This window comes from Oncorhynchus mykiss, chromosome 11 (genome assembly GCF_057628025.1).
Source record: "Oncorhynchus mykiss isolate SJ-2025 chromosome 11, ASM5762802v1, whole genome shotgun sequence".
Taxonomy (NCBI): domain Eukaryota; kingdom Metazoa; phylum Chordata; class Actinopteri; order Salmoniformes; family Salmonidae; genus Oncorhynchus; species Oncorhynchus mykiss.
Genome location: NC_143032.1, coordinates 26,937,864 through 27,075,000, shown reverse-complemented (window position 1 = coordinate 27,075,000; position 137,137 = coordinate 26,937,864). Strand labels below are relative to the sequence as shown.

The following is a 137,137-nucleotide window of genomic DNA, read 5'->3' as shown; positions in this document are numbered from 1 at the left end:
AGCTGTGGGATCACAAATAAGGAAAAGAAGAGAGAAAAAAGGTTGGGTCTATGTTTCTGTTCTGTCTGTAATATTTCTTAAGAGAAAAGTTGAATAAATTCCTGACTACAGTCAAGTGAAACCACGTCAATGCAACAGATGTAGAACAAAAAAAAATGGCAGCTGCCGTAGGAATGTGGCTTGGCAGGGACGAGGATGGCCGGGGAGACTGTGGCCCCGTCCCAAACAACACCCTGTTCACTTACAATGCACTGCTTTTGACCAGAGCCCTGGTCAAAGTAGTGCACTATATAGGGAATAGGGTGCTATTTGGGACGGGACATGTAAGGTCCTCTCGCGTTAACACGTTTGTGTTTGGAAGCACAAAGATACTTTGTTGATGGACGCAGTTTGACTCTCCCTGCTTGAATCACATATCTGCATGTACAGGGTATCACATCTCATTGACTGGCACATGAACAAATTATACACAAAGGCTTCCATGTGTCCAGACCATATGCCCAGGGTAGTTTTCTATGAAATACTATTAGCAATATTGAGAGGGAGTAGATCTACTATTATGGCACTGGACACACACAAACACGCACGCACGCAAACACGCACGCAAACACGCACTCTGCACGCACTCTGCACGCACTCTTACGATGCATTCTGCACGCACTCTGCACGCACTCTGCACGCACTCTTATGATGCATTCTGCACGCACTCTGCACGCACTCTTACGATGCATTCTGCAAGGCCATTCTTATTTACTGCCCTGAAATGTTTCATCCAGCCGACAATATGTTCAATATTTCCCAACTTAGGAGTGTGTTCACAGAGAGCTTACCTATCAAGAAGCATTGCTCATCAACCACCTTATAAACTCATTTGATAATGGAGACATTGAATGAAAACCCAGGTCAGGTTGGGTCAGCAGAAAATTAAGGATATACGTGCAAATGAACCAATAAAGCGAGTACTGTATAGAGCAGCTGGAAATACAAAAAAATAAATGTTCTCTCACTGTCAACTGCGTTTATTTTCAGAAAGCTTAACATGGGTAAATATTTGTATGAACATAACAAGATTCAACAACTGAGATATAAACGGAACAAGTTCCACAGACACGTGACTAACAGAAATGGAATAATGTGTCCCCTGAACAAAGAGAGGGTCAAAATCAAAAGTAACTGTCAGTATCTGGTGTGGCCACCAGCTGCATTAAGTACTGCAGTGCATCTCCTCCTCATAGACTGCACCAGATTTGCCAGTTCTTGCTGTGAAATGTTACCCCACTCTTCCACCAAGGAACCTGCAAGTTCCCCGACATTTCCGGGGGGAATGGCCCTAGCCCTCATCCTCCGATCCAACAAGCCCCAGGCGTGCTCTATGGGGTTGAGATCCTGGCTCTTTGCTGGCCATGGCAGAACACTGACATTCCTGTCTTGCAGGAAATCACGCACAGAACGATGGCTGGTGGAATTGTCATGCTGGAGGGTCATGTCAGGATGAGCCTGCAGGAAGGTTACCACATGAGGGTGTAACACTCATTCCTTCGACGATAAACGCGAATCTGACCATCACCCATGGTGAGACAAAACCGCGACTCATCAGTGAAGAACACTTTTTAGCAGTCCTGTCTGGTCCAGCGACGGTGGGTTTGTGCCCATAGGCAACGTTGTTGCCTGTGATGTCTGGTGAGGACATCACAGGCCTACAAGTCCTCAGTCCAGCCTCTCTCAGCCTATTGCGGACAGTCTGAGCACTGATGGAGGGATTGTACGTTCCTGGTGTAACTCGGGCAGTTGATGTTGTCATCCTGTACCTGTCCCGCAGGTGTGATGTTCGAATGTACCGATCCTGTGCAGGTGTTGTTACACGTGGTCTGCCACTGTGAGGACGATCAGCGGTCTGTCCTGTCTCCCTGTAGCGCTGTCTTAGGCGTCTCACAGTACAGACATTGCAATTTATTGCCCTGGCCACATCTGCAGTCCTCATGCCTCCTTGCAGCATGCCTAAGGCACGTTCACACAGATGAGCAGTGACCCTGGGAATCTTTCTTTTGGTGTTTTTCAGAGTCAGCAGAAAGGCCTCTTTAGTGTCCTAAGTTTTCAGAACTGTGACCTTAATTGCCTAACGACCGTTCCACAGGTGCGTGTTCATTAATTGTTTATGGTTCATTGAACAAGCATGGGAAACAGTGTTTAAACACTTATTTGGATATTTGGATTTTTACGAATTATCTTTGAAAGACAGGGTCCTGAAAAGGGGACGTTTCTTTTTTTGCTGAGTTTATAAGAGTCTCGAGGGCTTCAATTGTATTAAAGAGTGTGATTGATTAAGCCGCTTCATTGAATCAACATTGAATTGATCTCTTTACAAGTTTCCGTTGTATTCCAGTGGCTACTGCTTTGTCTGTCTGTGTGTCTGTCTGTCTATGTGTCTGTCTGCAGGCCAAATCTATAAAAGGCCTGAGAGTGATCTACTTAGGACTTATGCCCAGACGGTTGGACAGCCATGGTTGCGTCCCAAGTGGCACCCTATTTTCTGTCAAGTGCACTACTTTAGTCCACGGGCCGTAGGGCTCGTGTCAAAAGTATGGCTCTACATAGGGAATAGGGTGCCATTTGGGACATCACATCCCCATGTACTACATGTCATCCCAGACCCAGATGCTCTGGCGTTTGTCAGGGTTGAGTTTTGCGTCACTGGGTCCTATTTAAATGACTGCTATTTAATCATCATATACCGCTCATCTCCTACAGAGGAGTCCTCAGTTATAGATATAAAGTTCTACTGTAGGTAGGTTTATTATATGACACCCATACACAGAACCCCACAAACCTAATCTAACCAATGATCTCTAACAGTCTTTTATGTACCTTTTGAGAATGTAGTCCATGTGTTATACTGTTATAATACATGCCTGGTATTTGTTATTAGAATGGACCTAATAAAACTAACATTGTGGGGGAAATGAGGTTTCAGAGAACGTTTTAGCACCTCATCCGGTCATATGTTCTCAGACAAATATATGATGGTATCCTGGTTCTGACCCCTGAATGGCTGTCATTTCAGTTGCAGTTCTTTACACAGAAGAGACAGAGAAAATAAATCAAGGAGAAAACAGAGAGACCACTGAAATGTTCCAAAAAAGATAAGATCAAGTTCTGAAACCTAGATGAAGATCAACTACCTCAAAATATTTGAAGCTCGGAAAGAGACAGACAGAGGAGGAGGGGACAACATCAATAACTGTCCACTGTGTGTGTGTGTTATACTCCGTGATTCGGCTGTGTCCGGGAGCACACTATGAGCTACAGTACCCTGGAACCCCTAAGCTCTGCGGTGGGAGTGGGAGGCAGCACACTGATGACCTCACTGAAATATATGCGCTACTGTCTGCCGCTTGATTGGACGAATGTAAATATTTGAACTCTTGGAAATGTGCCTGCTGCTATCCAACACCATGCATGAGTTCGAAGCCACTCAGGGTCTGTATGGTGAGGAGCCAGGAGCCAATGCACAGACACACACACACACACACACACACACACACACACACACACACACACACACACACACACACACACACACACACACACACACACCTTGACGTTGGTAGCCAGGAGCCAAGGCGGGCCCCAAGCCCCAATCCGGCACTGTGGGGAACCTAAACCATTGTTACTGTATCTGCTTACCTAGGAGGGGCAGGAGTGTGTGTGTGTGTGTCTGAACATATTGTTTGTGAAAGCTGATGTAAAATTAGATGTGGAGAGTTTTTAGAGCCGGTGCCAGTCTATGTTAAGCCAGGCTCAGGCCCAGCAGGTTACTAACGTCCTCCACATTACGGCCTTGAGGTGGGTGAGAAGTAGACAAAACAGCCAAGCCTAAAGGCCCCCGCCCCGAGCGAGGCTGTTACCATTACAAAACACACACACTCCTACACAAACAACACACGCACACATGCATACACACACATACATGCAGACACATGCGCAGATGCACACACACACAGTTTTCCAGCTTCTACATCTGCCACTAACTAACAGTCTGCATTCCAAATAGCACGCTATTATTCCATTTTGTTCTGGTCAAAAGTAGTGAACTATAAATGGAATAGGGTGCCATTTGGAACAAATCTATAAAGTACAGGGTCTCTTTTCTCCAGTACCACAGTAAACTGTCCCACTATTGTAAATTATACCACTGTATCAATAAAGTATTCCAAATCCAAAATATATTGATTTCCAAAATATTATAAAAGTATAACAACATCTATAAAATGTACTTTTTGGATCCAAATCTATCGTCTTGTATTCAATATTAGTCTAAAAAGTGATAAACATCTGTGCAATGAAAACATTTTCCAACCATTTTAGTATTTTTGAGTCATAAATCTTTGAGGTCTTTCAGATATGGTGATATTTTTCAAAATATTAAATATGTGATGACAAGGAATTCATGAAATTATTATTTTTCCATTCGCCTGTATGAAATTCTTAGACAGAATACGAAAATACCAGTCATAAATATAACCTAAACAAACAGCCTGGTTTCATAGACTAGAAGTAACATAGTAAATGTAAATCTGGGACACTCAAATTAGTATTTGTTACGTTTGGCATGGTTACATAACACAGATTGTTACTTAAGGCAAAAATGGAGGTGGTTGGGTGGGAGTACAATGCAAAAGTCTATTAACACAAGTTTGAATCTCATCATGGACAACTTTAGCATTTGAGCTAATTAGCAACTTTTCAACTCAAATCAAATCAAATCTTATTTGTCACATGCACATGGTTAGCAGATGTTAATGCGAGTGTAGCAAAATGCTTGTGCTTCTAGTTCCGACCATGCAGTAATATCTAACAAGTAATCTAACAATTTCACAACAACTACCTTATACACACAAGTGTAAAGGAATTAATAAGAATATGTACATAAAAATATATGAATGAGCGATGGCCGAACGGCATAGGCAAGATGCAGTAGATGATATAGACTACAGTATATACATACGAGATGAGTAATGTAGGGTATGTAAACATTATATAAAGTGGCATTGTTTAAAGTGGCTAGTGATACATTTATTACATACATTTTTCATTATTAAACTGGCTAGAGATGAGTCAGTATGCTGGCAGCAGCCACTCAATGTTAGTGATGGCTGTTTAACAGTCTGATGGCCTTGAGATAGAAGCTGTTTTTCAGTCTCCGGGTCCCAGCTTTGATGCACCTGTACTGACCTCGCCTTCTGGATGATAGTGGGTTGAACAGGCAGCTGCTCGGATGGTTGTTGTAAAAAGGAACGCGAAGCGAGGCGGCCTTCTATGTCGGCGCCAGAAGTTACTTCCTACTTAGTCTACTTACTACTTTTCAACATGTTAGCTAACTCTTCCCCTAACCTTAACCCTTTAAGCGAACCCTTCCCCTAACCCTTTAACCTAAGTCCTATACTTAACCCTAACCTTAACCCTAAACGTTAGCCAGCTACAGTGCCTTGCGAAAGTATTCGGCCCCCTTGAACTTTGCGACCTTTTGCCACATTTCAGGCTTCAAACATAAAGATATAAAACTGTATTTTTTTGTGAAGAATCAACAACAAGTGGGACACAATCATGAAGTGGAACAACATTTATTGGATATTTCAAACTTTTTTAACAAATCAAAAACTGAAAAATTGGGCGTGCAAAATTATTCAGCCCCTTTACGTTCCGTGCAGCAAACTCTCTCCAGAAGTTCAGTGAGGATCTCTGAATGATCCAATGTTGACCTAAATTACTAATGATGATAAATACAATCCACCTGTGTGTAATCAAGTCTCCGTATAAATGCACCTGCACTGTGATAGTCTCCCCCCGTCAAAAGCGCAGAGAGCATCATGAAGAACAAGGAACACACCAGGCAGGTCCGAGATACTGGTGTGAAGAAGTTTAAAGCCGGATTTGGATACAAAAAGATTTCCCAAGCTTTAAACATCCCAAGGAGCACTGTGCAAGCGATAATATTGAAATGGAAGGAGTATCAGACCACTGCAAATCTACCAAGACCTGGCCGTCCCTCTAAACTTTCAGCTCATACAAGGAGAAGACTGATCAGAGATGCAGCCAAGAGGCCCATGATCACTCTGGATGAACTGCAGAGATCTACAGCTGAGGTGGGAGACTGTCCATAGGACAACAATCAGTCGTATATTGCACAAATCTGGCCTTTATGGAAGAGTGGCAAGAAGAAAGCCATTTCTTAAAGATATCCATAAAAAGTGTTGTTTAAAGTTTGCCACAAGCCACCTGGGAGACACACCAAACATGTGGAAGAAGGTGCTCTGGTCAGATGAAACCAAAATTGAACTTTTTGGCAACAATGCAAAACGTTATGTTTGGCGTAAAAGCAACACAGCTGAACACACCATCCCCACTGTCAAACATGGTGGTGGCAGCATCATGGTTTGGGCCTGCTTTTCTTCAGCAGGGACAGGGAAGATGGTTAAAATTGATGGGAAGATGGATAGAGCCAAATACAGGACCATTCTGGAAGAAAACCTGATGGAGTCTGCAAAAGACCTGAGACTGGGACGGAGATTTGTCTTCCAACAAGACAATGATCCAAAACATAAAGCAAAATCTACAATGGAATGGTTCAAAAATAAACATATCCAGGTGTTAGAATGGCCAAGTCAAAGTCCAGACCTGAATCCAATCGAGAATCTGTGGAAAGAACTGAAAACTGCTGTTCACAAATGCTCTCCATCCAACCTCACTGAGCTCGAGCTGTTTTGCAAGAAGGAATGGGAAAACATTTCAGTCTCTCGATGTGCAAAACTGATAGAGACATACCCCAAGCGACTTACAGCTGTATTCGCAGCAAAAGGTGGCGCTACAAAGTATTAACTTAAGGGGGCTGAATAATTTTGCACGCCCAATTTTTCAGTTTTTGATTTGTTAAAAAAGTTTGAAATATCCAATAAATGTTGTTCCAATTCATGATTGTGTCCCACTTGTTGTTGATTCTTCACAAAAAAATACAGTTTTATATCTTTATGTTTGAAGCCTGAAATGTGGCAAAAGGTCGCAAAGTTCAAGGGGGCCGAATACTTTCGCAAGGCACTGTAGCTAACGTTAGTAACCAAGCCACCTAGCTAGAATTCGTAACATATCATACATTTAGAAAATTCGTAAAATGTTGTACGTTTTGCAAATTCATAACATGTTGTACATTTAGTAAATTCGTAACATATAATACGAATTGTAATTCATAATATGAAACAGTTGATGGACATCCAACATATCATACAAAACGTAACATAAACTGCATGACCAAAAGTATGTGGAACCAGCTTGTCGAACATCTCATTCCAAAATCATAGGCATCATCAATATTGAGTTGGTCCCCCCTTTGCTGCTATAACAGCCTCCACTCTTCTGGGAAGAATGACCACTCGATGGTCATTGTTGGAAAAGTGACTTCCTATGACGGCCATTCTACTGTAAATGTTTGTCTATGGAGATTGCATGGCTGTTTACTAAATTTATACACGTGTCAGCAACGGGTGTGTGAAATAGCCGACTCCACTCATTTGAAGGGGTGTCCACATACAGTTGAAGTCGGAAGTTTACATACACCAGCCAAATACATTTAAACTCAGATTTTCACAATTCCTGACATTTAATCCAGGTAAAAATTCTCTGTCTTAGGTCAGTTAGGATCACCACTTCATGTTAAGAATGTGAAATGTCAGAATAATAGTTGAGAGAATTATTATTTCAGCTTTTATTTCTTTCATCACATTCCCAGTGGGTCAGAAGTTTACATACACTCAATTAGTATTTGATAGCATTGCATTTAAATTGTTTAACTTGGGTCAAATGTTTTGGGTAGGCTTCCACAAGCTTCCCACAATAAGTTGGGTGAATTTCGGCCCATTCCTCCTGACAGAGCTGGTGAAACGAAGTCAGGTTTGTAGGCCTCCTTGCTTGCACACACTTTTTCAGTTCTGCCAACAAATGTTCTATAGGATTGAGGTCAGGGCTTTGTGATGGCCACTCCAATACCTTGACTTTGTTGTCTTAAGCCATTTTTCCACAACTTTGGAAGTATGCTTGGGGTCATTGCCCATTTAGAAGACCCATTTGCGACCAAGCTTTAACTTCCTGACTGATGTCTTGAGATGTTGCTTCAATATATCCACATCATTTTCCTCCTCGTGATCTATTTTGTGAAGTGCACCAGTCCCTCCTGCAGCAAAGCACCCCCACAACATGATGCTGCCACCCCCGTGCTTCACGGTTGGCATGGTGTTCTTCGGCTGCAAGCCTCCCCCTTTTTCCTCCAAACATAACGATGGTCATTATGGCCAAACAGTTTTATTTTTGTTTCATCAGACCAGAGGACATTTCTCCAAAAAGTACCATTTCTGTCCTCATGTGCAGCCTGGCTTTTTATGGCGGTTTTGGAGCAGTGGCTTCTTCCTTGCTGAGCGGCCTTTCAGGTTATGTTGATATAGGACTCGTTTTACTGTGGATATAGATTATTTTGTACCTGTTTCTTCCAACATCTTCACAAGGTCCTTTGCTGTTGTTCTGGGATTGATTTGCACTTTTCACACCACAGTACGTTCATCTCTAAGAGACAGAACACGTCTCCTTCCTGCGCGGAATGACGGCTGCATGGTTCCATGGTGTTTATACTTGCGTACTATTGTTTGTACAGATGAACGTGGTATCTTCAGGCGTTTGGAAATTGCTCCCAAGGATGAACCAGACTTGTGGAGGTCTACAAAAAATGTTTGAGGTCTTGGCTGATTTATTTTTGTTTTCCCATGATGTCAAGCAAAGAGGCACTGAGTTTGAAGGTAGGCCTTGAAATACATCCACAGGTACACCTCCAATTGACTCAAATGATGTCAATTAGCCTATCAGAAACTTCTAAAGCCATGACATCATTTTCTGGAATTTTCCAAGCTGTTTAAACGCACAGTCAACTTAGTGTTGACTGACCCACTGGAATTGTGATACAGTGAATTATAAGTGAAATAATCTGTCTGTAAACAATTGTTGGAAAAATTACTTGTCATGCACAAAGTAGATGTCCTAACCGACTTGCCAAAAGTCAATGCAACCTAAGTGCATGTACACTTCCGACTTCAACTGTACACTACCTTTCAAAAGTTTGTGGTCACTTAGAAATGTTGCATACATTTCTAATGTTGGGAATAGCTTCTTATGGCAATCTCTGAATGGATTTCAGACGCCTTCATTCAACAGTATAGTAGTGTAGTGGGTGAGGTGAACTCGATCTTCAAGGTCATGTCTCGATCTTCAAGGAGCTTTAACGAACAAGACATCAAAGCTAGAACCTTCTCTGCATCAGAGAGTGACTTAGTGGTAGCATGACCTGAACTAAACGAAACATGTAGATCGCATACACTTCACTATGCCTGTGTGTCAAATGGCACTATCCTTTATAGTGCACTACCTTTGACGAGAGCCCAAATGGTAGTGCACTGTAAAGGTAAATAGTGTTCCATTTGGAACTCAGCAATGTTTTTCAGAGTTTTGCGTGACTGTTAACATAGATGTTGGTTCTGGGTTACAAGATTAGTCAGATAGACTATTGTTTTCCTTTTGAATCTGAGTGAAATGAATTACCCAAAAGAAGTGGATACAAGATGTTGACTGGGATTAGATCAAGCAAAACTCATGTACAGTACTTTTGATGTGTCTGTCTATGTGAAACTCATCTATAGTTTCTTTATAGAGCAAAGGCTGTATTCTACTTAGAAGGAGAGGGAAAGAGAGAGAGAGAGGAAGACAGGGAGAGAGAGTGAGAGCGAGAGTGAGAGAAAGGGAGAGAGAGATATTCTACTTGGCCAGTGGGAGGGTGGGAGTCGAGAAAGAGGTAGAGGTTGAGGTCGGGGGCCCGTCTGTGTTTTCAATTTCAATTGTCCGCCGTACATCTTAAAGAACCTGAGCTTCCTGTGGTTCAGGGTAATAAACGTAACCTCAGGTTACATCCTGAGCACAATGGAACAGACATGTTGGGAAAACATACATTAAGTAAGAGGTAAGCTACAGGGCAAAGGCACTATGCTGTGCAAAACACCCTGCAAAAAATGGCAAAGCAACCAACAAAAGTGGCAGAACTACCAACTCAAATGAAGTGGCAAGGGTTTACTGCCATTGAACTACTTGGTCGGGTCAATACTTTCTACTGCTTCTCTTAAACACCCCCGATTCTGTCCAAGGTGGCACACCTATTCAATGTTTGAGGGAAAGTAACCCTGTATCCTCCCCACCCTGACAGACCTACACGCCTCATCAATGCCAGTCAAACTGCAGGGACTTCTGGTCTTTGTGGTTTGTAATGAATTCACTAGTACAGCCCTGAAAACCAGATCATCCTGGCAAAGGAAAATAAGCAGCGCAATTATAACACAGAGCAGGATTATTTATACAAAATAATGAATTTGTTTCTATACATGCCAATCATGTAGACCAAAGGGAGTTTAATAATATATTTTTTTTTTCAAGGCGGGTCGAGATAGACGCATAGCAGTAAAACATGGATGAAAAAAGGGTTTCAGGCATGTGGAAAGCTTACACCCAGCCCATGTTGACACAATGTGATTAGTTTATTATAGAATCCAATAAGCTTGGGCCTGTATGGATATTTGCTTCCATGTTATAGTAGCACGAGTCCAGATCTGACCGGAGGGCTTTTTGTGACAAGCGGTCGGGTGGTGTGGGTGAATGACAGCACAGCTAAAGAATTCTGGGGAGAGCCGGAGTATGCCAGAAATATGCCACAGGAGAGTGGAGCGGGGAGCGCAATAAACAGGGGAATTATGGGTAGATGGATGATGAATGGTGGTACTCATCCTTTCATTTGGTTTCCACAGGATGGTGGGGTGGTACGTGTGTGTGTGTGTGTGTGTGTGTGCGCGCGCCCCGGTCAGTCCCTCTCTGAGCCCTGTGCTTATTAACACAGTAACCTGAGGCCAAGATGAAAGACTGCCCTGTAGAGAAAGGAGCTTCCGCTGTATGGGTGTGGAATCACTTGAGTCCCTCTCCCTTGCTTTCTTTAGGGACCTTTACATAGGAGTCTGTGTTTTCCCAAATAACAAATATAGGTTACAATACAATCACTTAGTTTCAAATCGCGAGGAAACTCAATTACAACTGAGTTACAAGTCAAATTGAATACACGAAATTAGGCCAAGGGTTCGCACCAAGCAGGGGTAGAGGTTTCCTACTCACAAAAGGTCAGGGATTATTCAGTTATGGGACTGCTCCAGTCTGATTGATAAGTGATCTTGTAGGCCTGGTATCTCAGAGGATATGATCACACCTTTCTGAGGAGGACAGAATCTAACTTCAGTGGGCCTTACACTACTATAACCCTGTCTTAACATTATGTCAACATCAACAATATCTCTGTTCATACTGTTTCAGGACACAATTTCAAAAACCAGGAGACTGTGATCTGGAATGAGAGGGAGGTAGAGAAAGAGAGTGAGAGATACAAAGAGACAGAGGGGAAATTAGAGAAAGAGAGAGGTAGGTAGAGGAAGAGAGGGAGGTAGAGAAAGAGAGAGAGAGGTAGAGAAAGAGAGTGAGGGAGGTAGATGAAGAGAGGAGGTAGAGAAAGAGATTGATAGGTAGAGAAAGAGAGAGGGAGGTAGAGAAAGTGAGTGAGAGGTAGAGAAAGTGAGTGAGAGGTAGAGAAAGAGAGTGAGAGGTAGAGAAAGAGAGTGAGAGGTAGAGAAAGAGAGAGGGAGGTAGAGAAAGAGAGAGGTAGAGAAAGAGTGAGAGGGAGAGAAAGAGAGGGAGGTAGGTAGAGAAAGAGAGTGAGAGGGAGAGAAAGAAAGAGAGGGAGGGAGAGAAAGAGAGGGAAGGTAGAGAAAGAGAGAGGGAGGTAGAGAAAGAGAGAGGTAGAGAAAGAGAGAGGTAGAGAAAGAGAGAGGTAGAGAAAGAGTGAGAGGGAGAGAAAGAGAGAGGTAGAGAAAGAGTGAGAGGGAGAGAAAGAGAGGGAGGTAGGTAGAGAAAGAGAGTGAGAGGGAGGGAAAGAAAGAGAGGGAGGGAGAGAAAGAGAGAGGGTGGTAGAGAAAGAAAGTGAGAGGTAAAGAAAGAGTGAGGGAGGTACAGAAAGAGAGAGGGAGGTAGAGAAAGAAAGTGAGAGGTAAAGAAAGAGAGAGAGAGGTAAAGAAAGAGAGAGGGAGGTAGAGAAAGAGTGTGAGAGTGGGTAGAGAAGATCGAGGGAGTGAAGGAGTAGTATTATAGGACAAAAGGAGGGCCATACATCTCAGAGGGACCACTGAAATTGTGAAATAAGAAGCTCCTGATGAAATAACAGGTGACAGAGTGTAAAACGACAATCTAAACAGGAGATTCAACCTAATTAGTGTGTTTCCACCTGCATTGACAGTCTCATCAGTCCTGGGGCTGTTGGTTGCATTACCTCAGAGGCTTCTGGTACAGAGAGAGGTTGCTTCCCAAATCACACCCTATTTCCTTAATAGTGCATTTCATTTGACCATGGCCCATTAGGGATCTGGTCAAATGTACTGTAATATATAGGGAATAGGGCGCCATTTGGGACGTACACGGGGTAACCTAAGAGAGGAGAAGGCCAGGGAGCTTGGCTGAAGCTGGAGCTTACTGACTTCAGAGGGTAGGGAAGGAGGATGGAGGGGCATTTTCCTCTACCTCACTTCAGAACGTTAACACTTGAAAAGTTTGCAGACGCACAGGTGCCTTATAGGCATGGTTGGGTAGGTTACTTTCTAAATGTAATCTGTTTAAGTTATCAGTCCAAAATTGTAATCAGTAACATAACTTGTTGATTACTTAAACTCTGTAATCTGATTACTTACTTTTGGATTGTTTTTCCCTTAACCTAGAAGACAAAAAGTATCTATCAAACATATTTGCTGTGTCATCATAGTGGTCTCTGACTCGCTGAGGTGGAACAAACTTAAAAACTTGTGCACAAGTGTCATAATGTATTTGTTTCTCGCAAACATTGCGAAGTAATCCAAGAAGTAATCAGCTAGTTCTTCAAAGTATCTGTAATCTGATTACAATATTGTTGCTGGTAACATAACAAATTAGTTAAAAAATAAGTTTTTAATCAGATTACATGTAATCAGTTACTCCCCAGCCCTGCTTATAGACCACCCTTTTCACACTACTGAGCTGAGCCGAACCAAGCCATACTGCTCCGGCCTGGCTACCCAACTACTGGAACTGTGTTGCAAGGGACAATGTGAATCAGAGCCAGCACGGTACATACGGCTTGATTGAAGTTGGCACAATAGTGTGGAGGGAGTAGCTTTTCAGACAAGGCCTGTTGCAATGTCGACTCACCAGTGCTCCCCATCACTTCCACACACAACACTTTCTGGGCGCCGAGCGGAGAGGAGGCTATCCTCATGGTTAACCTATTAGCCTTAAGGCCCCCGATAACTCAGATCTCTCCCAGCATCAGTAACAGAGAGCGTGATCCTTTCAATTGTTCTCTTCCCCCATTCTTTCTTCTGGTCAGCATGGCAAAACAATTAACTGATAGCAGACCGACAACGAGCATGACAAACTGAGTGACGTCTGGGAACCCGACACCTTATGAAACGATGCCCGACGTCTCGTAACATTTTTACACATGACAGCATGACGGCTCTCCTGAGAGGCTCGTCTGAGCTAGCGCTAACCCAAAACCCATACGGCCTGGCGGAGAGGAGCCCGTGCTAATGAGACACAGACCCACTCTGTTAGCTTAGCCCGGCTGGCCACTCAGACTGTCTCACTCCAGTCCCTTAAAAACCTGACTGACTACACATTTTCTGTGACACATATTTTTTAACGTAACCTTTATTAAACTAGGCAAGTCAGTTAAGAACAAATTCTTCTTCACAATGACGGCCTAGGAACAGTGGGCTAACTGCTGTTAACCTTGTCAGCTCGGGGATTCCATCTAGCAACCTTTCGGTTACTGTCCCAACGCTCTAACCACTAGGCTACCTGCCACAACCTGGTCAAAGGTGGTGCACTATGTAGGGAATAGGGTGCCATTTGGGACTTCGACATACTGTTATAATACTATACTATTGCTAGTACAAATTTGTATAGTGTTAAGTGGAAAGAGAATGCAATGGGACGTGACCATAAGGTGGCAGGCAGTGGCATACAGCGCATTCGCAAAGTATTCAGACTCCTTGACTTTTTCCACATTTTGTTACATTACAGCCTTATTCTAAAAATGTATCAAATATTTTTTTCCTAATTTACAAAAAATTAAAACAAATAATTTTACTAAAGTATTTAGACCCTTTGCTATGAGATTGAGCTCAGGTGCATTCTGTTTCCATTGATCATCCCTGAGATGTTTCTACAACTTGATTGGAGTCCACCTGTGGTAAATGTAATTGATTGGACAGGACTTGGAAAGGAACACACTTGTCTATGTAAAGGTATGTAAGGTTCCACAGTTGACAATGCATGCTGACAGAGCTTGATAGGATCTGCAGAGAAGAATGGGAGAAACTCCCCAAATACAGGTGTGCCAAGCTTGTAGTGTCATACCCAAAAAGACTTGAGGCTGTAATTGCTGAAGTAAAGGGTCTGAATACTTACGTAAATGTGATTTTCCTGTTTTTGCTTTATCATTATGGGGTATTGTGTGTAGATTGAGGGGAAAAAAACATAATCCATTTTAGAATAAGGCTGTAACGTAACAAAATGTAGAGTCAAGGGGGTCTGAATACTTTCCAAATGCACTGTATATCCCACTGGTGGTCAATTGTCAGACCTAGGTTCAAATAGTATTTATTTAGTTTCAGATAACTTTGAGCATTTAGATTGAGGTCTGCAAGATGAGCAGAGATTGCACCGTGTGCTAGTCGATTAGATCCATTGCGCCAGGCAGGCTCAATCAAATGTAGCTGAAGTATTTGAACCCAAGTCTTGAGTTTTGGGTTGGTGGTGGTTGAGAATCCACTGGGAAAATGTTCCTTCTAATGCATTTCCTGCACTGACAAACCTCTGGTCTGTGTAATGAAGCAGATTCTCAATATAACAATGTGGTGGTTAGGTCTGTTGATGCTACAGACATTCAGTTATGTTGTAGGTCTGTGTTTTCAGATTAACAGCAAGGAAAGACTGAGGGTAGTGGGTTAAGCCAGCCCTTTCATAATGACACAGGACTGATGCACATCCCAGTCAAAGCCACCGCACCAAGGCAAAAATACTAGTGGGGGGTTTCCTGACCAGCTGCCCATAGGATGATTTAGAAATCACAGGGAGCTGTAAGGAGGACGATCTGTAAACGTGTGGAATTCAAAAACAGGCTTTTAAGAGAAACCATTTTTCAGTTCTCACCAAAGGATGACATTTCCAACATGGTAAGTAGTCTAGGTCGTTTTCTGTGAAGACTTCTCAGATGAGGTGAAGTACAAGTACTGTGTGAAGATTTATACTAAGTTAACAGGATCTGGCCCTTTGTTTTACAATAGGCGAGGGCTCCTTAGCTCGGGCAGGAATAAGCATTAACTTCAGAATCCTTTAAAAATGACTTTATTCACTTTAATACAGAGGGCGGTTTTATAATAGTATGTATACATTCAAATTTTACAATCCACACAGGAATGATACATATTTTCATAAGTAAGTAACACACACATGAATTTACAATGTGTTTATATGCTGTCACATATAAACAGAAAAGAACCAAGTTCAAGAGTTAAAAGTCTCTGTCATTTCAATCATAAAGCAGACGTCTAGTTCATTCAGGACAAATAAAACATCTCTATGCAGTCTACTCGAAACCCTGTGTGCAAGGTCCTGGATGAAGGTACATTTAACTCAATTGTTGTGTATGTGTGGTTCATACAGTCCAAGTTTGTGTCCGAGATGGCAACCTAATTCTCTATATAGTGCACTACTTTAGACCAGGGTGGTTGAAAGTAGTGCACTATATAGTTAATAGGGTGCCATTTTGGGACACAATGCAACTGTCTCTGCAAGGCATTTATAGAACAAACATGAAAAATTAAAAAGAATTCTACATGCAATTAAGGATAAGAAATAATTATATTCTGATTAGACATACTGTAAAGGCATCCGTGTCACTCCTGACAAATATACCATAGGTACGGTCACCCAAAACTACATTTCCCAACACATTCTTCCTGGCTCTCAAGAACTACAGGCAAGGTCTAAGGACATGGAACATGGAGACAGAGCATTGCAAAACTCATTTTTTACAGGTCTTACACCTTCTTTGATTTCAATGCCAACACCCATATGACTCAATGTATTCTTTAATATAGAAAACGTTGGGTCTTTTTTCCATATAGGGATGCATTATGCAAAAGCTGAAGCAAGACTGACGCTAGCGCTGATACTGATATTAATATTTAACTGTCCGAGTGGCAGATAACCAGGCTGGTCACAGCCCATTAGAACAACCAACAAAACATGCAGCGTTGGTTCGTTTAGTTTCTTTTTCATAACACACACAATGGATAGCCAACCCTCCTGTGCCAATCTGTTTGATTTATGAACCCTTCAAGAAAATGCTGAAAGTTGAGAGTCCAAGTGAGGAAAAGTTGTAAAACTTAGTTCCAAAAACATGGTGACTGTATAATTTTTAGAACAAAAGAGGCAGCTTGTGGAAGAGAGACAAAAAGAGAGCGAGAGAGAGAGAGAAAATACACGAAGGCTTGGCCTGACAAGAAAATCAACTGCAGCGCTGTTAGGAGGACGAGCACTGGAGAACAAGGTTGCATGATCACACTGGGTAGATGCACACGCTGGAGAATCATCCCTGCAGCCAACACACACTAGCTGTCAACACACACTAGCTTGCCTTGCTATGGGGAACAAAGTGTTAAAGGAGAGAAAATAGGGGGGGGGGGATTCTACAAAGAAAAAGTGTTGAGGGGGGAGGACAAACAAAACTCGATACAACCGTAATTGTGAGAACAGGTGATAGAAAATGATTTTCTAAATGAAAATAATACCCCCATCTGCTATCCATGGTACTGTGCCCCACCTCACTATTCCACCAAGTCATACACTAATTTCATTTTCAGAAAGACCGACAGTACCTTTAAAACAGAATTATAGCCATGATAACAGGAAGTGTGCAAACGGCAACATCCCTATGAATGATCACAGCCAGTGAGCAGAGGGTGCTGGTCAGGAGCAGCCCTGCCTCACTCCACACCTCAGGGGCTGATGTAGGGAAATAGTCTGAAAACTATAGCTTTCATAGTCCTCATCGCAGGACATCAGCCATCAGTGTGAGTGTTTGGTTGGGTGTGTCTTTCAAGTGAGTGTGTGTGGGGTGCGTTTCGTATGTGTGTGTATATGAGTGTCTATGCTTCGTATGTGCGCGCGTTGCGTGTGAATGTAGTGTGGGTCTATACCAGGGAGCAGTAACCCCCACAGCCACCCCCTGCAGCCTGGTCCTGCCGGCCCAGCTGGACCCCTCGGCCCTGCGTCTCGCTCTCCCACAGTCCAGGGGTCTGGATGATCTTCTCAACCAGCTCCTCAAACGCACACTGGACCCCATCACGCGTCTTAGCACTGGCCTCTGGCCCAGAGAAAGGGGGGTGGGGAAGTAGGAGAGAAAGAGAGGGGGAGAGGAGGAAGAAGGGATACAGACATAACAACTGTCAGAGACTGGCTGCTCCTTCATGTCATCTAGCTTCTGACCTCCACAGCTGCATTTCTCTGAAACTAGACAGGGTAATTCTCCTGAACATTGTGTGCCTCCGCTGCGTGTCGGACCAAACAACGTCATTTACCTGGGACTATGTTTATCACAGCCTCTTGTGCGTTATTGCTTAGCTAGAATGTGCTCTCCGAGTGCTACAATTTGAACAAGTTGCTCAAAATAGCCGTATCTATTGATTGGTAGAAGTTATTTCTGTTCTGATTGCTGATTGGAATAACAAAAGACTCGGACAAAGACTTCATACACAAAGTTTATCTTATGAAGGTGGCAGATAGCCTAGCGGTTGAAAGCGTTGTGCCAGCTAACCAAAAGGACACTGGTTCGAATCCCTGACTAGGTGAAAAATCTGTTGATGTGCCCTTGAGCAAGGCACTTAGCCTAATAGCTCCTGTAAGTTGCTCTGGATAAGAGCGTCTGCTAAATGACGGAAATGTAAAAATGAAAGTGGTCAAAATGGTTGTTTCTTAAATTGGAAAGAAAATAAAGTAGTTGACACGGTTCCTAAATCAGTGGTGCCTCTGGAATGGCAGAATAAACTTCTGTTCCGAGTCAATTACGTATGAGTGTTGGTCCCACTGCTCTTTAACACAGTGTATATTTATCACGTGGTTATCATTCAAATTATCTAAAATATGTTATACTAAATAAAGGCAAAAATATGGTAACAATACACAAAAAAAATGGTTTAAGTCATTAAATTGCTTATTTCAAACTAAATCAGACAACTTTGTCCACATAAGTGGAGGGGTTTAGACAAAGTGAAAGATGTTCGAGGATATTAAAAAGAGAAGGCTAAGAATAGAAGCAGGCAGACATTCCAGTCCAGGTATGACAGGTATTTAAAAACGCTGTTTCCCCCGCATAACGGTGGGCCATAACTCATGCCCTGAGTCGCATCCGAGAGGGGAATCCTCCCAGCTCCCGACTTACCTATAAACAGCATGGAATGTTTTCTTGCAAACTTCAGGCCTTCGTTCCTGTCTAGTTCATGGTTTTCCTAAAACAAAGAAGAGGTCTGTCCAGTTTACCTGTCAGCTACTGTGAATGGGCTGGGTACACGGGAAGCATACACTACATGACCAAAAGTATGTGGACACCTGCTCGTCCAGCATCTCATTCCAAAATCACGGGCATTAATATGGAGTTGGTTCCCCCTTTAAGCTATAACAGCCGCCACTTTTCTTGGAATGCTTTTCCACTAGATGTTGGAACGTTGCCGCGGAGACCTGCTTCCATTCAGCCACAAGAGCATTAGGGAGGTCGGGCACTGATGTTAGGCCTGGCTCGCAGTCGGCGTTCCAAATCATCCCAAAGGTGTTTGATGGGGTTGAGGTCAGGGCTCTGTGCAGGCCAGTCAAGTTCTTCCACATTGATCTCGACAAACCATTTTTGTATGGACCTCGATTTGCGCACAGGAGCATTGTCATGCTGAAACAGGAAAGGGCCTTCCCCAAACTGTTGCCACTAAGAGTCACAGAATCGTCTAGTGTTATTTTATGCTGTAGCGTTAAGATTTCACTAAACCATGAAAAACAGCCCCAGACCATTACTCCTCCAAACCTTAGAGTTGGCACTATGCATTAAGGCAGGTAGTGTTCTCCTGGCATCCGCCAAAACCAGATTCGTCCCTCGGACTGCCAGATGGTGAAGCGTGATTCATCACTCCAGAGAACGCGTTTCCACTGCTTCAGAGTCCAATGACGGCGAGCTTTACATCACTCCAGCCGACGCTTGGCATTGCGCATGGTGATCTTAGGCTTGTGTGCGGCTGCTCGGCCATGGAAACCGATTTCATGAAGCTCCTGTTGAACAGTTCTTCTGCCGAAATTGATTCCAGAGGCAGTTTAGAACTCGGTGGTAGGTGTTGCAACCAACGAAAGATGATTTTTACGTGCTTTGTGCTCCTAGACGTTTCCACTTCACAATAACAGCATTTGCAATTGCCCGGGGCAGCTCTAGCAGGGCAGAAATGTTACAAATTGACTTGTTGGAAAGGTGGCATCCTATGACAGTGCCACGTTAAAAGTCACTAAGCTCTTCAGTAAGGCCATTCTACTGCCAATGTTTGTCTATGGAGATTGCATGGCCGTGTGCATTTTTTAATTTTTTTTATTTTACACCTGTCAGCAATCGGTGTCTGAAATAGCCGAATCCACTAATTTCAAGGGGTGTCCACATACTTTTGTACATATAGTGTAGGAGAGTCCAGTCAGTACCACAGCTAAAGACCAGTAATGTACATGATATCTACTAATGTTATATTCTCCTACAGGGTTAAGAAACAACAAACAAAGGACCTACTATGGCGGAAGACAACAGAGGCAGCACGATACATTTCAATCTAATTACAATGTTGTTGTTGTTGTTTTATTTGTTTTTTTAAACACAGACGCAGGGAACTAAACCCAGAGATAACATTTGGTTGAACATGCGAGTGTTTTCACATGGGCTCGGGATATGTTAAAATGTGACGAGCCCTCTTCTCTCAGCCCAACCAGGTTGGGAGGCCTCACATTACATTCCAGCTCAATCTGTAAACTAGGAACATACTACACCAAGTACTGAAGAATGTTTCAAATATACACCAGCGCAGTGGTTCCCCCAGGATTTATTTTCAGTAGTGGTGGCAAGGGTAGCAGGAGGGGGTTGGGGGGGGGGGTCCACAGGTAGCCATGGTTGTTTTAACAAAGACTACGTTGTGTAGTCAGTTAGATGCATTACTACGAGTTTTATATACAATATAATACATTTTGAATAAAATAATAAAGGGGAAATACTGGGGTATGATCTAAACATAGAAAATCAAGAAAAATAGGATATTGGTTTGGGGTAAGTCAATACAATGAATAGAGGATAACTGAAAAACAAGAAATTCCCTGTACATAGAATGTGTTGATTCTATGAGGGGGGGTGAAAAGCCTTGTTACCTATTAAGTATCAACAAACATTAACCACTGATTATAGCACAATTCTAGCCTAAATGACACACTGTACACAAACAAACGGACTCACCTTATCAATTTTGTTCCCGACCAGCATCTTGACAAGGTCATTCCTTGTGCAGTACGTCTCCAGCTCATTGAGCCAGTTGTCCAGCTTGGTGAAAGTATCCCGTCGTGTTACATCATACACTGAGGAAGAGACAAGGGGTGAGGTGCTCGGTCAAAAACATTGTATCTCTGTCAGCAGATGACTGCAGGACATACTGTAACTGAGGGCGGGACCTTTGACCTTTAAAACCGTGTTTCAACCCCCCCGCATCACAAGAATGTGTTAGTGTTCTATCAAAAAGTAGTCCTGTGTATCAACACAAAGTATAGAGTAACAACACTGGTTCTGCTACTACTAGGAATGTGTGTGAAATGCGCCATCTCTATATGACAAAAGCCACAATTCACCCAAAATCGGACACTTAGCCAACGGACTAAAACTGATGAGGAAATACAACACTTGTTTACAAAGCCAGGTCTACTGCATCCATGGTGTTAGCCACACTATCACAGCCTCCTGGTATACTGTAGGCTCTGGAGGATGTCTGCTCTAGCGTTAAGAGCAATAATGTCAGTTCCAGAGAGTAAGGAAGAGGACAGGATGAAAAGCCATCCGTCTTTATGGTGGCTGTCCGGACCTACAGTGGCTGAATGTGTCTAAAGGGGTAGAGGTCTGAATGATGAAGTTGTTTGCTCACCCAGGATGACTCCCTGCGCGCCGCGGTAATAACTAGGTGTCAGGGTTCGGAAACGCTCCTGGCCAGCCGTGTCCTGCAAAACATAACCATAACCATTAAAGCCCTGGGCACATCAAAACACAACAGCTCTGGACACATAACACAGCCATAACCCTCTCCGCTGTCAGGCTCTGGACACATGGGGAGGAAAATATGGTGGTGTGACTAAGACAGAACCATAAAAAGTGATGGAGGACAAGGACTAAAGCATAAAGAGAGATTTGACAGCCATTTGTCATTGGTGCTCAGAATGATGTACATCAGCACCATCTTGTGGAGGTTAAGTGAATCATTTGTTAAGTGGAAGTTAAGCAATTAGATATTTTTTTTTACTAGCCATCCCTAGGAGTTGTCGACAACAATAACGTAGGCCCACACCTCATACTAACTCCTTTCCAAAATTTTCCAGTCAGTTTTGAAAGGGACCGTGTGTGTGTGTGTGTGTGTGGGTGGGTGTGTGTGTGTATAGTGGACTACTTACCCATATTGCCAACTTTGCCTTGTTCCCATCCACTGAGATGGTCTTCACTTTGAAATCAACGCCTGCGTAAGAAACAAAGAGAAACACACATTCAGGGTGCGTTCGTAAATTCACTCTGGCTATCTTCAGATTTCAGAGCACTCTCGCCTGTGAGTGCCAGAGTGCAGCATTTTACAAATGCTCAACACCCGTTGAATATGGCCGATGTTGGTAAATGTTGGCAAAAAGCGTAATTAATTTGTTGCCAGCAGCACAGTTACCAAGCTCTGGTTAACATGAAAACAGCATAACCAGCCCGTCTAGGGAGAGTAAAATGCTCAGAGTGAGGTGTTCTCATTTGTGTCTGGAAGTAGCTAACAAACTAGACAACGTTAGCCAGTTTGCTTGGGGGCTTGAATGCCGTTGTGAAGTCAGAACACTCGGATCAATCCTATTCCTAGGTCAGAGCGTCCAGTGTGCGCTCTGAAAGCATTTGCAAAACAGACAATCCGACAACGCTCTGAATGTACGAATACCCTGAGCGCTCATTGGCACTCCAGAGTGAATTTATGAACGCACCCCCCAATCAAAGATGACGTCTTCATCATAAATGTGTGCCTGGTGATTTGAGTCATCACACAGGTCATTTGCCCCAAGAATATGAATCAAGAAGACAAATGAACTTGACTCATTTAAAAATGGTCAAAACATACAGAACTTAGACCTACATGTACCACACAATGCATGTCTGAACTAAATCTGATATTTTCACTAGTCAGAGAGGGGCGGAGCTTTGTGCACTTAAATTTTGATGCGAGTCCTGATTTAAAACTGTGTGGGGAATATGTGGTTGAATATGTAAAGATAAAAATATAGCAAAATCCTATAACAAAAAAAAACTCCACCTGTGTTGTCCCTCAGAAGTGCCATGATTCATTCTTTGAAATCCCCTTTTCTTCAAAATAAAAGCGCCGTGCTCGTCACACATGACGAGTAAATCTCTATGGCTTCTTTCAGCGCACATAGCATGAAGTGTTTGGCTGGACGTATTTGTCCATAGTTTTAGCACACACTGAAAGATTTATCAGGAAAAACGTAGGCTTAAGATGGGGTTGTTTTTATGTCTGGACCAGGCTCCAGACAAGAGCCAAAACAGAGCAGAGTGAAGACAAGAGGGACTCATCTCCTCACCCTGCCCTCCTCCTTACACCCAAAAGAGTGTCAAGCATGTCCTCTCGCTCTTTGTTTATCCCTACGGACCATGGTATTTAGCACCCACTACAGTGTAGACAACAGTACAGTCATTGCCATAATGCAGCATCTGGTTCATACATCACCAAGCCAATAATAACTGACAATCACTGTGGTGTAGTCAAGGTAGGGCTGTTGTGCAGCGGACTAAACTCTTTATGGGCGACCTGAAACGTCCCGAGTACGTCTGACAGAAACCGGAATCGGCAACTCACTTAAACATGGTTTGTTAATTAATAAAAAGGTACGTGATGGAGATCTTTTCTTCGACCCTGCAACCCACTAAATGATGTGGTTTTGATTTAAAATAATGCGCGAGAAGCCTGTGTTTGGAGGATACATTGGCATGGGTGATAGGCCCGAAACGAAGTCGAGGGCCGGCAAACCGAGCCAATGTATCCTCCAACACCGGTTTCGAGGGCATTATCACTTGTATACAATGGGTTACCAACATATTTAAATAATGATTGACATTTTCATTAAAAAAAATGTTATTTTGATGAATTTATGGATACCATTTCATCCTTCCACAAGATCTAGTCCAGACACAAATCTAGGGTTGCTACCCAAGATGGCTGGTCGTTCGTTCTATCGGTTTGGTTGCTAGAGACCCAGTCGCTCAGTCTTTTTGTTCTATATCTGTGGACGCGACTCTAAATGTTCCATTGCCACACTGGCTGACAACGTTCTTATCCCTTGCTTGTTAGCTTGCCAACTACGGGTAACTTACAGTCACGTCAAAAAGTGCGATCTCGCCTGGCTTAGAAAATGTGCTTAATTGTCAGGACACTGTTGTTCAGAGGAGCTAGCCAACAACACAGCTAACACACTCACTTCAAACTGAAGCAGGAAAGACCACAAACTAGCTGCACTTCGTTTCACCTTTTTTCCCCAATTTACATTTCTTTGTGTAAAAAAAAATATATCGATAAAAATGATGCCAGCCGATTCATGATTTCGACTGGCTGAGAAACGCTGCCTTCCTGTGTTTGTCTCGTCCCGAAACGTCCATTAATGGGACAGCTGAAGATCGAAACAATGTTGCAAATGTCCGAGAGGCAGACGGCAAGGCAGACAGCAAGGTTTATACAAATCTCAGCTGTTGAAACTAAATGTTAGTTTAAAAGAAATGTGAGATAATGTCTAGATGCTTTTCATAGTGGAGATCAAGTTTAGAAAGTGCCTGGTGGGGGCTGATGAGAGTGGATTGCGCAGTCAGACGGAACAAAGTAAGTAGTCATTTTAATATAATAGATTTAGCCGCATATGGTAATTAGTGGAATATACACCGACTGGAATGCGGTTTTAACCAATCCGCATTAGAGCCACCCGCTGTAGAACGCTTGATAACTCACACAGACAGCACACTAAGTACAACAACCACATGCACCAAAACAGTAGTGTCAAAGCATTTTAACTGATCCCAGACAACCCGTGTCCTCAAATCTGAGTCTCTGTATTTATTAATGAGTACCGGTACACCTGAGCCCGAAGTGTCTTATCGCAGTATTTAAGAGAGAAAGTAGTTGGATGATAGGGAGGTAGTTTTATTTGGATGGCTCTGTTTAAATGTCAAAGGGGTGCTACAAACCACATGTTCCGATACAGATTTGTAACATGCTGGCACAGAATTACAGCAAGACTCAAATAAGAGACCACGGTATGCTTATGCTAATATGACAGATATTGACAAGTGTAGATTGAACTTTTTACTTTATACAAAAGGAAGAAAGGAGCAAGCAGGAATTGAGGGATACCGTTGGTTTTCAGACCACAAATCACAAGGGACTTGTGTCAATGTGGGGAGTATAGCTAAACTTCTACGGGACATCTGTTTGGCAAAGATATTGAGTTGGCCAAGTAAAATAGGAGCGAGGCATGCCTACCAGAAAAATTATTTTATTACGTCGAACTTTCTCTCTGGGATTCCACAGGCACGTATGGTTGTTTTAACAAAGACGACATTGTGCAGTCAGCTATAAGAACTTCTTATTGTAGAACAAAAAAAAAACACTATTCCGTTTGTGTCTCCCATTCTAAGTAATCAATAGCGCTATGAATTTTGAGCCTGTCTTTCACTAAGACTCCTGGATGTTAACTGTCTCAAGGCTACCTAAAAGAAATAATAGGGGTGTCCTTGAAGAGTCTAATGTTTAATACAGTTTTGAATTCTGATATCATTTGCAGATCCTGGAAGAAAAGGAATTCTCCATTTCCCAAACCATGCATTTCACCACCAGTTGAATTAACTCACTCACTGTAAACCGGGCTGTATCTCAAATTCATTCCGTTAAATTTAGAAAGTAGATTATTGAAATAGTTGGGATATTAGCTATACTTTTCATTCAGAATAACAGTGAGTTAGTTATTGTTACCTGGTCTGTTCATACTGTTGATACCCATATGAGCCTAGTACAGGACTGACCAGGTCAAGCTACTCTGTGCTTAGCTCAGATAAGACGGGTCCTGTCCAGTACTGTTTGTGTGTGCTCACTGTTTGTCTTTAATTATTGGGCATGTTTTAATGAGACAACAAGGGCTCCTAGTCCTAGCTAATCCGGGATCAATCAGTGGAGCTGTCACTAAAACAAGATGATACTAATGATACTGACTATTATGTGTGTGGGTTATAGAGGGCTAGTGACACTGCCTTCAGAAGGTCTTACCTATTGTTGCTGCTAGTTCTGGATCAAATGTGTCATCTGTGAATCTCAAGAGAAGACTGCAAAAGAGAAAAGGACAAATACTTTATAATTTGTATCATTTCCATTTTAGCCTTGCACAATTACAATGGTGTCGTTTTTACAGTACTGTATAACACATTTGAAATGAGGGCAACTTCCACAAAGGCAAATAGCCATGAGCACATAGCTATTATCCTACATATTAAATACACTAACAACCAGATGACATCATCGGTTGGTGTTCAGAGGGTCAGGGTTCAGTTGAGTCACTAATCAAGTGCTAAGAACTGAATCACAGGGCTAATGATGTAGCTAGCTAATCCTTATTTCCAGTCAACCCCAGCACAGATAATAGCCCGATACTCTAATTTTCTTATTCAACCATACACTCATTTTCTTCATCCACATGGAAATGATTTATCAGATGGAATGTCAGAAGAATGACTGGTCATAGTTTTATGTCAGTATCCTGATACCTCAGTAGCAATGTTGTTACTTAGCCTACATAATAGCACAATCGCAGTGCAACAGACCAATTTGCCCGGTAAAATAAAACCCATATTCTCTGCCAGAGAGATTTCTAATGATTTGAAGACCTAGGAAGAGAGGGGGGATATTTGAGAATGAGATCATGCTTTTATTTAATCAATAAATGATATATATATAGACATAATGTCAGTAATGAAGATTGAGTAATCATATGCCATTACATTTTAACAATATTTAAAAATTTAAGGTTGAGGCAGTAACCCAAAATGGGCAGATGAAACACTAGCCTTGGCCAACATTATTCATACCAATAGCTAATGTTAGTGATGAGTTGGAGGTGTTGCAACAAGGATGACTGCATAGTTATTTTCACAGCTAACATCTTAATATGCCTTAAGTCACTTCCGTACAAGTGAGTTTTGTAATAATAAATCAGAACAATCATTTTGCTGATAGTATACAAATATTTAAGCTCCTGTTTTATTTGGAAAAGTGTTTGAGTCAGTCAATTCAGGTGTTAGATGAATTTGATCCAAATTGAACATTTGACACATCCAATATGACAGCAGGGTTTAGCTAGGCCTTTGTGTCCTGAGCCTGATATATCTTAGGCCTATGCCAAGACCTTAGCTATAGATAAAGAGTTTGGCCAACACAGCTGAGAGTTAGAATCTTAAATGGGTGCAATGATGGCATCATAAGTTCCAGGAAGAAATTACAGGGCGTCCTTGTAAATAAGAATTGAGTCGACCTGGATAAATAAAGGTTAAAAAAAACTTTTTTTTAAAGACCCTTCGCATCTCATTGCTAATCTCGTTAAATACAAAAAAAGGCTTGACAAGGCTTAAAATCTTAGAAAATAACTATTTGTCCCTTGATGCAGATGCATTTTGGGAGTGTCTCTGGCCAGTCAGGTGGAAGGAATATCCAGTTTATTTTTTAAAAATGTAACCTTTATTTAACTAGGCAAGCCAGTTAAGAACAAATTCTCATTTACAATGACTGCCTACCCCGGGCAACACTGGGCCAATTGTGCACCGCCCTATGGGACTCCCAATCACATCCGGATGTGAGACAGCCTGGATTTGAACCGTGGACTGTAGTGGACTCTTGCACACAGCCTGGATTCTAACCAAGTGGACCCTTGCACTGCAGTGCCTTAGACTGCTGCGACACTCGGGAGTTGCAGTGAGTCTGCCGGTCTTTCTTCAATTAAAAAACACATTTATTTGATTCTTTTGAGAAACTGAAGGCTGTCTGGTCTGAACCAAAGGCCTTATATGAAAAGTACATCTGACTGCTGGGTCGGGCAGTGCAGGTGCACTAGTCCTCATGCTTTAGTAATATAACATAACCCTACTATTTGATGGTTCAAAGCTCACTCAGACATACCAGCATTCTTTCTAGCAGTCTAGAGACTAAAGCCAGAGATATACACAGCTTGGTAACATTCCATGACAATAACATCCTACTTTGCCATATTTCTAGAATTTATTCTTGGAACTTGTTGCCATCATGGCACCCATTAAGATTCCAACTCTCTCCGCTGAGTTGGCCAAACTCTTTAGCTATTGCTAAGGCATTGGCCTTGACATAGGCCTTTTAGACTCACTGGGTCTCACTCAGGGCATAGGCCTAGATAAACCTTGCTGTCATATTGGAGGTGTCAAATGTCCAGTCCAGTCTGGATTAGATTAATCTAAAATAACCCGTGAATTGAATTACACTCAAATTGATAACTTCACTGACACTTTTCCTATAAAAATATATATTTAACTTAGCAAGTCAGTTAAGAACATAAGAACACATTTTTATTTACAATGACGGCCTAGGAACAGTTCAGGGGCAGAACGACAGATTTGTACCTTGTCAGCTCAGGGATTCGATCTCGCAAACTTTATGTTACTGGCCCAACGCTCTAACCACTAGGTTACCTGCTATTAAAGCATTAACTTAGTTATTTGTATACTACAATCAAAATGATGGTTTTTAATGTGATCTTACAGAACTCACTCCTACCGAAGTGACTAATAAAAGGCATATTTAGACGTTAGCTGTGTGAAAATAACTCGTTGCAGCCATCCTTGTTGTTGCAACACCTCCAACTCATCACATCGATTACGTCACCCGTTCTACATCGTAAGCTAGATAACGTTAGCTAGCTGATGTGGCACAGCAAAAGATTGTGTTACATTAGCCATTTTACTATGATCTAACAACATATGTTGTTTTTTTGCTTGGTTAACACTCAAGCTATCTGGTTAACAGACACAGCACGAAAACATGGTCATTTTTTAACGAGACAACTGGGCTCCTAGCTAATCGTTCCAGCTACTGTTAGCTACCAGCTTTCTTACCTGGACTTCCCAACGCCACTTTCTCCAATTATTAATATTTTCAGTGTTGTTAAAACGTCGTCTTCCATCTTCCTATGCGATCTATAGACTATACTTGTACTTCAACTGAGAGTTGTAAAAATACACCCTAGAACAGTTGTCAACTAGCTAATGAGACTTCTTCTTTAAATTTGTATTGGCGGATCGCAACCACCTCAAAGAGCCATGGACCGCCACCTACTGTACTGGAGTGAGGCAGGTCACATCCTCCCTATATAGAGCGCCACAGCATGAGTCATGCAACCTTACGGTCTAACAGGGAAATGGTTCCAATCGTTTTTCCACCATTGATTTTTTACATAGGGTATTTTAGAAACACTTCAAATGAGGGCGGTGTTTCATGTAGGCTTAACCTGGCGTGACGTTTTGATAACTGTAAATCTCTCTCAGACAACATGCCCTTCATCAATATATTTGCCTGTATTCACAACCCCCCCCCCCCCCCCCCCCCCCAAAAAAAAAATGAAATGCTAATCACCTACTTATGTGGGTATCATACAGAACTACAAATTCCATGATGATCTGGATGAGACTGGCAAATCGAGGCAAAGGTAAGAATCTCTGGATTAACTATCTAATGTTAGCTAAATGTAGTAATGAATAAATTGGCTACATTTCTTTAAGTTTACAATTCTGTCAACTGTTTTGGGCAAGTTTGAAATTTAAACAATACCTGTTTGCAAAGGTGAAAGCTAGAGATTACGTGCTGGAGCTTGCAGGGATTTGTAGTCTACTTTGATGCTAATTAGCATAAATTAAATAGAGCCGAATGTATTGATAAAAGTCACCTTGTCCGAAAGAGATTTACACATTTATCAAAACGTCACACCAGGGTAAGCCTACACACAACATCGTCTTTATTTTCAGCATTTCTAAAATCCCCTATAGGAAGAATAAATAGTGGAAAAAAATATTAGAACTATTTCCCTGTCTGACCGCTAGGTTTTTTTGGGTATTATGAGAGGGCCACTGTGGGGCTCTATTAGTAAACGTTGTCTTATCTAGCCCTGTGTTTCCGCCTACTATTATGGAGTGTGAATTCATTAGACTTTGTAACAGAAAAAGGAAGAAAATTGCCCTACCAACTAACCCTACACCCATTAAAAACCTCACCACTATTCCGCTACTTGGCCCTATCTGATCCTACACTAGGCTGGAGAATAATAATACTTCTTCTGTGGGGTTTTACAGTGGACTACATCCTATTATGGTGTATTGCCGCCACCTACTGAGTGGGGTGAAAACTGACGCTTTAACTCCGAAAAAGAGGAAAAAACGTCGACAAAACCAAAAATATAACAGTCTGTCTTCCTACTCAGATCTCTACACAGCCTCTGGGGCCTGAGAGGGGGGAACATCTTCAGATAATATTCCCTGCAATGTCTTGGCTGTGAAGTCCTGGAGATCCAAAAACCTTTTAGGTTTCACAATGTCCAGTTTCTTAGATTTCTTGGTTGTTTGGCCAGTACAATGAATCACCAGCGCAATTAAACGCAACAAAATCCACTACTTAACAATCAGTGTTTCAGGATCCTTTAACTGATGAACGACTTTCTCAGCAAGCTGCGGGGCATCCACTACCATGTCATCCTCATCTCCATTTCCTCCAACAATTTCCACTGCCTCCACATAGGAGACCCGCTGGACAGCTACCTCGACCTCCTTCACCCTGACAGGGCACCCCGGGGGACTCAAGAATGTGATTCCCACCACAATTGCAGCATTTGTACACCCTCCGAATCTTCAAAAACATTTTTCCTCATCCTGCACACACTTGACATGTGTGTCCAAACTTTTTAGAATTCTGGAATAACACTGGAGACTTTTGCACACTTCCAGTTTAAAAAGGCACTTTAAAAACAAGATGTGGTATTTTGAGAGATTTTAGTATTTTAAAAACACACTCCAAGAGGCCTTTTACTTCAATACTGATTTCACACAAACACTGTTACAGATGAAAGGCCCAGTGATTGCAGAACAAAGGTCACAATTTTTAACATTGATCAACATGAAACACATTGGTTGAATCAACATTGTTTTCACATCGATTCATCGAATTTACATAGAACCAATGTGGAATAGATGTTGAATTGACGTCTGTGCCCAACGGGAAGACTTTGCAATGAAGCCATATTTGGCTTTGCTTGGAATGAGCACAGAAAGAATGATCTGAGGTTGAATACTGAAATCTTTTAGAATAGAACTATTAAACTAAAAATAAATTAAACTTCAAATTTTGTCGCATAAAGACATGTCAATTGATTGTGTAATTCATTGATTTAGATTATTTTTTCCCATTAAAACAAGTGGTTTTCAATCCCTTTAAAATAGACTTGATGACAGTCTTATGACAATGTATACTTAGTCTTTTCAGTCCTTTCGCAATGCAAACTTGTACTCCTCAATAGTGCAATGATCACTTTTAAAACATCAATGTAATAGCACTTCTTCACGCATGATATGTTATCTGATGACAAGGTTAGAGTCAACCAATGGTTTTCTATGATTGACAATTATGTGAAGGATGTGCTAAATTCATCTTTAAAAACTGCTCTCAATGATATATCCAGATTATTGTAATCCTGCTTAATGGATGACTATTTTATACACAAATCAATGTGTTTACTACATATATACTGTACCCTTTGGCTGAAAAAAATACTTTATAACCACAATGCAAAAGGTATGCTTTAGCCTCAGGTCCTGTCAGAAACTTGATTTCTTCATTACAAATTTCTCTATTTCCTATATACAGTAGTTAACTACTTTTGATCAGAGCCCATTGGCCATCGTCAAAAGTAGTGCACTATAAAGACAATAACACATTAACATCAAGTCCATGTAGAGAATGAGAGCTCTTTGTGTCCATATGGGTATTGTCTATTTCTGCTTCCTTAATGGCATCCTATTATCTCCTTTATAGTGCTACTTTTACCAGAGCCCCACCGGCCCTTGTCAAAAGTAGTGCACTATAAAGGGAATAGGGTGCCATTTGGAGTACAGATGTTGTCTTTGAAAGGTAAAACCCTTTGCCCATACCAGTTCTGTGGCAAAAACCTTCATTTCAAACAGTGGTTCAAGAAAGGAAATAATATTAAAAGTATATACACATAACTGTACTTAAAAAAAGAAAATGCATAGAAAATAAAATGTTAGTAAACATACCAAATGTATTGGCCAAATGTAATGTTATAATACTGAAGCAACGAAAATAAGAAATTACAAAATACATACAATGAATCCCCCCTCCCATGCCACTATCCCTCTCACTATATTTGCATACAGTGTTTTTCAAGCTCCATCATTTGCCTTCATATTTGGGGTTGACCACTGTCGTAACAGCACTCTTGTAGATAGGGTTTTCGCCCTGGAAGGCACAAGAGAAACAAGGAGAAAACGTTAGAATTGTAATGTACAGTCAGTCATAATATCTGTCACATAACATGTCAGTCGTATGACAACAGCTGCAACCTGAGACAATTTATTAGGAAAAAACACCACAGCAAAATCAGAGCCATCCATTTAGAATATCAAATGATTATGAAGCATTCTTTGGACAGATCTTTCCAACTGATTGTGCTATCACCTGGATACGTTGCTGTCATTGTGAGTGAGCATTTGTGTTGTCATCCAGGGAACACTTTTAGAAGAAATATCAACAAATGTCACAGTCACAACATGCCATTTACATCATACTGTAGCATTAAATATGATATAAATACTAGACATAAACTGAAGTGTACTGGGCCTACACGTGACCACCTGTTAATACTTACCTCCATTTAAACTACTAACAGACAAGACAGCTTGTGTTGACCAACAAAACAATAGATATTGTGGGTTTTAATATCCCCTCATATGGATCATTCTGCACAGTTTCATCAACTGTCTTATTTGGCTCAAAGAGACCAAATGAAAGACAGAAATAATGAGATGGATGAAGAAGTGACAGTTTACAGTAAGTTGACAAACATACATATAAACAAACAGGAAACCCATGCAGGAAAACAGAGGAGAGGGAAAGTAAATACAAACTTATAGAACCACATCTTTATGTCCATAGTTTGGATTCTGGAACTTTCTAATGGGGCTCTTGTAAATGGGATTCTTTTGCTATGGGTTGAGAGAGTGGGACAGACAATCAAGAACAGGAAACAGAGAATGAAATGAAAAGCATGGGTGAAGACAAATGAGAAGGAACGAAACAATGATATGACAAAGAAGTGAAAAAATGAATCCTCTGAAATCCTACATCAGGATCCAAGTTTTTACAAATTTGTACCTTTATTTAACTAGGCGAGTCTCTTGAGAACAAATTCTTATTTTCAATGACGGCCTAGGAACAGTGGGTTAACTGCCTTATTCAGGGGCAGAAAGACTGATTTTTACCTTGTCAGCTCAGGGATTTGATCTTGCAGCTTGTTAGTCCAACACCCTAACCACTAGGCTACCTGCCGCCCCAGGTTGATCATCTCCCTTTGAAAATCATCTTACAGTGCTGGGTACATGCCCCTTTTATACGGTACCAGTCAAAAGTTGACACACCTACTCATTCAACGTTTTTTACATTTTTTTAAACAATTTTCTACATTGTGGAATAATGGTGAAGACATCAAAACTATGAAATAACACATATGGAATCATGTAGTAACAAAAAAAGTGATAAACAAATCAAAATATATTTTAGATTCTTCAAAGTAGCCACCCTTTGCCTTAATGACAGCTTTACACACTCTTGGCATTCTCTCAACCAGATTCACCTGGAATACTTTCCCAACAGTCTTGAAGGAGTTCCCACATATGCTGAGCACTTGTTGGCTGCTTTTCCTTTACTCTGCGGTCCAACTCATCCCAAACCATCTCAATTGGGTTGAGGTCAGGTGATTGTAGAGGCCAGGTCATCTGATGCAGCACTCCATCACTCTCCTTCTTGGTCAAATAACCCTTACACAGCCTGGATGTGTGGGTTGGGTCATTGTCCTGTTGAAAAACAAATGATAGTCCCACTAAGCGCAAATCAGATGGGATGGCGTATCGCTGCAGAACGCTGTGGTAGCCATGCTGGTTAAGTGTGCCTTGAATTCTAAATAAATCACCCACAGTGTCACCAGCGAAGCATCTTCACACCACCTCCTCCATGCTTAATGGTGGGAACCACACTTGTGGAGATCATCCGTTCACCTACTCTGCATCTCACAAAGACACAGCGATTGGAACCAAAAACCTCAAATTTGGACTCCAGATTTCCACTGGTCTAATGTCCATTGCTTGTGTTTCTTGGCCCAAGGAAGTCTTCTTCTTATTGGTATCTTTTAGTAGTGGTTTATTTGCAGCAATTAGACCATGAAGGCCTGATTCACACAGTCTCCTCTGAACAGTTGATATTGAGGTGTGTCTTACTTGAACTCTGAAGCATTTATTTGGGCTGCAATTTCTGAGACTGGTAACTAATGAACTTGTCCTCTGCAGCAGAGGTAACTGGGTCTTCCTTACCTGTGGCGGTCCTCATGAGAGCCAGTTTCATCATAGTGCTTGATGGTTTTTGAGACTGCACTTGAAGAAACGTTCAAAGTTCTTGAAATTTTCCGGATTGACTGACCTTCATGTCTTAAACTAATGATGGACTGTCGTTTCTCTTTGCTTATTTGAGCTATTCTTGCCATAATATGGACTTGGTCTTTTACTAAATAGGGCTATCTTCTGTATACCACCTCTACTTTGTCACAACACAACTGATTGGCTCAAATGCATTAACAAGGAAATCAATTCAACAAATTAACTTAACAAGGCACTCCAGGTGACTACCTAATGAAACTGGTTGAGAGAATGCCAAGAGTGTGCAAAGCTGTCATCAAGGCAAAGGGTGGCTACTTTGAAGAATCTCAAATATATTTTGATTTGTTAAACACTTTTTTGGTAACTACATGATTCCATATGTGCTATTTCATAGTTTTGATGTCTTCACTATTATTCCAGAACGTAGAAAATCGTGAAAAATAAAGAAAAACCCTTGAATGAGTAGGTGTCCACACTTTTGACTGGTACTGTATCAAGTCAGGTCAGTCTGCTCTCTCATGCAGTCATTTAGGTCTGGTGTCTTCTCCATGTACCATAATGAGAGGGTCCAGAAGCCTCAGTGCCCTGCCCATGTCACCAGACCAGAGAGGCTATCACATGTGGCGGGTCTGACTGGGAGTAATCAGGATGAGCTGAATCATTAAGCATTTCAAACCCTGCCAGCTGTCTGGAATTGAACCTCTCCTGCTGTGTGGATAACACACCACTAGGTTGAAGCATAACACAGAACAAACTAAGCTGCTGTAGCCACTCCCATGAAAAGACACATGTGTGTCCAGACCTTCGCATTCCAAAAAGGCTTCCTTTTTTCATAGCTGTATTTTGCACAGAGATGACTTAAAACTACAGGGTTTTATGAACATTTTAAACAAACTGTTGGGTAGGACTGTGGAAAAATGTGTGACATCTTACGAAGTCATCGTCAAAAGCAACAGGTCTGTCATAGTCATCAAAGGTTGAGAGAGAGTCAAATATTTCCAATTCTGTGTTCCTTCAGGAGTCTGTTCTCTGTGTAAGAGATTCACACAGTGGCCATATCTATAACACCAGTTTTCCACATCTCAATCAACCTACTGAAATTACATTCAGGGAGAATACAAACTAGGACCTGCAAAAGTACATCATCATCATCCCCATTATGGGCCATAACGAATAGTTCTCCAAGATGGCTTCTTGCGTCCTGTATCTATCACCTCCACTCCCTTACCGTGTCCCATTTAGCATTCATCTTTTCCTTCTCAAACTTGGCGAACTCTCTCCTGTCGTGGATGATCATGAGCAGCTTCCAGATGAGAAGCAAAGCCAGGCCGATCAGGACGATGCCCGCCACCACGCCAGCCACGATGGGGATGATGTCAGGGCCCGCAGGGCAGTCTGGAACACAGGCAGGAAACACACAGCCAGGAACATTCAGTTATCCCAACTTGTATTTATTTATTTAACCAGGCAAGTCAGTTACTGTAAGCGCAAATGCTGATTTACAATGACGTCCTGATTTGCATTATATACAGTGCCTTGCGAAAGTATTCGGCCCCCTTGAACTTTGCGACCTTTTGCCACATTTCAGGCTTCAAACATAAAGATATAAAATTGTATTTTTTTGTGAAGAATCAACAACAAGTGGGACACAATCATGAAGTGGAATGACATTTATTGGATATTTCAAACTTTTTTAACAAATCAAAAACTGAAAAATTGGGCGTGCAAAATTATTCAGCCCCTTTACTTTCAGTGCAGCAAACTCTCTTCAGAAGTTCAGTGAGGATCTCTGAATGATCCAATGTTGACCTAAATGACTAATGATGATAAATACAATCCACCTGTGTGTAATCAAGTCTCCGTATAAATGCACCTGCACTGTGATATTCTCAGAGGTCCGTTAAAAGCGCAGAGAGCATCATGAAGAACAAGGAACACACCAGGCAGGTCAGAGATACTGTTGTGAAGAAGTTTCAAGCCGGATTTGGATACAAAAAGATTTCCCAAGCTTTAAACATCCCAAGGAGCACTGTGCAAGCGATAATATTGAAATGGAAGGAGTATCAGACCACTGCAAATCTACCAAGACCTGGCCGTCCCTCTAAACTTTCAGCTCATACAAGGAGAAGACTGATCAGAGATGCAGCCAAGAGGCCCATGATCACTCTGGATGAACTGCAGAGATCTACAGCTGAGGTGGGAGACTCTGTCCATAGGACAACAATCAGTCGTATATTGCACAAATCTGGCCTTTATGGAAGAGTGGCAAGAAGAAAGCCATTTCTTAAAGATATCCATAAAAAGTGTCATTTAAAGTTTGCCACAAGCCACCTGGGAGACACACCAAACATGTGGAAGAAGGTGCTCTGGTCAGATGAAACCAAAATTGAACTTTTTGGCAACAATGCAAAACGTTATGTTTGGTGTAAAAGCAACACAGCTGAACACACCATCCCTACTGTCAAACATGGTGGTGGCAGCATCATGGTTTGGGCCTGCTTTTCTTCAGCAGGGACAGGGAAGATGGGTAAAATTGATGGGAAGATGGATGGAGCCAAATACAGGACCATTCTGGAAGAAACCCTGATGGAGTCTGCAAAAGACCTGAGACTGGGACGGAGATTTGTCTTCCAACAAGAAAATGATCCAAAACATAAAGCAAAATCTACAATGGAATGGTTCAAAAATAAACATATCCAGGTGTTAGAATGGCCAAGTCAAAGTCCAGACCTGAATCCAATCGAGAATCTGTGGAAAGAACTGAAAACTGCTGTTCACAAATGCTCTCCATCCAACCTCACTTAGCTCGAGCTGTTTTGCAAGGAGGAATGGGAAAACATTTCAGTCTCTCGATGTGCAAAACTGATAGAGACATACCCCAAGCGACTTACAGCTGTAATCGCAGCAAAAGGTGGCGCTACAAGGTATTAACTTAAGGGGGCTGAATAATTTTGCACGCCCAATTTTTAAGTTTTTGATTTGTTAAAAAAGTTTGAAATATCCAATAAATGTTGTTCCACTTCATGATTGTGTCCCACTTGTTGTTGATTCTTCACAAAAAAATACAGTTTTATATCTTTATGTTTGAAGCCTGAAATGTGGCAAAAGGTCGCAAAGTTCAAGGGGGCCGAATACTTTCGCAAGGCACTGTATATAGGCCCAGGAACCTTACCTGACCCTGTAAGCTGACCAGGAAGAACTTCCGGCCGGAGTACTAGGCCCTAGTACCATTAGAGCCAAGAGTTTTTCCTAGTAAGGGCAAAAACTCCTAGCTCTAATCACAAAATGACTCAATAGACAAATAAATAACCTCCGTTTTCACTGTAATATCCTCAGTCACGATGACATAGTAGGCTGTATGTAATATCCTCAGTCACAATGACATAGTAGGCTGTATGTAATATCCTCAGTCACAATGACATAGTAGGCCTTATGTAATATCCTCAGTCACAATGACATAGTAGGCTGTATGTAATATGCTCAGTCACAATGACATAGTAGGCTGTATGTAATATCCTCAGTCACAATGACATAGTAGGATGTATGTAATATGCTCAGTCACAATGACATAGCAGGCTGTATGTAATATGCTCAGTCACAATGACATAGCAGTCTGTATGTAATATGCTCTCACCTAGTGTTTCCATCACATGGACCTCCTTCTCTGTCTTGTTGACAGCGTAGGTGTAGTAGAACCAGCAGTCGTTGGCATCCCTCTCCTTACAGTGCATCAGGGGGAAGGCCTGTCCTGGCTGAGGCAGCTTGTCCCTGTCCTTCACCTTGATCAGGTTGAAGTAGCTACAGTCTCTCTCACACGTGTCCTTCTTCTCCCCCGTCCCAAAGGCCCTGCACTGAACACACTCCCTGTGGAAGACAGGACATTGACATGTAACTCTGTACAGATGGAGTAACACGCGGAGGTAGTCTCGCATTGTGATGCTTGATAAACTCGTGACATATTCACTAGTCTACTGGAATGCAAGAAAGCTGGATATTGAGGTTCCACTCCACATGCAGGTGTTTGTAGTGGACAATGCTGTACCCTTGCCACCACTACTGGTTTTAAGATATCACAGTTGTGTCTAGACTTTTCATTGGTCCCCTTTCTTGGAATTATCAGAAGAAAGTAAACAAAGGTCACAATAATAATTGAGGTTAAGACAGATAAAGGAAGACATATCTTTATGCCTACTTTAAAAGGGTAAGAGGCATTAAACTCAGTCTGAGGAAAGAGACAAGGAACCGGTCCCTCAAATAATAATACTTTTAAAAAAAAAATCTACATATACATTTTCAGAAACGTTAGCTTTTATTGTTTAAAGAAATTCTGAAAGAGATTGGTGTGTTTTTTCACTATCGAATCATGGCACAGGGTTGATCAATGACAACCATGTGTTTGTTTAAAAAAATCATGGTTTCATTTCAGAGAGACAAATAATCATGTTTTTTTTTAAAGAACTGTTCAAATGATACATTTGTGCCATCAGAAATCTATACAGTAATATGAGATGTGTGTAATTAAAAAAAAAACATTTAGTCATTTAGCAGATACTGTTAGTCACTTTTGATAAGAGTAAGTGAATTCATCTTAGGATTGCTAGTTGAGACAACCACATATCACAGTCAAATATACAGGATGCGAACATTCCATTCATGCTAAACAATGGACAGACAGGACCTGAGACTAAAGCATACATTTTGCATTGTGGTTTACAAAAATGAAACATTTTCATCTAAAATCTATGACTAAAAACATCAGAGAACAGTAATATTTTACACACACATGAAGGTACCCATAAGGAATCATTTCTGATGTAAAAACACAAATGTGCATTTTTTTCAATATAGCGTTTTGGAAATAAACTTGTTGTATATTGTTGTTTTCTGCATAGTTAAAACAGATTAAAATAAACAATTAATTCATTCCTTTATTCAACTCACTTGTGTTCTGCGCAGACCCCTGGACAGGTAGGACAGATCTCACAGCTGGGGCCCTGGAACTTTGGGTCAGTACACCTGCAGGTGCCACACTCACAGGTGCCTCGTCCGTTACAGATCTGCTTGTTGGAAGCCAGGCAGGTCGTGGTGTCCAGAGAACAGTCACAGGCACTGCCTGTCCAGTTGGCATCACATATACACACCCTGCACTCACAGTGACCATGTCCTGCCACAACACAACACACAGGGTCAGAGATGATCCTCTATAGTTCAAACATCATTTCATACTATAGATAATATTCTAGATTAGAGATTAAATTAAGCTAAATTGAACACGGGAAATCTAATTTCGTAAAAGGCCATGTCTGATTTTATCAACTGATCTCTAATTTAATTGGGAAATCACCCATTACGCCACAAACACAGAGGTAGTTTGGGTTCTGAGGAATATGTTCCACAGGTCTTCAGATGGAACACAGGTCTTGACCATCATTTCACAGCAAGCTAAATCTTTACTGATCATCCAATGAACTGAACTCGCGTACCTCCACAGAGTTTGTTGTTGGAGCGGTCACAGTTGAAGTTGTCACACTCGCAGAACATCCCGCTGTAGCGCTCCTCTGGGTTCTCTCTCTTCTTGCACTCACAGGTTCCACACACACAGTCTCCGTTGTTGCTGCAGATGTCTGTACCGTTGTCTTTACGGCAGCTCTTATCCAGGTCTTCGCTGGTCACCTCGTTGGTGCTGCACTCACACTGTCTACCAATACGGCCCTCATTGCACCTGACAGATAATAAAGGAAATGTAATGTTATTAACAACAAGGGAGGACTGCATAAAAGACTGCCTATGTAAAAAATATTCACATGCAAACAGATGCAATGCACTTAAACAGTCACATGCTAATGGCCAATAGAAATAGATTTAAACACATTATATATACAGTATCAAATATCATGATGTATCTCTATGCCATGGAAATTATTACAATATGGAAGGTGAATAAAGAGTTAAGATCTTCTGCTAGTGAAACACAAGTGCCTTACCTGCAGGCTCCACATTCATATGTCCCGTTGCCGTTGTGGCAGATGTCACTGTTCTCAATGCCATCTTTGTGACAGTCACACTCGCAGATGAAGTTCAGAGTGATCTCCACCTCCTCATTGAACCCTAGGGGTTTGATCTTGATGGTCTCTGGTTTGCCCATTTTAGGACACTGCTTAGCTGTGATGCTTATGGTGAAAGACACCTACAGATCAGGGATGAAGGGATGCATTCACACATAAGGCATAATAATCACATTTTGTAATAAAAACAATGACCTTCACACCTACAGATACTGAAAACATTATATTTACTTGATCAGAAAGCTAAAATAACTGAACCTGAATTTAAAAAAAAAATCTAAAATAAATACATATGTATTTGGAATAGAAAACATTCAATGTCATGTTGTTTTGGTTTCTCACCTCGTCACCGATTGAGATATTGGAGCATTTTCTTCCCATCTCTCCCTCACCAGTCACTCCGTTCTTGCAGCGTGACTGATACATTATGGTCACTCCCTCTGGTAGCTTGCTGTTCTCCAGAATCACCTCTGAGGAAAGAGACTAGCACATAAAGAACAACAATTAGCCCTTTGTACACTATATACAACATTTTCAGTAGGCTTCAGTTTTACAAAAGCAAAAATGCATATTTTTGACTATTCCCATAGAAAGATCAGTTCAGAAAGAGAAATGTGATGACTTAACAGTAGCAGCAGCATGGTTTTGCCAACTATTTTAAGGATGAAAGTTAGATAGTGTGCAGAAGTGCATCTTCTCCAGTAACTAAACCAATCCAATCTATACTTACATTGTAGGCATCAATAATGAGGTTGATAACGTTGCTGGAGTTAGCAGAGAGTATCCCCACTGCAGATTTAGGAATGAGATTCTTTAACTCCTGAGAGAGAAAACACAATACACTAAATTATCATGTACTCATGTATGTAAGTTGGAATCCTGTCAATCTCTAAATACTCACCAGAAAAGTCTAGAGCAAAACAGTTTTGTCATGTTTTGCCTGACCCATTAAGATTGCACAAACAGTGTAATGGAACAACTGACTGACCTTGTAAACAGGCTGGAACTCCTCTGTGACGGCAAAGATCGTCTGGATGTTGTTGTCGCTAAGTTTCTGAACCAGGTGAGCGATGGAGGGGTAGTCCTGTTACAGGGAGACAATGAGGAAGTACAGGTATCAGGCAAGCCCTTTGATGACATCACTAAGGGCAAGTAGCCCATTCCCTTCAAACTTGTCATATTCAAAATGCAGACCACATAGAAGACTAGAAAGAAAAGTCACAATACATGCAGTACATGGGAGTGCATCATTATACTACATATCGCATTATTATACTACATAGTGCATTACTATAATACACTGTGCATTATTATACTACAGTGTATTATTATACTGCATAGTGCATTACTATGCTGCATAGTGTATTATTATACTGCATAGTGTATTATTATACTACATAGTGCATTACTATACTGCATAGTGTATTATTATACTACACAGTGTATTATTACACTGCATAGTGTATTATTATACTGCATAGTGTATTACTATACTGCATAGTGTATTACTATACTGCATAGTGTATTACTATACTACATAGTGTATTATTATACTACACAGTGCATTATTATACTACATAGTGTATTACTATACTACACAGTGCATTATTATAGTGCATGATTATAGTGCATACTGTATTATTATACTACACAGTGTATTATTACACTGCATAGTGTATTATTATACTGCATAGTGTATTACTATACTGCATAGTGTATTACTATACTGCATAGTGTATTATTATACTACACAGTGCATTATTATACTACATAGTGTATTACTATACTACACAGTGCATTATTATAGTGCATGATTATAGTGCATAGTGTATTATTATACTACATAGTGTATTACTATAATGCATAGTGTATTATTATACTACATAGTGCATTACCATAATGCATAATTATACATACATAGTAGTGGCTCACTGTGTACATGTTGTTCTCCAGGTGACATTTCCCATCGTTGGGCAAAACTATTCCTCCCAGTTTCCCGTCTCCAGCAAAGTGGAAGCCAGCGTCAGTGGAGAACACCAGCAGACGGGTGACGTTCCTCCAGCCAATGTGCTCCTGGGGAAGGGAGGGAGGACTATTAAAACATGTACAAATTAACCACATACAAGAAAATGGACACAGCCTACAGAAATACCAGAGAACAAAATTACAAGACTTACAAAAGATTCAGGAAGTATATATCAAAAACTATGTGAAAGGTTACCCTCTTAAAATAGCAGTTTAGCGCCCTAGAGTGAATTAACTTTCAAACATTTATAAAAAGGACTTCTCTAAGCATATACAAATTAAGCCTTGACTCCAGCCATTCTCAAATGAAAGTAGGGTCTTGAGGTCTGGTACCATGAGAAAGGCAATATAAAGCCCTGATAAAAGTATTATTGGAACTTTATGGTCTGGTTTTCTGGACAGATATCAAGCCTGGTCCTGGAGTATAAACTAAGCTCAATGGAGAATTATTTTCAGTCCTGGACTAGGCTTGATCTATGTCTGGGAAACTATCCCTAAATATGATATAAAAACATATTACTTACACCACACACAGCCACTTGCATGATGGCATCAAAGCCTCCCTCCGGTGAGTCCAGGTTTCCAGAGATCTGCTGTTGTCCCACCAGGGTGTTAAACTCCTGTCCATTGCTGGTCAGCTTCAGGACGTTCTTGTAGCTGAAGGGACTGGTGCAGTTCTGGTCCCCAGTACAGGGGTTCAGCAGCTTGGATGGGGTGGTGCTAATGTAAGGCATCACTGTCTTTTCTACAAAGGAACCAAAACCTAGAGAAGAAGAAGAAGATATCCATCTCATATTTAAACTGTATAGTTAAGGAGACGGGACACCAATTTGTTAGCTTCAAAACATCTTTACTAAGATCAAACCGGTTATCTTACACATGGCATTATGGGTATTGTAGTACAGTGTAACTGCAATATGCACCCAACCTGAACTGAAAGCAGAAGAGATCAATTTGAAGTGGAGAATATGTTCAAATAAATATAAACATCCTCAATCCTCATACAACCAGGCTGATTCTCAAGCTCACCGATTTTAAAATCAGTCGTGATCTTTGACATCTCCAGCATCAGATGTGTTCCCAGGTTCTTGACGTTTTCCAGATCGTCCTTCATGGAGTAGGACAGGTCCATCAGGTAGTAGAGGTCAATGGGGTAATCCTCGGCCCGTTTGAACTTCAGGTTAAAAGACTGGGGTTCACCTGCAGTACACAGACAAATGGGCAAGGTTAAGCCGGGGACTACTGACTTGCTAACTCTGGCATATTTACATTGATGTGAACACTGAAATCTTGATTCATGTGCACCTTCCCTGTCAAATAAGGTGCTGGCCTTCACATTAAAGAGTATAAGGAACACTCCTTCCAAATCATAATAGCTAAAACACTCAAAGAAAATGGAGGCTACTGTAACTAATCAACATAACAGTGAAAGACCACGGAGGAACAGCAGGATAAACAAAAAAGACCCTCAGCAACGCTGCGTCAACAATGGTTGTCAAGCAAGATGTTTTGGCTGAAGCAAAGTTAACTAAGACTACATCCCTAATGACAACCGATTCCTAACATAAGGCACCACTTTTGACTAGAGCTAAAAGTAGAGCACTAAATAGGGAAAAGGGTTCCATTTGGGACGCATCCCAATCAAAAGTAACTTCCATTTAAGTTTTTACCAGATCTGAGGCTGAGGGTGAGTTTCTGTGGCTGGACCTGTGTGATGTCCTCTGGTCGGAGTTTTCCTTCTCCCTTGTTGCGGTTGGTCACAGCCTTGTTCTTCAGGGCCCGTTGGCTGCCTTGGGGGTTCTCTACCTTGGTGGAGCTACAACCTCTCTTCCTCAGGGACTCCAGCTCGTCACAGCGGGTCGATGTGGCCTCACCCTGCTTCAGGAACCCCTGGGAGAGAGGAGGTATAAGTATTATGAAACATTGCATTATGGCACTCAGAGGAAATCCACCCAAACTGTAAGGTCCTTATTTTCTGAAAAAGTATTTCCTACTCTCCCAAGCAGGTTATAAAGGTTACAAACAATATTGCCCGACATGCTAGTGTTTTAACTCCAAGGAACAGTTTAGATTTCTTAAGTTGTAACGCTGAGTCAGTTGATATTAAGGTTGTGTAGCATCAACGCAGCAACAATGTTATTGGAAAATTCATATCCACGTACTGGGTCCATGCACCAGCCACATTTCGCTCCCACTTGAATACACTCCCCACAGGATTTGGCATTAGCTTTGATGCACTCGTTCCCTTCTGGAATGGAATGGAAAAACAAAGGTTGAAAAGAAGCAAACTCATCATTAGACTCCTAAAACCTAACCAGGTAATAAGCCAGAGTGTACACATTGTGTAATTTGGAAAACTGTGTGGCTCAGAGAGAACAGTAAATTGAGCCAGAGACAGAATGGAATATTCCTCTGTTCCATAGTTCCATGATGTCTTCACTACTATGCTCAAAGAAATGCTCAAAGAAACATACACTGTAAACCCCAGGGGGATGTCATTACACAACTTTTGAGGAAACCTGTTGCACTTAATATATCTGAGTACAGTTACTTAAAGTGATTTGTAGTCCTTACTCAAAACAATAGAGTAACTGTTACCCTGCAGGGGGGTTCAGATTTGAATTGTATCAGCTTGAAAAAATGTTGCAATGCCCCCACTAAGCCACACCTCCAATATATTTTCCCAGTGTGCCTTGCCTTTTCGAGTGAGTCCTCTGGCCTTCACCAAGTGAGTTCCTAGGTGAATGTTATTATTATAATTAAACTCTTTATGACAATACATTACATATCTCAGATTTTATAGAATGGCGCCAGAGGAGATGGCTGCCGTTTTACTTGCTTCTAACCAATTGTGCTATTTTGTTATTTTTTTGGCGTTGTTTTGGCGTTATTTTTTGGGCGCTGTTACCTATTTTGTACATAATGTTGCTGCTACCGTCTCTTATGACTGAAAATAACTTCTGGGCATCAGAACAACGATTCCTCACCTCGAACTGAACAAAGATTTTTTCCAAGTCTGACGCGAAGGATATACTGCTTTCTCGGGAACGTGAAGAAAAGACAGAGAAAAAGGGGGCGGAGGTCAGGCTGCCTTCTGAGAATTCTTAGGCGAGTGTGTAAACCTCCACTGCCATCCGTTCTATTGGCCAACATGAAATCATTGGAAAACAAAATGAATGATATACGATCAAGACTGTCCTATCAACAGGACATGAAAAACTGTATCATCTTATGTTTCACCGAGTCGTGGTTGAACGACGACACGGATAATATACGGCTGGCAGATTTTTCCATGCATCGGCAGGACAGAGAAGCTACGTCTGAGAAGACGAGGAGCGGGGGTGCGTGTCTATTTGTCAATAACAGCTGGTGCGCAATGCCTAATATTAAAGAAGTCTCGAGGTATTGCTTGCCTGAGGTAAAATACTTTATGACAAGCTGTAGACCACACTATCTACCAAGAGAGTTCTCATCTATATTATTTGTAGCCATCTATTTACCACCACAGACTGATGCTGGCACTAAGACTGCACTCAACCAGCTGTATAAGGCCATTAGTAAACAAGAAAATGCTCACCCAGAAGCAGCGCTCCTAGTGGCAGGGGCCTTTAATGCAGGCAAACTTAAATCCGTTTTACCTCATGTCTACCAGCATCTCACATCTCTAGACCACATTTACTCCACACACAGAGAAGCATACAACGCTCTCCCTTGCCCTCCATTTGTCAAATCTCACCATAATTATATCCTTCTTATTCCTGTTTACAAGCAAAAACTAAATCAGGAAGTACCAATGACTTGCTCAATACGGAGATGGTCAGATGAATTGGATGCTACGCTACTGGACTGTTTTGATAGCACAGACTGGACTAGGTTCCGGGATTCAGCCAATGGCATTGAGGAGTATACCACCTCAATCATCGGCTACATCAATAAGTGCAGCGACGACGTCGTCCCCACTGTGACCGTATGTACATATCCCAACCAGAAGCCATGGATTACAGGCAACATCCGCATCGAGCTAAAGGCTGGAGCTGCCGCTTTCAAGGAGCGGGACATGAATCCGTACGTTTATAAGAAATCCCGCTATGCCCTCAGACAAACCATCAAACAGGCAAAGCATCAATACAGGTTCTAACACCGGCTCTAACACTTCTCAGATGTGGTGAGGCTTGAAAACTATTACAGACGCGAGCCTAACAGACGAGCTAAATGCCTGTTATGCTTGCTTCGAGGCAAGCAATACTAAAGCATAAATGAGAGCACCAGCTGTTCTGGCTCTCGGTAGCCGATGTGAAAAATACCTTTATTAAACAGGTCAACATTCACAAAGCTGCAGAGCCAGAGGGATTACCAGGACGTGTACTCAAAGCATGCGCGGAACAACTGGAAAGTGTCTTCACTGACATATTCAATCTCTCCCTGACTGTGACGACCCTCCCACTCTGTCTGCCGTATTCTGTCTTTGTTCTTGTTTCCTTATCAGGATGCCGGTGGGCGGAGTTGGGAGGGTCATCAGCTTCATGGGAAACACCTGGGCCAGGTGTCTCCCAGGATAAATATACCTCTTCCACATTCATGGAAGAGACTCTCTCCATGCAGACACCTTTGTAGATTGTGTTGTGGGTCTTGGTGGCCTTTTTTTTTTGTTTGTTTGCTTTGGCACCTTTCAACAGCCTGCATTATCACATTCATGCATGCAAAACACTCACTTACACTACTGATTACTGATTACACACACACCATTGTATATTTTCCTTAGTTGCTTTAGTTAATAAATATATATTTTGTTACGCCTTATCGCCACGTTGTCTCCCTTTGTTACAGGCTTTGAGCCGGTTCATGACACTGACCGAGTCCGGGATTCTTCCGATGACATTGAGGATTACACCACATCAGTCACTGGCTTTATCAATAAGTGCATTGAGGACGTCGTCCCCACAGTGACTGTACATACATACAAGAGGTCGACCGATTATGATTTTTCTACGCCGATACCGATAATGATTATTGGAGGACCAAAAAAGCCGATAAACGGCCATTTAAAATGTATTTGTAATAATGACAATTACAACAATACTGAATGAACACTTATTTTAACTTAATATAATACATAAATAAAATAAATTTAGCCTCAAGTAAATAATGAAACATGTTCAATTTGATTTAAATAATGCAAAAACAAAGTGTTGGAGAAGAAAGTAAGTGCAATATGTGCTATGTAAGAAAGCTAACGTTCCTTGCTCAGAACATATTAACATATGAAAGCTGGTGGTTCCTTTTAACATGAGTCTTCAATATTCCCAGGTAAGAAATTTTAGGTTGTAGTCCTATAATAACTATTTCCCTCTATACCATTTGTATTTCATTAACCTTTGACTATTGGCTGTTCTTATAGGTACTTTAGTATTGCCAGTGTAACAGTATAGCTTCCGTCCCTCTCCTCACTCCTACCTGGGTTCGAACCAGCAACACAACGACAACAGCCCCCATCGAAGCAGCATTACCCATGCAGAGCAAGGGGAACAACTACTAGAAGGCTCAGAGCGAGTGACGTTTGAAACGCTATTAGCGCGCAATAACTAGCTAGCCATTTCACTTCGGTTACACCAGCCTCATCTCGGGAGTTGATAGGCTTGAAGTCATAAACAGCGCAATGCTTGACGCACAACGAAGAGCTGCTGGCAAAACGCACAAAAGTGCTGTTTGAATGAATGTTTAAGCGCCTGCTTCTGCCTACCACCGCTCAGTCAGATACTTAGATACTTGTATGCTCAGTTAGATTATATGCAACGCAGGACACGCTAGATAATATCTAGTAATATCATCAACCATGTGTAGTTAACTAGTGATTATGATTGATTGTTTTTTATAAGATAAGTTTAATGCTAGCTAGCAACTTACCTTGGCTTACTGCATTCACGTAACAGGCAGTCTCCTTGTGGAGTGCAACGAGAGAGAGGCAGGTCGTTATTACGTTGGACTAGTTAACTGTAAGGTTGCAAGATTGAATCCCCCGAGCCGACAAGGTGAAAATCTGTCGTTCTGCCCCTGAACGAGGCAGTTAACCCACCGTTCCTAGGCCGTCAATGAAAATAAGAATGTGTTCTTAACTGACTTGCCTAGTTAAATAAAGGTATATAAAAAAATATTTAAATCGCAAATCGGCGGCCAAAAATGCCGAAGCATCAATACAGGGCTAAGATTGAATCATACTACACCGGCTCCGACGCTCGTCGGATGTGGCAGGGCTTGCAAACTATTACAGACGACAAAGGGAAGTGACACGAGCCTACCAGATGAGCTAAATCACTTCTATGCTCGCTTCGAGGCAAGCAACACTGAGGCATGAATGAGAGCATCAGCTGTTCCGGACGACTGTGTGATCATGCGCTTCGTAGCCGACGTGAGTAAGACCTTTAAAACAGGTCAACATACACAAGGCTGCGGGGCCAGCCGGATTACCAGGACGTGTGCTCCGGGCATGTGCTGACCAACTGGCAGGTGTCTTCACTGACATTTTCACCATGTCCCTGATTGAGTCTGTAATACAAACATGATTCAAGCAAACCACCATAGTCCCTGTGCCCAAGAACACAAAGGCAACCTGCCTAAATGACTACAGACCCATAGCACTCACGTCCGTAGCCATGAAGTGCTTCAAAAGGCTGGTCATGGCTCACATCAACACCATTATCCCAGAAACCCTAGATCCACTCCAATTTGCATACCGCCAAAACAGATCCACAGATGATGCAATCTCTATTGCACTCTACACTGCCTTTCTCCACCTGGACAAAAGGAACACCTATGTGAGAATGCTGTTCATTCATTGAATACAGCTCAGCGTTCAACACCATAGTACCCTCAAAGCTCATCACCAAGTTAAGGATCCTGGGACTAAACACTTCCCTCTGCAACTGGATCCTGGACTTCCTGACAGGCCGCCCCCAGGTGGTGAGGGTAGGTAGCAACACATCTGCCACGCTGAGCCTCAACACTGGAGCTCCCCGGGGGTGCGTGCTCAGTCCCCTCCTGTACTCCCTGTTCACCCACGACTGCATGGCCAGGCACGACTCCAACACCATCATTAAGTTTGCTGATGACAAAACAGTGGTAGGCCTGATCACCGACAACGATGAGACAGCCTATAGGGAGGAGGTCAGAGACATGGCCGGGTGGTGCCAGAATAACAACCTATCCCTCAACGTAACCAAGACTAAAGAGATGATTGTGGACTACAGGAAAAGGAGCACCGAGCACGCCCCCATTCTCATCGACGGGGCTGTAGTGGAGCAGGTTGAGAGCTTCAAATTCCTTGGTGTCCACATCAACAACAAACTAGATTGGTCCAAACACATCAAGACAGTCGTGAAGAGGGCACGACAAAGCCTATTCCCCCTCAGGAAACTAAAAAGATTTGGCATGGGTCCTGAGATCGTCAAAAGGTTCTACAGCTGCAACATCGAGAGCATTCTGACCGGTTGCATCACTGCCTGGTACGGCAATTGCTCGGCCTCTGACCGCAAGGCACTTCAGAGGGTAGTGCGTACGGCCCAGTACATCACTGGGGCAAAGCTGCCTGCCATCCAGGACCTCTACCCCAGGCAGTGTCAGAGGAAGGCCCTAAAAATTGTCAGAGACCCCAGCCACCCCAGTCATAGACTGTTCTCTCTACTACCACATGGCAAGCGGTACCGGAGTGCCAAGTCTAAGACAAAAAGGCTTCTCAACTGTTTTTACCTCCAAGCCATAAGACTCCTGAACAGGTAATCAAATGGCTACCCGGACTATTTGCATTGTGTGCCCCCCCAACCCCTCTTTTACCTCAATTGGCCAGACCAACCAGTGCTCCCGCACATTGGCTAACCGGGCTATCTGCATTATGTCCCACCACCCGCCAACCCCTCTTTTTATGCTTCTGCTACTCTCTGTTCATCATATATGCATAGTCACTTTAACAATACCTACATGTACATACAGTGCCTTGCGAAAGTATTCGGCCCCCTTGAACTTTGCGACCTTTTGCCACATTTCAGGCTTCAAACATAAAGATATAAAACTGTATTTTTTTGTGAAGAATCAACAACAAGTGGGACACAATCATGAAGTGGAACGACATTTATTGGATATTTCAAACTTTTTTAACAAATCAAAAACTGAAAAATTGGGCGTGCAAAATTATTCAGCCCCCTTAAGTTAATACTTTGTAGCGCCACCTTTTGCTGCGATTACAGCTGTAAGTCGCTTGGGGTATGTCTCTATCAGTTTTTTACATCGAGAGACTGACATTTTTTCCCATTCCTCCTTGCAAAACAGCTCGAGCTCAGTGAGGTTGGATGGAGAGCATTTGTGAACAGCAGTTTTCAGTTCTTTCCACAGATTCTCGATTGGATTCAGGTCTGGACTTTGACTTGGCCATTCTAACACCTGGATATGTTTATTTTTGAACCATTCCATTGTAGATTTTGCTTTATGTTTTGGATCATTGTCTTGTTGGAAGACAAATCTCCGTCCCAGTCTCAGGTCTTTTGCAGACTCCATCAGGTTTTCTTCCAGAATGGTCCTGTATTTGGCTCCATCCATCTTCCCATCAATTTTAACCATCTTCTCTGTCCCTGCTGAAGAAAAGCAGGCCCAAACCATGATGCTGCCACCACCATGTTTGACAGTGGGGATGGTGTGTTCAGCTGTGTTGCTTTTACGCCAAACATAACGTTTTGCATTGTTGCCAAAAAGTTCAATTTTGGTTTCATCTGACCAGAGCACCTTCTTCCACATGTTTGGTGTGTCTCCCAGGTGGCTTGTGGCAAACTTTAAACAACACTTTTTATGGATATCTTTAAGAAATGGCTTTCTTCTTGCCACTCTTCCATAAAGGCCAGATTTGTGCAATATACGACTGATTTTTGTCCTATGGACAGAGTCGCCCACCTCAGCTGTAGATCACTGCAGTTCATCCAGAGTGATCATGGGCCTCTTGGCTGCATCTCTGATCAGTCTTCTCCTTGTATGAGCTGAAAGTTTAGAGGGACGGCCAGGTCTTGGTAGATTTGCAGTGGTCTGATACTCCTTCCATTTCAATATTATCGCTTGCACAGTGCTCCTTGGGATGTTTAAGGCTTGGGAAATCTTTTTGTATCCAAATCCGGCTTTAAACTTCTTCACAACAGTATCTCGGACCTGCCTGGTGTGTTCCTTGTTCCTCATGATGCTCTCTGCGCTTTTAACGGACCTCTGAGACTATCACAGTGCAGGTGCATTTATACGGAGACTTGATTACACACAGGTGGATTGTATTTATCATCATTAGTCATTTAGGTCAACATTGGATCATTCAGAGATCCTCACTGAACTTCTGGAGAGAGTTTGCTGCACTGAAAGTAAAGGGGCTGAATAATTTTGCACGCCCAATTTTTCAGTTTTTGATTTGTTAAAAAAGTTTGAAATATCCAATAAATGTCGTTCCACTTCATGATTGTGTCCCAATTGTTGTTGATTCTTCACAAAAAAATACAGTTTTATATCTTTATGTTTGAAGCCTGAAATATGACAAAAGGTCGCAAAGTTCAAGGGGGCCGAATACTTTCGCAAGGCACTGTACTACCTCAATAAGCCTGACTAACAGGTGGCTGTATATAACCTCTCTACTCTTATTTTTAAATGTCTTTTTTCTGTTGTTTTATTTCTTTACTTACTTACCTAAACACACACACACACCTTTTTTTCCGCACCATTGGTTAGAGCCTGTAAGTAAGCATTTCACTGTAAGGTCTACTACACCTGTTGTATTCGGCGCACGTGACAAATAAACTTTGATTTGATTTGAGTCTGTAATACCTACATGTTTCAAGCAGACCACCATAGTCCCTGCACCCATGGAAGAGAAGGTAACCTGCCTAAATGATTACTCATGTTGGTAGCCATGAAGTGCTTTGAAAGGCTGGTCATGGCTCACATCAACAGCATCATCCTGGATACTCTAGACCCACTCCAATTTGCATACCGCCCCAACAGATCCACAGATGACACAATCTCAATCGCACTCCACACCGCCTTTCCCACCTGGACAAAAGGAACACCTATGTGAGAATGCTGTCCATTGACTACAGCTCAGCATTCAACACCATATTGCCCTCAAAGCTCATCACTAAGCTAAGGACCCTGAGACTAAACACCTCACTCTGCAACTGGATCCTAGACTTCCTGACGGACTGCCCCCTGCGGTAAGGGTAGGCAGCAACATGTCTGCCACGCTGATCCTCAACACTGGAGCCCCTCAGATGTGCGTGCTTAGTCCCCTTCTGTACTCCCTGTTCACCCACGACTGCGTGACTCCAACACCATTATTAAGTTTGCTGACAACACAACCGTGGGAGGCCTGATTACCGACAACAATAAGACAGCCTACAGGGAGGAGGTCAGAGACCTGCAGTGTGGTGCCAGGACAACAACCTCTCCCTCAATGTGAGCAAGACAAAGCAGCTGATTGTGGACTACAGGAAAATGCGGGCCAAACAGGCCCCAATTAACATTGACGGGGCTGTAGTGGAGCGACTCGAGAGTTTCAAGTTCCTTGGTGTCCAAATCACTAACAAACGATCATGGTCCAAACACAGCAAAACAGTCGTGAAGAGAGCATGACAACACCTTTTACCCCTCAGGAGACTGAAAAGATTTGGCATGGGTCCCCAGATCCTCAAAAAGTTCTACAGCTGTACCATCGAGAGCATCCTGACCGGTTGTATCACCACCTAGTATGGCAACTGCTCGGCAACTGACCGTAAGGTGGTACAGAGGGTAGTGCGTACGGCTCAGTACATCACTGGGGCCAAGCTTCCTGCCATCTAGGACCTGCAGTGGCAAGAAAAAGTATGTGAACCCTTTGAAATTACCTGGATATCTGCATAAATTTGACAACATTTTATCTGATCATCTAAGTCTCAACAATAGACAAACACAAGGTGCTTAAACTAATAACACACAAATTATTGTATTTTTCTTGTCTATATTGAATACATGATTTAAACATTCACAGTGTAGGTTGGAAAAAGTATGTGAACCCCTAGACTAATGACTTCTCCAAAAGCTAATTGAAGTCAGGAGTCAACTAACCTGGAGTCGAATCAATGGCATGAGATTGGAGATTTTGGTTAGAGCTGCCCTGGCCGATTAAAAAACACTCACAAAATTTGAGTTTGCTATACACAAGAAGCATTGCCTGATGTGAACCATGCCTCAAATAAAAGAGATCTCAGAAGGCCTAAGATAAAGAATTGTTGACTTGCATAAAGCTGGAAAGGGTTACAAAAGTATCTTTAAAAGTCAGTCTACGGTAAGACAAATTGTCTATAGATGGAAAGTTCAGCACTGTTGCTACTCTCCCTAGGAGTGGCTGTCCTGCAAAGATGACTGCAAGAGCACAGTGCAGAATGCTCAATGAGGTTAAGAAGAATCCTAGAGTGTCAGCTAAAGACTTACAGAAATCTCTGGAAGATGCTAACGTCTCTGTTGACGAGTCTACAATACGTTAAACACTAAACAAGAATGGTGTTCATGGGAGGACACCATGGAAGAAGCCACTGCTGTTCAAAGAAAATACATTGCTGCACGTCTGAAGTTCGCAAAAGAGCTCCTGGATGTTCCAGAGGTACTGGCAAAATATTCTGTGGACAGATGAAACTAAAGTTGTGTTTTTTGGAAGGAACACACAACACTATGTGTGGAGGAAAAAAAAGGAACAGCACACCAACATCAAAACCTCATCCCAACTGTAAACTATGGTAGAGGGAGCATCATGGTTTGGGGCGGCTTTGCTGCCTCAGGACCTGGACAGCTTGCTATCGTCGACTGAAAAATGAATTCCCAAGTTAATCAAGACATTTTGCATTGAAGCTCAACAGAAGTTAGGTGATGCAACAGGACAACAACCCAAAAGACAGAAGTAAATCAACAACAGAATGGCTTCAACAGAAGAAAAAACTCATTCAGGAGTGGCCCGGTAATTTCTGACCCCAACCCGATTGAGATACTGTGTCATGACATAAAGAGAGCAGTTCACACCAGAAATCCCAAGAATATTGTGGAACTGAAACAGTTTTGTAAAGAGGAATCGTCCAAAATTTCTCCTAACTGTTGTGGAGGTCTGATCTGCAACTATAGAAAATGTTTGGTTGAGGTTATTGCTGCCAAAGGAGGGTCAACCTGTTATTAAATCCAAGGGTTCACATTCTTTTACCAACCTGCAATGTGAATGTACAGCGTGTTCAATAAAGACATGAAAAATGTGAATTGTTTGTGTGTTATTAGTTTAAGCAGACTGTGTTTGTCTATAGTTGTGACTTAAATGAAGATCATATATAATTCTATGACCAATTTATGCAGAAATCCAGGTAATTCTAAAGGGTTCACATACTTTCTCTTCCCATTGAATATGCTACGCGGTGTCAGTGGAAGGCCCAAATAATTGTCAAAGACTCCAGTCACCCAAGTCATAAACTGTTTTCTCTGCTACCGCACAGCAAGCGGTACCGGAGTGCCAAGTCTAGGACCAAAAGGCTCCTTAACAGCTTCTAGCCCCAAGCCAGAAGACCGCTGAACAATTAATCAAACGGCCACCCGGACTATTTACATTGACACCCCCCCATTAGTTTTTTACACTGCTACTACCCGCTACGTCTTATCTATGCATAGTCACTTTACCCCTACCTATATATACAAATGACCTCGACTAACCTGTTCCTCCGCACATTGACTCGGTACTGGTATCCCTTGTATATAGCCTCGTTATTGATATTTTATTGTGTTACATTTTATTATTTTTTACTTTAGTTTATTTGGTAAATATTTTCTGAACGCTTTCTTTAACTGCACTGTTTGTTAAGGGCTTGTAAGTACGCATTTCACAGCATTGCACCTGTTGTATTCGGTGAATGTGACAAATAACGTTTGATTTGAAGGCAGGGTTCATCAAATAGTTCAGCATTGGGCCGATTTTATTTTTGAGAGGATGATCAGAGGGCCGGAACATATTTAAAAATCATTTTTATACTGCAAATTGACTGCAAGAAGCCAAAACTGATATAATATTTTACTAAAACTTAATCATTTCAAACCTTGCTTACATTTGTATACGATTACATAGTGCCTTCGGAAAGTATTCCGACCCCTTAACTTTTTCAACATTTACGTTACAGCCTTATTCTAAAATGGATTCAAAAAAAGAAAATCATCTACACACAATACCCTATAATGACAAAGTGAAAACATGTTCGTAGAAATGTTAGCAAATCTATTACAAATAAAAAAACAGAAATACCTTACTTACATAAGTATTCAGACCCTTTGCCACGAGACTCGAAATTAAGCTCAGGTGCATCCTGTTTCCATTGAACATCCTTGAGATGTTTCTACAACTTGATTGGAGTCCATCTGTGGTAAATTCAATTGATTGGACATGATTCGGAAAGGAACACACTTGTCTATATAAGGTCCCACAGTTGAGAGTGCATGTCAGAGCAATATGTAAATGACCTTATGTAAATATAATATATATTATTTTACTTTGAATAAATTAGCAAAAATGTATAAAAACATGTTTTTGCTTTGTCATTATGGGGTATTGTGTGTAGATAAATGAGGGAAAAAACGATTTAATCAATTTGAAAGTAAAGCTGTAATCTAAAAATGTGGGAAAAGTCAAGGGATCTGAATACTTTCGAAAGGCACTGTATATCTCTCTATAATTTATCTTTGTGCAGCATACAATTAATCAATCAATCCCTCAATGTACATGCAAAAACACAGATATTAATTATATATTTTTTTGTATCTACCTGCAGTAGAGCATGCTGGGAAAAAAGTACATTTGTTATCATAACTTAAAATATTTAGTTGATGTGACTTCCCATTGTCCTCCACGATGAAATCGGGGAGGGAACTGTGGATCTGTCTGCGTCTGTTCGTTCGTACGTCATACTCGATATCTCAGACAGCACTGGTGACAAAACTTGGGTGAATGATGTGTCTTGCCATAGAAATACGGCATTTACAAAATTACACCGATTGGCCCAAGGCGGGAGCTATAGTAATTAACAGAAATTTGTTAGTCACACACAATCTCAATTTGCTCAAAGTGGGGTGCTGTATCATTCATGGGGGATGACACGTTTACTGTTGCCTTGTTTAGTTGAGTCAGGACAACTTAAACATTTTCAAGAAATAATGACTTTTCATTGACTTTGAGATCAACTTACTTGAAGTATTTGAGTAAAAATGTATTGGGGTTTACAGTGTAGGTGGAGCTGCTTCTTCTGGCTAATGACATTACATTACAGCAGCATGCTCAGTTGGGGTCGGCTCACCCTTACGGGACATCAGGCAGTTAATCACTATTCTGTACATTTATGATGCGGTTTAGTAGAAATATATTATGATTAGATGATGTACTGTGTAGTCAGTGTACAGATACAGAATACTGGTGTTACTGTTGAGGGTTGATTTGGTCTAACAAGGTGGAAGTTACAGTAAGTAAATCAGAAACTTGAGATAAGATGGAGAATAATCTCACCTTGCTGAGCACTGCTGTAACAAATGACTCCTAACAACGTTGAAATCAGAAGTAGTTTCAGGTCCATCTGAAAAAAAGAACATGTGTGAAGATACAGTAAAGGTGGAGGTGAATACTGTGTTTTTGTTTACATTTCAGTACCACAGAAGGCATTTGGTTTTGTGAATGTATTTACATTTGTAGTACCATAGAATGCATGAGGCTTGGCGATCTAATGCATACATTATTCCTTCCCTTGACAAAAAGGACCAGTTAACTGATATTGTCATGCTTCCGCCCTAGAGACTTTTATATGTCTTATAATTTCATGATTGTGTCCCTTTAAAAGAGGTGTGTTTTCTGCAGTCCTTTGTAGAAACTTGAATTGTTTGCTGTGTGTGTTTGAGTGCGTTTGAGACTTGGCGTTTGTTGTTTTTTCAAGTGTACTGTGATAATGTGGCTACCGTATCTCAGTAAAATATTATGTTTATCCTTAACCACTGATTCCTTGTCTGGTCTCTTCTCTGCACCTGGGTCCAACCTTACCACGTCACAGCAAGTTTCTGCCACAACATGGACCCAGCAGAGATCCCCCAGATCTGGAAAGTGGTAGCTCACCAAGGAGCACTGTCAGGACGGCAGCAAGAACAGCTCTCCCATATCTCCGGGACACTTCGGGCACTTGCTGAGTCCCTCCAACCATGGCATGCCCCCACCCCAGGAGGAGCCAATGCCCAGTGTTACAGATGTTGCCTGGTGGTTACTCCAGGGAACCTGCACTGGGAACCCAGGACGCCAGACCCCGAGCGGTATAACGGCCACCCGGGAGGATGCAAGGGGTTCCTCACACAGTGTTCTCTGGTGTTCGAGCCACAGTCCTCCTCGTTCCAAACCGATCGGGCCATGATCGCCTATATCATCTCTCTACTCTCGGGCAAGGCCCTGGCGTGGGCAACGGCAGCGTGGCAACAGCAGCCACCATCTTGCAGATCCATTAGGAGCCTTCACTGCCAAGCTGCGACGAGTCTTTAACCAACAAGTCGGCAGACAAGAAGCGGCCAGCCGACTGTTCAACATTCGCTAATTGGCCAGACCAGTGGCTGACTTCGCAATTGAGTTTCACACCCTCGCCAGCGAGAGTGGGTGGAATACTGAGGCACTGGTTACCGCTTTCCACCAGGGTCTGTCTAACTCCATCAGAGATGAACTGGCCGCTCGGGAACTGGGAGAGAACCTTGAGTAATCAGGTTTGACAACAGCGCCCTTTTGACACCACTCCAGCATTCCGGTTTCCTGAGCTCCCAAAGCCCACTGAGCCCAGCATAAAGGATCCCATGCAGCTGGGTCGCACACGTCTGAGTCCACAGGAGCGTGCCAGTCAAATGAGTGAAGGCCGCTGTCTCTGCCATCTCCGTGCTACCTGCCCAGAGCTGACAGGAAACATCCGGGCTCGCCAGGACAGGGGGAGACCCTGACGAGCAGTGCAGTTACCTCCCAGCTAACCAGTCACCATCTGTTACTACCCGCAACCCTCCACTAGGACAACCATCAGCACAAGACTAATAGTGTTTCAATCGGTGACGTCACTCGCTCTGAAACCCTGAGTAGTTGTTCCACTTGCTCTCGAAGGGCCGCGGCTTTGGTGGAGCGATGGGTAACGATGCCTCGAGGGTGGCTGTTGTCTGTGCAGAGGGTCCCTGGTTCGAGCCCAGGTAGGGGCAAGGAAAGGGGCGGAAGCAAAACTGTTACACGGGCACCATTTGAATCCGGAGAATAATCTCCTCTTTGTAATTATGTAAGTACGGGCAGCGAGCTCGTTTATCATCGATCGGTAGACCAGAAATGGTCTAAAAATAATAATTCTCCATACTTTTTCATTACGTGGACATAAGCACAGTTGACACCATCGAGGCGTGGATGTTTACTTTCTACACAAGTAGTTTGTTTCCAGTTTTTTCCGACGAACAGATTGTAGTGGTAAAATAAAAAGGGATACATTTTTTTATGGAATTTTAAGCATCATTCCAGTCAAAACAGAACGTTCGATTCCATCAATTTGCTTTGGGCTCGTAATAGTGTTCCAGTTTAGCCAACGTTCTTTTAAGCCGTTTTTCAGCCTTGGGTGAATTTGAACTAGTTCTATTGTCCAGCCTATAGATAGCCAGAGCGAATTTACAAAAGCACCCGAATGTCCATTGAGAGAGCACAACGACTACCATTTAGCTAAGCTAAGAAAGATGAGAATAATCAAGTCAATATATTTTGGGTAGTTAGATAGCCTATAGTTAATATACTGCCAAGTTTGCTGTATAACTACTCACGTTAGGTAGCTAGCTAACATACCGGTTCTGAAAGCTTAATGATATGCTATGTGGTTCGTAAAGGACAGTGTAGCTAACAAATTGTCAGCCAACATAAAACTTGTAAAGGCAACTTATTTGAAAAGTCATTACTTTATTACATTGAGTAGCAAGCTACCCATCTGGTCTGTGATAGGGGGGGGGGGGGGGGGGGGGTTTCACACCTAGCTCAGCTATTAGACGATTCTTTAGTAAAGGTTGAATAGTCTATTGTTCAGCTATTAGCCCTCATCATTCTGCTCGTGAGTGGCTCTCTTGTGGGTGTGCTGGCAGGATATGGCAGTATCTTCGGTTGTGTGTCAAGAATTCTGCATACAGTAGCACGTTTATATGAAGGTATGGTTATTCACAGGCAAATTATTATATGCTATGGAGGTACATTTGTTTCTTTTTGTCGAGTAAAACTTATTTTTTAATTAAAAATAATTGTTCTGAAAGCAACTTTTTTTTTTTCCCGACAAAGGAAGTCAAAGCGGGCACTCGAAAATGGTCGAAACTGTAGATATTGCCAGATGTTCACTGTCCGAGGAACAGGCCGTGGAAGCTTTATTGCTGGCAAAAGTATCCATAACCAGAGGTAATTAAAGTGTTCTGTGTTTTTCTCCATCTATGCCTGTCTTGTTGTACATGGAACCTGTCTTACATGCATTTAATTAATAGACCTTTAAGTTGTCAGCTGCTAATTTTCAGATTTACACCACATGAACACAGCCATTTTCACTGGACTCTGTTGCTGCCAAGTCATGATTTCCCTGGGGGTTAGCCTTGCAATAACCAAGTGCTGAGACACACAGCCCCCTATATTTAAATGTTTCAGGTACACTCCAATAGGTGTCTGCGTCACATACAGTATCTTCTATTGTTTATCCGCATGTGTTTGTTTTTCAGCATAAAGTACTCTGTAGCCACTTAGTGTGGACACCAGATGAGACCACACACAATAACAGCCTCTCTTCTTCACTTCATCCTTCTCCCTAAATCCTTTAGGTTATATGAGCTGTTTTGGTGAACCCCTTTTGCATCTGAACAGGCTGGCAGAGGGCACATCATGATCATAGGTGAGATGTCACTTGGTCGGGTCAACAGGAAGTATTAAAGATGCTTTACATTGAAATAAGAATAAATTAAAATAAAAGGGGCTTAATCATGCTCTCTCTGTCACTCGTCTGCAGGTATGTTTTGATGTGAGAGAGGAAGCCAGTCCCGTCATCGCCACCTCACCTGCTCTTAAGATAACCTTCGGGCCAACAGGGGTCCCACGGTTGGTTAGGAGACACCACAATTTTGATGAACTGAGAGAATATTAGGGTAGCACTGTAATTCATGAATCCTATGCTGTCTGCTGCTGTTCTTACCTTTCCCTTTCTGTCTTCTACACCTCTCTCCCCACCTTGACGGTCTTCCTCATTTTATAATGCACACCATATGTGCATTGAAGTACAGATTGAACTTGTATTTATAATATTACAATTATCATAATAATGTATTTATAACACCTGGATAATGAACTTTTTCAATAAAGCGTTTCACATTCTCCACTGGTTGAAATGAAGTATCTCATTGTAATACAATCTATCCTGTGTCCTCAGATTCTAACAGATGGCGTTAGATATGAGTTTTTCTGTATATATATGAATTACAAATCAATCATGTTTCTAGTCTATTGTATAGTTAATGTGTAATCATTGACGTCCCAGGAGCAGGAGTGTTAAACACTATATAATTGTAATGCAGGCACAGCATCATTCAAATAATGGAGTTTGATGACTGAAAAAGAATGTCTGAGATTCATACCTGAATCGCACCTTTACTTGCCAAGGAAGAGTACATGATCAGTGAATATATTCAATGTACAGGCTACAATGTGGGAATCTCATGTGTGGTAATATCTACAGTACGTGTGTGTATATAGGAGTTGCATCCTTGACACAAAGTCATTATATTCTACTCTATCATAGGCTTCATTAATATCATTCAGATTTGACGTTGATACGACTATGATAGCTGAGGTTCATAGATGGGCATACAGTTTTATCTTCCACTACACAATAAGAAAGTAAATAGTTAGCTCTGTTACTTCAGCTGCATTGCAAGGAAAGCTGACACAATTGTACATTCAATTTGCAGTAAATGCTTTAGCTAGTTAGATTGTTAACATCCACTGTTTCACAAAACAACAGCTTTTTTTTTTAAAACATTTATTTAACTAGGCAAGTCAGTCAAGAACAAATTCTTATTTTCAATGACGGCCTAGGAACAGTGGGTTAACTGCCTGTTCAGGGGCAGAACGACAGATTTGTACCTTGTCAGCACGGGGGCTTGAACTTGCAACCTTCTACTAGTCCAACACTCTAACCACTAGGCTACCCTGCTGCCCCAGGAGTGCCGGTTCTCAGGAGTCCCTAAAAGAAACATGAATTACAAATTCATTCTCCTAACGCTAGCTGGCTGGCTTGCTAAATAGCAATTTTCATAAATGAACTCTGACCAAAAAACATGCATTAAGTTTGTCTCTACGTTAACTAACATATTCCTCAATTGTACATTTTTTGATGAACTCATTATGACAACTTACATCTGGTTCCACCGTAATGTTTTCTTGTCCATCTTTGTAGAACGCTACAAGGCAAGGGTGGCTCGTGTCAAAGTTCGTCATTGGAACCACTCTGATTGGTCATGTAAAAACCTTGGGACCCAAATGCATAATGAGTGCTCTAACGCCCCCTTGTGGTGGTCTGGAGTAATGAAGCCATGACGCTGGGTACTTCTAAGTCCCATGGTGCAAGCTCACAACTTTTAAAGGAGGAACCAATGTAGGGTAATCCTGGCTAGCGCTACTCATCTAAATTAACTGGGCATCCAGGGGTTAATCGGACACTGGAGTTCCTGAGGCAGAAATTCTGGTGGCCCAACATGATGGAGGATATGAGATCCTTTGTTGCAGCCTGTTCCATCTGTTCTTAAAGCAAATCTTCACGTCAGCGACCGGTCGGGTTGCTCCAACCATCCCCAGCCGGCCCTAGTCTCATCTGTCTGTAGACTTTATCACAGGGTTACCTCCATCTCAAGGGCTTACCACTATCCTGGTGGTCGTCGATCGGTTCTTCAAGGCAGTCCATTTCATCGCCTTACCCAAGTTGCCTTCAGCGAAGGAGACCCCTGATCTCATGATTATCCATGTCTTTCAACTACACGGACTTACCAGGACCCCCCGGTTCCTGAACAAGAGGCTGAAGCAGGGGTGCCATCAGATGAGGCGTTCATTCGATGATGTCGCCTGCTCCGCTACTGTCGTTGGTTTCTCCTGACCGCCCAAGATATTTTTTTCACCCCTTGTTTCTCCCCAATTTCGTGGTAACCAATTGGTAGTAGTTACTGTCTTGTCTCATCGCTGCAACTCCCATACAGTCTCGGGAGAGGCGAAGGTTGAGAGCCATGCGTCCTCCGAAACACAACCCTACCTAGCCTCATTGCTTCTTGACACAATGCACATCCAAACCGGAAGCCAGCCCGCACCAATGTGGGTCAGCATGCACTGTGCCTGGCCCGACACAGGAGTCGCTAGTGCGCGATTAGAAAAGGATATCCCTGCCAGCCAAACACTCCCTAACCCGGACGACGCTGGGCCCAATTGTGCGCCACCCCATGGGCCTCCCGGTCGCGGCCGGCTGCGACAGAGCCTCGGCTCGAACCCAGAATCTCTGGTGGCACAGCTAGCACTGCGATGCAGTGTCTTAGACCACTGCGCCATCTGGGAGGCACCCTAGAGACTTTTAATGGACTCAGGTGTCTCTTATTATTTCATAATTGTGTCCTTGTTAGAAGAGGTGTGTTTTTCCTTTGCAGAAGCTTGAATTGCTTACCGTGTGCGTTCGATTCCTGAGTGAGTTTGAGACTTAGTGTTGGTTGTTTTTTCAAGTGTACTGTGATCCTGCGGCTACCGTATCTCAGTAAAGTACTATGTTTATCCTTAACCACTGATTCCTCGTCTGGCCTCTTCTCTGCACCTGGGTCCAACCTTACCACATCACAGATATAGCCTTTGGGCCCAGAGTTCTTCCTGGTCAGATGGTCACATGGTCTGGACGCCTACATATTATAGATATAATCAGTAACTGTATTAACTCATGACATGGGCCATCACTCTCCTTATGGTCCCACGTAAGCTGTGGTTCTCTAATGGTCCGTTTAGCCAGGGAAGTCAGAGTGTATTTAGTCTCCCTGTCGTTAAGGAGGATTGAGCTGGGGACTGAGTGTAAAACGGAGAATGATTCATTGACCTGAGTCATCAAAGGTTGTGTGTGTGTACCGGATGGGGATCGATATACATTGCAGGAAGACTTTTGACCCTATAGAGCCTAGCTCGGCTATTTACAGGAGGGAGGTAGGGAGGGAAGGAGGGAGGGTGATGGAGAAGGAGGTAATGAGAGAGAGAGAGAGAGAGAGAGGGGAGGGGGGGGGACTGCAGGCTAGTGAAGGAAGAAGAATGCCATGTGAGAGGAGGTTGTTTTATTGAATTAGCTCCTGACTGTTATCCTGTGACACACTGAGAGTAGCAGACCTCTGCCTCCCTGCCATCAGATAGTTTATTACCTCCCATTATAACCAGGCCTTTTACAGATAGCCTGGAAAGAAATCAGCCTCAATGTTTCAACTCTATTTAATGGTACAGCTTTAACAGAAGCTGTTATCTCAGGGTAGTAAGTTGGTGGATTGAAGATATCCCTCTAATGGCTGTGCTTTGGCAAAGTGGGTGGGGTTATGGCCTGCCTGGTTGGCCCTGTCTGAGGCCATTGTAGGACGGGGTCACAGTGTCTCCCAACTCCTCCTGTCTCAGCCTCCAGTATTTATGCTGCAATAGTTTGTGTCAGGGGGCTAGGGTCAGTCTGTTATATCTGGAGTATTTCTCCTGTCTTGTCCTTTATGAATTTAAGTATGCTCCCTTTAATTCTCTCCCTCTCCCCTCCCGGAGGACCTGAGCCCTGGGACCATGCCTCAGGACAACCTGGCCTGATGACTCCTTGCTGTCCCCAGTCCACCTGGTCGTGCTGCTGATCCAGTTTCAACTGTTATGCCTGCGGCTTTGGAACCCTGACCGGTTCACCGGACGTGCTACCTTGTCCCGGGCCTGCTGTTTTTGACTCTCTCTCTACCGCACCTGCTGTCTCTAACTCTGAATGCTCGGCAATGATAATCCAACTGACAACCACTGCTAATCATCATTGAACGTTTGAACATTTTGGCCATGTACTGTTATAATCTCAACCCGGCACAGCCACCTCTCAGAGCCTGGTTCCTCTCTAGGTTTCTGCCTTTCTAGGGAGTTTTTCCTAGCCACCGTGCTTCTACATCTGCATTGCTTGCTGTTTGGGGTTTTAGGCTGGGTTTCTGTATAGCACTTTGTGACATTGGGCTTTATAAATACATTTGATTGATTGATTGATTGAAGGGACAATGCTATTATGCTGATGGAGAAGAGATAAGAACAACATCCATGACACAGTCCCTTAAGGTGGAGAAGGGGGTTGAGAGTGCACCAATGTGGAGAATTTACTAGAAACTTCCTTTCTCAGTACAACAGACCAACCCTAGCGAGTTTAGTAGGGATGCATCCTATTCCTTTGGGATGCAGACTTCAGCTGGTAGCCTACAGGACAATCCTCTGCATTGTCTCTCTACTGAGGCCATCCATCCAACACAGAACTGTTAATCACCAGCATGCTGTCCAAACATCAATGCACATGGTTAACATTAAGGATAGAAGGGCTAGTGATGAGGAAGCTCAAGAGGAATTCTCCCCCATTTTACAGTGGTGGGAAGATGTCAAATGACCAAAATATATACCCCTGGCCTGTCAATGACAGCTAACACTACACAGTTACTGCCCTGAGGGTGCTGTGCACGTCTGAATGTTGTCGCTTGTATGAGTATGTTTTGTAAAACAATATATGTAAGAAAGAGTGCTGGTGCATTCTCAGCACAGTACATGTTGAGAAAAAAGTTCTGTCAGTTAGTACTGTATGGTGTTGAGTGAAGCATTCCTTGTTACCTAGTGTGTGTGTGTGTGTCCCATCATGTTCTATATAGAGCCTAGCAGGACAGACAGCCAGTCTTCAACTCCCAGATTAGATCAGATGGACTAGGGCCTCTGACTGACTGACGGACTGACTATAATTCAGTTATTGATGAGTTGTTTTTTTGCTTTAGCTAAAAAGCTCCTGCAAAGTAGTTGTGTGAAATTCAACAACGATTTGTACAAACGGCCCTGCAAACCCTTTGTCCCAGATGGAATAAACATCTGTGATCTCTGGACAGAACCAAAACCACAGCCTCTGTTGGCCCAGCACAGAGTTCCAGGGAACCATTATGTGTGAAACTATGCCTGTAAAATGCCAGCGAGGGGTCAAGTTAGAAAAACAAAAGGGCTGCTTCTATTCTATGAAGCTTAGCAGCTGGTGACAGGAATGTTCTTCAAGTCCTCCACTGTCAGAGGGAAAGGGACTAGTGGACAGAACGATATGTAGACCAACACACTGGTACTGTCCAACCCCTTATTGAAGATGAGAACCGTACACATAACTTAAGAATTAGTATCTTCTGGCCAGATCTTTCACTGGGCAGATATGCAGCACAGGGGCCAATGGGCTGGAGGGAGGGACTGAGACTGATATGGTAACTTGACTAAACAACCAAATTTCTCAAGTATTTCCCCTTTTGGAGGGCAACATAAATCTGAGATCTTCAGTAAACCTAAACTATGTCCAAAATTAGACATAGATCACTGGTCTGTAGACAGCACAGTGCAGATTCCTTAAAACCCTCCAGGTGATAGGATATACTGTCAAACACACACACCCTGAACCCCCCCCCCCCCCCCCCCACACACACACACACACACACACCCTGAAACCCCCAACACACCCTGAAAGGGGGACCCATGCCAAATCTTTTCAGTCTCCTGAGGGGGAATAGGCTTTGTCGTGCCCTCACAACTGTTTTAGTGTGTTAGGACCATGATAGTTTGTTGGTGATGTGGACACCAAGGAACTTGAAGCTCTCAACCTGCTCCACTAAAGCCCCTTCGATGAGAATGGGGGCGTGCTCGGTCCTCCTTTTCCTGTAATCCACAATCATCTCCTTTGTCTTGATCACATTGAGGGAGAGTTTGTTGTCCTGCCACACATGGCCAGGTCTCTGACCTCCCACTTTTGTCCAGGTGGGAAAGGGCAGTGTTCAGTGCAATAGAGAATGCATTATCTGTGGATCTGTTGGGGCAGTAGGCAAATTGGAGCGGGTCTAGGGTTTCTGGGATAATGGTGTTGATGTGAGCCATGACCAGCCTTTCAAAGCACTTCATGGCTACAGACGTGAGTGCTACGGGTCGGGAGTCAATTAGGCAGGTTACCTTAGTGTTCTTGGGCACAGGGAATATGGTGGTCTGCTTGAAACATGCTGGTATTACAGACTCAGTCAGAGACAGGTTGAAAATGTCAGTGAAGACACTTGCCAGTTGGTCAGCGCATGCTCGGAGTACACGTCCTGGTAATCCATCTGGACCTGCGGACTTGTGAATGTTGACCTGTTTAAAGGTCTTACTCACATCGGCTACGGAGCGCATGATAACACAGTCATCCGGAACAGCTGATGCTCTCATGCATGCTTCAGTGTTACTTGCCTCGAAGCTAGCATAGAACGAATTTAGCTTGTCTGTAGGCTCGTGTCACTGGGAAGCTCTGCCTGTTGGATGGTTCGTCGGAGGGCATCCCACTCCATGAAATCGGCAGCTCTAGTCTTTAGCTCAGTGCGAATGTTGCCTGTAATCCATGGCTTCTGGTTGGGGTATGTATGTACAGTCACTGTGCGGATGACGTCATCGATGCACTTATTGATGAAGCCAGTGACGGATGTGGTGCACTTCTCAATGCCATTGGAAGAACCCTGGAACATATTCCAGTCTGTGCTAGCAAAACAGTCCTGTACCTTAGCATCTGCTTCATCTGACCAAGTCACTGGTGCTTCCTGCTTTAGTTTTTGCTTGTAATGATTTGACAAATGGAGTGCGAGGGAGAGCTTTATACGTGTCTCTGTGTGTGGAGTAAAGGTAGTCCAGATTTTTTTCCCCCTCTGGTTGCACATGTGACATGCTGGCAGAAATTAGGTCAAACGGATTTGAGTTTCCCTGCATTAATGTCCCCGGCCACTAGGAATGCCACCTCTGGATGAGCGTTTTCCTGTTTGCTTATGTAAATAGTGTGGTCTACAGCTTATCATGAGATACTCTACTTCAGGCGAGCAAAACCTCAAGACTTACTTAGATTTTGTGCACCAGTTGTTGTTTATAAATATACATAGACGTAGACCGTCACCCCTCGTCTTACCAGAGGCCGCTGTTCTATCCCGTCAAAAAAGTTTAAACCCGCCTGCTGTATGCTATTCATGTCGTTGTTCAGCCACGACCTGGTGAAACGTAACATATTACAGTTTTTAATGTCCCATTGGTAGGATATATGTCTATTTTATTATTGATTGATTGTACGTTGGCTAGTAGGACCGATGGTAAAGGTAGATGACCCTCTCGGCGTCGGGTCCTTACAAGGCACCGGGCCTTCGTCCTCGATACCTCCGTCTCTTTCTTCTGCAAATGACGCCTTGTCCGACTCATTGAAGAAATAGTATTCCTCCAGTACGACATATTGTGAGCAATATGTTACATTGAGGAGCAATAAAATCACAGAATTGAATACATACATATCATATTGCCTCCGTACTCAACTGGCGGACCACGGAACGGATCCAGAACGGGGTCAATACGGACCAGAAAAATTCTAAATATCATATAAACACACAAGACATGAAAGAATGCATAGAAATGCAGGAAAATTGCTCTGAAACGGCAACATTTAATCTCTATCAACAAGAGGGGTGTGAACAGTTTGGGGGAGCATGGGTTGTGAGGTGGGGGTTTATTACCACGCCAATAAATGACATTATCCATCCGGACCTTTGCCACCTAGAAAAATTGTGTGACCGGACCTTCTCAAATAGTTCTAGAGTACCTCTGTCATATCGTGATAATCTTGTATCGTGAGGTCCCTGTCAATGATAACCACCCATTTCCTTCTAAAAATACACAGCCCACTCTGACCACTCTCCCTGTTATTTTTATTGAGCTGCCCTCTTGGCCCGATCGCCATTATAAAGAGGTCTTCTGACCTCAATAGGACTTCCTGAATACATAAAGGTTAAATAAATAAAAATGCAGACCAACTGTGTATAAAATCAGATGGGTTAAACACAATCTCTTCCTGTCTAGTGTAGATTGTTAAAACGGCTGAGCATCAGATTCAGATTGAGTTGCACTCGCAGGTCTTAGTCACAACTGAGTGAATGGCTTTATTTATTTAGGGGCTTCCTTCCTTTAGAAATATCTACATGTCAGCAAATACTTCCTAGCAGCAGCAGCAACAGTAACATTACAATCACAAACGCTAAGCTAGCTGCTTTTCTGGGTAAAACAGAGAGAGAGAACTTGGCAGTACTCCACTATGACAGTGCTCCAGAAAGAGAGAGAGAGATTATGTCCCAAATGGCACCCTATTCCCTATATAGTGGTCAAAAGTAGTGCACTATATAGGGAATAGAGGGCAATTTGGGAAGCGTATAGAGACTCGGGTTGTGCTTTCCTCATTCTCCTGTTGTGACAATAGAGAATGGAAAAGGAAAAACACTCTGGTTTACTACAGTCGCAGACCCCTGACAAACAGGAAATACATCTCAACTGAAATGATGCTGAAATATAAATCAGTTGCAAGATAAGTAATCTCTCTCCCTCCCCTTTCTTGCTCTATTTATGAATCACTCTCTCAATTCATGAATCACTCTCTCAATTCAATTTCAATTCAATTCAATTCCAATTCAATTTAAGGGCATTATTGGCATGGGAAACATGTTTACATTGTCAAAGCAAGGGAAATAGATAATAGACAATACATTTTTTACTGTAAATATCACACTTACAAAAGTTCCAAAAGAATAAAAAATAAAATAATTTTAAAATGTCAAATGTCATTATGTATATGTACAGTGTTAATGATGTACAAAAGGGAAAATAAATAAACAAATATAGGTTAGGCCCTTTTCTTGTGGCAACAGGTCACAAATCTTGCTGCTGTGATGGCACACTGTGGTATTTCACCCAGTAGATATGGGAGTTTATCAAAATTGGGTTTGTTTTCTAATTCTTTGTGGATCTGTATAATCTGAGGGAAATCTGTGTCTCTAATATGGTCATACATTTGGCAGGAGGTGAGGAAGTGCAGCTCAATTTCCACCTCATTTTGTGGGCCGTGTGCACATAGCCTGTCTTCTCTTGAGAGTCAAGTCTGCCTATGGCGGCCTTTCTTAATAGCAAGGCTATGCTCACTGAGTCTGTACATAGTCAAAGCTTTCCTTAAGTCCCCCCCCCCCTACTCATGAGTCAGGTTTAAAGCACAACCATGATATCATATATCATATATTCTCAAATATGGGGTGAGTGTGAAACATGGCTGTCACTGTGTTGAAAACTAACTATTTCTGACTCATCCACATGGTTAACACTCAGATAATAATCAACAGTCTCACAGACTAGGCCTATGAGCATTATTCAGGCAAGGGGGAAGAGAGAGACATTTAATATGAATCTTAGCTAACGGCCACCAATCACTTCCATACAAAATATTTCCTGTTGCACACGACCCCAGATTCACCCGATGAACAGCTGGGCTATGATATTAATGAGTTCAGCTGCACTGAGAGATAAAATAGGGGAGATGAATACTATAAGCCTAGGGGCTTGCTCTCTGAGCTGGAGTTCAGATATGCAGCAGCAGCGGTAGTCAGACCTGGGTTCAAATACTACTTGAAATTAATTAAATACTATTCTATTGGTTAATTAAGCCAGGCAAGCTCAGTCAAGCATGTTAAAAATGATTTCAAATAGTATTTGAACCCAGGTCTGGCAGGAGTACAGTGAGTCGTATCCCTAAGCGTTGGTTTGCTGAGTTGGCCCTTCCTTTGTTGGAACACAGGAAGCTCATCTCAATCACACAGGAAGCCAGCCGGCGTGCTGCCTGGAAACGGGCCAAATCCCCCTTTAAGGCCGGCGCATAACGTGGAGACACAACTGCAGGGAGGCCAGCCTCTGTGGACGCTGGAGAGGAGAGTAGCAATCCAGGGAAGCTAGTACACACACACGCACACTCACACAAAGCTTTAGGGTGGAGAGGAGAAAGCCTCAGTAGTGGCTGAGTAGCAGACACAGCCAACAGCCTCTGTGGAAGCTGCATAGAGACTGCAGGGGAGATGACTCCTATGGTAATCAACACCATAAGAGTTAACAGCTATGTTTTAGGGTTATAGGAGAGAGAGCCTCCGGAGGAAGGGAGGCCAGGGGAGCCAGTAACGCCACATGATTGTCTATGTGGATTGACTGTGTCTGACCTGCTCCTTTAAATCTATCCATCCCAAATCATTTAAGGCCTGGGAAAACACGGCAATACCGCAACAAGCATATTCAGAGATACCACAACCAAACATTGCGTATCCTTAGCTAGTAGATAATAACTTGGATAGCTAGTAGATAATAACTTGGAGAGCTAGTAGATAATAACTTGGAGAGCTAGTAGATAATAACTTGGATAGCTAGTAGATAATAACTTGTATAGCTAGTAGATAATAACTTGGATAGCTAGTAGATAATAACTTGGATAGCTAGTAGAGAACTTGGATAGCTAGTAGAAACATCACAGCGAAAAAGACGACCATTAAAACAAGTAAATATTTACAGTGAGAAGTGATTGATCAGGCTCTCAGAGCCTTGGTGTTGGAGTAGGATCAAAACAGACGCTCAGAGCTTTAACGAGGTCCCTCAGCCTGCTGTAGGAAAGTCTGCTAACTGCCCACTACCATGCTCCCAGTTGAGCTACGGACTCATTTACTAAAGCTGTCTATTACCAGTAATAACAGAAGTTCTGTGTTACGTGAGCCTTTGAGGGCAAAGATACCTTCACTAAGTGCATTGTCAAGCTGTTTTGTACAAGTATTAGGCCTACAGAACGCAGCCCATTTGAAAACTCAACTCACTCTATTAGGTCTAGGTTGAGGACTTACTGCTTGGCTTTCTCCTGACAGCTAAGTTAAAGTAGTGTTCTAATCAGCCTTGTAATGCTACAGTCATTAGCTTTATAGGGTCAGCTGTGGACACCTTTAGGCCGGTTAACGCTGTAAAATTGGCATTAGGTTGCAGGCTCAACACTTGAACAAGAGGGCCTCCATTTCTCCCTCCAACAGCAGGGTGACATCTCTGCAGGCAGCAAACAGTAAGCAGTCATTACTACACTACTTTCTCCAGGGATCGTTGGGGAAATAAATTCATTTCCATGTAAAAGGACCCTGTAAAATGTAAAAGGAGCATGTAAAAGGAGCATGTAAAATGTAAAAGGAGCATGTAAAATGTAAAAGGAGCATGTAAAAGGAGCATGTAAAATGTAAAAGGAGCATGTAAAAGGAGCATGTAAAATGTAAAAGGAGCATGTAAAAGGAGCATGTAAAAGGAGCATGTAAAATGTAAAAGGAGCATGTAAAATGTAAAAGGAGCATGTCAAATGTAAAAGGAGCATGTCAAATGTAAAAGGAGCATGTAAAATGTAAAAGGAGCATGTAAAATGTAAAAGGAGCATGTAAAAGGAGCATGTAAAATGTAAAAGGAGCATGTCAAATGTAAAAGGAGCATGTAAAAGGAGCATGTCAAATGTAAAAGGAGCATGTAAAAGGAGCATGTAAACGGAGCATGTCAAATGTAAAAGGAGCATGTAAAAGGAGCATGTCAAATGTAAAAGGAGCATGTAAAAGGAGCATGTAAAAGGAGCATGTCAAATGTAAAAGGAGCATGTAAAAGGAGCATGTCAAATGTAAAAGGAGCATGTAAAAGGAGCATGTAAAAGGAGCATGTCAAATGTAAAAGGAGCATGTAAAAGGAGCATGTCAAATGTAAAAGGAGCATGTAAAAGGAGCATGTAAAAGGAGCATGTAAAATGTAAAAGGAGCATGTAAAATGTAAAAGGAGCATGTCAAATGTAAAAGGAGCATGTCAAATGTAAAAGGAGCATGTAAAATGTAAAAGGAGCATGTAAAATGTAAAAGGAGCATGTAAAAGGAGCATGTAAAATGTAAAAGGAGCATGTCAAATGTAAAAGGAGCATGTAAAAGGAGCATGTCAAATGTAAAAGGAGCATGTAAAAGGAGCATGTAAACGGAGCATGTCAAATGTAAAAGGAGCATGTAAAAGGAGCATGTCAAATGTAAAAGGAGCATGTAAAAGGAGCATGTAAAAGGAGCATGTAAAATGTAAAAGGAGCATGTAAAAGGAGCATGTCAAATGTAAAAGGAGCATGTAAAAGGAGCATGTAAAAGGAGCATGTCAAATGTAAAAGGAGCATGTAAAAGGAGCATGTCAAATGTAAAAGGAGCATGTAAAAGGAGCATGTAAAAGGAGCATGTAAAATGTAAAAGGAGCATGTAAAATGTAAAAGGAGCATGTAAAAGGAGCATGTAAAATGTAAAAGAAGCATGTAAAAGGAGCATGTCAAATGTAAAAGGAGCATGTAAAAGGAGCATGTAAAATGTAAAAGAAGCATGTAAAAGGAGCATGTCAAATGTAAAAGGAGCATGTAAAAGGAGCATGTAAAATGTAAAAGGAGCATGTAAAAGGAGCATGTCAAATGTAAAAGGAGCATGTAAAAGGAGCATGTAAAAGGAGCATGTCAAATGTAAAAGGAGCATGTAAAAGGAGCATGTAAAAGGAGCATGTAAAATGTAAAAGGAGCATGTAAAAGGAGCATGTAAAATGTAAAAGGAGCATGTAAAATGAGCATGTCAAATGTAAAAGGAGCATGTAAAAGGAGCATGTCAAATGTAAAAGGAGCATGTAAAATGTAAAAGGAGCATGTAAAAGGAGCATGTCAAATGTAAAAGGAGCATGTAAAAGGAGCATGTCAAATGTAAAAGGAGCATGTAAAATGTAAAAGGAGCATGTAAAATGTAAAAGGAGCATGTAAAAGGAGCATGTAAAATGTAAAAGGAGCATGTAAAATGTAAAAGGAGCATGTAAAATGTAAAAGGAGCATGTAAAAGGAGCATGTCAAATGTAAAAGGAGCATGTAAAATGTAAAAGGAGCATGTAAAAGGAGCATGTAAAATGTAAAAGGAGCATGTAAAAGGAGCATGTCAAATGTAAAAGGAGCATGTAAAAGGAGCATGTAAAATGTAAAAGGAGCATGTAAAAGGAGCATGTCAAATGTAAAAGGAGCATGTAAAAGGAGCATGTCAAATGTAAAATGAGCATGTAAAAGGAGCATGTAAAATGTAAAAGGAGCATGTAAAAGGAGCATGTAAAATGTAAAAGGAGCATGTAAAAGGAGCATGTAAAAGGAGCATGTCAAATGTAAAAGGAGCATGTAAAATGAGCATGTCAAATGTAAAAGGAGCATGTAAAATGTAAAAGGAGCATGTAAAAGGAGCATGTCAAATGTAAAAGGAGCATGTAAAAGGAGCATGTAAAATGTAAAAGGAGCATGTAAAAGGAGCATGTCAAATGTAAAAGGAGCATGTCAAATGTAAAAGGAGCATGTAAAAGGAGCATGTAAAATGTAAAAGGAGCATGTAAAAGGAGCATGTCAAATGTAAAAGGAGCATGTAAAAGGAGCATGTAAAATGTAAAAGGAGCATGTAAAAGGAGCATGTCAAATGTAAAAGGAGCATGTAAAAGGAGCATGTCAAATGTAAAAGGAGCATGTAAAAGGAGCATGTCAAATGTAAAAGGAGCATGTAAAAGGAGCATGTCAAATGTAAAAGGAGCATGTCAAATGTAAAAGGAGCATGTAAAAGGAGCATGTCAAATGTAAAAGGAGCATGTAAAAGGAGCATGTAAAATGTAAAAGGAGCATGTAAAAGGAGCATGTCAAATGTAAAAGGAGCATGTAAAAGGAGCATGTCAAATGTAAAAGGAGCATGTAAAATGTAAAAGGAGAATGTAAAAGGAGCATGTAAAATGTAAAAGGAGCATGTAAAAGGAGCATGTAAAATGTAAAAGGAGCATGTAAAAGGAGCATGTCAAATGTAAAAGGAGCATGTAAAAGGAGCATGTAAAATGTAAAAGGAGCATGTAAAAGGAGCATGTCAAATGTAAAAGGAGCATGTAAAAGGAGCATGTCAAATGTAAAAGGAGCATGTAAAAGGAGCATGTCAAATGTAAAAGGAGCATGTAAAAGGAGCATGTAAAAGGAGCATGTCAAATTGGGTGTCAAATGAAGCGAAGAGTCTATATTTTTTTGAGAAGTGAAGGCATATATCAATTGTTGAACCATTTTACATCGCAAAAATTTGGAATAAGCAAAGACTTTGATTCCTGGTTAAACAGATGGAAAAGGGGTCTTAGAAAACATCTACCAGAAACATCAACACATATATTTTATTTTACCTTTATTTAACCAGGTAGGCAAGTTGAGAACAAGTTCTCATTTACAACTGTGACCTGGCCAAGATAAAGCAAAGCAGTTCGACACATACAACGACACAGAGTTACACATGGAGTAAAACAAACATACAGTCAATAATACAGTAGAAAAATAAGTCTATATACAATGTGAGCAAGTGAGGTGAGATAAGGGAGGTAAAGGCAAAAAAAAGTAAATACAGTATAGCAAATAAAACACTGGAATGGTTGATTTGCAGTGGAAGAATGTGCAAAGTAGAGATAGAAATAATGGGGTGCAAAGGAGCGAAATAAATAGATAAATACGTTAGGGAAAGAGGAGGGTCCCTGGTTCGAACCCAGATTGGGGCGAGGAGAGGGACGGGAAGCTATACTGTTACATTTAGTTCTGGATCATTATTTCTGCATTCTGTAAGTTTAACAAACATTGCCTTGTGCCTTGAAATTCCATTACCAAAAACCAACAAAGTATCTTTCAGATATTTTCTATTTTCATGAGGGAGGATAATGAAAGTTCACATAGTAACCTATCAAATAGTTATCAAATGGTGTTTTTACTGATATCAATTTTCATTATGAATTGATAAGTGATTCAAACTCGAAATGTGGTAACAAAGTGTCTACAATTGAATAGGCTACAATAGGAAATCATAGTAGTTACAAACCACAGTTGGGTTCACAATAACTTTTAACAAGGCACACATGTTAATTGAAATGCATTCCAGGTGACTAGCTTATGAAGTTGGTTGAGAAAACCCCAAGAGTGTGCAAAGCTGTCACCAAAGCAAAGGGTGGCTACTATGAAGAATCTCAAATATAAAGTATATTTCAATTTGCTTAACACTTTTTGGGTTACTCCATGATTCCATGTGTTATTTCATAGTTTTGATGTCTTCACTATTATTCTACAATGTAGAACATAGTAAAAATAAAGAAAAACCCTTGAATGAGTAGGTGTGTCCAAACTTTTGATCGGTAGTGTTTGTTACTTTCTTTTGCCGGCTGTCTTCACAGTTGCTAATAAAAACAATCATCATTGTCAGCCTCCTCAGATCATCCCAATCTACTATTTACCAACAATATAAGGAGTTTGTCCCGTTTTCAACACCAACCTCTTGTAGCATTGCAGAGGTCACCTAAACTAAGGCTGCATCCCAAATGGCACTCCTATCGGGCTCCGGTCAAAAGCAGTGCACTACATAGGGAATAGGGCACAATTTGAAAAGCCTAAACCACCCCATTCCTGTATGTGGCTTTGATGCTGTTTTTAGACCTGGATGTGGAGTTGCCATGAAATCACAAAGTGCCTCTGAGTCTGAGGGTCGAGGGGAGTGGGAGGGCAAACCTCCATATAAACTACTGAGCAGGTTTAACCAAAACCAAAAAGCAATTTCAACTTAAAGAATGACAAATCCATCCTCGAAAACAGAGACTTTTGAAAGACTGAAACTGAATCTGATATAGGCTTGACCATAGAGATCCTATAATTCAAGACTATATGTAATCCTATGTGCTAAACACAGTAATCAACGACTATAATGTTTACATAGCGTTATCTCATTCATATACAGTACCAGTCAAACGTTTGGACACACCCACTCACTGTAGAATAATAGTGAAGACATCAACACTATGAAATAGTGAAACTGGCTCTCATGAGGACCGCCACAGGTTTTGATGTCTTCACTATTATTCTACAATGTAGAAAATAGTACAAATAAAGAAAAACCTGGAATGAGTAGGTGTGCCCAAACTTTTGACTGGTACTGTACTTTGCAATAGAGCACATTTGATTCCTAACATCAGCACAAGATGATTTCATAATTAGACTGGAATAATCTTGTGATAATCAGGATGAGGTCTAATTATGAGCTCTTATTTTTCCACTCTCACACGGTTGAGGAAAGTCCTTAGGGAATTCCATGATGTGCTAGTTAGAGCAGACAGTGATTTACTGACAAACAAAACCTGATAACCACACTGTGATCATCTGTGGCCTCTCTTTGTTACGGGCTCATACTACTCCTTGTTGTGGGTCAGGGTAACATAATGGTTGTAACAGGCAGTCATTGTACTACTTGTTTTCTACACAAATCGCCCCGTTCAGTACAAACAATGTGTTTGAGTAACAGCCGATTCATCACTTCCACCACAGAGGGACAGAAGAACACATATGGTCTGTGTCAGACGTACCCCAGAACGGCAGGGTGGGGTCTCCTGTCAATCAGATGAGAAGCCAGCTCTTCAACCACTGTTATCTGGCGTTGGAGGTCACATCCATTCAGCTGGTAACTCCGCAACATAGCGTATCCCACCTACCGTCTCCTACCTCCACACACACACACACACACACACACACCTCCTCCTCTTCTCCCTCAATTAGCCCTACCCCCTTCTCCTCATCCCTCCTTCCCCTCTCCCTCCATCCCTCCCACAGCTCTATCCCCTTAATTAAACTCTAGCAACACCGAGAAGTCAGCTCGACTCGGACGCCCGTATTTACAAGGTTATTGAAAACGCACACACATTATATCTTCCCTGAGAATAAATGGATTACTTATTCTGGGGGACGACTTCTGCTGTGGATATTGGATTCTCCCTGGATATTGACATTATAAAGAGCTATTGATGTCTGCAAGCCAGACGCTACAGTGTTTGTGAGCAGACAGGATAGGTGGGCGATTGAATAAAATGACATTGACTTTATCAGGTGGGAGGGAGAGAGAGAGAGAGGGAGAGAAAGAGAGAGGCTGAGTTGTTCTTTGGGACACTCCTAGCCCTGATGTTATCTTTAGGTCATGACCCCCCCCCCCCCCCCCCCCCCCCCCGGAGCTGGAGGTTGAATGTTTGATGGGGTATGGGACTATAAAAAGTTTGGGAACTACTGATGTAGAGAATCATTGTACCGTCTAAACCGCTGTGAAATATATTTCCCATAACCAAAAATATTGAGTTTTCAGCTACTACTGTGAGTAAGTGACATGGAGAAGGGAGGGAGAGACAGCAAACAACCAGGCCGACTCACACTATAGTAGAATAATAGCTGCCATAGCTGGGTTATTCATCATCCAATATGATTACGTAGTACCTGTCCTGACTGTATCAAACTGAGAGAAGCTAGTTAAGCTAGCTAGCTAGGCTAATTGAGGCCTCATGTGCTTTCTCGTGCTACACATTTACAAACAACAACTCCATTCAGAATATTGAGTAGAAGCCTACCTGTTGGCTCTTGTTCGTTGTAACCTATCCTCTCCCCCTTTAACTTTTAATTCAATCATTTTAATTCCATCTTCCGTTGATTAGATATCTCCTATCTTTTGCCATACACGGCTGTAGCCTGCTGCCACTTTGATGACTTATGATTGGCCAACAACAAGCTACAGTTGAAGTCGGAAGTTTACATACACTTAGTTTGAAGTCATTAAAACTCGTTTTTTAACCACTCCACAAATTTATTGATAACAAACTATAGTGTTGGCAAGTCAGTAAGGACATCTACTTTGTGCATGACACAAGTCATTTTTCCAACAATTGTTTACAGACAGATTATTTCATTTATAATTCACTGTATCATAATTCCAGTGGGTCAGAAGTTTACATACACTAAGTTGACTGTGCCTTTAAACAGCTTGGAAAATTCCAGAAAATGATGTCATGGCTTTAGAAGCTACTGATAGGCTAATTGACATCATTTGAGTCAATTGGAGGTGTACTTGTGGATGTATTTCAATGACTACCTTCAATCTCAGTGCCTCTTTGCTTGACATCATGGGAAAATCATGAAAGAAATTGTCCAAGACCTCAGAAAAAAGATTCTAGACCTCCACAAGTCTGGTTCATCCTTGGGAGCAATTTCCAAACGCCTGAAAGTACCACGTTCATCTGTACAAACAATAGTACGCAAGTATAAGCACCATGGGACCACGCAGCCATCATACCGCTCAGGAAGGAGAAGCGTTGTGTTTCCTAGAGATTAACGTACTTTGGTACAAAAAGTGCAAATCAATCCCAGAACAACAGTAAAGGACCTTGTGAAGATGCTGGAGGAAACAGGTACAGAAGTATCTATATCCACAGTAAAACGAGTCCTATATTGACATAACCTGAAAGGCCACTCAGCAAGTAAGAAGCCAGTGCTCCAAAACCGCCATAAAAAAAACAGACTACGGTTTGCTACTGCACATGGGGACAAAGATCGTACTTTTTGGAGAAATGTCCTCTGGTCTGACGAAACAAAAATAGAACTGTTTGGCCATAATGACCATTGTTATGTTTGGAGGAAAAAAAGGGAGGCTTGCAAGCTGAAGAACACCATCCCAACTGTGAAGCACTGATTTTAAATGTATTTGGCTAAGCTGTATGTAAACTTCCGACTTCAACTGTACATGCGCCACTTTCCTGAAAAGCAAGAGCAGTAGCACAAATGATACAATTTATTTCTCTCTCTCTCTTAGCCATGGGCCTTCTGAGTCTTTTAGGTGATCCGAAACATTTGGCTTTGTTTGCGTAGAAGACCTTGCTCATTTGGATCCCAAACAGCTCTTTATTCAAAATGCTTAAAAATCTACATAGAACCATGAAAAAAATGTAAATCTCCAATGTAAATTTTTACCTTACCAAATGATTAGATAGCATGCAAATTACTTTTACACACTGTAAATATCACTGTGGGCCAGATTGACACGTTCTTCCCGCTGTTTATTGTTTCTGCAGTGAGGATTCACCCTCTTTAAGGAATTATTTTGTCATTTATCTGCAGAAAAAACGTTGGAGCCTAAAAGCAGTAGTAAGAGTATGCAAATCTGGGAGCCAAAGGAAATGCAATTCGGTTTTGACGTTCACCAAAAAGATCCTTTCAAAAAGAGCCATCGATCACTACTCCCGCTCTACTGCGGCAGTCGCATTCCAATGTGTATGGGTCCTTCCGGACAAGTCAGTTAAAATTATATATACCCAAGACCCATGACAATCATATCAGATCCGATCCAGACCTGTGACAATATTTATAATTCTGGATCTGGACCCGCTCATGTCCCGGGTATCAGGGTACAGGTGGATCCAGGAAGACCTCTATAGACAGGGGTGTTTTTTTTTGACACCACCACCCCCCAGTAAATGTCGAACTGTCCTTAAAATATCCATCATAAAAGTCCTTCACTCATGTGGAAAATTCATAGACTTATTGGAGAGTAAATCAATAACGGATGAAAAACAGGATTCATACAATTATTAAAATATAAATATTTACCTTATCGGCGTGATTTATTTCCGATGCAACATACGTAAATAAATGTATGCTCTTCAAAATCCCCGTTGTGATCCTCTAAACACCGTAGACACAGCAGCAATTGCTTTGTTGGTAACAGCTTTCTCCTCTGCGAAAAGTCACGGTCAATTCACTCCCCCGCGGGTCACTCCTTATTCAGTTACTTCATTGAGAAAGGGAAAAATGCTGTTTAGTTGTAAAAAAAGTGTTGGCGTATGTAATATATATATATATCAAATGTAATATATATATATATATTTAGAATATTCCCCTGGCCGCGTGAATTTATTTTTATTTTCAAAATTAGTCCGCAGGACTCTCCTCTGAAGCTAAGCCCCGCCTCCACAGGAAATTCCATATGACGTCATGCGTTTAAGATACGCCCATATTCTATTACAGTGAATATTATGACATGCACGAGAATAATGAACGTTCTACCAAAGCTAACACTGGAATAGCCTCTTCTTATCAGATACATTTGTCATGTATGGATGGGTTTGTGATGTGTTTCCTTTTAGGGTCATGTTCAGTCTATATCCCTTATTGGTTACCCTCTTTTTAATGGACATTGTATGCTTTTTTTAAATGACTTTGCAAGAGGTTCTTGGGAGAATTGCTGACATCTAGTACTGCTATAATACATATTGCTGAGTGGACTGACTGAGGGGTTGACAACAGTTTCCATGTGGATGTTAGAGTCTGGTTAGGGTGTACCCACACAGGCTCCATTGAAGCTGCCCAGGTCTGACTGGGACACAAAGACACTGTTTGTGCTTTACAGAAAACCTTACTGTATAAAGAATCAAAGGGCGATTCATTCTTTCTCATATTTGGACTACTCACACTCACACAACAACTTAATTGGCTACCTGTAATTGTACTGCTGTTCTGCATGGTTTTGGGTTTGAACCCAGCCCAGCCTCTTTTCACTGTTCAATCACCACTTTCATTTGTTTATGTTAGAAAAATGTACTTTGACTGGTCACCTTGCTCCTTACCAAATGTGTTTTGGTTGAATTTGACCAAAATAAAATGCAAGCAAGAAAGTTATTTTGTATTCAACTATACTTCTTGTATTTAATTTATTTTTCTTTATTAAGAAAATATTTATTCTTCGGGATGGAAGACATTGGTGAACTTTCCAGTCAAACAACCACTGGCGTTACCATTAGGCAAAGTGCTTGCCTCAGGCCTCACATCATCAAGGAGCCTCCTGAGCTGGGAAAAAGAATAATATATATATATATATTCTCTGCTTGAAAATACATTTTTACAATATGGCCAAAGTCAATTATTTTGTGGCTGTGGTAACTAGCGACAACCGGATTGTCAGACAGGATGACATTCCCGAAAATTGGTCTTCTCTACTCTATGGAAAGGTGAAACTCTCACGAACACGATGGTGTTCTCCGTTTGAGGGACCACAATGGAAAAAAGTCCCTGACTTTATTGCGCAATCCTGGTCACTTTCAAAAAGATTTGTACTGTGTGTATATTTGTACTGTGTGTACATATACCTCTAGTCTGAAAGTATCCGGTACAGGGCATTCCCACGTAAAAGGTATGCAGGTAATTCCACTGAATTGTTTATTTTATTTTCCAGATTTTTCTTATTACTCTCAGATATAGGACAGCCACTTCAAAACATAGTTCCTTTTGATTTCATTTCAGACAAATTTCTGTTTTTCCATGTATTAATCTGTTAATCAATACGTTTCTATGGGCTAATATCAGTGAGGACAAAATCAATGTTTTATCACTAACTGTAAGTTGCTCTAGATAAGAGCGTCTGTTAAATGACTAAAATGTAAATATACATGTGTTACATATAGTCCTAGTAAGACAGAAAGACGCTGTTTCGCTCGCTCGGATGCTTTCTCCAGTAAGACAGTTTCAGCCTCTATTGAATTGAAGGAAAGTTGGAGGGTGCACAGTGCACTGTTCGGATGCTGGAATTATTTGGATGAACGTGCAAAGGTAACCTACTTTTTGAAGGGATTTGTTTGATAGTCAGCTGAAAACATCATGACTGGTTGTGTTCATGACACATTAAAAGGTAATACAATTTTACATGTCTTCACTATAAAACCCATATATTGTTTGGGAACCCATATACACTGTATTGTATGAGCACCAATAGGACGGGTGGGGTGGGGTGGGCGTCAGACTGGCCTCTGACTGGAGCCTCCAAATCACTAAGTAGCCCCTGCATCCAACCAAAGTGTTGGGTTAGGGTTAGGGTTAGGGTTATGCATATACTATATTCCTGGCATGAGTAGCAGGACGTTGAAATTTTGCACGCTTTTTATCAAAAAGTTGAAAAAATGCACCCTAACTACTAAGAGGTTAAGGATAGGACCCGGTTTTTTCAATGTTCACCAAAAAGGACATTCACAAATCGAACTGCCTGTTGCTCAGGACCTGAAGCAAGGATATGCATATTCTTAATAACATTTGAAAGTAAACACTTTGAAGTTTGTGGAAATGTGAAATGAATGTAGCAGAATGTAACACATTAGATTGGGTAAAAGATAAAACAAAGGAAAAAAGTTGTTTTTTTCGTTAACTTTTTTGTACCTTTGAACTCTTTGAACTCTTTGAAATGCAAGAGAAAAGCCATAATGTATTATTCCAGCCCAGGCGCAATTTAGATTCTGGCAACTAGATGGAAGCAGTGTATGTGCAAAGTTTTAGACTGATCCCATAGAGGTTAATCCCTGGGATCTATTTCCAGAGGAATGTTGTTCTTCGTCTTTATTTTCATTCAGCACTCTCATCAGGGTCATTACAGTTCCTTAATCACTGCCATATTGTATTCCCCTTGCCCAATCATGCAACTACTCTACAGTACATATTGTCCACTCCCAATTCCAGATGTTGACCTATCCTTCCTGGCTCTTGAATGACTATGATAATAATTCACAACTGTGGAAATGTTGTACTGTACAGAATTTTAGTCACATTAGAGAATAATTTATACAACTCTTTATAAAACTTTATTCAACTACAAGGGGATGGATTTTATTGTCTATGTTTAGTAATCAACTGTTTGTCATCAGATTTCCTTTCATCAAGAACATTATCAGGTCTTGATTGTTCCCCATTATTTTTATTTCTACTTTGCACATTCTCCCATTGCAAATCTACCATTCCAGTGTTTTACTTGCTATATTGTATCTACTTTGCCACCATGGCCTTTTTGCCTTTACCTCCCTTATCTCACCTCATTTGCTCACATCGTATATAGACTTGTTTATACTGTATTATTGACTGTATGTTTGTTTTACTCCATGTGTAACTCTGTGTCGTTGTATGTGTCGAACTGCTTTGCTTTATCTTGGCCAGGTCGCAATTGTAAATGAGAACTTGTTCTCAACTTTCCTACCTGGTTAAATAAAGGTGAAATAAAAATAAAAATAAAAATTGTATTTAAATATCTAAACAGTAGGCCTTGTGGAACTTTCTTCCAAACGAAATACAGGATAAATAGATAGAAAATGAACCCCAGGCAGTATCTTTTATCAGCTAAAGCCAACCAAGCACATCCATAAGAACTGCCAGGTGTTTAGTACCTGTGGCCAAGTTTGCAGGCCAAGGATTGAGCTTGGGAAACAATCTATGCCTGAAGCTATCTGGTATGCAGACGTGAAGACTCTGGCTCTCATTTCCTTCTTATAAACTCAGCAAAAAAATAAATGTTCTCTCACAGTCAATTGCATTTATTTTCAGCAAACTTAACATGTGTAAATATTTGTATGATTATAACAAGATTCAACAACTGAGACATAAACTGAACAAGTTCCACAGACATGAGACTGATAGAAATTGAATAATGTGCCCCTGAACAAAGGGGGGGGGGGGGGGGGGGTGAGATGCAGTGAGATGTTACCCCACTCTTCCACCAAGGCACCTGCGAGTTCCTCGACATTTTCTGGGGGTAATGGCCCTAGCCCTCACCCTCTGATCCAACAGGTCCCAGACGTGCTCAATGGGATTGAGATCCGGGCTCTTCGCTGGCCATAGCAGAACACTGACATTCCTGTCTTGCAGGAAATCACGCACCGAACGAGCAGTATGGCTGGTGGCATTGTCATGCTGGAGGGTCATGTCAGGATGAGCCTGCAGGAAGGGTACCACATGAGGGAGGAGGATGTCTTCCCTGTAACGCACAGAGTTGAGATTGCCTGCAATAACAACAAGCTCAGTCCGATGATGCTGCGACACACTGCCCCAGACCATGACGGACCCTCCACCTCCAAATCGATCCCGCTCCAGAGTACAGGCCTCGGTGTAATGCTCATTCCTTCGACGATAAACGCAAATCCGACCATCACCCCTTATGAGACAAAACCACGACTCGTCAGTGAAGAGCACTTTTTGCCAGTCCTGTCTGGTCCAGCGGCAACGTTGTTGCAACGTTGTTGCCGGTGATGTCTGGTGAGGACCTGCCTTTAAAAATGCCTACAAGCCCTCAGTCCAGCCTCTTTCAGCCTATTGCAGAAAGTCTGAGCACTGATGGAGGGATTGTGGGTTCTTGGTATAACTCAGGCAGTTGTTGTTGCCATCCTGTACCTGTCCCGCAGGTGTGATGTTCGGATGTACCGATCCTGCTCAGGTGTTGTTACACGTAGTCGGCCACTGCGAGGACGATCAGCTGTCTGTCCTGTCTCCCTGTAGCGCTGTCTTAGGTGTCTCACAGTACGGACATAGCAAATTATTGCCCTGGCCACATCTGCAGTCGTCATGCCATCTTGCAGCATGCCCAAGGCATGTTCACGCAGATGAGCAGGGACCCTGGGCATCTTTCTTTTGGTGTTTTTCAGAGTCAGTAGAAAGGCCTCTTTAGTGTCCTAAGTTTTCATAACTGTGACCTTAATTGCCTACTGTCTGTAAGCTGTTAGTGTCGTAACGACCGTTCCACAGGTGCATGTTCAATAATTGTTTATGGTTCATTGAATAAGCATGGGAAACAGTGTTTAAACCCTTTACAATGAAGATCTGTGAAGTTATTTGGATTTTTACGAATGATCTTTGAAAGACAGGGTCCTGAAAAAGGGCCGTTTCTTTTTTTTCTGAGTTTAGTTTGAGTCTTATCTACATCCCTTTTTATCATATCTAATTTATCACCAATGCAAATTCACACCTACAGTATATGCACAGATTATTATGAGCTGTAATTCAGCATTGTGTCATAGTGAATGAATCAAAGGCAAAAATATAATGATATAGTTGTTTATACATTTTTCCTTTAAACTTACATGTTTTTACTCTGTTGAGTCTCCTTGTGGCCCTTTCAGTCATTGCACAGGGGAACAGCAACATATGCCAAGTTATTGTTGCTTTTTGAAAAGTCCTGATTTAGTTGGTCTATTCTTTAATCCTACTTTTTGCATAGTAAAAACACAAATGAATACCTGCCATCTTGTCTGGATTTTGAAGCCAAACTACTACAGAGGCAATTGACAATGACCCAGGTCACAATCCCATGGAAATCATGAGAAACATATACAGAAAGACATTCAGTAGTCAGACTCAAGCCCCCACAGTGACGTACGTGTTGCTTTTGGCAGTGTGGATCAGTCTTAAGGGTCTATCAGAGTAACAAAGGTGTGTATGCACAGCAGTCTTCTAGAATATTGGACCGTTGGCATTCATACTTTCAAATTGTCAGTGCAGCTCATTTTATTTCTCCAACTGTCAACACATTCAATTGAACAGATGTGTACCGGTAGATTTTTTGGTTGGTAGGCTAATTGGGGGGAGGTGGGTGTTCGGGCTGTGCGTCCCCCAAAGATGGCGGTCTATGAGCTGGTACCTATGTCACAATGGGACACTGGACTACCGGGGTATTTATGTCTGCAATAAAGCCCTTTTGTGGGACAAAACTAATTCTGATTGGCTGGGTCTGGCTCCCTAGTGGGTGGGCCTATGCCCTCCTTGGCCCACTGATGGCTTCGCCCATGCCCAGTCATAGGAAATCCATAGATTAGGGCATAATTTATTCATTTAAATTGACTGATTTCCATATATGAACTGTAACTCAGCAAAACCTTTGAAATTGTTGCATGCTGCGCTTATATTTTTGTTCAGAATTGTACCGGATCGGACCCTTCTTTGCCTCCAGAACAGCCTGGATGTTTTTTGGTTGTCGCACCATTTTCAGTAAACACTAGACACAAGCCCAGAAGGGCGGACGTTTCTGAGATACTGGATCTGGCGTGCCTGGCACCGACGATCATACCACGCTCTAAGTTGCTTTGGTCACTCGTTTTGCACATTCTAACGTTCAATTGAACAGTAACTACTGTAAATGCCTCAATGCCTGCTTTATAAGGCCACGAGACTCACTGTCTGTATGCTAGCTTCCTTTGCTATTGCACCTGCCGAACACCTGCTCTCGCTACCGTTAACAGAACTTCAGGAAAACATTGCCTGACAGGTGGGGGCGACCGACAGTAACTCAACAAAATCTTTGAAATTGTTGCATGTTGCGTTTATGTTTTTGTTCAGTATAGTACCGGATCGGACCCCCCTTTGCCTGCAGAACAGCCAGAATTCTACATTATTCTACAAGGTGTTGGAAATGTTCCACAGGGATGGTCCATGCCGACGCGACGGCATCATGCAGTCACTGCAGATTGGACGGAGGTACATTCATGCTGTGAACAGCCCGTTCCATCTCATCCCAAAGATCTTCTATTGGGTTGAGATCTGGGGACTGTGCAGGCCACTCAAGTAAATTGAACTCGCTGTTATGTTCCAGGCAATATTTTTCCACTCTTCAATTGTCCAGTTTTGGTGATCGTGTGCCCGCTGGAGCCAGTTCTTCTTGTTTTTAGCTGCTTGAAGTGGAACCCAGTGTGGTCGTCTGCTGCAATAGCCTATACGTGACAAAGATCGACAAGTTCTGAGTTCCTGAGATGACGTTCTGCACATTGTTGTACTATGCAGTTTGTGGCCCGCCTGTTAGGTTACACGATTATTGCCATTCTCCTGCGACCTCTCATCAACAAGCTGTTTTCGCCAACAGGACTGCTGCTGACTGGATGTTTTTTGGTTGTCGCGCCATTCTCAGTAAATCCTAGTCACTGCCATGCGTGAAAAGCTCAGGAGGGTGGCCGTTTCTGAGATACTGGATCCGGCGTGCCTGGCACCGACGATCATACCACGCTCTAAGTCACTTAGGTCACTCGTTTTGCACATTCCAACGTTCAATCGAACAGTAACTACATGCCTCGATGCCTGCTTTATACGGCCAAGTGACTCACTGTCTGTAGGCCAGCTTCCTTCGCTATTACGCCTGCCAAACACTTGCCGTAGTTAACAGAACTTCAGGTAAACTGTGCCTGACAGGTGGGGGTGAAGGACACTGGGAGACTCTCAATTACATACTCCTCGCTCACTCTTAACGATCGGCTATGAAAAGTCAACTGACATTTACTCCTGAGGTGCTGACTTGCTGCACCCTCGACAACTACTGTGATTATTATTATTTGACCCTGCTGTTCATTTATGAACATTTGAACATCTTGGTCATGCTCTGTTATAATCTCCACCCGGCACAGCCAGAAGAGGACTGGCCACCACTCATAGCCTGGTTCCTCTCTAGGTTTCTTCCTAGGTTTTGGCCTTTCTAGGGATTTTTTTCCGAACCACCGTGCTTCTACACCTGCATTGCTCGCTGTTTGGGGTTTTAGGCTGTGTTTCTGTACAGCACTTTGAGATATCAGCTGATGTATGAAGGGCTACATAAATAAATGTGATTTTGATTTGATTTGATGAGCAAGCCAGAGGTCCCTCCCCTCTGACCTTCTCCTCCAATGGATTTTGAAAAGGATGCGAGGAGAGAGGAGAGAGGATGCGAATAGTATGCAATTGAGATTCCTTTGCATACCGTTTTCCTAGCTAGCTAGCTACCGTGTCAATCTCCACCTCTGCTTCTGTGGGGTTTATCGCCAGTTTGCATCCAACGATAAGGTGCATTACCGCCACCTACTGTACTGGAGCGCCCCCGCCTCCCAACTGTGTACGGGAGTCCAAGACCAATAGAAGTATAAAGAGGAGTTTCTGCAGATGCAGGAATGCCCCGAAATGCAGGCTGCAATTGCACCCTTCTCGAATATTCGTGACTCATGTTTTGGAAACACAGTTTCAATATTTATTTTATTACACCTTTTTGCTGACTGCAAGACAAGGCAAAAAGGTTGATCGCTGATGGACACAAGCTGAAGAACCTTTCAACAGAGAATGGTTGCGCAACCAATGGTTGGGTGCCACGTCATCGACTGTGCAGTCTGGCACAACATTGCTATAACATAATGTTAGCTGATATGTAAAATACCTATCCAGGCGTTGTAAGATCTGACCTGCATCAGCAATGTCTGGGCAGAGGAACACGACCAAGGTAAGTGCTGTACCCTAGCCAACCTACCTACATTGGTTTGAGAGTTTGAATTGTCTATAGTGTCCTTGTCTTCCCACTTGATTTTGAATGAAATTTGTTCGCTGTTCCGATTGGCTGCTGCAGCTTTTCAATTGGATGACCGTATTTGTCTGTGTTCCGGTTCAACCGAGGTACCGGGTTAACTTTGGTCCTGTTCCCCTGCTCAGACATTGCATGCATCAACCAAAGGTTGGGTGCCATGTAATTGACTGTGTCATCAGCCCTGTGATTTCAAAAACAAACTTGTATCGGTATGTCTTTAGAACAAATTTCACAATTTTTTACATTGATCAACATGAAACACAATAGTGCAATGATCACTTTTAAAACAATGTAAAAGTTATTTGCACTTCTTCATGCATTATGTTATCTGAGTAAGTTTAAGTTTAGAATCAACCAATGGTTTTCTATGATTGACAATTATGCCAATGTTGAATGTTTATCCTTCAAGCTTGGAAAAGAGACCCTTAAACCCAGACTTGGACCACACACCCACTCAACTGAATAGCAGGCTAGTCATTGCTTTGCAATGCTTTGCAGTTAGCCACTGATTCCCTCCAAACCACTCATTGTTGAATGTGCAATTTCCAACTTGTGAAATGTTTGTCCAATAGCCAATGACCACCGATACGTTCTCTAATTTCTCTTCATTATGACAAGGATTGAAAAGGTTTTGCCAGTAGATTGTCAACTTGATTCATGATGATGACTGCTAGCTTGCTAGCTAAGATTTAGAAAGTGTGATGTTGACATGATCAGTCCAATCAAAGCTACTGTAGATGTAACGTGATTTGAAGTCATTTTATTTGTGGCCAATGACCTTGAGCCTTCTTGGATGCGCACTTCTAATGTAACTCTATGACAGCACCCAAGGGGCTTGAATTTTTGAGCTCTACCCGTAGATTTTGTTCTGTCACTCACCATGAGTGACAGAACACTGAGCCAATCACTGCACAACTGGAAAACATTACCAAACCCTACGTTCCGTATTTTCCACTGCCTGCCGTACCACCACAGAAAGCACCAACATTTTGGAGCTGCCTTACTCAAGAAACCAAAAAAGAGACCATGTTTGTATGCAGCTTTATTAACTCAATGACAATTTTTTGTACATTGTTTGCAAACTGATATGTGACATGTATTAATGCCAAAATAACATGTAAAACAGGCAAATAGGTGGAGCTTTGCCTGCCCTGAATGAAGGGGTCACCACTGCTTGTAGATAGGGTTTTCGCCCTGGAAGGCACAAGAGAAACAAGGAGAAAACGTTAGAATTGTAATGTACAGTCAGTCATAATGTCTGTCACATAACATGTCAGTCGTGTGAACACAGTTGCAACCTGAGACAATTTATTAGGAAAAAACACCACAGCAAAATCAGAGCCATCCATTTAGAATATCAAATGATTATGAAGCATTCTTTGGACAGATCTTTCCAACTAATTGTGCTATCACCTGGATACGTTGCTGTCATTGTGAGTGAGCATTTGTGTTGTCATCCAGGGAACACTTTTAGAAGAAATATCAACAAATGTCACAGTCACAACATGCCATTTCCATCATACTGTAGCATTAAATATGATATAAATACTAGACTTAAACTGAAGTGTACTGGGCCTACACGTGACCACCTGTTAATACTTAACTCCATTTAAACTACTAACAGACAAGACAGCTTGTGTTGACCAACAAAACAATAGATATTGTGGGTTTTAATATCCCCTCATATGGATCATTCTGCACAGTTTCATCAACTGTCTTATTTGGCTCAAAGAGACCAAATGAAAGACAGAAATAATGAGATGGATGAAGAAGTGACAGTTTACAGTAAGTTGACAAACATACATATAAACAAACAGGAATCCCATGCAGGAAAACAGAGGAGAGGGAAAGTAAATACAAACTTATAGAACCACATCTTTATGTCCATAGTTTGGATTCTGGAACTTTCTAATGGGACTCTTGTAAATGGGATTCTCTTGCTATGGGTTGAGAGAGTGGGACAGACAATCAAGAACAGGAAACAGAGAATGAAATGAAAAGCATGGGTGAAGACAAATGAGAAGGAACGAAACAATGATATGACAAAGAAGTGAAAAAATGAATCCTCTGAAAAAGGGGTGTTTCTACATCAGGATCCAGGACTCGGAGGTTGATCATCTCCCTTTGAAAATCATCTTACAGTGCTGGTTATATTCCACTTTAATATGTAACAAGTCAGGTCAGTCTGCTCTCTCATACAGTCATTTAGGTCTGGTGTCTTCTCCATGTACCATAATGAGAGGGTCCAGAAGCCTCAGTGCCCTGCCCATGTCACCAGACCAGAGAGGCTATCACATGTGGCGGGTCTGACTGGGAGTAATCAGGATGAGCTGAATCATTAAGCATTTCAAACCCTGCCAGCTGTCTGGAATTGAACCTCTCCTGCTGTGTGGATAACACGCCACTAGGTTGAAGCATAACACAGAACAAACTAAGCTGCTGTAGCCACTCCCATGAAAAGACACGTGTGTCCAGATCTTCGCATTCCAAAAAGGCTTCCTTTTTTCATAGCTGTATTTTGCACAGAGATGACTTAAAACTACAGGGTTTTATGAACATTTTAAACAAACTGTTGGGTAGGACTGTGGAAAAATGTGTGACATCTTACGAAGTCATCGTCAAAAGCAACAGGTCTGTCATAGTCATCAAAGGTTGAGAGAGAGTCAAATATTTCCAATTCTGTGTTCCTTCAGGAGTCTGTTCTCTGTGTAAGAGATTCACACATTGGCCATATCTATAACACTAGTTTTCCACATCTCAATCAACCTACTGAAATTACATTCAGGGAGAATACAAACTAGGACCTGCAAAAGTACATCATCATCATCCCCATTATGGGCCATAACGAATAGTTCTCCAAGATGGCTTCCTGGTTCTGTATCTATCATCTCCACTCCCTTACCGTGTCCCATTTAGCATTCATCTTCTCCTTCTCAAACTTGGCGAACTCTCTCCTGTCGTGGATGATCATGAGCAGCTTCCAGATGAGAAGCAAAGCTAGGCCGATCAGCACGATGCCCGCCACCACGCCAGCCCACAATGGGGATGATGTCAGGGCCCGCAGGGCAGTCTGGAACACAGGCAGGAACATTCAGTTATCACAACTTTTATTTATTTGACCATGCAAGTCAGTTACTGTAAGAACAAATGCTTATTTACAATAAAGTCCTTCCTGATTTGCATTATATATAGGCCCAGGAACTTTACCTGACCCTGTAAGCTGACTAGGAAAAACTACAAGTAGAGCCTAGAATTTTTCCTAGTCAGGTCAAAAACTACTAGCTCTAATCACAAAACGACTTAATAGACAAACAAATAACCTCCCTTTTCACTGTAATATCCTCAGTCACAATGACATAGTAGGATGTATGTAATATCCTCAGTCACAATGACATAGTAGGCTGTATTTAATATGCTCAGTCACAATGACATAGTAGGCTGTATGTAATATCCTCAGTCACAATGACATAGTAGGCTGTATGTAATATCCTCAGTCACAATGACATAGTAGGCTGTATGTAATATCCTCAGTCACAATGACATAGTAGGCTGTATGTAATATCCTCAGTCACAATGACATAGTAGGCTGTATGTAATATCCTCAGTCACAATGACATAGTAGGATGTATGTAATATCCTCAGTCACAATGACATAGTAGGCTGTATGTAATATCCTCAGTCACAATGACATAGTAGGCTGTATTTAATATGCTCAGTCACAATGACATAGTAGGCTATATGTAATATCCTCAGTCACAATGACATAGTAGGCTGTGTGTAATATCCTCAGTCACAATGACATAGTAGGCTGTATGTAATATCCTCAGTCACAATGACATAGTAGGCTGTATTTAATATGCTCAGTCACAATGACATAGTAGGCTGTATGTAATATGCTCAGTCACAATGACATAGTAGGCTGTATGTAATATCCTCAGTCACAATGACATAGTAGGCTGTATGTAATATCCTCAGTCACAATGACATAGTAGGCTGTATGTAATATCCTCAGTCACAATCACATAGTAGGCTGTATGTAATATCCTCAGTCACAATGACATAGTAGGCTGTATGTAATATCCTCAGTCACAATGACATAGTAGGCTGTATGTAATATCCTCAGTCACAATGACATAGTAGGCTGTATGTAATATGCTCAGTCACAATGACATAGCAGGCTGTATGTAATATGCTCAGTCACAATGACATAGCAGGCTGTATGTAATATGCTCTCACCTAGTGTTTCCATCACATGGACCTCCTTCTCTGACTTTTTGTTGACAGCGTAGGTGTAGTAGAACCAGCAGTCGTTGGCATCCCTCTCCTTACAGTGCATCAGGGGGAAGGCCTGTCCTGGCTGAGGCAGCTTGTCCCTGTCCTTCACCTTGATCAGGTTGAAGTAGCTACAGTCTCTCTCACACGTGTCCTTCTTCTCCCCCGTCCCAAAGGCCCTGCACTGAACACACTCCCTGTGGAAGACAGGACATTGACATGTAACTCTGTACAGATGGAGTAACACGCGCAGGTAGTCTCGCATTGTGATGCTTGATAGACTTGTGACATATTCACTAGTAGGGCTGTGGCGGTCACAAAATGTATTGTCAAGCAAATAACTGTCGGTCTCATGGTAATAGATGCTAATTAAAACACATTTATCATCTCCTGGCTTCCACACTTACAAACCACTGATGCAGACCTTTGGAACATCTACATTTTTTAAAATCTAATAAATCCATGTAATATAGCCTACACCTTCACAATAAATCCATTATTTATTTTAAACAGGTTTAAAGAAACATGATATGAAAATATAGTCTATTTCAGAAGAACAGAATAGCATACTCTTAGTTGTCCTTATGTTAGGTCCTGATCTGGCTATGATAAATGGATATGGGCTACAAAGATTTGCTTAGAATTCCGTGGTATTATTTTATATTATTTCATAGTATGAAGAATACAGCTGAATAAAATAGAAAGGATATAAGTGATTAACACAGAATGAGGTATTCCTATATGCTTCATTTAGAGTTATTAATGTAACTTTAGTTCTACAAATGTTGGGCTATATGCTTTGATTTGTAATCTTTGTAAGGATGCATGATGTGACTAATGATGATTTGAAAAATGTCGCTTGAAAGGCATGAGCTCTGCTTAGTTTTTTTTTCGCAGGCTGTACACACTTTATCAGTCTCTCATTCACAATATGACAAGCACTTGACAAGGCCTCAAGTGCTGCGTTGTGCCGTTCTATCTGAGTGCTGCGCGCTCCGAAGCACCTCTCACTTACATGGCTCTCCATCACATGATCGGGTCTTTCTCACAGGCTACAAGTGAAGACAGACACATTGGGGACGCAACGGCGCACATCCTTATCCAATTCTGAGGTGAATATTGAAGATATTGGAAGAACTGTCCACATGTACGTTTAGTCAGCCAACAAAATGAGTAGGCCAAACGAACAGCAAAAGCACAAAAGCACTATGTCAATCTACTATCCCCCATAGTGCAAAAGTTGACCTATTCTATTCTGTGCGAGAAATAAATATTCAAAATAAAGTCTGTGACATTTGTGGGATGCGATAGATCCCAAATTAATACAACCACTAGCATCAAAAAACATTTTTCAAGCTAAATGGCTAACGCAACAGATTAGAAAGTTTAGCATTAAATGTTGATAAACGAATTGGCTATTTATTCATATTGTAAACCCAGCAATGCGCACATGGCAATAGGCTATAATCACGGATATTCCATTAGCGGGAAAACACCATTATTAAAACTGAACGCAAATGCGATTACGCATGTAATGCTATTATTATAAAGGTGCATTTTTATGGTGAAAATTATCTTCCCCAAAATTGAAACTCACGCACTCCTTATATATGCCAGTTAGGCTCTACACCCCTTGTAAAGCGGATTAATGTGCTTAATTTTAAGAAGTTATTTGGCCACTTTAGTTGTGATACAAACCTTATCAAAACATATAGGCCTATGGTCTAGGCTACATGAGGTGTGTGACTATGATTAGAAAAAGTCATAAAAACAAGGCATTGTTTCTTGAATATGCTGGGCATCATTCACAAGTGATAACATATAATTCACAAGTTATTGGCAGATTTAATCTGGTCTTTACATAAACTAAATACATGTGTGAAATTATTTTTGATTTAAAACTGGACCATTATCATGCACCGGTCTCAGAACAGGGGCAGTGGGATAAAAAAAATACATGTAATCTTTGCACTTAAATAGCGAACGAAGGACGTTTTTCCCATGGTTCATTTTCATGCCAACCAGGTAGGCTATACTCCTTTTGTAAATATAAGCAATGTGCTTAATATTAGGAAAGTTGAGAAAAAAATACAGTAGGCCTAACCTATAGAAAGCTGATGAGATACTCCTCTTTTTAATAGAGGACACGACTCACCCAAATGCATAGCCTATAGAAATGTTGCACAACATTGGGGTGGCAGGTAGCGTAGTGGTTAGTGCGTTGGATTAGTAACCAAAAGGTTGTAAAATCAAATCCCCGAGCTGACAAGGTAAATCAAAATCTACCCTTCTGCCTCTGAACAAGGCTGTCATTGAAAATAAGAATTTGTCATTAACCTCTTTCAGCTAGGTAGCACTAGTTTTATGTTTGGAAAAATAACGTTCCCAATGTAAACGGCCTATTTCTCAGGCCCATATGCTAGAATATGCATATAATTGACAGATTAGGATAGAAAACTCTAAAGTTTCCAAAACTGTCAAAATATTGTCTGTGAGTATAATAGAACTGATATTGCAGGCGAAACCCTGACGAAAATCAAACCAGGAAGTGGCTTCTATTTTGAAAACTCCATGTTCCATAGCCTGCCTTTGCTCCATTTAAAGGGATATCAACCAGATTCCTTTTCCTAACGCTTCCTCAAGGTGTCAACAGTCTTTAGACATCGTTTCAGGCTTTTATTTTAAAAAATGAGCAAGAACGATAACATCGCGTCATTGTATGGCTGGGTGCCAGCAGCGTTTTGTATGCGTAACAGAGCTTGGGCGGGATATTGCCTTTGCCTTTCTCTCTACTACTGAAAAAGACAGTTGCGGTTGATATATTATCAATTATATATTTGAAAAACAACCTGAGGATTGATTATAAAAAACGTTTGACATGTTTCTGTGGACATTACGGATACTATTTGTAATTTTTGTCTGCGCTGTCGTGACCGCTCTTTCCTGTGGATTTCTGAACATAACGCGCCAAACAAACGGAGGTATTTTGGATATAAAAATCATCTTTATGGAACAAAAGGAACATTTATTGTGTAACTGGGAGTCTGGGGAGTGAAAACATCCGAAGATCATCAAAGGTAAACGATTAATTTGATTGCTTTTCTGATTTTCGTGACCAAGCTACTTTGATGCTAGGTGTTCATAATGTTTTGTCGAGCGATCGATAAACTTACATAAACTCTTCGATTGCTTTCGCTGTAAAGCATATTTTCAAAATCTGGCACGACAGGTGGATTAACAAAATGCTAAACTGCGTTTTGCTATATTGCACTTGTGATTTCATGAATATAAATATTTTTTGTAATATTATTTGAATGTGGCGCTATGCAATTCAGCGGTTGTTGATGACAACAATCCCGCTAAAGGGATGGGTAGCATCAAGAAGTTTTAACTGACTTGTTAAATAAGATGGGCAATCATGAAGTGTTTGATTAGATTTAGCATTTGTCAGAGTGATTAGAGGGACAATAGAGTGCTGAATACCAGGCAGTTAACAAGTTTGGTAGGCTACTAATGACCATCAGCAGCATCAGAGCTTAGAGAAGCCTAAATACCGTGACTAAACGGTCACGTGGAATTTGACTGCCTTCATGACTTGTGACCGCCGGTGCGGCGGTAACATGGTCACCGCAACAGCCCTATTCACTAGTCTACTGGAATGCAAGAAAACTGGATATTGAGGTTCCACTCCACATGCAGGTGTTTGTAGTGGACAATGCTGTACCCTTGCCACCACTACTGGTTTTAGATATCACAGTTGTGTCTAGATTTTTCATTGGTCCCCTATCTTGGAATTATCAGAAGAAAGTAAACAAAGGTCAAAATAATAATTGAGGTTAAGACGGATAAAGGAAGACATCTCTTTATGCCTACTTTAAAAGGTTAAGAGGCATTAAACTCAGGCTGAGGAAAGAGACAAGGAACCGGTCCCTCAAATTAACAAAAATAAAAAGCAGAATTCATTTCAACCATCACAACAAACCTTTATGTAATCCACCAATAACATTCCCAGAAGGAAATACTATCATGACTTAGGACCACCAAGGGACAGGCAAAAGGACAGGTCGAGGGCAGGCAGAGGTTCGTAGTCCAAGGCAGAGTCAAAAAGGGACAGACCGACAGGCAGGTTCAGGGCAGGCAGAAAGGTCGGAACGGGGAAGACTAGAAAACAAGAACTTGTGAACAGGAGAAATGGGAAACACGCTGGTAAGAGCTGACAAAACAAGGCAGACTGGCAACAGACAAACAGAAAACGCAGGTATAAACACACAGGGGATAATGGGGAAAAATAGCACACTTGGTGGGGGGTGGAGACAAGCACAAGACAGGTGAAACAGATCAGGGTTTGACAAATACAGCATATGAAGAGTTTCAATCCAAATTGCTATATATACACAGTACATTTTCAGAAATGTTGGTAAAGTAGCTTTTATTGTTTTCAGAAATTCTGAAAGAGATTGGTGTGTATTTTCACTATCTAATCATGGCACAGGGTTGATCAATGACAACCATGTGTTTGTTTAACCAGGCTGTTAGCCAGCCTGCCCGCGTGCAGTGGTGTCTGCACTAGCACAGTGTAGTCAGCTCAGCTATCCCCATTGAGACCGTGTCTGTGCCTCGACCTAGGTTGAGCACATGGCGGTGTTCGCCTTAGCAATCTCACTAGAATAAAGACCTCCTCCATTCCTGCCATTATTGAAAGAGAATGTGATACCTCACATCTCAAAATAGGGCTACTTAATGTTAGATCCCTCACTTCAAAGGCAGTTATAGTCAATGAACTAATCACTGATCATAATCTTGATGTGATTGGCCTGACTGAAACATGGCATAAGCCTGATGAATTTACTGTGTTAAATGAGGCCTCACCTCCTGGTTACACTAGTGACAATATCCCCCATGCATCCCGCAAAGGCGGAGGTGTTGCTAACATTTACGATAGCAAATTTCAATTTACAAAACACCCCCCCGACGTTTTCATCTTTTGAGCTTCTAGTCATGGAATCTATGCAGCCTACTCAATCACTTTTTATAGCTACTGTTTACAGGCCTCCTGGGCCATATACAGCGTTCCTCACTGAGTTCCCTGGTTTCCTATCGGACCTTGTAGTCATAGCAGATAATATTCACATTTTTAGTGACTTTAATATTCACATGGAAAAGTCCACAGACCAACTCCAAAAGGCTTTCGGAGCCATCATCGACTCAGGGTTGGGTTTTGTCCAACATGTCTCTGGACCTACTCACTGCCACAGTCATACTCTGGACCTAGTTTTGTCCCATGGAATAAATGTTAATGTTTTTCCTCACAATCCTGGACTACCACCATTTTATTACGTTTGCAATCGCAACAAATAATCTGCTCAGACACCAACCAAGGACCATCAAAAGTCATGCTATAAATTCTCAGACAACCCAAAGATTCATTGATGCCCTTCCAGACTCCCTCTGCCTTCCCAAGGACGTCAGAGGACAAAAGTCAGTTAACCACCTAACTGAGGAACACAATTTAACCAAGCGCAATACCCTAGAATCAGTTGCACCCTAAAAACTAAAAACATTGGTCATAAGAAACTAGCTCCCTGGTATACAGAAAATACCCGAGCTCTGAAGCAAGCTTCCAGAAAATTGGAATGGAAATGGCGCCACACCAAACTGGAAGTCTTCCGACTAGCTTGGAAAGACAGTCCCATGCAGTATCGAAGAGCCCTCACTGCTGCTCGATCATCCTATTTTTCCAAACTTAATTGAGGAAAATAAGAACAATCCAAAATGTATTTTTTATACTGTCGCAAAGCTAACTAAAAAGCAGCATTCCCCAAGAGAGGATGGCTTTCACTTCAGCAGTAATAAATTCATGAACTTCTTTGAGGAAAAGATCATGATCATTAGAAAGCAAATTTAGGACTCCTCTTTAAATCTGCGTATTCCTCCAAAGCTCAGTTGTCCTGAGTCTGCACAACTCTGCCAGGACCTAGGATCAAGGGAGACACTCAAGTCTTTTAGTACTATATCTCTTGACACAATGCTGAAAATAATCATGGCTTCTAAACCTTCAAGCTGCATACTGGACCCTATTCCAACTAAACTACTGAAAGAGCTGCTTCCTGTGCTTGGCCCTCCTATGTTGAACATAATAAACGGCTCTCTATCCACCGGATGTGTACCAAAATCACTAAAAGTGGCAGTAATAAAGCCTCTCTTGAAAAAGCCAAACTTGGACCCAGAAAAAATAAAAAAAACAATCAGCCTATATCAAATCTTCCATTCCTCTCAAACATTTTTGAAAAAGACTCACTGCCTTCCTGACGACAAACAATGTATACGAAATGCTTCAGTCTGGTTTCAGAACACATCATAGCACTGAGACTGCACTTGTGAAGGTGGTAAATTACCTTTTAATGGTGTCAGACCGAGGCTCTGCATCTGTCCTCGTGCTCCTAGACCTTAGTGCTGCTTTTGATACCATCAATCACCACATTCTTTTGGAGAGATTGGAAACCCAAATTGGTCTACACGGACAAGTTCTGGCCTGGTTTAGATCTTATCTGTTGGAAAGATATCAATTTGTCTCTGTGAATGGTTTGTCCTCTGACAAATCAACTGTAAATTTCGGTTTTCCTCAAGGTTCTGTTTTAGGACCACTATTGTGTTCACTATATATTTGACCTCTTGGGGATGTCATTTGAAAACATAATATTAACTTTCACTGCTATGTGGATGACACACAGCTTTACATTTCAATGAAACCAAAATTGCCCTTGCTAGAAGCCTGTGTTTCAGACATAAGGAAGTGGATGGCTGAAAACGTTCTACTTTTAAACTCGGACAAAACAGAGATGCTTGTTCTAGGTCCCAAGAAACAAAGAGATCTTCTGTTGAATCTGACAATTAATCTTGATGGTTGTACAGTTGTCTAAAATAAAACTGTGAAGGAACTCTGCATTACTCTGGACCCTGATTTCTCTTTTGATGAACATATCAAGACTGTTTCAAGGACAGCTTTTTTTCCATCTACGTAACATTGCAAAAATCAGAAACTTTCTGTCCAAAAATGATGCAAAAAAATGAATCCATGCTTTTGTTACTTCTAGGTTAGACTACTGCAATGCTCTACTTTCCGGCTAAATAAAAAGCACTAAATAAACTTCAGTTAGTGCTAAATACGGCTGCTAGAATCTTGACTAGAACCAAAACATTTGATCATATTACTCCAGTACTAACCTCCCTACATGGGCTTCCTGTTAAGGCAAGGGCTGATTTCAAGGTTTTACTGCTAACCTACAAAGCATTACATGGGCTTGCTCCTACCTATCTTTCCAATTTGGTCCTGCCGTACATACCTACACGTACGCTAAGGTCACAAGACGCAGGCCTCCTAATTGTCCCTAGAATTTCTAAGCAAACAGCTGGAGGCAGGGCTTTCTCCTATAGAGCTCCATTTTTATGGAATGGTCTGCCTACCCATGTGAGAGACGCAGACTCGGTCTCAACCTTTAAGTCTTTATTGAAGACTCATCTCTTCAGTCAAGCATATGATTGATTAGTCTGGCCCAGGAGTGAAGAGAAAGGCTCTGGAGCAACGAACCGCCCTTGCAGTCTCTGCCTGGCCGGTTCCCCTCTCTCCACTGGGATTCTCTGCCTCTAACCCTATTACATGGGCTGAGTCACTGGCTTACTGGTGCTTTTCCATGGCGTCCCTAGGAGGGGTGCGTCACATGAGTGGGTTGAGTCACTGACGTGATCTTCCTGTCATCTTGAACTTCTTCCATTTTCTAATAATTGCGCCAAAGTTGTTGTCTTCTCACCAAGCTGCTTGCCTATTGTCCTGTAGCCCATCCCAGCCTTGTGCAGGTCTACAATTTTATCCCTGATGTCCTTACACAGCTCTTTGGTCTTGGCCATTGTGGAGAGGTTGGAGTCTGTTTGATTGAGTGTGTGGACAGGTGTCTTTTGTTCAAACAGGTGCAGTTAATACAGGTAATGAGTGGAGAACAGGAGGGCTTCTTAAAGAAAAACTAACAGGTCTGTGAGAGCAGGAATTCTTACTGGTTGGTAGGTGATCAAATACTTATGTCATGCAATAAATTGCAAATGAATTACTTAAAAATCATACAATGTGATTTTCTGGATTTTTTAAGTGAAGTGTACCTATGATAAAAATTACAGACCTCTACATGCTTTGTAAGTAGGAAAACCTGCAAAATCGGCAGTGTATCAAATACTTGTTACCCCACTGCATGTGCCTTTTACTGAGGAGTGGCTTCCGTCTGGCAACTCTAACATAAAGGCCTGATTGGTGCAGTGCTCCAGAGTTCCACTGTGGAAATTGGAGAACCTTCCATAAGGACAACCATCCCTGCACTACTCCACCAATCAGGCCTTTATGGTAGAGTGGCCAGACAGAAGCCACTCCTCAGTAAAAAGGCATATGAAAGCCTGCTTGGAGTTTGACAAAAAGCACCCAAAGCACTCACACCATGAGAATCAAGATTCTCTGGTCAGATAAAACCAAGACTGATCTCTTTGGCCTGAATGCCAAGCTTCACGTCTGGAGGAAACCTGGTGAAGCACGGTGGTGGTAGCATCATGCCGTGGGGATGTTTTTGCCAGGGACACAGAGACAAGTCAGAATTGAGGGAAAGATGAACGGAGCAAAGTACAGAGAGATCCTTGATGAAAACCTGCTCCAGAGAGCTCAGGACCTCAGACTGAAACTAAGGTTCACCTTCCAACAGAACAACAACCCTAAGCACACAGCCAATAAAACACAGGAGTGGCTTCGGGAAAAGTCTCTTAATGTCCTTGAGTGGCCCAGTCGGAGCCCGGACTTGAACCTGATCAAACCTCTCTGGAGAGACCTGAAAATAGCTGTGCAGCGATGCTCCCTATCCAACCTGACAGAGCTTGAGAGGATCTGCAGAGAAGAATGGGAGAAATTCCCCAAATATTGGTTTGTCAAGCTTGTAGCATCATCCCCAAAAAGACTTGAGGCTGTAATCGCTGCCAAAGGTACTTCAACAAAGTACTGAGTAAAACGTCTGAATACTTACGTAAACGTGAGATTTCAGTTTTTATCTTCAATAAATGTGCTAAAAAAACTTTGTCATTATGGATTATTGTGTGTAGATTGATGAGGAAATAAAAACATTTAATCAATTTTAGAATAAGGCTGTAACATAACAAAATGCGGAAAAAGTCAAGGGGCCTGAATAATTTCCGAATGCAATGTATCGCAGTCAAATATACAGGATACGAACATTCCATTCATGCTAAACAATGGACAGACAGGACCGGAGACTAAAGCATACATTTTGCATTGTGGTTTACAAAAAAATAACATTTTTCATCTAAAATCTATGAATAAAAACATCAGAGAACAGTAATATTTTACACACACATAAGGAATAATTTCTGATGTAAAAACGCATGAAGAGCATTTTGGAAATAAACTCGTTGTATATTGTTGTTTTCTGCATAGTTAAAACAGAATAAAATAAACAAATACAATTAATTCATTCCTTTATTCAACTCACTTGTGTTCTGCGCAGACCCCTGGACAGGTAGGACAGATCTCACAGCTGGGGCCCTGGAACTTTGGGTTAGTACACCTGCAGGTGCCACACTCACAGGTGCCTTGTCCGTTACAGATCTGCTTGTTGGAAGCCAGGCAGGTCGTGGTGTCCAGAGAACAGTCACAGGCACTGCCAATCCAGTTGGCATCACATATACACACCCTGCACTCACAGTGACCATGTCCTGCCACAACACAACACACAGGGTCAGAGATGATCCTCTATAGTTCAAACATCATTTCATATTATAGATAATATTCTAGATTAGAGATGAAATTAAGCTAAATTGAACACGGGAAATCTAATTTCGTAAAAGGCCATGTCTGATTTTATCAACTGATCTCTAATTTAACTGGGAAATCACCCATTACGCCACAAACACTAGAGGTAGTTTGTGTTCTGAGGAATATGTTCCACAGGTCTTCAGATGTAACACAGGTCTTGACCGTCATTTCACAGCAAGCTAAATCTTTATTGATCATCCAATGAACTGAACTCGCGTACCTCCACAGAGTTTGTTGTTGGAGCGGTCACAGTTGAAGTTGTCACACTCGCAGAACATCCCGCTGTAGCGCTCCTCTGGGTTCTCTCTCTTCTTGCACTCACAGGTTCCACACACACAGTCTCCGTTGTTGCTGCAGATGTCTGTACCGCTGTCTTTACGGCAGCTCTTATCCAGGTCTTCGCTGGTCACCTCGTTGGTGCTGCACTCACACTGTCTACCAATACGGCCCTCATTGCACCTGACAGATAATAAAGGAAATGTAATGTTATTAACAACAAGGGAGGACTGCATAAAAGACTGCCTATGTAAAAATATTCACATACAAACAGTCACATGCTAATGGCCCATTATAAAGTGCATTCGGAAAGTATTCCCTTGACTTTTTCCACACTACAGTCTTATTCTAAAATGGATTCAATAGTTTTTCCCCCCTCATCAATCTACACACAATTCCCCATGATGACAAAACCAAAAAACAGTTTTTAGACATTCTTGTAAATGTAATAATAATTTCAAAGATCTCTCTGAACTCTTCTCCATTAATCTTTCCCTCGATTCTGAGTAGTCTCCCAGTCCCTGCCGCTGAAACACATCCCCACAGAATGATGCTGCCATCACCATGCTTCACCGAAGGGATGCTGCCAGGTTTTCTCCAGACGTGACGTTTGGGATTCAGGCCAAATAGTTCAATCTTGGTTTCATCAGACCAGATCATCTTGTTTCTCATGGTCTGAGAGTCCTTTGGGTGCCTTTTGGTAAACTCCAAGCCTTGTCATGTGCCTTTTACTGAAGAGTGGCTTCTGTCTTGCCACTCTACCATAAAGGCCTGATTGGAGGAGTGCTGCGGAGATGGTTGTCCTTCTGGATGGTTCTCCCATCTCCACAGGTGAACTCTGGAGCTCTGTCAGAGTGACTATCGGGTTCTTGGTCACCTCCATGACCAAGGCCCTTCTTCCCCGATTGCTCAGTTTGGCTGGGCGGCCAGCTATAGGAAAAGTCTTGGTGGTTCCAATCTTCTTCCATTTAAGAATGATGGAGTCCATTGTGTTCTTTGGGACCTTCACTGGACGTTTTTGGTGCCCTTCCCCAGATCTGTGCCTCGACTTAATCCTGTCTTGGGGCTCTACGGACAATTCCTTCCACCTCATGGTTTGGTTTTTGCTCTGACATGCACTGTCAACTGTGCGACCTTATATAGACAGGTGTGTGCCTTTCCAAATCATGTCCAGTCAACATCTCAAGGATGATCAATGGAAACAGGGCGCACCTGAGCTCAATTTTGTGTGTCTCATAGCAATGGGTCTAAATACTAATGTAAATAAGGTATCTGTTTTTTTGTTTTAATGAATGTAAAACATTTCTAAAAACCTGTTTTTGCTTTGTCATTATTGGGCATTGTGTGTAGATTAAAGAGGGGGAAAAAATGTGTAATCCATTTTAGAATAAAGATGTAACGTAACAAAATGTGGAAAAGTAAAGGGGTCTGAATACTTTCCGAATGCACTGTATATACGGTATCAAATATCATGATGTATCTCTATGCCATGGAAATTATTACAATATGGAAGGTGAATAAAGGGTTAAGATCTTCTGCTAGTGAAACATAAGTGCCTTACCTGCAGGCTCCACATTCATATGTCCCGTTGCCGTTGTGGCAGATGTCACTGTTCTCAATGCCATCTTTGTGACAGTCACACTCGCAGATGAAGTTCAGAGTGATCTCCACCTCCTCATTGAACCCTAGGGGTTTGATCTTGATGGTCTCTGGTTTGCCCATTTTAGGACACTGCTTAGCTGTGATGCTTATGGTGAAAGACACCTACAGATCAGGGATGAAGGGATGCATTCACACATAAGGCATAATAATCACATTTTGTAATAAAAACAATGACCTTGACAACTCAGACACCTACAGATACTGAAAACATTATATTTACTTGATCAGAAAGCTAAAATAACTGAACCAGAAAGATTTAAAAAAAAATCTAAAATAAATACATATGTATTTGGAATAGAAAACATTCAATGTCATGTTGTTTTGGTTTCTCACCTCGTCACCGATGGAGATATCGGAGCATTTTCTTCCCATCTCTCCCTCACCAGTCACTCCGTTCTTGCAGCGTGACTGATACATTATGGTCACTCCCTCTGGTAGCTTGCTGTTCTCCAGAATCACCTCTGAGGAAAGAGACTAGCACACAAAGAACAACAATTAGCCCTTTGTACACTATATACAACATTTTCAGTAGGCTTCAGTTTTACAAAAGCAGAAATGCATATTTTTGACTATTCCCATAGAAAGATCAGTTCAGAAAGAGAAATGTGATGACTTAACAGTAGCAGCAGCATGGTTTTGCCAACTATTTTAAGGATGAAAGTTAGATAGTGTGCAGAAGTGCATCTTCTCCAGTAACTAAACCAATCCAATCTATACTTACATTGTAGGCATCAATAATGAGGTTGATAACGTTGCTGGAGTTAGCAGAGAGTATCCCCACTGCAGATTTAGGAATGAGATTCTTTAACTCCTGAGAGAGAAAACACAATACACTAAATGATCATGTAGTATGATCATCACTAGTATGTCAATTGGAATCCTGTCAATCTCTAACTACTCACCAGAAAAGTCTAGAGCAAAACAGTTTTGTCATGTTTTGCCTGACCCGTTAAGATTGCTGAGTAGTTTGATTGTGGTCTGCATCACATAGTGGTAAAGTCAATCTAAAGTTACAACTTTTTGAAGTGTTGTGAGGTTATAAATTCAGAGATCCAAGGCTGCGTCCCAAATGGCACTCAATCCCTACATAATCCACTACTAATATCGGGAATAGGGTGCCATTTGGGACGCATTGTGTAATCAACTAAATGAGAACGCCATTCTACAGAGGTTGACAGATTGCAAATATTGTCCAAACATTGGACTGATGGGGATATGATAAAAGGTCATTACGGAACTCCAGGCAGACTTCTAATTGGCTTGAAAAGCACTAGAGGGCAGCAGGGAACATTCAAAGGCTGCTACCCAAATGGAAACCTATTCCCCACAAAGTGCAGTACTATTGACCTGGGCCCATAGGGATCTCATCAAAAGTAGTTCACTTTTTATGGAACATGGTGCCATTTGGGGAACAACCAGAGATCCAAAGAGATGCTACTGGTAACAAGGAGCAGATGCTGCTCTTCAAAGAGTTGGGCTTCTTCTAACCTACAACAGACAAGCACAGGAAATTGATAAGAATAAAATGTTTTCCACACACACGTCCACGCACGCAAACACGCACGCACGCACACACACAACTGACCATGTAAACAGGCTGGAACTCCTCTGTGACGGCAAAGATCGTCTGGATGTTGTTGTCGCTAAGTTTCTGAACCAGGTGAGCGATGGAGGGGTGGTCCTGTTACAGGGAGACAATGAGGAAGTACAGGTATCAGGCAAGCCCTTTGAAGACATCACTAAGGGCAAGTAGCCCATTCCCTTCAAATCTTGTCAAATTCAAAATACAGACCACACAGAAGACTAGAAAGAAAAGTCACAATACATACAGTACATAGGAGTGCATGATTATACTACATAGTGTATTATTATACTCCATAGTGTATTATTATACTCCATAGTGTATTGCTATAATGCATTATTATACTACATAGTGCATTACTATAATACATAGTGTAATAGTATACTACATATTGCATTACTATACTGCATAGTGCGGCAGGGTAGCCTAGTGGTTAGAGCGTTGGACTAGTAACCGGAAGGTTGTGAGTTCAAACCCCCGAGCTGACTGTCGTTCTGCCCCTGAACAGGCAGTTAACCCACTGTTCCCAGGCCGTCATTGAAAATAAGAATTTGTTCTTAACTGACTTGCCTGGTTAAATAAAGGTAAAATAAAAAAAATAAAATTACTATACTACATAGTGTATTATTATACTACATAGTGCATTATTATACTACATAGTGCATTATTATACTACATAGTGCATTACTATAATACATAGTGCATTATTATACTGCATAGTGTATTACTATAATGCATATAATGCATAGTGCATTATTATTCTACATAGTGTATTATTATACTACATAGTAAATTACTATAATACACAGTGCATTATTATACTACATAGTGTATTATTATACTACATAGTGCATTACAATAATACATTATTAATGCATTAATGCATTATTACATTACATGTACATAGTATATTACCATACATACATAGTAGTGGCTCACTGTGTACATGTTGTTCTCCAGGTGACATTTCCCATCGTTGGGCAAAACTATTCCTCCCAGTTTCCCGTCTCCAGCAAAGTGGAAGCCAGCGTCAGTGGAGAACACCAGCAGACGGGTGACGTTCCTCCAGCCAATGTGCTCCTGGGGAAGGGAGGGAGGACTATTAAAACATGTACAAATTAACCACATACAGAAAATGGACACAGCCTACAGAAATACCAGAGAACAAAATTACAAGACTTACAAAAGATTCAGGAAGTATATATCAAAAACTATGAACAACTATGTGAAAGGTTACCCTCTTAAAATAGCAGTTTAGCGCCCTAGAGTGAATTAACTTTCAAACATTTATAAAAAGGACTTCTCTAAGCATATACAAATTAAGCCTTGACTCCAGCCATTCTAAAATGAAAGTAGGGTCTTGAGGTCTGGTACCATGAGAAAGGCAATATAAAGCCCTGATAAAAGTATTATTGGAACTTTATGGGCTGGATTTCTGGATAGATATCAAGCCTAGTCCTGGAGTATAAACTAAGCTCAATGGAGAATTATTTTCAGTCCTGGACTAGGCTTGATCTATGTCCGGGAAACTATCCCTAAATATGATATAAAACATATTACTTACACCACACACAGCCACTTGCATGATGGCATCGAAGCCTCCCTCTGGTGAGTCCAGGTTTCCATCGATCTGCTGTTGACCAACCAGGGTGTTAAACTCCTGTCCATTTCTGGTCAGCGTCAGGAGGTTCTTATAGCTGAAGGGACTGGTGCAGTTCTGGTCCCCAGTACAGGGGTTCAGCAACTTCTTCTCTACAAAGGAACCAAAACCTAGAAGAAGAAGAAGAAGAGATCCATCCCATACATAAACTGTATTTTTAGGGAGACGGGACACCAATTTGTTAGCTTCAAAACGTCTATACTAAGATCAAACCGGAAATCTTTATGGGCATTATGGGTATTGTAGTACAATGGTGTTTGGAGGATATATTGGCACGGGTGTTGTTATTGGCAATATATCCTCTCAACACCGGCTTTGAGGGCATCATCACTTTTATACCAGGGGTTACCAACATATTCAAATAATGATTGACAGATCTTCATTAAAAATGTTTTTTTTTTTATGAATTCATTCGTACTGTCACCCTTCCACAAGATCTAGTCCAGACACAAATCTAGGGTTGCTACCTAAACCGGCTGGTCGTTGATCCAGTCGTTCAGTCTTTATGTTCTGTATGGATGCGACCCAGTCGTTCGTTCTTAATGTTCCATTGCCATACTGGCTGGTAACGTTTTTATCCCTTGCTTTCTAGCTAGCCAACTACGGGTAACTTACAGTCATGGTCAAACAGTGCATCCAGAATAACAGCAAACTTGCTGGATTTGCATAAGCTGTTTTCTAGTGACATTTATTTGGATTCAACCATAACAATGAGATAATGAGGCGTGATTTCTCCTGGCATAGGAGCTAGCCAACAACACAGCTAACACAATCACGTTAAACTGAAGCTGGAAAGACTTTCGTTTGACCTTTTTTTCAATTTACATTTCTTTATATATATCCATAAAAATGATGCAAGCTGATTCATGATTTTGACTGGCTGAGAAACGCTACCTGTGTCTGTCTCGTCCCGACACGTACATAATTATGGGACAGCTTGAGATGGAATTTGAATATTGAAACAATGTTGCAAATGTCCGAGAGGCAGACAGCAAGGTCTATGAAAACTAAATGTTAGTCTAAAAGAAATGTGAGATAATGTCTAGATGCTTTTCATAGTGGAGATCAAGTTTATAAAGTGCCTGGCTGGGCTGATGAGACAGTGGATTGTGCAGTCAGATGGAACAGAGTAAATAGTCATTTTAAAGTCATAGCCCGTGGTAACTTGTGGAATAGACACCTGCTAGAATGCGGTTTTAACCAATCAGCACTCAGGATTAGACCCACCCATTGTATGGGTGCAATATGCACCCAACCAGAACTGAAAGCAGAAGAGATCAATTTAAAATGGAGAAGAGGTTCAAAGAAATATGGACATCCTCAATCCTCATACAAGCAGGCTGATTCTCAAGCTCACCGATTCTGAAATCAGACGTGATCTTTGACATCTCCAGCATGAGCTGTGTTCCCAGGTTCTTGGCGTTTTCCAGATCGTCCTTCATGGAGTAGGACAGGTCCATCAGGTAGTAGAGGTCAATGGGGTAATCCTCGGCCCGTTTGAACTTCAGGTTAAAAGACTGGGGTTCACCTGCAGTACACAGACAAATGGGCAAGGTTAAGCCGGGGACTACTGACTTGCTAACTCTGGCATATTTACATTGATGTGAACACTGAAATCTTGATTCATGTGCACCTTCCCTGTCAAATAAGGTGCTGGCCTTCACATGAAAGAGTATAAGGAACACTCCTTCCAAATAATAATAGCTAAAACACTCAAAGAAAATGGAGGCTACTGTAACTAATCAACATAACAGTGAAAGGCCACGGAGGAAAAAAGACCCCCAGCAACGCTGCGTCAACAATGGTTGTCAAGCAAGATGTTTTGGCTGAAGCAAAGTTAACTAAGAATACATCCCTAATGGCACCCAATTTCTACCCAACCCAAAAGTAGTGCACTAAATAGTGAAACGGGCTCCATTTGGGATGCATCCCAATTAAACATAGCAGTTCCATTTAAGTTTTTACCCGATCTGAGGCTGAGGGTGAGTTTCTGTGGCTGGACCTGTGTGATGTCCTCTGCTCTGAGATTCTCTGCTCCCTCGTTGCGGTTGGTCACAGCCTTGTTCTTCAGGGGCCGTTGGCTGCCTTGGGGGTTCTCTACCTTGGTGGAGCTACAACCTCTCTTCCTCAGGGACTCCAGCTCGTCACAGCGGGTCGATGTGGCCTCACCCTGCTTCAGGAACCCCTGGGAGAGAGGAGGTATAAGTATTATGAAACATTGCATTATGGCACTCAGAGGAAATCCACCCAAACTGTAAGGTCCTTATTTTCTGAAAATGTATTTCCTACTCTCCCAAGCAGGTTATAAAGGTTACAAACAATATTGCCTGACACACTAGTGTTTAAAATTCCAAAGAACAGTTTAGATCATTCTTTCAATGATTTGCATACACCTGCAAGTTGTAACGCTGAGTCAGTTGATATTACGGTTGTGTAGCATCAATGCAGTAACAATGTTATTGGCAAATTCATATCCACGTACTGGGTCCATGCACCAGCCACATTTCGCTCCCACTTGAATACACTCCCCACAGGATTTAGCAATAGCCTTGATGCACTCGTTCCCTTCTGGAATGGAAAAACAAAGATTGCTTCTTTTCAAACTCATCATAGACTCCTAAAACCTAACCAGGAAATAAGCCAGAGTGTACACATTGTGTAATTTGGAAAACTGTGTGGCTCAGAGAGAACAGTAAATTGAGCCAGAGACAGAATGGAATATTCCGCTGTTCCATAGTTGCATGATGTCTTCACTACTATGCTCAAAGAAATGCTCAAAGAAACATACACTGTAAACCCCAGTTTGATGTCATTACACAACTTTTGAGGAAACCTGTTGCACTTAATATATCTGAGTACAGTTACTTAAAGTGATTTTGAGTGCCTTCGGAAAGAAATCAGACCCCTTGAGTTTTTCTACATTACAGTCTTATTCTAAAATATATATCTATTTATATTCTCAGTAATCTACACACAATGCCCTATAATGACAAAGTGAAAACAGGTTTTTACAATATTTTGCAAATGTATTAAAAATAAAAAACAGAAATACCTTATTTACACAAGTATTCACACCCTTTGCTATGAGACTCGACATTGAGCTCAGGTGCATCCTGTTTCTATTGATCATCTTTGAGATGTTTCTACAACATCATTGAAATCTACCTGTGGTAAATTCAATTGATTGGACATGTTTGGAAAGGCACACACCTGTCTATATATGGTCCCACAGTTGAAAGTGCATGTCAGAACAAAAACCAAGCCATGAGATCAAAGGAATTGTCCGTAGAGCTCAGAGACAGGATTGTGTCGAGGCACAGATCTGGGGAAGGGTATCAAAACATTTCTGCAGCATTCAAGATCCCCAAGAACACTGTGATCTCCATCATTCTTAAATGCAAGAAGATTGGAACCACAAGCTTCCCACAATAAGTTGGGTGAATTTTGGCCCATTCCTCCTGACAGAGCAGGTGTAACCGAGTCAGGTTTGTAGGCCTCCTTGCTTGCACACACTTTTTCAGTTCTGCCCACACATTTTCTATATGATTGAGGTCAGGGCTTTGTGATGGCCACTCCAATACCTTGACTTTGTTGTTTTGCCACAACTTTGGAAGTATGATTGGCGTCATTGTCCATTTGAAAGACCCATTTGCGACCAAGCTTTAACTTCCTGACTGATGTCTTGAGATGTTGCTTCAATATATCCACATAATTTTCCTGCCTCATGATGCCATCTATTTTGTGAAGTGCACCAGTCCCTCATGCAGCAAAACATCCACACAACATGATATTGCCACTCCCGTGCTTCACGGTTGGGATGGTGTTCTTCGGCTTGCAAGCTTCCCCCTTTTTCCTCCAAACATAATGATGGACATTATAGCCAAACAGTTCTATTTTTGTTTCATTAGACCAGAGGACATTTCTCCAGTTGCAAACCATAGTCTGGCTTGTTTATGGTGGTTTTGGAGCACTGGCTTCTTACTTGCTGAGTGGCCTTTCAGGTTATGTCGATATAGGACTCGTTTTACTGTGGATATAGATACTTTTGTACCTGTTTCCTCCAGCATCTTCACAAGGTCCTTTACTGTTGTTCTGGGATTGATTAGCACTTTTCGCACCACAGTACGTTCATCTCTAGGAGACACAACGCATCTCCTTCCTGAGCGGTATGAAGGCTGCGTGGTCCCATGGTGTTAATACTTGCGTACTATTGTTTGTACAGATGAACGTGGTACCTTCAGGCATTTGGAAATTGCTCCCAAGGATGAACCAGACTTGTTGAGGTCTACAATTGTTTTTCTGAGGTCTTGGCTATTTCTTTTGATTTTCCCATGTCAAGCAAAGAGACACTGCGTTTGAAGGTAGGCCTGGAAAAACATCCACAGGTACACCTCCAATTGATTCAAATGTTGTCAGTTAGCTTATCAGAAGCTTCTAAAATCATGACATCAATTTCTGGAATTTCCCAAGCTGTTTAAAGGCACAGTCAACTTAGTGCATGTATACTTCTGACCCACTGGAATTGTGATACAGTGAATTATAAGTGAAATAATCTGTTTGTAAACAATTGTTGGAAAAATTACTTGTGTCATGCACAAAGTAGATGTCCTAACCGACTTCCAAAAACTATAGTTTGTTAACAAGAAATTTGTGGAGTGGTTAAAGAACGAGTTTTAATGACTCTAACTTAAGTGTATGTAAACTTCCGACTTCAACTGTATATGTGGGTATGTGGATGTATATGCATAAATATATTTACCCCAAAAATATATGGGGGATTGGAAATTATGCAGACAATTACATTGATGGAAACTACAATCTATCTGCAATATTAAAGCTGATCTAACGCCTAAAAAAAAAAAGAGTACGAGGTAAAGGGCCTGAATACTTAAATGTGATATTTCAGTTATGTTTTTAAATAAATTTGCTAAAATGTTAAAAAAAATGTAAAAGTTTTTTGCTTTGTCATTATCGGGTATTGTGTGTAGATTAATTAAGAAAAATATCTATTTAATACATTTTAGAATAAGGCTGTAATGTGACAAAACATGGAAAAAGTCAAGGGGACTGAATACTTTCCGAATGCACTGTACATGCAAAAACACACATACATATATTTTTTTATCTACCTGCAGTAGATTTTGTTATCATAAATAAAAACGTTTAGTTGATGTGACTTCTCATTGTCCCCCACGATGAAATCGGGAAGGGAGCTGTGGATCTGTAACACATCAGACAGCACTGGCCCGATTTTGATGAAACTTTGGTGGATGACGTGTCTAGCTACAGAGATACGGCATCTAGAAAGTTACACTGATTGGCCTAAACCGGGAGCTATAGTAATTAACTGAAATGCGTTAGTCACACACAATCTCAATTTGCTCAAAGTGGGGTGCTGTATCATTCATGGGGGATGACACGTTTACTGTTGCCTTGTTTAGTTGAGTCAGGACAACTTAAACATTTTCAAGAAATAATGACTTTTCATTGACTTTGAGATCAACTTACTTGAAGTATTTGAGTAAAAATGTATTGGGGTTTACAGTGTAGGTGGAGCTGCTTCTTCTGGCTAATGACATCATTACATTACAGCAGGTGTTACTGTTGAGGGTTGATTTGGTCTAACAAGGTGGAAGTTACAGTAAGTAAATCAGAAACTTGAGATAAGATGGAGAATAATCTTACCTTGCTGAGCACTGCTGTAACAAATGAATCCTAACAACGTTGAAATCAGAAGTAGTTTCAGGTCCATCTGAAAAAAATAAAATGTGTGGGGATACAGTAAAGATGGAGGTGAATACTGTGTTTTTGTTTACATTTCTTGTACCATAGAAGACAGACATTGTGGATGTATTTACATATGTAGTACCATAGAATCCATTAGGCATGGTGACCTATTGAATACATTCCTCCTTCCCTTGACAAAAAGGACCAGTTAACTGATATAGCCTTAGGGCTTAGAGTTCTTCCTGGTCAGGTGGTCACATGGTCTGGACGCCTATATATTATAGATATAATCAGTAACTTTATTAACTCATGACATGGGCCATTACTCTCCTTATGGTCCCATGTAAGCTGTGGTTCTCTAATGGTCCGTTTAGCCAGGGAAGTCAGAGTGTATTTAGTCTCCCTGTCGTTAAGGAGGGTTGACTGAGTGTAAAACGGAGAATGATTCATTGACCTGAGTCATCAAAGGTTGTGTGTGTGTACCGGATGGGGATCGATATACATTGCAGGAAGACTTTTGACCCTATAGAGCCTAGCTCGGCTATTTACAGGAGGGAGGTAGGGAGGGAAGGAGGGAGGGTGATGGAGAAGGAGGTAATGAGAGAGAGAGAGAGAGAGAGAGAGAGAGAGAGAGAGAGAGAGAGAGAGAGAGAGAGAGGGGGGGGGGGGGGGGACTGCAGGCTAGTGAAGGAAGAAGAATGCCATGTGAGAGGTTGTTTTATTGAATTAGCTCCTGACTGTTATCCTGTGACACACTGAGAATAGCAGACCTCCCTGCCATCAGATAGTTTATTACCTCCCATTATAACCAGGCCGTTTACAGCCTAGAGAGAAATCAGCGTCAATGTTTAGTGGTACAGCTTAAACAGAAGACATGGGGGGAGGGGAGGGGACAATGCTACTACGCTAATGGAGAAGAGATAAGCACAGCATCCATGACACAGTCCCTTAAGGTGGAGAAGGGGTTTGAGAGTGCACCAATGTGGAGAATTTACTAGAAACTTCCTGTCTCAGTACGACATACCAACCCTAGCGAGTTGAGTAGAGACTCATCCTAATTGGCATCCTATTCCTTTGGGATGCAGACTTCAGCTGGTAGCCTACAGGACAATCCTCTGCATTGTCTCTCTACTGAGGCCATCCATCCAACACAGAACTGTTAATCACCAGCATGCTGTCCTAACATCAATGCACATGGTTAACATTAAGGATAGAAGGGCTAGTGATGAGGAAGCTCAAGAGGAATTCTCCCCCATTTTACAGTGGTGGGAAGATGTCAAATTACCAAAATATATACCCCTGGCCTGTCAATGACAGCTAACACTACACAGTTACTGCCCTGAGGGTGCTGTGCACGTCTGAATGTTGTCGCTTGTATGAGTATGTTTTGTAAAACAATTTTTGTAAGAAAGAGTGCTGGTGCATTCTCAGCACAGTACATGTTGAGAAAAAAGTTCTGTCAGTTAGTACTGTATGGTGTTGAGTGAAGCATTCCTTGTTACCTAGTGTGTGTGTGTGTGTGTGTGTGTGTGTGTGTGTGTGTGTGTGTGTGTGTGTGTCCCATCATGTTCTATATAGAGCCTAGCAGGACAGACAGCCAGTCTTCAACTCCCAGATTAGATCAGATGGACTAGGGCCTCTGACTGACTGACTGACGGCCTATAATTCAGTTATTGATGAGTTGTTGACAAAACAAATTGTAAGGGGTGCGTACTGGCGGCAGAAAAGTCAGACGCAGGAGAGAAAAAACTGTGTTTCCAACGGTGCAGTTTAATAATAAAAAAACATCGAAAACCAGAACAATCAATGAATGGGTCCAAAACCCGACGCACACCAGACATAACGTGCACAAGCACTACAATAAACAATACCGGACAAGGACATGGGGGGAACAGAGGTTTAAATACACAACATGTAATGAATGGAATTGGAACCAGGTGTGTGGGAAGACAAGACAAAACAAATGGAAAATGAAAGGTGGATCGGCGATGGCTAGAAGACCGGTGACATTGACCGCACAACGTCGCCCAATCAAGGAGAGGGACCGACTTCGGAGGAAGTCGTGACACAAATGTCTTAGAGGAAGAGATTAAGGCAGCCTTTTGCTTTCGCTAAAACCTTCTGCAAAGTAGTTGAATTTCACACAACAGCGATTTGTACAAACGGCCCTGCAAACCCTTTGTCCCAGATAGAATAAACATCTGTGATCTCTGGACAGAACCAAAACCACAGCCTCTGTTGGCCCAGCACAGAGTTCCAGGGAACCATTATGTCTGAAACTATGCCTGTAAAATGCCAGCGAGGGGTCAAGTTAGAAAAACAAAAGGGCTGCTTCTATTCTATGAAGATTAGCAGCTGGTGACAGGAATGTTCTTCAAGTCCTCCACTGTCAGAGGGAATGGGACTAGTGGACAGAACGATATGTAGACCAACACACTGGTACTGTCTAACCCCTATCGAAGACACATTATTGCTTTTAAGGAGTTGCATCTTAAACTCCATTAGTAACTTAACTTAAGAATCAGTTTCGTATACCAATAAAGCTGTAAAGGTTAAGAACTTTCATGAAAGACAGTTTGAAAGATATGGCAAATAGAAATCAAACCAGATGGACATCAGAAATAGATGGTAGAGGTTGAGGATAGAGGAAGGACAGGAGTAAAAACAAATACAATAGAACTGCAGTAAAATAGACTGTGTCCATAAAATGTATTTAGTATGTATAAGCTGGAAATACGGGCCTAAGCATTGTTGTTCACTACTTTTCTCCAAATGGGGTTGGGTTGGAGGGTAATATTTTTTGAAAGTTTTGTATGAGTATATGTACGTTTTGTAGGTGTAAATGTATGTATTTGTGTGTATATATACACTACCATTCAAGATTCTGAGGTCACTTAGAAATTCCCTCGTTTTTTAAAGAAAAGCACATTTTTTGTCCATTAAAATGTCATCAAATTGATCAGAAATACAGTGTAGACATTGTTAATGTTGTAAATGACTATTGTAGCTGGAAATGGCAGATTTTTTAATGGAATATCTACATAGGCGTACAGAGGCCAATAATCAGCAACAATCACTCCTGTGTTCCAATGGCACGTTGTGTTAGCTAATCCAAGTTTATCATTTTAAAAGGCTAATTGATTTTAAGAAAACCATTTTGCAAATATGTTAGGGCAGCTGAAAACTGTTGTTCTGTTTAAATAAGCAATAAAACTGGCCTTCTTTAGACTAGTTGAGTATCTGGAGCATCAGCATTTGTGGGTTCGATTACAGGCTCAAAATGGCCAGAAACAAATAACTTTTTTCTGAAACTCGTCAGTTTATTCTTGTTCTGAGAAATGAAGACTATTCCATGCGAGAAATTGCCAAGAAATTGAAGATATCGTACAACGCTGTGTACTACTCCCTTCACAGAACTGCGCAAACTGGCTCTAACCAGAATAGAAAGAGGAGAGGGAGGCCCCGGTGCACAACTAAGCAAGAGGACAAGTACATTAGAGTGTCTAGTTTGAGAAACAGACGCCTAACAAGTCCTCAAGTCCTCTAAATAGTTCAACATTCACAAGGCCGCAGGGCCAGACGGATTTCCAGGACTTGTACTGTGAGCATGCGCTGACCAACTGGCAAGTGTCTTCACTGACATTTTCAACCTCTCCCTGTCCGAGTCTGTAATACCAACATGTTTTAAGCAGACCACCATAACGACAACCGACCCGTAGCACTCACGTCTGTAGCCATGAAGTGCTTCGAAAGGCTGGTCATGGCTCACATCAACACCATTATCCCAGAAACCCTAGACCCACTCCAATTTGACTACAGCCCCAACAGATCCACAGATGATGTCATCTCTATTGCACTCCACACCACCCTTTCCCACCTGGACAAAAGGAACACCTATGTGAGAATGCTATTCATTGACTACAGCTCAGCGTTCAACACCATAGTGACTTCAAAGCTCATCAATATGCTAAGAACCCTAGGACTAAACACCTCCCTCTGCAACTGGATCGTGGACTTTCTGATGGGCCGCCCCCAGGTGGTAAGGGTAAGTAACAACACATCCGCCACGCTGATCCTCAACACAGGGGCCCCTCAGGGGTGCGTGCTCAGTCCCCTCCTGTACTCGGTACCAGAGCGCCAAGTCTAGGTCCAAGAGGCTTCTAAACAGTTTCTACTCCCTATAAGACTCCTGAACACCTAATCAAATGGCTACCAATACTAAAATTCAATTTGATTTGAGAGGGAGGGAGAGAGGCTGTGTTGTTCTTTGGGACACACCTAGCCCTGATGTTATCTTTAGGTCATGACGCCAACACATATCATCAAGACGTTTACTCCCCCCCCCCCCCCCCCCCACACACACAAACCTCTCCCTCAAGGATCAATACCACCACACATTAGATAACGTGATGATGACCATAAACAGAAGCAGCTGCATGTTTTTAGTCCATAGCATCCTTATTGTCAATTTGACAGAGACCAACTTGTATAAGATTCTAAGAAGCTGATTTCTTCATACCTCAAACGTGAACAATTATAGTGTATATTATCTATTATAGATCTGTGGCCCTAGAGTTGAGCCCACTGTAGGGTCTCAAGCAAGGTAACCTAGGCAATGCATGTACAAAAACGTCCAACATCAAGATTACAGGAAACATGACAATTACATGTTTGTTGTTGAATAGGAAAAATAACGCAAAATTGTCAGATTAAATGAAGTTCGGGAACACTATTTAACAACAATATCTTGTCCCAAACAATATTTATCTGTATTAGTGATTATGAACACTCAACCTTTCCATCAACGCTCAAAAAGAAGACAGATTGAGATCCATCTGGAACAAATATTCCCTCTCCTCTCCACTCAAAATATTTATTCTGGTCCACGTTCGAAGACTGCCAAGATCCTACTGTCTCTGTCTGTGAAAAACTAGAAATCTGGATAAGGGACAGTTAGAAATGTACTGGGGTGGGCGTGTCCAAAATAAGGGAGGGTTGCCTAACTTTTTTTGGCTTTGGGGAGGGTTGTGTGTTTTTTTTATTGGGCACAGTGTTTTTTCCCTTGATTTACATTTGCTCTTTTGCAGGCCTTCTACTATACATTCTCTTCCATCCTAACCAAATTTCCCCACCTGTTTGAATGCACTTGCCCCTATATCAAGGTGTTTTGGTACTTCCCTGGTGCACTACACTTTTCCGTATGCTAACTTTTGGTCCAACGCTCTAACCGCTAGGCAATCTGCCGCCCTAACACAATAGTGGTTGGTGGATCATTTTTTCAGATCCGCAATAGGCTAACTAGCAATCATACCACACATAAAATAGCGTTGGAACCGCTTTTGTGCGCAAATATTGATATAATAACCATCATATCGAATATCGAAGTAAACTTGAAGTCACACGATGATATGTTGTGTTATGATGAACTTCACAGGGTGGTGAAAGTGCATGGTGATGATGTTCCTTTCAATAAATATCGAGGGTCTTATTCTGGTGACATGATGATTGATGCTTTAACAAGTAAAATTTGAACTTTTGTCCATAATAATCTCATGTAGGCATTTACCCTTACTGTATCTGTGAGCTGTTGGCTAGAGGGCACGTGCCATTACCAGAGTGGGCACATTCTCTATACCGACGCAACATTTTCAATGACAAAACAATTAGTAGGCCTAGACTTGAAAATGCGATGGAAACCTGTAATGGTCCTATGTGTAGCTGGTGTAGGGAGTCAGGCGCAGGACAGTAGATATGAGTAATCAAAGTACTTTACTCAAAAAATTAAAAATATATAAGGCAACAATGATAGCCTACAATCACGGACCGAATTACAAAAAACAATCACTCACAAAATAAACATGGGAACAGATGGTTAAATAATAAACAAGTCATTTGGTTGAGTGAAGCCAGGTGTGTAAAGACACAAGACAAAACAAATGGAAAATGAAAAGTGGATCGCCGCCCGAACAAGGAGAGGGACCGACTTCGGGAGAAGTGCACTTATTGTTTTTATGCAGATTTTACAATATTAACATGAACATCTATCGCCAATAGCTAAAGACACCCTCAAGACTCTGGCAAGTGTGCTAGTCCAGTGTCACTTTGATTATGGCTGCACATCATGGTTCACCAGCAGCCCCAAACGTCTAAAGAATAAGCTGCGGACCAGCCAAAACAAGCTTGTGTCACGATCGTCAAAATAACATTCGGACCAAGGCGCAGCGTGATATGGGTTCCACATATTTATTGACGTGAAAGGCACAAAACAATAAAAAGCAAACGATACGTGACGCTATGGAGTGCTCACCGGCAACTACACATAAACAAGACCCCACAAAACACAGTGGGGGAATGGCTGCCTAAATATGATCCCCAATCAGAGACAACGCTAAACAGTTGCCTCTGATTGGGAACCATACCAGGCCAACATAGAAATAAAACAACCTAGATTACCCACCCTAGTCACACCCCGACCTAACCAAAATAGAGAATAAAAAGGCTCTCTATGGTCAGGGCGTGACAGCTTGTAAGAATTGTACGTAAACTTCCCCCTCATACTCATCTGGAGGTTGAGCGTTTTAAGCAGCTAGGCTGGCTATCTATGGGGAAAAAAAGGATAGCATTACTTCAACATGATTTGGTCCACAGAATTATCATGGACTCAGCCCAAGGTACCTATCCAACTATTTTACATTTCTTAAAGATGTCCACCAGCATAACACCAGAGCCAGAGACTCTAATATTCTCTGTTTTAAATATGAGAATCTATCTGGTATGAACACATTTTTATATATCTTGGCGCTGTTGAGTGGAACAAACTACCACAGCAACTCAAAGCCAAACATAACCACTTTTAAAAAGAATGTCAAAAGCTGGCTAATGTGTGAACAGTGGAACCTATTTTTGTCTGTATCTCTGTATCTGTATGACTGTATGTAAAGAAAATAGGGACCACAATGGAAATAAGTCCCCGGCTTTATTGTGCAATCCCGGTCACTTTTAAAAGTCTTTGTGCCGTGTGAATCCGTTTTTTTTTTTTAACTGACAAATGTAATCAATTATTCAATCCAAACTGTGCAGCGGACATTTGATGAATGGAAAGAGACATCTGTTACAAAACACCAGAAAGATGAATGACATTCAGGGATTGTCAAGCCAAGCCTTCGATAGTGGGTAGGCCTACAAGGTAGGGAGGGAAGTATTTTCTGTCTGTCTTCTATTTATTGTGGTGTTGAAAACGCAAACCATGATATTGAAGTGCCCAAAGTTGGTATGCTTAGTTTATTGGATGTGGGGTGAATTGGCACATAAACCTGTTGTTGGAAAATTCATTAAATATATTTTATATAATTATAAATATGACATCAAAATGTTGAAAATCTGATTTCCCCCTAGCTGATCATTGTCTGCAGCCAGCTCTGATCATAGTGTAGGTCTAATGAAACCAAAAGTGTGCAACTGCAGCCCTCGAGCATCCCATTGGTTCCTGCATGAACCCCCACCTCACCTCGAGCACACCATTGGTTTGTGCATGAACGACCCCGAGCATGTCATCTTCATGCTTGCACCTCTGCCCCCTGCCTATATACTGGAGTCATAGTTTAACAATGGACAAATAGAAGTATAAAGAGGGGTTCCTGCAGATGCAGGAATGTCCATATGCAGGAACGCCCCAAATTGCGCGCTGCAGTTGCACCCTTCTCAATGAAACAGGCAGGGAGAGTGAGCTCGTCCGTGATGGTCAGCAAACCCTCAACCTTATGGCCTGTGCCATTGCGTGGCATCTACGGTGCCATAAAAGCATACTGAAGTGGCAAAGTCGATATCCACGTTTATAAACACAGGGTCGCTACAGTAATTGTTATTTGTGGTCGTAAACATTATTTTGAGTGAAAGATGCACTATGCAGAAATCGCTTCGCCATTTCTTATTTGCAAAAATTCGAATAGTTTTCCTAATTTCTGCTAGTGACAAAACAAGTAAGTATAGTGTACAGAAAAAGATGTACCATGTAAACCGCTGTGAAATATAATTTTACATAACCAAAAATATTGTATTTCCAGTAGGTAAAAAGTAAAATACGCTAAAAGACACTTAAGAATGGGAAGCATAGAAATAGCTATCTTAGGACAGATATACCGCTTCTTACACTTGCTTTCAAAGAGAATGACAGATTTATAACACGCATTTCTATGTGAATTTTGTTGGGTCGCAAAATAAATGACACATTGCAGCTTTAATTGTGTGCGTGTGTTTTTTTGTTTTGTTTTACATTAGAATGGGAGTGTTACATTGGGTGGTAAGCGAGGAAGAGGCCTTCACCGGTCCGAAATTGACCTGGGGCTTTCCCATCCGGAGCTAATATGCATAAATAGATGTTTTAAATATAGAGACCCGTTCCGAACGGATATAGCCGTTCCGTATAGACCTGGCTGGACCAAGTCCGATCCGAGTGAGGGAAGCTGCAGAAAGGTTATTTTTTTAGATAGACTACTTTATTAACCATAGCTGATCAAGCGCGAAAGAGAAGAGGTAGAACGTGGCGACGCTCTAGCAGGGCCGTGCTGTGTGTGTAGGCTACTACTGTGACTATCATCCAATATGATTACATAGTACCTGTCATGACTGCATCAAACTGGGAGAAGCTAGTTAATTGAGGCTACTCCAGAATATTAAGTAGAAGTCTACCTGTTGGCTCTTGGTCGTTGTAGCCTATCCTCCTCCTTTAACTTTTAATTCCATCTTCCATTGATGAGATATCTCCTAACTTTTGCCACACACGGCGGCGTAGCCTATTGCCGCTCTCAGCAATGCGCATTCTGAATATTTTCGGTGTTCCGGCTCGTTTGGCTTCGTTTACGTAAAAGAGCTAGCTCATTTGGCTCCCAAACAGCTCTTCCATCAAAATGCTTAACAGCTCTTCTCTCAAAATGCTTAAGAATCGACCTAGAACCTTGACAACCATTTTTAAGCCCCAATGTAAAGCTAAAAAGGCTACCATTATGTCAGATTGTGAAATGCATGCTCAAATGCATATTTACCTGGCCAAATGATTAAATGGCATGCACATTTCTTTTACGCACAGAAAGAAATCACTGTGGACCAGATTGGTGCGCTCTCCCTGTTGTCTATTGTTTCTGCGGAGGATTCACCCTCTTTAGATCATTATTTTGTTTAGAGCTTAATAAGCAGCACGCAAAAAAAATGAACGGTTCTTTCACCAATGCGATTCGGTTCTGACGTTCACCAAAAATATAATTTCAAAAAGAGTCACCCATCACTTTTCTCTCTCTCTACTGCAGCAGTCAAGTTCGGATCTGTACGGGTCCTTCCGGAGAAGTTGGTTAAAATGACATATACCCAATCATATTAGATCAGACCCTTGACAATATTTGTCATTCTGGATCTGGACCCGCTCGGGTCCCGGGGATTCGGGTACAGGTGGATCCATGAAGACCTCTAGAAGGGGGTGTTTTCATGACATGAGTTATACCAGTCCCTTCAGTAGAAGTCGAACTGTCATTGAGATATTCATCATCCAAGTCCTTCACTCATGTGGAAAATGCATAGACGTATTGGAGAGTAATCAAGAACGGATGAAAAACAGGATTCATACAATTATATTTACCTTATCGGCGTGATTTATTTCCGAGGCAACATACATACAGTAAACGTATCCTCTTCAGAATCCCCGTCGTGATCCGCTACCCAGCGTAGACACCGCAACAATTGTCTTGTTGGCAACGGGAGCTACTTTCTCCTCCTGCGAAAAGTCACAGTCAATTCACTACTCATCCGCAGGTCATTCCTTATTCAGTTACTCCATTGAGAAAGAGAAAAATACAGTCTACGATTTAGTTGTATACAAGTGTTGGCGTATTTAATTTATATATATATATATATATATTAATTAAATACGCCAACACTTGTATACAACTAAATCGTAGACTGTATTTTTCTCTTTCTCAATGGAGTAACTGAATAAGGAATGACCTGCGGATGAGTTTCAGCGGAGAGGACTGCGGACTTTTCTTCATCTAATTTTGAAAATAAAAATTATTCCCGGCAATAATATTCCCGGCAGTATATTCCCGTTGCCGGGAATAATTTTTATTTTCAAAATTAGATGAAGAAAAGTCCGCAGTCCTCTCCGCTGAAACTAAGCCCCGCCTCCACATGAAATGCAGATACGCCCATATTCTGTTACGGTGAACATGATATGTACGATCATTTTGTATTTGTATTTATCTAGGCAAGTCAGTTAAGAACAAATTATTATTTACAATGACGGCCTACCCGGGCCAAGCCCTAAACCGGACAACGCTGGGCCAATTGTGCGCCACTCTATTGGACTCCCAATCAGGGCTGGTTGTGATACAGCCCGGAATCGAAACCGGGTCTGTAGTGACGACTCTAGTACGAAATGCGGTGCTAGACGGCTGTGCCACTAGACGGCTGTGCCACTCGGGTCACTTTTAAAAATCTTTGTACTGTATGTATAGTTGTACTGTGTGTACATATACCAGGTTACCTTTAGTCTGAAGGTAACCTGGTACTTACCGAAAAATGAATGGAAGTGGATAAGGCATGCAAAAGGTATAGGGGTAATTCTATCGTAAAAAAAAAAAAATGTCTAGAAGAAAAAAAAAGAAAATATTTTTACATTTCCTTAGATCGCTCAGATATAGGACAGACACTTCAAAAGATACTTACTTTTGATTTAAATTTAGACTATCTGTTTTTCCATGAATTAATCTGTTATTCAATGCGTCTCTATTGGCTAATATCAGTAAGGCCAAATTCAATGTTTCATCAAATTGTTTTTTTAATATATATTTTTTTATAACTACAGGGATTCAAAATCAAATAGCTAATTATCCTTGATATGACCATCTTAAAACAATTCCATATGTTAGCTTAGTAGAAACCCAGCCTCGAGCCTTTAGACTCTAAGGGGATACAATACGCATTTCTCTAGTAAAAAGACAGTTGCTGCTGATAACTGCCGATTTCGTCACTAATTGTAAGTTGCTCTAGATAAGAGTGTCTGTTAAAAGACTAAAATGTAGAATGTAAATATACATGAGTTACATATAGTCCTAATAAGACAGAAGGACACTTTCTCCAGTTAGACAGTTGTGAATTGAAGGAAAGTTGACAGGTGTACAGTGCACTGTTGGGATGCTTTGCAGACACCCTGGACCCAAACTGCTACAGACCTATATCCATCCTGCCCTGCCTATCTAAGGTCTTCGAAAGCCTAGTCAACAAACAGATCACTGACCATCTCGAATCTCACCGCACCTTCTCCGCTGAGCAATCTGGTTTCCGAGCTGGTCACGGGTGCACCTCAGCCACGCTCAAGGTCCTAAACGATATCATAACCGCCATTGATAAAAGACAGTACTGTGCAGCCGTCTTCATCGACCTGGCCAAGGCTTTTGACTCTGTCAATCACCATATTCTTATCGGCAGACTCAGTAGCCTCGGTTTTTCTAATGACTGCCTTGCCTGGTTCATCAACTACTTTGCAGACAGAGTTCAGTGTGTCAAATCGGAGGGCATGTTGTCCGGTCCTCTGGCAGTCTCTATGGGGGTGCCACAGGGTTCAATTCTCGGGCCGACTCTTTTCTCTGTATATATCAATGATGTTGCTCTTGCTGCGGTCGATTCCCTGATCCACCTCTACGCAGACGACACCATTCTGTATACTTCTGGCCCTTCCTTGGACACTGTGCTATCTAACCTCCAAACGAGCTTCAATGGCATACAACACTCCTTCCGTGGCCTCCAACTGCTCTTAAACGCTAGTAAAACAAAATGCATGCTTTTCAACCGTTCGCTGCCTGCACCCGCACGCCCGACTAGCATCACCACCCTGGATGGTTCCGACCTAGAATATGTGGACATCTATAAGTACCTAGGTGTCTGGCTAGACTGTAAACTCTCCTTCCAGACTCATATCAAACATCTCCAATCTAAAATCAAATCTAGAGTGGACTTTCTATTCCGCAACAAAGCCTCCTTCACTCACGCCGCCAAACTTACCCCAGTAAAACTGACTATCCTACCGATCCTCGACTTCGGCGATGTCATCTACAAAATAGCTTCCAATACTCTACTCAGCAAACTGGATGCAGTTTATCACAGTGCCATCCGTTTTGTTACTAAAGCACCTTAAAGCACCCACCACTGTGACCTGTATGCTCTAGTCGGCTGGTCCTCGCTACATATTCGTCGCCAGACCCACTGGCTCCAGGTCATCTACAAGTCCATGCTAGGTAAAGCTCCGCCTTATCTCAGTTCACTGGTCACGATGGCAACACCCACCCGTAGCACGCGCTCCAGCAGGTGTATCTCACTGACCATCCCTAAAGCCAACACCTCATTTGGCCGCCTTTCCTTCCAGTTCTCTGCTGCCTGTAACTGGAACGAATTGCAAAAATCGCTGAAGTTGGAGACTTTTATCTCCCTCGCCAACTTTAAACATCTGCTATCTGAGCAGCTAACCGATCACTGCAGCTGTACATAGTCCATCGGTAAATAGCCCACCCGATTTACCTACCTCATCCCCATACTGTTTTTATTTATTTACTTTTCTGCTCTTTTGCACACCAGTATCTCTACCTGCACATGACCATTTGATCATTTATCACTCCAGTGTTAATCTGCCAAATTGTAATTATTCACCTACCTCCTCATGCCTTTTGCACACAATGTATATAGACTCTTTTTTCTTTTTTTTCTACTGTGTTATTGACTTGTTTATTGTTTACTCCATGTGTAACTTTGTGTTGTTGTCTGTTCACACTGCTATGCTTTATCTTGGCCAGGTCGCAGTTGTAAATGAGAACTTGTTCTCAACTAGCCTACCTGGTTAAATAATGGTGAAATAAAAAAATAAAACATTTTGGATGAACGTGCAAAGGTAACCTACTTTTTGAAGTGATTTGTTTGATAGTCAGATGAAAACATCCTGAATGGTTGTGTTCATGACACATTAATAAAAGGTAGTTCAATTTTACATGTCTTCACTATAAAACCCATATATTTTTTTGTGGCACCCATAGGACGGGTGGGGTGGGGGGGGGGCTCAGACTGGCCTCCGCGCGGAGCCTCAAAATCACATAGTCCGCCCCTGCAAACAACAAAAACATTAGTCCTGGAAGCTTGACTTTTCCTGTTTAATCCCTGGGGTCTATTTCCAGAGGAACGTTGTTATTCATTTTCCCTTTCATTCAGCACTCTCTTCAGGGTCATTACAGTTTCTTCATCACTGCCATATTGTATGTCCTTGGCCCTCTCATGCAGCTACTCCACAGAGCATTTGGTCCACACATGTTGACCTATCCTTCCTGGCTCTTGAATAACCATGATAATAATGAATAACTGTGGAAATGTTCTACTGTACAGCCTTTTAGACACATTAGATAATCATTTATGCAACTCTTTATGAAACTTTATAGAACTACAAGGGGATGAGATTTTATTATTTTTCTGGTCATCAGATTTCCTTGCCTCAAGAACTTTATTAGGTGTTGATTGTATGTCTCTGTCAGTAGGCCTTATGGAACTATCTTCCAAACGAAACAAAGAATAAATAGATAGAAAGGCCAGCGATTGAGCTGGGAAACAGTCTATGCTTGAAGCTATATGGTATGCAGACATGAAGATTCTGGCTCTCATTTCCTTCTTATAGTTTGAGTCTTATCTACATCCCTTTTTATCATATCTCATTTATCACTAGTGCAAATTCACACCTACAGTATATGCACAGATTATTATGAGCTGCAGTTCAGCATTGTGTCATAGTGAATGAATCAAAGGCAAAAATATAATGATATAGTTGTTTAAACATTTTTACTTTAAACTTACATGTTTTTACTCTGTTGAGTCTCCTTGTGGCCCTTTCAGTCATTGCACAGGGGAACAGCAACATATGCCAAGTTATTGTTGCTTTTTGAAAAGTCCTGATTTAGTTGGTCTATTCTTTAAGCCTACTTTTTGCATAGTAAAAACACAAATGAATACCTGCCATCTTGTCTGGATTTTGAAGCCAAACTACTACAGAGGCAATTGACAATGACCCAGGTCACAATCACATGGAAATCATGAGAAACATATACAGAAAGACATTCAGTAGTCAGACTCAAGCCCCCACAGTGACGTACGTGTTGCTTTTGGCAGTGTGGATCTTAAGGGTCTATCAGAGTAACAAAGGTGTGTATGCACAGCAGTCTTCTAGAATATTGGACCGTTGGCATTCATACTTTTCGAATTGTCAGTGCAGCTCAATCCATTTCTCCAACTTTTAACACATTTATATGAGTAGAGGATGTGTACCGGTAGATTTGTTGGTGTGTAGGCTAATTGTGGGGAGGTGCACGTTCTGCAGATGGTGGTCTCAGAGCTGGTACCAATGTCACAATGGGATGCCGGACTATCGCGTCTCAGTGTCTGGGGACTATGATTTATGCTTAGATGGTTTATCAAGAGCCATATACTCTTACCGGCCAGTTTATTAGGGACACCCATCTATACTGAACAAAAATATAAACACAACATGTAAAGTGCTGGTCCCATGTTTCATGAGCTGAAGTAAAAGATCCCTGACATTTTCCATACGCACAAAAAGCTTATTTCTCTAATTTTAGCACAAATTTGTTGACATCCCTGTTAGTGAGCCTTTTGTCTTATGTCAAGATAATCCATCCACCTGACAGGTGTGACATATCAAGAAGCTGATGAAACAGCATGATAATTACACAGGTTCACCTTAAAATGTACAGTTTTGTCACACAACACAATGCCACAGATGTCTCCAGTTTTGAGGGAGCGTGCAATTGGCATGTTGACTGAAGGTATGTCCACCAGAGCTTTTGCCAGAGAGTTGAATGTTAATTTCTCTACCATAAGCTGCATCCAACGTCGTTTTAGAGAATTTGGCAGTATGTCCAACCGGGTGTCAAAAATGTTCCACAGGGATGTTGCTCCATGCCAACGCGATGGCATCAAGCGTTTGCTGCAGATTGGACGGCCATACATTCATGCTACAAACAGCCCGTTCCATCTCATCCCAAAGATCCTCTATTGCAGGGTTTCCCAAACTTTTTATAGTCCCGTACCCCATTAAACATTCAACCTCCAGCTGCGTACCCCCTCTAGCACCAGGGTCAGCGCATTCTCAAATGTTGTAAGCCTGCCACACACACACTATACAAAACATTTATTAAACATAAGAATGAGTGTGAGTTTTTTTCACAACCCGGCTGGTGGGAAGTGACAAAGAGCTCTTATAGGACCAGGGCACAAATAATAATATAATAATAAGAAATCATTTTGCTCTTTGTTTAACCATCTTACATATGAAACCTTATTTGTTCTTTGAAAATTGTGAAAAACTCACCACAGGTTAATGAGAAGGGTGTGCATGAAAGGATGCGCATAACTCTGCATTGTTGGGTTGTATTGGAAAGAGTCTCAGTCTTAAATAATTTCCCACACACAGTCTATGCCTGTATTTAGTTTTCATGCTAGTGAAGGCTGAGAATCCACTCTACATAGGTAAGTGTTTGCAAAGGGCATCAGTGTCTTAACAGCGCGATTTGCAGACACCTGCCTCGGGGACGACCCGGAGGGAGAGGCGCAGGGCGATCCTTCCGGAGACAGTGGAACTCCAGCAGCATTGAAGGGTCCAACACGTCCTCCACCGGGACCCAGCACCTCTCCTCCGGTCCGTACCCCTCCCACTCCACGAGGTACTGAATTCCCCAAGCCCGATGCCTCGAATCCAGTATGGAGCGAACGGAGTACGGCGGGGCTCCCTCGAAGTCCAGAGGGGGAGGAGGAACCTCTCGCACCCCAGACTCCTGAAGCGGGCCAGCCACCACCGGCCTGAGGAGAGACACATGGAACGAGGGGTTAATACGGTAATTATGGGGAAGCTGTAACCTGTAACTAACCTCGTTCAGTCTCCTCAGGACTTTAAATGGCACCACAAACTGCGGGCCCAGCTTCCGGCAGGGCAGTCGGAGGGGCAGGTTTCGTGTCGAGAGCCAGACCCGGTCCCACGGTGCAAACAGTGGGGCCTCACTGCTGTGATGGTCTGCGCTAGTTTTCTGGCGCAGCACGGCCCGCTGGAGGTAAACATGGGCGGCGTCCCATGTCTCCTCCGCGCGCCTGAACCAGTTGTCCACTGCAGGAGCCTCCATCTGACTCTGATGCCAAGGCGCCAGAACCGGCTGGTACCCCAGCCCACTGGAAGGGGGAGAGCTTAGTGGAGGAGTGACGGAGCGAGTTCTGAGCCATCTCGGCACAGGGAACGAATGCCGCCCACTCCCCCGGCCGGTTCTGGCAATAAGACTGCCGAAACCTACCCACATCCTGGTTCTCTCTCTCCACCTGCACATTACTCTCGGGGTGAAACCCCATAAGGTTGATCGAGACCCCCAGACATTCCATGAACGCCCTCCAGACCCTCAAAGTGAACTGGGGACCTCGATCAGACACCATATCCTCAGGCACCCCGTAGTGCCAGAAGACATGCATAAACAAGGCCTCCTCAGTCTGCAGGGCCGTAGGGAGACCGGACAGAGGGAGGAGACTGCAGGACTTAGAGAAATGGTCCACAACGACCAGGATCATGGTGTTACCCAGTGAGGGAGGGAGATCGGTAAGAAAATCAATCGACAGGTGCGACCAAGGCCGTTGTGGAACGGGTAAGGGGTGTAGCTTACCTCTGGGCAGGTGCCTAGGAGCCTTACACTGGGCGCACACCGAGCAGGAGGAAACATAAACCCTCACATCCTTAGCCAGGGTGGACCACCAGTACTTCCCACTCAAACAGCGCACTGTCTGACCGATCCCTGGATGACCAGAGGAGGGGGACGTGTGGGCCCAATAGATCAGCCGGCCACGGACAGCCGACGGAACGTACAGACGCCCAGCAGGAAACTGCACGTAACGCCTGCTCAATGTCCGCGTCCAGCTTCCATACTACCGGCGCCACCAGGCAGGAGCCCGGGAATATGGAGGTAGGATCCATGGTCCTCTCCTCTGTGTCATACAGCCGGGACAGTGCGTCTGCTTTCACATTCTGGGAACTTGGTCTGTAATAAAATGTGAAAACAAAACGGGTGAAAAACATGGCCCACCTTGACTGACGAGGATTCAGTCTCCTCGCTGCCCGGATGTACTCCAGTCCAGATGAGAAAAGGGTGTTTAGCCCCCTCAAGCCAATGTCTACATGTCTTCAACGCCTTGACGACAGCCAACAGTTCCCGGTCCCACACATCATAGTTTCGCTCCACCGGGCTGAGCTTCTTCGAGAAGGCACAGGGGCGGAGCTTCGGTGGCGTGCCCGAGCGCTGAGAGAGCACGGCTCCTATCCCAGCCTCGGATGTTCCCTGCCTCAGGTGGAAGAGACGTTCACCCATCGCTCTTCCCTCGGGCGGGTGGTCGAAGACGGCCCAGAAGTGGCGGGTGAAATCCTCAAAGTGGTCCAGCGCCGCATCTCCTTCTCCCCACACAGCGTTGGCCCACTCCAGAGCTTTCTCCGAGAGGCACGTTACAAGGGCGGACACCCTCTCATGGCCCGAGGGAGCCGGGTGAACGGTTGCCAGGTATAAATCCAGCTGCATCTGGAAACCCTGGCAGCGTGCGGCCATCGCCTCGTAATCCCTGGGAAGTGCGAGACGAATCCCACTGGAACAGGGTGCGGAGGGGGTGAGCTTTGGAGACCCCTGTTGGGGGCGAAGGAGGGACTCTCTGTCTCTCCCAGCGGTCCATCGTCTGGACGACGTGGTCCATGGCGGCGCCGAGATGGTAAAGCATCGCCGCGTGCTCCTGGACGCGCTCCTCGATCCCGCTAACAGGGGTAAGTGCTCCTGCTGACACCATAATTTGGTTGTAGAATTCTGTAACGGAGTGCGTAACTGGCTTCAGGAAGTCAGGCGCAGGAGAGCAGAAATGGGTAGCAAACGGAGCCCTTTATTGAGGCAAACAAAACACGGCACTCAGAAAACAAAACACACACAGGTTACAATAACCCGGTGCAAACCAACCTTCGAGTACACATACATTTACACATAACAATTCCTCACACAGACATGGGGGGAAACAGAGAGTTATGTGCAAGACGAGTAATGAGGGAACGCAAACCAGGTGTGCAGGAAAACAAGACAAAACAAATGGAAAATGAAAGGTTGATCGGCGATCGCTAGAAGACCGTTGACGTCGACCATCGAACGCCGCCCGAACAAGGAGAGGGACCGACCTCGGCGGAAGTCATGACACAGGAAGTATTAAGTCTTCCACAATAGTACGGGGCTTGCCTGTCTTAGCCACTCGGTAGCTCACCATATAAGACTCTTCTAGCCCCTTCTTATTAATGGTGTCTGTTGCTTTTATACATGTCTTACAACTCGAAAGTTGTCTTAATTCTTTCTCAAACGGAATGAGCAGCAGCTACGTTTTGCTACATAAGGACCGTTAGTGGAATTCCCGTAATTCCCGTTAGTGGAAGTCCCGGAATTCCCGTTAGTGGAATTCCCGCGAGAGTAATAGTTAATGTGATGTTAGTTATTTGACTTAGTTACCTGTATTTTACGTTGTGTTGTTATTTCGCTGAACAATTTTATTTTTGGCAGTGAAACGAGGCTACTCAGGCGAGAAAAAAAACTCACACAAATGTGTAATCCCGTTGGAAAATATAAATAGACTGTTTGAAAATGTGAAGAAGATTTTTGTACATTTAAAAAAAAATATTATTATTATTATATATATTTTTTAAATGTGAATTACATTTTTATTTGGCTTTCCCCCGACGGCATTGTGCGTACCTCTGGGGGTACGCGTACCCCAGTCTGGGAATACCTGCTCTATTGGGTTGAGGTCTGGGGATTTGCGCAGGCCACTCAAAGTGAACTGCTGTCATGTTCCAGGCAATGTTTTTCCACTCCTCAATTGTCCAGTTTGTGATCGTGTGCCTACTGGAGCCACTTCTTCTTGTTTTTAGCTGAAAGGAGTGGAACCCGGTGTGGTCGTCTGCTGCAATAGCCCATCCGTGTCAAGGATTGATGAGTTGTGCGATTCGAGATGTCGTTCTACACACCACTGTTGGTTGTACGGTGCACTCGCCGTCTTTAACAGAATTTCAGGAAAACAGTGCCACAACAGGTGGAGGCGAAGGACACTGGGAGACTCTCAATTGCATACTACTCGCCTATTGGATGAGAAAGTCAGAGGTCCCTCCCCTCTGACCTTCTCCTCCGATGGATTTTGAGAAGGAGGCGAGGACAGAGGAGAGAGGATGCGAAGAGTATGCAATTGAGAGTCCCCTTTTGTATACCGTTGTCCTAGCTAGCTAGCTACCGTGTCAACCCTGCCTCTTCTTCTGTGGGGTTTATTGCCAGTTGGCATCCAACGATAAGGTGCATTACCGCCACCTACTGTACTGGAGCGCCCCCGCCTCCCACCTGTGTACGGGAGTCCTAGACCAATAGAAGTATCAAGAGGGGTTCCTGCAGATGAAGGAATGCCCCGAAATGCAGGCTGCAATTGCACCGTTATCGAAAATTTGGGGCTCAAATTTTGGAAACATAGTTTTAATATTTTATTTTACTACGCCTGCTTTTTGCTGACTGCAAGACAAGGCAAAAATGCTGATCGCTGATGGACACACGCATGTAACATCTGAGCAGTGGAGCGTGACCACGATGTGGTTGTCTGAAATACCTATCCAGGCGTTGTAAGATCTGGCATGTGTCAGCAACGTCTGAGTATGGGAACATGACCAGTGACTGCATTTGTTTTGTAAAAAGCGGGCAGCCTCCCGTGCATGAGCCCAGACACGGTCAGGTAGAAATATTAATTGGAGAAACAACATGTCATTATGTTTTTGGGCAAATTATATTCCAGAGCTAATTGAAATCAAACGTCTGCTAATTAAACATCAATCTGACAATCCAATTTCTGAAGGCATATGTGGTTGTTGTGGCATAGACTAATAGGTTTGTTGCCAAGTTTTCAATTTGTAATTTTGCAAATAGGCCTTTAAATCAAGTGATTTAGAATGGTAGTAAGACGTGTTCTGTTGTAACAACTTTACAGGGTTGCAATAGCCGTTTGCAACTGTGTGGTTGTTTGGTAATGTAAAACTTTTGAAATGTGTGTGCTTGCTTCACCTGTCTAAAGAATGCATTAGGTTCGACTGTAATCCATTGTTCAGATACCTGTTGAATTGCATCTGTCCCTTCACACCATCTCAAGCTATTTAAGACATTCAACAATTTTCACGTGTAAAACCCCCTCTTAGTAATCCTAAACCTAACTTGTTCACATGGAGCTGAGTGGCGGACGTATTGGAAAACTGTTGCCCTGTGCAGTGCTGGGTAATTCTGCAATGTGGCTTATAGCCGGACATCTTTATTGAGAGTTCTGCTGGCTTTCTGCAAAGGTTAAGTCTCATCATAAAGTCCTTTTGGGTTTACTGTTGGATTCTGCATTTCTATGGAGTTATAGTGTTTCCACATGCCAGTTGCTGCTTCTAGCAACACTGGTCCATTGCTATAACAATAGCATAGTTCACTAATAGGTCCCAGAAAACAACAGTCCCTGCAAAGCAAGAATGTTTAATAAAATGTCTGCCAGCTGTCTGGGTTCATCGGGTTTGTCATTTGTAGTTTAGGGTGTAATTTGCTCCAGGCCTGACAATGTGCCTTTCAAATAATCTATTTGGTGTTCCAACCCTCAGGAGACTAGGAGAAAGGAGTAGGCCACCTGACCAATCTTTGTGTGCTGGCAACCGCAGAAGCTCCTCCAGTGGACTTTACCACCTCCGGTGTCCCAGATTTAGCTGAAACTGCCCACCATTAGCTAGGTGAGGATGTACTCCCATTGGAAGCAAGGTTTAGAGTACCACCAACTGCTGTCCCAGTTCCTGGTCCTGTGGTTGATCGACCTGTCCCTGGTCCTGACTGACAAACAGACCCATTCACCTGTGTCTTGAAGACCTCTAACCCCTCCTAATTGACCAGCAGGTGGCCAGCCATGCCCTTTGGTTACTGAGCTAAGCCCCCCCCCCCCCCCCTACCTCCAGAACCACCAGTTTAGTATTACACGGGCAGCCAGGGGCCCAATGCCATGCCCTTTGGTTACTGAGCTAAGCCCCCCCCCCCCCACCTCCAGAACCACCAGTTTAGTATTACACGGGCAGCCAGGGGCCCAATGCCATGCCACTGCGGTGCTAAGTCCCTCTACCTCCACCTACACCCCCCAACCTCTCAGAATTCCTAATGAACAGAATTTCCCTTTTTGATACATGTCCCGTATTTGGAATGGCTGTAGGAAATTCCCACCACTACCCTTGACTGGCTTTCCCCATTACCCAATACCCATCCAGTTCCTGCAGCAGAGGCGGGACTTCCTCCGCACCCTTTACATAGACTCACCTATGGCTAATCAGTGTGGCGGCCCGTGTTGTTAGTTTTATTGCTTTTCAACTTCTCATTTACCTTTTGGATGCGTTATAGTTTGTATGGCTTAATCTTGAATCTTTGATTTGATCACATTTATTATGATTGTTAGCCTAACTGATTGTTGCCATGTGCTCGTTGTACCTAAGTAACTCCTTTACCTTAGGATGTATGTTGTATATATTAATTAATTTACTCACATGCTGTTTCATACAGTATAGTTAAATAAAGGCTAAATTAAAAAATATATACACTACCTTTCAAAAGTTTGGGGTCACTTTGAAATGTCCTTGTTTTTAAAAGAAAAGCACATTTTTTGTCCATTAAAATAACATACAATTTATCAGAAATACAGTGTAGACATTGTTCATGTAAATCTACATAAGCGTACACAGGCCCATTATCAGCAACCATCACTCCTGTGTTCCAATGGCATGTTGTGTTAGCTAATCCAAGTTTATCATTTTAAAAGGCTAATTGATCATTAGAAAACCTTTTTGCAATTATGTTAGCACAACTGAAAACTGTTGTTCTGATTAAAGAAGCAATAAAACTGGCCTTCTTTAGACTAGTTGAGTATCTGGAGCATCAGCATGTGTGGATTCGATTACAGGCTCAAAATGGCCAGAAACAAAGCACTTTCTTCTGAAACTCGTCAGTCTATTCTTGTTCTGAGAAATGAAGGCTATTCCATGAGAGAAATTGACAAGAAACTGAAGATCTCGTATGCTGTGTACTACTCCCTTCACAGAACAGCGCAAACGGTCTCTAACCAGAATAGAAAGGGGAGTGGGAGGCCCCGGTGCACAACTGAGCAAGAGGATAAGTACATTAGAGTGTCTAGTTTGAGAAACAGACGCTTCACAAGTCCTCAACTGGCAGCTTCATTAAATAGTACCTGCAAAACACCTGTCTCATCGTCAACAGTGAAGAGGTGACTCCGGGATGCTTGCCTTTTAGCAGAGTTGCAAAGAAAAAGCCATGTATCAGACTGGCCAATAAAAATACAAGATTAAGATGGGAAAAAAGAACACAGAGACTGGACAGAGGAACTCTGCCTGGAAGGCTAGTATTCCACTGTTAACTTTGAGACTGGTTGAGACTTTTAAAATGATAAACTTGGATTAGCTAACACAACGTGACATTGGAACACAGGAGTGATGGTTGCTGATAATGGGCCTCTGTACGCCTATGTAGATAAAAGAAATCTGCCCTTGCCAGCTACAATAGTCATTTACAACATAAACAATATCTACACTGTATTTCTGATCAATTTGATGTTCTTTTAATGGACAAAAAATGTGCTTTTCTTTCAAAAACAAGGACATTTCTAAGTGACCCCAATCTTTTGAACAGTAGTGTTCATATTGTAGTCATTATTCTGTTACAGTATATTAGAGTATACTTTTGGGTTTATTTATATTCTAATAGTTTGACTACCATGTATGTTCTTTACCTTGTTTATAGATCAATCATCCAGAACCTTGTACCATATAAGATTTGGCATGGGTCCCCAGATCCTCAAAAAGTTCTACAGCTGCAACATCGAGAGCATCCTGACCGGTTGCATCACCGCCTGGTATGGCAACTGCTCTGCATCTGACCGTAAGGGGTTACAGAGGGTAGTGCGTATGGCCCAGTACATAACTGGGGCCAAATTTCCCGCCATCCAGGACCTATATAATAGGCGGTGTCAGAGGAAGGCCCCAAAAATTGTCAGAAACTCCAGTCACTCAAGTCATAGACTATTTTCTCTGCTACCGCACGGAAAGCGGTAATGGAGCGCCAAGTCTAGGACCAAAAGGCTCCTTAACAGCATCTACCCCCAAACCATAAGACTGATGAAAAATTAATCACATGGCCACCAGACTATTTACATTGACCCCCCCCCCTTTGTTTTGTACACTGCTGCTACTCGCTGTTTATTATCTATGCATAGTCACTTCACACCTACCTCCATGTACAAATTACCTCGACTAACATGTACCAAGCACATTGACTTGGTACCGGTACCTCCTCATTATTGTTATTTTATTGTTACTTTTTATTATTTTTTACTTTAG

At 42.0% G+C, this 137,137-nt stretch overlaps 3 protein-coding genes across 4 annotated transcripts; all 3 read right to left on the bottom strand.

The window, feature by feature from the left end:
* Window positions 1-15,536: 15,536 nt before the first annotated feature.
* On the bottom strand, window positions 15,537-30,059 carry rab18a (RAB18A, member RAS oncogene family). Its single transcript, XM_021620609.3, has 7 exons — window positions 28,688-30,059; window positions 25,824-25,879; window positions 21,928-21,989; window positions 21,408-21,480; window positions 20,732-20,850; window positions 18,650-18,716; window positions 15,537-17,575 (listed from the first exon to the last, which is right to left on the bottom strand). The coding sequence occupies exons 1-7, from the start codon at window positions 28,753-28,755 to the stop codon at window positions 17,403-17,405; spliced, it is 618 nt and encodes a 205-aa protein (XP_021476284.1). The 5' UTR covers window positions 28,756-30,059; the 3' UTR covers window positions 15,537-17,402.
* A 534-nt stretch (window positions 30,060-30,593) lies between these two features.
* Window positions 30,594-80,425, bottom strand: LOC110535543 (integrin beta-1). 2 transcript variants are annotated; one of them, XM_090189798.1, is made up of 17 exons: window positions 80,061-80,423; window positions 56,942-57,008; window positions 53,155-53,226; window positions 44,535-44,620; window positions 44,043-44,262; window positions 43,402-43,572; window positions 42,897-43,135; window positions 42,265-42,420; window positions 41,336-41,431; window positions 41,078-41,167; window positions 40,690-40,830; window positions 40,267-40,469; window positions 39,766-40,004; window positions 39,224-39,446; window positions 37,917-38,146; window positions 35,511-35,677; window positions 30,594-32,093 (listed from the first exon to the last, which is right to left on the bottom strand). In XM_090189798.1, exons 4-17 carry the CDS (start codon window positions 44,541-44,543, stop codon window positions 32,028-32,030), a joined length of 2,250 nt encoding a protein of 749 aa, XP_090045924.1. In that variant the 5' UTR covers window positions 44,544-44,620; window positions 53,155-53,226; window positions 56,942-57,008; window positions 80,061-80,423; the 3' UTR covers window positions 30,594-32,027. The 2 variants fall into 2 exon arrangements, with proteins under 2 accessions (XP_090045924.1, XP_021476281.3); XM_021620606.3 differs by lacking the exon at window positions 53,155-53,226 and having other exon boundaries at window positions 80,061-80,425.
* Window positions 80,426-89,588: 9,163 nt separating this feature from the next.
* Window positions 89,589-123,559, bottom strand: LOC118936350 (integrin beta-1). Its single transcript, XM_090189797.1, has 16 exons — window positions 123,230-123,559; window positions 113,560-113,626; window positions 110,357-110,442; window positions 109,840-110,059; window positions 109,232-109,402; window positions 107,779-107,984; window positions 107,139-107,294; window positions 106,218-106,313; window positions 105,354-105,443; window positions 104,966-105,106; window positions 104,532-104,734; window positions 102,915-103,153; window positions 102,372-102,594; window positions 92,800-93,032; window positions 91,466-91,633; window positions 89,589-89,757 (listed from the first exon to the last, which is right to left on the bottom strand). Exons 1-15 carry the CDS (start codon window positions 123,263-123,265, stop codon window positions 91,497-91,499), a joined length of 2,304 nt encoding a protein of 767 aa, XP_090045923.1. The 5' UTR covers window positions 123,266-123,559; the 3' UTR covers window positions 89,589-89,757; window positions 91,466-91,496.
* Window positions 123,560-137,137: the final 13,578 nt, after the last annotated feature.

Bases quoted from the DNA above. Each gene is read 5' to 3' on its own strand.
- rab18a (XM_021620609.3), bottom strand. From the start codon at position 28,755: ATGGAAGACGACGTTTTAACAACACTGAAAATATTAATAATTGGAGAA. The intron at 18,717-20,731 runs GTGAGTCCGTTT...TCTTTGTTTTAG, and splicing joins TCGGGAACAAAATTGATAAG to GAAAACCATGAACTAGACAG. The intron at 17,576-18,649 runs GTAAGTCGGGAG...TCTCTGGGCCAG, and splicing joins ACATTCCATGCTGTTTATAG to AGGCCAGTGCTAAGACGCGT.
- LOC110535543 (XM_021620606.3), bottom strand. From the start codon at position 57,008: ATGGACCTGAAACTACTTCTGATTTCAACGTTGTTAGGAGTCATTTGT. The intron at 42,421-42,896 runs GTAAGTAATATG...TCCCTTCCCCAG, and splicing joins TGCAAGTGGCTGTGTGTGGT to GAGCACATTGGCTGGAGGAA. The intron at 40,470-40,689 runs GTGAGAAACCAA...CCTGATCTGTAG, and splicing joins ATATCTCAATCGGTGACGAG to GTGTCTTTCACCATAAGCAT.
- LOC118936350 (XM_090189797.1), bottom strand. From the start codon at position 123,265: ATGTATGTTGCCTCGGAAATAAATCACGCCGATAAG. The intron at 110,443-113,559 runs GTAAGATTATTC...TTTCCATTCCAG, and splicing joins TTACAGCAGTGCTCAGCAAG to AAGGGAACGAGTGCATCAAG. The intron at 91,634-92,799 runs GTGAGAGCATAT...CCTGTGTTCCAG, and splicing joins CCATGTGATGGAAACACTAG to ACTGCCCTGCGGGCCCTGAC.